This window comes from Neofelis nebulosa, chromosome X, assembly GCF_028018385.1.
Source record: "Neofelis nebulosa isolate mNeoNeb1 chromosome X, mNeoNeb1.pri, whole genome shotgun sequence".
Taxonomy (NCBI): Eukaryota; Metazoa; Chordata; class Mammalia; order Carnivora; family Felidae; genus Neofelis; species Neofelis nebulosa.
In genome coordinates, this window is record NC_080800.1 from 81,940,347 (window position 1) to 82,084,525 (window position 144,179).

The 144,179-nt window shown below is 40.5% G+C and overlaps 5 protein-coding genes and 2 pseudogenes across 26 annotated transcripts; 5 read left to right on the forward strand and 2 right to left on the reverse strand.

Moving 5' to 3' along the window:
- The first annotated feature begins 20,611 nt into the window (after positions 1-20,611).
- ARMCX4 (armadillo repeat containing X-linked 4) lies at positions 20,612-68,127 on the forward strand. Of its 8 annotated transcripts, none has more exons than XR_009257121.1 (6): positions 20,612-20,726; positions 21,267-21,340; positions 22,091-22,180; positions 22,519-22,602; positions 33,964-34,144; positions 66,695-68,127. XR_009257121.1 is itself a non-coding variant. In XM_058713584.1 (6 exons), the coding sequence occupies exon 6, from the start codon at positions 23,473-23,475 to the stop codon at positions 31,573-31,575; it is 8,103 nt and encodes a 2,700-aa protein (XP_058569567.1). In that variant the 5' UTR covers positions 20,612-20,726; positions 21,267-21,340; positions 21,797-21,872; positions 22,091-22,180; positions 22,519-22,602; positions 23,329-23,472; the 3' UTR covers positions 31,576-31,922. The 8 variants fall into 8 exon arrangements, 5 of the variants coding, with proteins under 5 accessions (XP_058569567.1, XP_058569565.1, XP_058569563.1 ...); XR_009257122.1 differs by lacking the exon at positions 66,695-68,127 and adding an exon at positions 49,867-49,948; XR_009257120.1 differs by lacking the exon at positions 66,695-68,127 and adding an exon at positions 44,860-48,880.
- ARMCX1 (armadillo repeat containing X-linked 1) lies at positions 54,724-58,911 on the forward strand. Of its 9 annotated transcripts, none has more exons than XM_058713593.1 (4): positions 54,724-54,939; positions 55,242-55,312; positions 56,648-56,750; positions 57,002-58,911. In XM_058713593.1, exon 4 carries the CDS (start codon positions 57,130-57,132, stop codon positions 58,504-58,506), a length of 1,377 nt encoding a protein of 458 aa, XP_058569576.1. In that variant the 5' UTR covers positions 54,724-54,939; positions 55,242-55,312; positions 56,648-56,750; positions 57,002-57,129; the 3' UTR covers positions 58,507-58,911. The 9 variants fall into 9 exon arrangements, with proteins under 9 accessions (XP_058569576.1, XP_058569578.1, XP_058569577.1 ...); XM_058713595.1 differs by having other exon boundaries at positions 55,242-55,300; XM_058713594.1 differs by having other exon boundaries at positions 55,245-55,312.
- A 9,170-nt stretch (positions 68,128-77,297) lies between the features above and the next one.
- Positions 77,298-88,939, forward strand: LOC131502105 (protein ARMCX6-like). The gene is made up of 2 exons (XM_058712720.1): positions 77,298-77,379; positions 87,772-88,939. The coding sequence occupies exons 1-2, from the start codon at positions 77,298-77,300 to the stop codon at positions 88,326-88,328; spliced, it is 639 nt and encodes a 212-aa protein (XP_058568703.1). The 3' UTR covers positions 88,329-88,939.
- A 4,306-nt stretch (positions 88,940-93,245) lies between these two features.
- On the reverse strand, positions 93,246-95,351 carry LOC131502693 (potassium voltage-gated channel subfamily S member 3-like; annotated as a pseudogene).
- Positions 95,352-97,376: 2,025 nt separating this feature from the next.
- On the forward strand, positions 97,377-99,402 carry LOC131502692 (potassium voltage-gated channel subfamily S member 3-like; annotated as a pseudogene).
- A 4,388-nt stretch (positions 99,403-103,790) lies between these two features.
- On the reverse strand, positions 103,791-106,728 carry LOC131502697 (protein ARMCX6-like). 3 transcript variants are annotated; one of them, XM_058713609.1, is made up of 4 exons: positions 106,599-106,728; positions 106,219-106,296; positions 105,769-105,843; positions 103,791-105,449 (listed from the first exon to the last, which is right to left on the reverse strand). In XM_058713609.1, the coding sequence occupies exon 4, from the start codon at positions 105,302-105,304 to the stop codon at positions 104,402-104,404; it is 903 nt and encodes a 300-aa protein (XP_058569592.1). In that variant the 5' UTR covers positions 105,305-105,449; positions 105,769-105,843; positions 106,219-106,296; positions 106,599-106,728; the 3' UTR covers positions 103,791-104,401. The 3 variants fall into 3 exon arrangements, with proteins under 3 accessions (XP_058569592.1, XP_058569591.1, XP_058569590.1); XM_058713608.1 differs by having other exon boundaries at positions 105,763-105,843; XM_058713607.1 differs by lacking the exon at positions 106,219-106,296 and having other exon boundaries at positions 105,763-105,888; positions 106,599-106,717.
- A 5,421-nt stretch (positions 106,729-112,149) lies between these two features.
- ARMCX3 (armadillo repeat containing X-linked 3) lies at positions 112,150-116,932 on the forward strand. 5 transcript variants are annotated; one of them, XM_058713602.1, is made up of 5 exons: positions 112,150-112,305; positions 112,810-112,917; positions 113,211-113,271; positions 113,532-113,602; positions 113,879-116,932. In XM_058713602.1, the coding sequence occupies exon 5, from the start codon at positions 114,025-114,027 to the stop codon at positions 115,162-115,164; it is 1,140 nt and encodes a 379-aa protein (XP_058569585.1). In that variant the 5' UTR covers positions 112,150-112,305; positions 112,810-112,917; positions 113,211-113,271; positions 113,532-113,602; positions 113,879-114,024; the 3' UTR covers positions 115,165-116,932. The 5 variants fall into 5 exon arrangements, with proteins under 5 accessions (XP_058569585.1, XP_058569587.1, XP_058569588.1 ...); XM_058713604.1 differs by having other exon boundaries at positions 112,838-112,917; XM_058713606.1 differs by lacking the exon at positions 112,150-112,305 and adding an exon at positions 112,326-112,459 and having other exon boundaries at positions 112,838-112,917.
- The last annotated feature ends 27,247 nt before the right edge of the window (positions 116,933-144,179 follow it).

A 144,179-nucleotide genomic window follows, 5' to 3' on the forward strand; every position in this document is an offset into this window, starting at 1 on the left:
CCCTCCAGCTCCATCCACGTAGTTGCAAATGGCAAGATTTCATTCTTTTTGATTCCCAAGTAATGCTCCATTGTATATATATACCACACCTTCTTTATCCATTCATCCATTGATGGACATTTGGGCTCTTTCCATACTTTGGTTATTGTTGATAATGCTGCTATAAACATGGGGGTGCGTGTGTCCCTTTGAAACAGCACACGTGTATACTATGGATAAATGCCTAGTACTGCAGTTGCTGGGTCATAGGGTAGTTCTATTTTTAGTTTCTTGAGGAACCTCCATACTGTTTTCCAGAGTGGCTGCACAAGCTTGCATTCCCACCAGCAGTGCAAAAGAGTTCCTCTTTCTCCACATCCTTGCCAACATCTGTTGCCTGAGTTGTTAATGTTAGCCATTCTGACAGGTGTAAGGTAGTATCTCATTGTGGTTTTGATTTGTTTCCCTGATAATGAGTGATTTTGAGCATTTTTTCATGTGTCGGTTGGCCATCTGGATGTCTTCTTTGGAGAAGTGTCTATTCATGTCTTTTGTCCGTTTCTTCATTGGATTATTTGTTTTTTAGGTGTTGAGTTTGATAAGTTCTTTATAGATTTTGGATACTAACCCTTTATCTCATATGTCATTTGCAAATATCTTCTCCCATTTTGTCAGTTGCTTTTTAGTTTTGCTGATTGTTTCCTTTGCTGTGCAGAAGGTTTTTATTTTGATGAAGTCCCTGTAGTTCATTTTTGTTTTGTTTCCCTTGCCTCTGGAGACGTGTTGAGTATGAAGTTGCTGTGGCCACGGTCAAAGAGGTTTTCGCCTGCTTTCTCCTCGAGGATTTTGATGGCTTCCTGTTTTACATTTAGGTCTTTCATCCATTTTGAGTTTATTTTTGTGTATGGTGTAAGAAAGTGGTCCAGGTCCATTCTTCTGCATGTCTCTGTCCAGTCTTCCCAGCACCACTTGCTGAAGAGACTGTCTTTATTCCATTGGATATTCTTTCCTGCTTTGTCAAAGATTAGTTGGCCATACATTTGTGGGTCCGTTTCTGGGTTCTCTATTCTGTTCCATTGATCTGAGTGTCTGTTCTTGTGCCAGTACCATACTGTCTTGATGATGACAGCTTTGTAGTAGAGGCTAAAGTCTGGGATTGTGATGCCTCTTGCTTTGGTTTTCTTTTTCAAGATTACTTTGGCTATTCGGGGTCTTTTCTGGTTCCATACAAATTTTAGGATTATTTGTTCTAGCTCTGTGAAGAATGCTGGTGTTACTTTGATAGGGATTGCATTGAATATGTAGATTGCTTTGGGTAGTATCGACATTTTAACGATATTTGTTCTTCCCTCCAGGAGCATGGAATCTTTTTCCATTTTTTTGTGTCTTCTTCAATTTCTTTCATAAGCTTTCTATAGTTTTCAGTGTATAGATTTTTCACCTCTTTGGTTAGATTTATTCCTAGGTATTTTATGGTTTTTTTGTGCAACTGTAAATGGGAAGTTATTATTCTTAATGACACTAAAATTGGCCATTTTAAAACTGGTTCCTGAATTCTTTTGACACAATCCCAATTATCCTTCATAGCTTTCCTGATTTCTTTTTTTTTTTTTTTTTTTAATTTTTTTTTTCAACTTTTTATTTATTTTTGGGACAGAGAGAGACAGAGCATGAACGGGGGAGGGACAGAGAGAGAGGGAGACACAGAACGGAAACAGGCTCCAGGCTCTGAGCCATCAGCCCAGAGCCTGACGCGGGGCTCGAACTCACGGACCGTGAGATCGTGACCTGGCTGAAGTCGGACGCTTAACCGACTGCGCCACCCAGGCGCCCCTCCTGATTTCTCATATGATAATAAATACAACAGCATGAATACATAATTTGAAATATTTGTGACATGTTAACAGTATGACTGTAAACTACAATTTAGTTATGCTTCATATAACAGGATATAAAAACTACCCCTGTTTCCAGTCTATGAAATGCAGTCAAAGCCTCTTTCAATTCAATATCCCACTAATTTCCGGCTTAACAGAAAAACAAGCAGCCAGCACATGATCTCACCTCCTAAACAAAGCATTTACACTTATCTAAATATATATTTTAGTATCATAATATAAGGTTGTATTTAGTCCTTTAAAAATGTGTTTCTGGAGGTACTAAGAAATTTAAAATTTCAAAATGGGTGATAAAAACCATTCATCTGTACTGTAAAAGAAGGGGCATACTGGGACAGCTGATCAGACTTAGAATAACTATGCCAGTTAGATTCAACTTCTTTCTTTCTTGATGAATCAGAGACCATGCTTTCCTTTTTTTTGTTTCTTCTTTCCTGAGTATTTAGTGTTTTTGTTAGCTGCTCCAGTGAATTTCCCTTTTTTCTCCTCCTTTTTCTCATGTTTGCACATTTTTCCTAAAGGTTTACCTTTTTTGCCTGTGGATCTCCTCTTGGGCTCTTTCTTTACTGTCTCTTCAGCTGAACTGACCTTCTTCGTAAAAATCTGGGTGGTGGCCTCATTGGGGAAGATGGGTGTCTAGATGCCTGTGGATCTTTGCCAAGCTGGGCCACCTGGCTGTTGCCACTCTCACAGCTTGAATTCCAGATGGAAGTGGATTGGGAGTCTGCCTATTATCTTGATTTGATATAAAGGATCTATCTATCTATCTGTCTATCCATCTATCTATCATCTGTCAATCATCTATTTATCTATCTATCATCTATCTAAATATATTATCTTCTACCTCTGTCATCTATGTACTCATCCCTCCATCTCTCCCTTTTCAGATAAATGGTAACATACTATTTACACATCTCTCCACCTTGACAATACCTCAGTAGATCACTTCAAAGTAGTGTATAGAGTACATATTCCTCATTCTTTTTACAGCTGCATAATACTCCAACGTGTGAATATATAGCAGGTGATCCAACTAGTCCATTATTGATCACTGTTTTTTTTAATCTTCTGCTATTTCATATAAAACTGTGTATGTCTTAAATTTTACCAGTGTACTCTTGGGATAGACTCCTCGAAGTGGGAATACTCGTGTAATTTTGCTAGATTTGACCATTTTCCTTCCAGTGGGTGGTACTATTTTACATTCTCATGGTCAAAGCATAAGAATTCCTGTTCATAACCTCACCAAAGGACTATGTGATCAAACCTTTGAATTTTTGCCAGTCTGGTAAGTGAGAAAGTGTATCTCATTTAAGTTTTAATTTATATTCCTTTTATTATGAGTAAGGTTGAATATTTTTTCACATTATGCAAATGTGTGCATCTTTTATTTCTTGCTTACATTTTCAGATGCTATGATAGCTATGTTCCATGTAGTTTATTTCAAAGTCATCTCTTTTACGTAAGAGAAAAATTAAAATAGGCCAAGACTAGTATTTGTTGAAGTGCTATTGTGTGCCAGACATTATAAAATAGTTTTCTCACTATATTTTCTATTATAGTCACCTAGAAGAAAAAGTAAGGACAAGAAAGCACATTTTAAAAATAATTTATTTTTGGGGCGCCTGGGTGGCGCAGTCGGTTGAGCGTCCGACTTCAGCCAGGTCACGATCTCGCGGTCTGTGAGTTCGAGCCCCGCGTCAGGCTCTGGGCTGATGGCTCGGAGCCTGGAGCCTGTTTCCGATTCTGTGTCTCCCTCTCTCTCTGCCCCTCCCCCGTTCATGCTCTGTCTCTCTCTGTCCCAAAAATAAATAAAAAACGTTGAAAAAATTTTAAAATAATTTATTTTTTAGGGTAGTTTTGACAAATTAAAAAAAGGAAATGGATGGGGTACCTGGATGTCTCAGTCGGTTAAGTATCTGACTCTTGATTTCAGCTCAGATCATGATTCCAGAGTCATAAGATCGAGCCCCATGTCGGGCTCTGCACTGGGCATGTAGATTATCTCTCCCTCTCTCCCTCTTCCTCTGCCCGTTCCCAGCTTGTGTGTGCATGCGTGTTCACTGTCTCTCTCTCTCTCTCTCTCTCTCTCAAAAAAAAAAAAAAAACCTTAACATAAAAGTAAATGGTATAAGGATTTTTTATTCTTTTCCCAGCTCCAGGAGGTAATTCATCTTACAACACAGAAGTATCAACAGATACCATTTGCAATGGATTTCCCATTTATTACTCTCACCACTGTGGTGAATTGGGGGTATTTTTCACATTAACTGAGGAGACTGAGGATCAGAGAGATGATAACATATAATAAGAGTCTGTCAGTCATTTATGGACTAGAACAGAGGATTTCAAATATTGCTTTTTATCACCTGTAGGACATGTAAATACTAATTACTTGACTGAAACTGGGAAAGGCCCAAGGATATGCACTTCTAACAAGTTCCCAGGTACTGCTGATGCTGCTGGTCCAAGGACAACCATTTGAGAACCACTGATGTGGCTAATAGAAAAATAAACAAAAGCATCAATTAGCCAGGCTTATTATTTGGGCCATACACTCAGGCAGTGGGTGATAGTATGTAATACCTTTAAAGTGTGAGGGGACCAGGGTCACCTGGGTGGCTCAGTCGGTTGAGTGTCCGACTTCGGCTCAGGTCATGATCTCACAGTTTGTGGGTTCGAGCCCCGCATCAGGCTCTGTGCTGACTGCTTGCTCAGAGCCTGGAGCCTGCTTCAGATTCTGTGTCTCCTACTCTCTCCGCCCCTCCCCCGTTCACGCTTTGTCTCACTCTGTTTCTCAAAAATAAATAAATGTAAAAAAAAATTTTAAAGTGTGAGGGGACCAATCACTGGCCTACAAAGTAGCTCATGTGACATTGTGATGTCATCATGTCTCCCACTCTGGAAAGCCCTGTGTGTGAGGGACTAAGCACCAGGCTTCCAAGATCTCTTTTGATCTTAACAGCTATTCAAGCTACTTGTTATGAAATCACCAATTCAGATCAGGCTACAGGAAATTAGGAGAGTTGAAGTAAATCAGGGAACTGCCCTTGTAAATTCTTGGTTAGTAGTGAAACCTGGAATTATGCTAAAGTTTTCCTACTGTGTCTTGAATCTGCCAGGGCTTTGAATGCTCTAATCTCCTTGGGCAATTGATGCTGGCCTGGGTATTGCTTTTTTATTTTTTTTAATAGGGAGTTGTATTGCTTTTAAATTACAATATTACTGAAAACTTTAATTCTTTTTACATTTATTCATTTTTGAGAGACAGAGAGAGACAGAGCACAAGCGGGGGGCGGGCAGAGTGAGAGGGAGACGCAGAATCTGAAGCAGGCTCCAGGCTCCCAGCTATCAGCACAGAGCCCGATGCGGGGCTCGAACTCACAAACTGCGAGATCACGACCTGAGCCAAAGTTGGATTCACAACCGACTGAGCCACCCAGGTGCCCCAAAACTTTAAAATGCTGTATGTCAAAGGGGCACCTGGGTGGCTCAGTTTGTTGAGCAGCTGACTTTTGATTTCGGCTCAGGTCATGATCTCAAGGTTTGTGAGACTGAGCCCTGCATCAGGCTCCATGCTGGATTCTCTCTCCCTCTCTCTCTCTGTTCCTTCCCTGCTTGTACTCACTCTCTCTCTCTCTCTCTCTCTCTCTCAAAAATAAAACAATAAATAAACTTAAAATGCTGTCTGGCAAAGAAATAAGCCACGCTTGTCTGAAATGGTTAGAGTAAATATTTGCAAATTACCTGGGGCTAATTTTCATGATATGTGAAAACATTCCCAGTGACCAATATAAAGAGATTGGGAAAATTTGTAGTAGGCAGTCCCTAAAATGGACCCAGTGAGCCATGCCTCCTAGTATTCATGCATGTGAGTAATGTGCAATCCCTATCACTGAGTGTGGGCTGAGTTAGCAGAGATAAGTAGTTAAAGCTGGAATTACTCTAAGGCCTTGCCCTTTGTGTCCTGAATCCTCCAGGTTCTGAGTGCTCTAATCTCCCTGGGGGCTAGCATTTGATGCTTGGCAGAGTATTGCTCAGTTTCTGTTAAATGGACTGTAATATGTACTTATATATGTATGTATTTATAAAATAGACATTACATAAATTTACCATTTGAATCTTTTTTTTCCTGTATATGGTTCAGTGGCATTAAATACATCTATTTTGCTGTAGAGCCATCACCACCATCCATCTCCAGAACTTGTTTCATCTTGCTCCATATCCTCTATATAGCAATTTCCTATTCTGCCCTCCTCTCACCCCCTGGAAACCACCATTCAGCTTGCTATCTCTATGAATTTCACTATTTGAGGTACCTCATAAGTGGAATTATATGGTATTTATCTTTTTGTCTCTGGCTTCTTTCACTTGGGATAATGTTTTCAAGGTTCATCCATATTGTAGCATGTATCAGAATTTTATGTTTCATTGTATGAATGTGCCATATTTTGTTTATACATGTATCCATCAATGGGCATTTGGATCATTTCTATCTTTTGGCTATTGTTGTTAAAGAAAAACAGCTGTATAGTAGTTAAAGTGGTAACAACAGATTTTATTCAGGAATGATTGTGATGATAGAAAGAGACCTCAGTATAGAATGGGGCTCAATTGTGAATGCGGTTATAAATCTTCCTTAGAGATTTATAGCCAAGGAGCAGGGTAGAGATCAGGGTGGAAAATAGAAGAGGAAACCTCAGGATTATGGTAGGGATTCTGTTTAAATTGACATAACTAGAATCCTTGCTGAAGGCAGGCTTGGGGTGATGCATTGATTGTAGGGATTTGTGCTGAATTGACTTAGCAAGATTTTTTGCTAAAATTAGGCTATGCAAAAATGAACATGGAAGTCCAAAGGTTGGGAAGGGGGTTCAGAGATGCATGACTAAAGTTTGGTCCAGGAGATAGTCCTGTCAGTGTGAATAATACTGTTATGAACATTGGTGCAGAAATATCTGTTTGAGTCCCTGCTTTCCACATCCTCACCAACACTTGTTATTTTCTATTTTTTAAAAAACAATATCCATCCTAATGGATGTGATGATTTATTTTTTTAAGTTTATTTATTTATTTTGACAGAGAGAGAAAGCACGAGTGGAAGAGGAGCACAGAGAGGGGGAAAGAGACTGAATCCCAAGCAGGCTCCACACCATCAGCACAGAGCCCAATGTGGGGTTCATACCCACAAACCATGAGATCATGACCTGAGCTGAAACCAAGAGTCAGATGCTCAACTGGCTGAGCCACCCAGGCACCCCTTGTTATTTATTTTTAACATAAACTTTATTTTGTAATAATTTTAGATTTACAAAACTGTATAATTTTAATTAATAATATTCAAAATTTAAAACACTGTGTATGGCAGGAAAAATGTAAAAGTTATATAAAAAACAGAAATAATATTTGCATACTCTATGGAGTTCACATATGTGGTATATTAGGCAGATAGGTAGGTTGATGATATCGACAGAATATTCACCTAAAGGGGAATATTGTGCACGATAAACACTAGTTAATGAAATAGTAGTGAAAATCAGAGATTTTCATATTAAGTGAAATAGGAAAATTGCGGAAGAATATGTATAACATGATTACAATTTTGAAGAACAGGTGTACTTCAGGATATTTTATGAATTTTTGCTTATATGTAACTACATTAATAAACTATATACAGAGAAACACACCTGGAGAACATTCACCTGTTTATTTTCAGTGCATATCTTTGGGTCAGGGACTGAAGGTTAGGCAAAAGAGATGTTCAAGATAATTTAATTTACACATATATATTTTTGTCATGCTTAAAATTTTGTAATCAGGAAAATTTATTAATATAAAAATTATAAAGAGTAAAAATATGTAACCCAACTGACAAAATTTATGTACGCATATGTTTTGGGAATGTGTTCACAATATACTGGTTTGTTGAGAAAAGAACAGATTAAACTAACTGATTTGACACTGTATCTGTGAATGTGTTTCTATGTTTCAAACTTCTTCACTCCAAGTAATAATACACTCACATATGCAGCTTTCTCTTCAACTCAGGGAGGAGACAAATGTCTAATTTTAGAGATTAGAGACCACAGAAGGTCCTATATTCAGAGAGATTGCTACCAGTGGATGGTAAATTCTAGGAAGACCTGGACAAGGCCACATGCAAGTCCCTCCCTTTATTTCTTCCTCCCCTTGAAAAGCCTCTTGTCCTGAATCTTTTAGTACTGCAATTCTGATTCTGATCACCAGGGGCATCCGTCTCCATTTTTTTCTATTTTTAAATGAAGCGACATTAATTTTTTTATTGAAGTATAATTGACATACAATGTTATATTAGTTTTAAACATACAACCTAGTGATTCCACAATTCTATATATTATGCACGCTCACCATGATAAATGTAGTTACTATTTGTCAACATACAGCTTTATTACAATATTATTGACTATATTCCCTGTGCTGTACTTTCATCCCCATGATTTATTTATTTTATAACTATAAATTTGTACCCTTAATCATCTTCATCTATTTCACCCATCCCTCCAAGATGTAGTGTACACACACACACACACACACACAGGAATATTACTGTTATAAAAAGGCATTTTTAAAGAAACAATGTTATTTTTAAAGCCTTTTATTAAATATTACATAGTATATATAGGATGGTACAGATTGTGCTTGAAAATGTTTTTTCATATACAAAGACTTAAAAAGGCTATCCATTCACTTTCATATATTCTTTATTCTTTGATATCTCTCTCTCCTCTCTTTCCATTCCCTCCCCCTTCTCTCTCTCTCTCTCTCTCTCTCTCTCTTCAGCAAGGTTTGCTAACCTTTCCACATTGTAGAGAGGGCCCTCTGGGAAAAAAGCAGGTGGCTTAAGCTTCAAGTACCAACCTCCTGTGATGGCTTCCCAAATCTTGTACCTGCCTCTTTCCAGGTCATTACGCACAGATGCCAAGAACAGTTTCTTTTTAAAAAATTTTTTAAACGTTTATTCACTTTTCAGAGACACAGAGAGACAGACGATGAGTGGGGGAGGGGCAGAGAGAGAGAGAGAGAGAGAGACAGATACACAGCACCCAAAGCAGGCTCCACGCTCCGAGCTGTCAGCACAGAGCCCGATGTGGGGTTCAAACCCACGAACCGTGAGATCATGACCTGAGCCAAAGTCGGGTGCTTAACCAACTGAACCACCCAGGCGGTCCCAGAACAGTTTCTTTGAAACTGACTTTATAATTCCCACAGAAACACCCTTAGAAGCAATCCACCATGAGAATTGCAAACTCCTTTCCCCTGCTGATATTCCTTACCTGGTAGATCCAGACTACATATCGAGCCTTGTCTACCAAATCTTATGTGGTATGAGCAGCCTGAACCATGGGCTGTTTCCTCAAGGGACTCCTGTGTTTTCTGTGTGTGCCTCTTTAATTGGGTGGGGAGTAATTTGCACAGAGCTTGGCCCTTGCACACGGTGGCATTACATACTCAGATCAACCCTTTGAGGGAAGACTGTTATCCACATATTAAAGGTGTAGAAACTTGAGTCCCAAAGAAGGTGAGAACAAGCCTTGTGTTTGGAAAAGATATTGGGGTTACAGAAGATATCCAGTAATAGCTTAGTAGTGATAATGAACTATATTATTTTGCTCTATAACAAGAATAGGTATGGTGCTCACCACTATTAAGTGTCTGCTATGGGTGATAGTAATTTTATTTTTCCTAGAATTTAAGTGATACATGTTCTTTGTAAACATTTGGAACGTACAATAAGACAAAAAGAGAAGAGGGATAAACACCCACAATCCCACAACACAAACAGCCCATCCTTTTCTAGAATTTGCTGACATCTAGTGGTAGAGTCAAGAATATCAAATTGTGCCTATAAATGAAGATAGGATAAAAACATATCCAGGTTACATCCAGACTGGGTTCTTACCTTGTCTTTGATATGCATATTTTTGCAATTTTACCACATTGCTTCCCTTTTTGGATGAAGAACTTATGGGGATCAGGATTTGGCTGTGTTACAGCTGATTGGAATGGTGCACATATATCATGAGATGACACGTACATATGGGTACTAGATCAACTTCTCTTGAGATGAGAAAGGGAGATAAAAATCCTTTCCTTGTGCTAAAGGGCTAAGGTATATAACCAACATCATTTGGTTTACAAGGCAGTGATGTATGGAGGAAAAAGCACAGGCTTTGGAATCACAGAGGGGACTGAGGAATACAGCCAAGTGATCTAAAACTTATTTAGGAGTGCTCTATACCAGACAGAGGAAAATGGACTTCTAAAAAAGTCAAGCAATCCAAAAGAGGGAAAGAGAAAAGAGAAAAAGCAATACAGCATAGGCAGAGCAAATAGAAAACAAATAGTAAAATGGTAGATTTAAGCCCAAATATTCCAATAATTACATCATGGATGAACAGCCTAAACATTCCAATTAAAAGACAAAACTTGTCAGACTGGATTAAAAAAATAACTACATGGTGCCTAAAAAAAGATCTGCCTTCAATACAAAGCCACTATCCATTTCTCTACTTCTACACAAATATTAAGAATTATATTTCTGGTAAGAAAATACAATATTTCACTGTCATTTGATGTTGAAGGTTTTTGATCATTAGTGAGATTGAATTAGCTTTTAGAGTAAGCCTATGAAAATATAACAGAAAGTGCAGAAACCATAAATGTACACCTTGATAAATTTTCACAAAATGGACATATTTGTGTGGCCAGAACCCAGGTCAAGAAAGAGAACATTATCAGCACCCTAGAAGCTCTACTGGTGTCCCCATCCAGTAACAAAACTCTCTCCCCCTAGCAAGAATAACCATTATTCAGACTTCTAGAAACATATATTACTTTTGCCTGTTTTTGAGTTTTATCTAAATAGAATCATCCACTCTGTGCTATTCTGTATCTGCCTTCTTTCACTCAATATTGCATTTGTGAGATTTATTCATTTGGTTGCATGCAGTTACAGTTTGTGCATATTGTGGAATAATATTTTATGGTAAAAATAATGGGAGATTTTTAGCAGGTCTCCCTCTGTATTGATAAAATTATAATAAAGGCAAAAAACCCAGTAAGAATACATATTTGAATAGCAAAATTAATAATATTAACATAATCAACAAATGTAGAACCCTGTACTCTAATCATAAACATGGAGAACAAACTGAAGGTTACTGGAGGGGTTGTGGGAGGGGGGATGGGCTAAATGGGTAAGAGGTATTAAGGAATCTACTCCTGAAATCATTGTTGCACTATATGCTAACTAATTTGGATGTAAATTAAAAAAAATAAAATTAAACAAACAAACAAACAAAACAAAAAAGTATTAGTGGGGTATCTTGGTAGCTCAGTTGATTAAGTGTCTCACTCTTCATTTTGGTTCAGGTCATGATCTCACAGGCGGTTCATGGGATCAACCCACTTGGGGCTCTGCCCACACAGAAACTTGGGATTCTCTCTCTCCCTTTCTCCCCCGTCCCTTGCTTTTGCTCTAAATAAACAAATAAATAAACTGAAGAAAAGAATCGGTTTGAGTACATAGTGCTAAATTTTTAAATTAATTAAATAATACTAACCTATATATTTTCATATAGATCCAAATATATATGGGAATTAAATATATGGTAAAGTTTGTACTTCAAATCAGTGGGAGATGACAAATACCATATGATTTCACTTATATGTGGAATCGAAAAAACTAAACAAATGAGGGGCACCTGGTTGGCTCAGTCGGTTAGGTATCTGAATCTTGATTTCGGTTCGGGTCATGATCTCATGCATGGCTCATGGGATTGAGCCTTCTTGGGCCTCTCCGTGCTGACAGCATGGAGCCTGTTTGGGATTCTCTCTCTCCCAGTCTCTTTGTCCCTCCCCCACTGGCACATTCTTTCTCTGTCTCTCTCTCTCTCTTTCTCTCTCTTTCTGTCAAAATAAATAAATAAAAATTTTAAAAGAATGAATAAACAAACACAAAGCAGAAACCATCCATAAATAGAATAAAATGACGGTTGCCAGATTGGAGGGGGTGGTTGAAAGGTGTAGAATATATAGGCTTCCAGTTATGGAATAAATAAGTCATGGGGATGAAAGGTAGAGCATAGGGAACATAGAACATAGTCATTGATATTGTAATACCATTGTATGGTGACAGTTGGTAGCTACACTTGTGTTGAGCATAGCATAACATATTTACTTGATGGATCACTATGTTGTACATGTGGAACTAATGTAGCACTGTGTTTAAACTATACTTCAATAAAAAAATTAGTGGGAGAAAGGATAAACTTTTCAATACATGCTTTTGGGAAGATGGATATCTATTTGGAAAAATGACATCAGAGACTATCTCATGTCTCTTATTACATTCTAAGTTGATTTTTAAAACTTATAATAGTATCATAAAAATATGTGAGAGTATTTTTATGGGTTTCAGTTGGGGAAGAAAAAATCTATAAATTAAAACATGAATTTGATTACATCGAAATTGAGAAATTTCAGTATGTGGAAAGACAACATAATATCAAAAGAAGCTGTATACTAGAAAAAAAAAATTTCCAACATACAAAACATAGAAACAAGTGCTATCTGCACTAAGTGCAGGTCTTCTGAAAAAACAAGATAAAAATAATGCAACAGAAAAATATGAAAAAGATGTGAGCAAGCAATTTGTGGAGCTACAAATGACTAACAAACATGTGAATAGATGTGCAATATCACTACTTAATAGCAAAATGTAATCTACAATGGTATACCACTTCTCAGTTTTCTGATTGGCAAAATTTTCAAAGATAATTTTTGTAACTTGTTTGTTATGAAAACAAAATTAAAAAATTAAAGAAAACCTAAATGTCTATTAGTAAAGCAATGGCTAAATAAACCAAACTATAACCACACTATGCAATACAATATAAGAGTTAAAAAGATCCACATTTACTGACATGGAAAGAGCTCCAAGATATGTTGATGAGTGAAAACTATCAATTTGTGAAACATATGTACAATATGATGTCCCCTAACAATATTTCTATAGGCACATACATGTGTATGAAATTCACAGAAAAAAGTTTAGTTTGCCCAAACTAATGAAGCAACTCTTTCTGGGGATGAAATTGGGATGTATTGAGATAATAATTTACATGCAATATATCACACATATCTTAAATGTTTAGTTTGAAGAACTTTAACAATTGCATATAACCATGTAAACACCACACAAAATAAGATATAGAACATTTCCATCATTCCAGAAAGGTCCCTTATATATTTTTCCAGTTATTTCCCTCTATTCCCTGGACAACCACTTACTGGTTTTTATCATCACAGATAGTTTTTGTTTGTTCTTGGGTTTCATTTAAATAGAATCCTACAGTATTCCTTTGTCTGACTTCTTTCATTCAGCATACCGCTTTTGAGATTTATCCATGTTGTTGCATTTATCATGATCTTATTACTTGTTATTGCTGAGTAGTATTTTATCATATATATAAAAATATACATATAAATATAAATAAATAGATGTCAGAAAGTAATTTAAGATCTACTACTTTAAAAACATACAAAAAGAAAAAAATACAATTATCATCCTCAGAATGTTTTCTAGCAAAGTTTTTCCAACTTTCAAGGAGTAGAAAATTTTCTTGTTATATAAATTATTTCCAGAACATAGACAACTTTCCAGTTCATTTTACAAAGCTAGTATAATCTTAGTACCCAAACTGGAAAAGGATGGTGCACAAAAAGAAAATTGTAAACTGATCTCATCAACAAACATGTACAAAAAATATAAAATCAAATATTAGCAGTATTTTAAAAACAGTTGCTACCATGTGAGATTTATTGTAAGAATTCAAGTGCAATTTATTATTTGAACAGTTTTGTTGTAAACCACTGTGGTAAAATAATATGTAAAAAATCATGTAAAATAATATTAAATAGTAAAATTATATTAAAATATTAAAATATGATTATCCCAATAGGTATATAAGATCATCTGTTGAAATTAAACCTCCATTCCTGATAACAACTTTTAGCATTCTAGGAATAGAGGTTTCTTTAATTTGCAAAAGGTTTGTGCCAGAGATGTACAGAAACATTGTATTTAATGATAAAAGACTAAGCATTCCTATTAGTCAGTAGCTAGACTCTGACTATTCTGAAGTTCAGAATTCAACACTATTTTTGAACACTTTTCTGAAGTTCTTGTTCTGTCCATAAACTAAAAAGAAGAAATGAGCAGTACAAAATATTAGAAAAGAAAAATACCAAATTGTCATTTACAGACAATTTAGTTGTCTTTTTAAAAAATCAGAGAGAATCAACTGACAAACTTTTGGAACTAATAATATTCACTAGGGTGGCCTGATATAAGAGCAACATACAAAAACTGTAACCTCATCTTGCATCAGTAATGACCAACTAGAACATTAGATTAGAAGAAACTTTGGGGCGCCTGGGTGGCTCAGTCGGTTAAGCGGCCGACTTCGGCTCAGGTCATGATCTCGCGGTCCGTGAGTTCGAGCCCCGCGTCGGGCTCTGTGCTGACAGCTCAGAGCCTGGAGCCTGTTTCAGATTCTGTGTCTCCCTCTCTCTGACCCTCCCCCGTTCATGCTCTGTCTCTCTCTGTCTCAAAAATAAATAAACGTTAAAAAAAAATAAAAAAAAAAGAAGAAACTTCAGTGTTAGAATAGAGGAAAGACGCTGCCTTACGGAATCTGTCCCAATACTTGAAAAAAATGCAAAACAAAAGGAATGAAAAAACAGCAAAGGTGAAGTCGGAGTCATCGGCAAACAAAGAAAGGGGCACATCCCAATTACACAATCTTCAAAAAGTCACAGGCAAGTAAAGAAAGAGAAGAGTGCAGAGCTAAGCCCAGTGGAGGTGTGCAGCCAGGTCCTTAACCTTGCCCCTCAGGAGCTATATAAAACATGGCATATGAAAGGCAAAGAATGTAAATGTGAAAAAACATACATCAAAGTACAGAAGGAAATGTCTATTTTAAACTATGGAAAGGGGCGCCTGGGTGGCTCAGTCGGTTGAGTGTCCGACTTCGGCTCAGGTCATGATCTCACAGTCTGTGAGTTCGAGCCCCACATCGGGCTCTGTGCTGATGGCTCAGAGCCTGGATCCTGCTTGGGATTCTGTGTCTCCCTCTCTCTCTGCCTCTCCCCTGCTCATGCTCTGTCTCTCTCTGTCTAAAAAATAAATAAAAACATTAAGAAAAAAATTAAAAAAAAAACCTATGGAAGAACTTACGAAGAATATAGATTTAATAATAAAAAAAAACACCCAAGAGCTCAAAGATGAGATGATAAGACTGCAGAATTAGATAAAAAGGAAGATTGCAAACTAAGGAACAAGTTAGGCCCAAATAACATTATCATAGAAGTAATAAATTATAAACAGCTGAAATGGAAAGACATTGCTAAAAATTGAATTGCGGACAAATGGAGAACTTGAGATAATCACATGACTAGAGATGAGAAAGACAGAATAAATTAAAGGAAATAAGGAGATATATGTACACAGATATTAATAATATGTTCTTAAAGGATGAAATGTTCAGATCTAAAGAACATATGTTCCAAGACATTTGATTGTTCTTTGAAAGTTTGATGGTTATTTCACAGTATTGGAATCTGAGTGATAGTTTACATTTCTTTGTACTTTACTGCATTGCATCGCTTATAGTTAGCATGCGTAATTTTTATAAAAACTGAAAATATTTTCCTAAAAAACAAAAAAGAATATCATGTGCATAAAACTACCATTCATAATGTTAACAAAAACTATGAAATATGTGGGAATACAGTAAACAAGAGATATGTACAATCTACATGAAGAAAACTATACAATTTTACAAAAGGGCACAAAAGCTATAAATAAATTTAAAGAATACTACATGGCCCTGGATGAAAATAATTTATTATTATGCTTTTAATTATTCCCCAAGTTAATCTGCAAATCTAACGCAATTGTAATAGAAGCCAGACAGGGTTTTTAAAAAAATTAAACTTGGAACTTGAAATGTCCAAGCATATCCAAACAAATTTTGAAAAAGCAGAGCAATGAACGCTTTGTCCTCCCAGACACCTAAACTTGCTGCAAAGCTATACCAATTCAAAGTGTGCTATTGAGGCAGTTATATATATATGTGTGTGTGATATTATACATGTATATGTATGTATACATATATTAAATATGTATATTATATATATATATATGTCTCAGTGGAACAGAAAAGTCAATTCATGAAACATATCTGAGTAGAAATGAGAATTTACCACTAGTCATTTTAAATTGGTTGAGGAGTAATGGACTATTATATGAATGGTACTGGGATTTGGCCACACATTTTAATATATATGGACACATATATATCATACATGTACATATAAACACATGTATATGATATATATGCATATATGTATTTGTGTATGTATGTATTCAAATATGCATGGATTACATACCCCAGAAGCCAAAGGAAAAATTTAACATATTTGACTACATCAAAATATAAAAATTCTGATATAAAAAAATACCATAAAATTAAGATGTCAGCGACAGATTGGTAGAATATATGTCCAACTTTTATATAACAGAAAAACAACTAATGTATAGGTATGCACAAGGAACTACAAATCAGTGAGAAAAATACTAAATGAAAAAATACTCAAAAGATATTTTGGAGAAGAAATGCAAATGACCAATAAGCATATGCAATGATGCTCAAGCTTATAGATATTTAGGAAAATGTGAATTAAAAGGACAACCTCATACCTTTTTTTTGCCTCTTATATTGGCACTAATTGCTAATTTACAGTGTGCATGAGAGCATGGGGGAAAGGGTCCTGTCATGTGCTTGACAAGGGTATAAATTACCTGGTGTCTTTGTAGAGCAGTTTGGTGGCATACCCATTAAATATATAAAATCTCATATTCTTCATTGGGCAGCATTGAATGTATAACTTAACTTCGCAGTTCTTTTTATATGAGAATATCTTGAAGAAATTCTTCCACCTGTGGGCAAAGGTGTATGTTCCAGATTGATTATTATAGCCTTGTTTTTATTAGCCCCAGACCCAGAACAATTTTATGTTCATTAATTAATGTGGGGGAATGAAATTAGATACACAATAGTGTAGCCAAGCTGTGGAATGGTATGTAGCAATTAAAAATAATAAAACAGATATAAATGTACTGGAACTTAGAGCTCTCTGAGATACAATGTTAAATGGGAAAAAAAGTTGCAAAACAGTATGTTAAATATGATACCATATATATTTCAATAAGTTGTATATAATGTATAGAAAAGCATTTAACACAGCATTTTTTACATTTAATTTATTTTTTAAAATTTACATCCAAGGCAGTTAGCACATAGTGCAATAATGATTTCAGGAGTAGATTCCTTAATACCCCTTACCCATTTAGCCCATCCCCCTTCCACAACCTTTCCAGTAACCCTCTGTTTGTTCTCCATATTTAGGAGTCTCTAATGTTTTGTCCCCCTCCCTGTTTTTATATTATTTTTGCTTCCCTTTCCTTATGTTCATCTGTTTTGTATCTTAAAGTCCTCATATGGGTGAAGTCATATATTTGTCTTTCTCTGACTAATTTCGTTTAGCATAATACACTCTAGTTCCATCCATGTAGTTGCAAATGGCAAGATTTCATTCTTTTTGATTGCCAAGTAATACTCCATTGTATATATATACTACATCTTCTTTATCCATTCATCCATCGATGGACATCTGGGCTCTTTCCATACTTTGGCTCTTGTTGATAGTGCTGCTATAAACATGGGGGTGCATGTGTCCCTTTGAAACAGCATACCTGTATCCCTTGGATAAATACCTAGTAGTGCCATTGCTGGGTCATAGGGTAGTTCTATTTTTAATTTTTTGAGGAATCTCCATACTGTTTTTCAGAGTGGCTGCACCAGTTTGCATTCCCACCAGCAGTTAACACAGCAAATTTATAACAATGGGGAGGTAACTGCGCTTTGGGTGAGGACAGTGGATTTAAAGTGATACTAGTGTTTTTCTGGGTTTGACTCTTATACCAGAATATATTCTTGTGGAATTTGCATGTAATTACAGAAAAGAAACAGCAAATAATAAAAAACCCTAAGTATATTTACATCAGAATACACACAACTAAATCTTTTTATTAGCCATATTGTACAATTTTTGTAAAGTTTATTTATTATTTTTTGTGTGTGTGTGTGTGAGAGAGGGGAGAGAGAAAGAGCACAGAGGAGGGACAGAGAGAGAGGGAGGAATAGTATCTTAACCAGGCCCCACACTGTCAGTGCTGAGCCTGACGTGGGGTTCAAACTCACAAACTGTGAGATCATGACCTGAGCCAAAATCAAGAAATCAGGAGTCAGATGCTTAACTGACTAAGCCATCCAGGCATCCCCATATCGTATAAATTTAACATGATGTATTTAATTTTTTCCTTATTGATGGACATTGTATGTTTCTTCAGCTTTTTTAACCATTATAGGTACTGCAATAGATATCCAATAGATATTCTTTACTAGATATACATATACATATATATGTATATATATATATATACACATACAGACAGATACATATATAAATACAATGTATATACAAGACATATATACAATGTATATATAATACATAATACAATGTTTATACATTACATATATAAAATGTATTTATAATACATATATACAATACATATACATTGCTTTGTGAAACTGTGTAGGTATATGGGCTGGTTAAATTCCTAGTAAAAGCATTGCTGAGTCAAAGAATTTATGGGATATTGTATTTATCATTTAATAGATTTTGTCAAATTGCTCTCTGAAAAAAGGTTGCATCACAATATGTGGCCCAACAGTGTGGGAGTGCCCATTTCCCCACAAACCAATCGACAACATTATCAAATTTCTGTATTTTGACAAACTTCTAGCTGAAACACGTAAGACACAGTTGTTTGGATTTGCATTTCTTTCAAATTGAGCATCTTTTCATATATTTATCAGTTATTTGTATTTCTTTTCTGAGAACAAATCTGTTCATGTCTTTGGTTCATTTTTCTACTGAGTTCTCATTTTACTAGTGATTTGTAAGTTTTTAGATTATCACAAATTAGCCATTTGTCATCCTATGCTTGTGGGGTTTGTATTTTACTTTAATAAAATATTAAATGTTTATGTAATCAACTTATGAATCTTTCAATTTGATGGAGAATATAAGTTAGTCATGAGCAATTGAGTTCTGAGAAGTCATATCAAGGTTCTAGAGCACTCTGGGCTCCTTGGCTCACTTCCTAGAGGGGCCTCCCACACACAGAGGCCCCTTGTAGGGAGAGCTTCCTGCTAGAGTGTCATATTTCAGCATTCAAAGAAAGAGGCTGCTTAAGGGTCTATATTTAGAGTATGACTCCCTAGCTGGGACAGCTGAATGGGGACTAATTTCTGCATACTTTGTCCCTGAGTTCTAGTATTATTCTGAGGGGCTTGTATGGGTGGTACAGTGGAATTGTTACAGAAAGCAGCGAGTGAAAAGACCTCTTTCTCCTGGTGACTGCTTGAGATCCTGTAAACTGTGCTTTTTGTGAGGAAAAAATGACAAAGATTTCATTTACAGACCCTCACCACTTTCTACACTGGAAGGTGCTGAACACAAGCTGCTGCTAGGGTGACATATAGTACATGAAAAACAGATCCTGGAGATATCTCACCAATGTCGTGATTAAATGAACATTCCACCTGCTAAGCCTCATTTCCATCAGTGGGATAATAGTTGGTCCTGTCCAGGGTGTGAGGAGACATGCTTGTGTAAAATCCAAATAAAGCCCTGAAAATGGAAAACAGGTTAATCTCGGAAGTCACCAGTTTTCAGGCACTGGGTTCATCAGGAGTTGGGTCTTCATTCAATCATCCAAGAGTCATCTATGAGGAAGTTCCCAGACACCTGACACAAGATCATAGTTCATTTCAGTCAGAACCTCAAAAGGTTGTAAATCACTTGTAGGAAATTGACACTTTTAGAAAACTGAACGTTTTCCCACAGATTATAGATGACATTGAAACCGTGGTTTTGTTTGACATTTGTATATAAAATGTCAGTAATTACTAATATGTTTTGAAAACTGAAATAGTTCATAGCAACTAATGTGGCACAAAATAATGTGTTTTGTTATTTTTGCGAACTAAAATTTAAATGTCAAATGAAAATGGCTTGACTCCATTTCCCGATTACAAAAACCATGAGTGAATTGTTAAAATAAAATTAAAAAAAGAACATAAAAAAATGTTAAGCGTCCTTTCTAAATGCATTCTCTGCCTCCTTTCCTGACATCCCTTCCCTGGCCCATTTTGGTGCAGCACTGTTGGGGACTGTTGGTCTTATAGTCTAAGGCAGAAACAGAGGATTCCTCTAAGAATCCAGAGAAAAGACTAGAGCAAAGTCCTGGGGGAGGGTGAGATGCAGACCCTCCCCAATAACCCTAGAGGGGAAAACCACAACCGCAAGGCAGAGAGGCTACTCAGATTGGAGAGGACAGAGCTGAGTGACTGGGCGGTGCACGCTAAGGCCCACCGCAATGACGGGTGGAGGGGAAGTTGGTGCACCGTGAGGTGGGGGGTAGGGTCCTGCAAAACGCCCGGCCGTCCAGAGGGGGTGGGGTGGGAGGGGAGAGAGCTTGGTGACGCGAGGCCCTCACGTGACCTGGAGCTGCAGAGCGACGCAGCTTTCCGTGCAGTCGTCACTCCTTTCTAGGTATCAGCTCCCCGCTGCCTTGCGCCTGGCGGGCTGGCACTGGGTCCGAGGAAAGCGGAGCAGGTAAGGAGTCTGGGGCCCGCGCTCTGAGGCCAGGGGGCAGCCGCCCACCAACCCCGGTAGCTGGTTCGGGGATACCGGACAAAGCGGGTTCAAGTTCCAGGAGCCTTCGCTGTGATTCTCCCGAGTCCCCTCCCCCTGCCTACGTCTGTGCTGGGGAATCTTGGGCTCTGACAAGGCGGATAGTTGGCGGGGGGGTGGGGGGGGGGTTGGGGGGTGGGGGTGGGGTGGCGGGGAGGAGTGTCTCGAAAGGGAAATGCAGAGATTGAGATGTCCCATCCTCTCTGATTCTAATCGCTGACCGCACACTTCCGTCCAGATTCCTGCTCCTTTCATTGGAAGGGACATGTCGCCGTGGCATTTACACAGAAAATGGTGGGCCTTGGTGACTGGACGGTGGGGTTGGTGGGATGGTGTTTTGGAATGCGGGAAGGGACATTTGATAACAGGGATCCTGAGTCCAGAAAGGTGAGTATTAGGATCTGTGTCCTCGGTGCTGGTCCAAGCACTCAGCGCGTTTCCTCTCTTCTGTCTGATGGACAGTAGATCGGTGTGGTACTGTTTTGTGGCGAGGCAAGGGAAGAAAGAGAGAAGAAAATTGCACGGGATCTGTGGAGGTTAGTGTGAGCACAGGCACTGCCTATGGACAGTTGAAGTTCTGTGTGCATTCTCTACGGCAGGAACTTAGGTACCACTGTCTGATTGGGATATAGGGTGGGGCTAACTAGGGAACTTTCCCTAAATTGCGTTTACTTACCCAGCTTCGGATTTTTAACTTAAATTGTATGTTGAAGACCAGTAAAGACAGCAAACTTTTCTACGGATGCTTTAATTTGCACTCCAGATAATATTGAGAAAATGCAAATTATATCAAAGAACATTATTATTATATTTTGAGATAGCCTTTGCCAGAAGGCATAGCAATTTTACAAAAGAAAAAGCCTTTCCTCACTCCTTGTCTGTTCTGCTGGAGACTCCTAGAGATGTATTTAAGGAGAAATAGGTGGCAGTCTGCTATGTATGATTCTAGAGTAAGGGATCTGGGGGCCTCCATCTCTTTCTCCATTTTCCAGTTTTCCAGATTCCCCTGTCTGAACACCTTGGTGAAAGAAATGATGGACTTTTGGGAGAAACCCTAGAATCTTACAGGTGGTTTTAAAATAATTTCCCTCTGTCTCTTCCCTTTTATTTTTTCTGCCTCCCTTTTACACCCTGCCCATTTCAGTGCTGGGGAAGCCACAGGCTCTGCTTTTCAGAGAATGGGTTTCTAGATCTAGCACAGCAGGTACTGGGACCCCTGTTTTAGATATTGGGATGTAACAAGTACTCAACAGTTAACCTTCCCCTTCTTCTCTGTTTGTTCCTAGGTCTTCCCATAGGCCCACAGTAGGGCTGTTTACCATTGGAAGCAAGGGAAAGGGGGAGACCGGCCTGGAACCATGAAGGTTGGTGTGAAGGTGAGCAGTGCCTTGCGATAACAAGAGGGTGAGCACAGAAGGTGGCTGAGACATGAGAGGGTCTTAGTGGAGGGTATTTCTGCCTCTCCTACACTCTGTCAGATTTCCACAGTGTTGCCAATCCCTTGGTGATTTCTGTCCTGGAAACAGGAGTAATATTGGGATAGGGGTGGGCTGGAGTGGACTGAGAAGACAAGAGGAGGGATCACAAGATGGAACACATTAGCAAACTGGACATGGGCTCTGGCAAGGCAGGTACTGGGGTCAGTGATTAGGGCACTTGTGTGTTCTATGAGGACTTAGTGTCTATTACCTCCTGTTTGTTTACTTGTCCATAGATTTGCCTGCAGGTCTGCTGTAGGGCTTGAGATTACTGGAAGCAAAAAAACAACGAGGAAATTGCCTCTGATCGGTATAGACTGGTAAGAGGATGGGGAATACCTGTAGATCTCAAGGGTGGGTTGGTGGAGATCAGTGTGCATCTAGTAGGGTCAGTGTGCAGTCTGGAGGATCCTTAGCCTCTCCCTTTCCCAGCCACCTTTCCTACCATCTCTGTCACTTACCCCACACTCTTACCTTTATTTTGGTACAGAAAGTGGGGTAAACTGAGCAAGATAGAAACGTAGTTTGATAATGTGCCTGTCACATTAAGAACAAAATCTCCAGTCCCATCTGTCCCTCCATCTGTCTGTCTGTCTCTAGGTCCACAGATCTCATGAGTTTATAGATCTACTTTAGGGTATATCACCAATCAAAAGAAGTAAAGAGGAGGGAACTGCCTTGATCATTACAGGTTGGTATGAGGGTGGGGACCTCTGGGAGTGGTGACAAGAGTAGGTCCAGTAAAAATCGAGGTCTGAGGGCTTCTCAGTCTCCCCCATTCATAGTCAGCACCACACTCCAGCATCTGTTTCATTATTCATTTGGTGTAAGGAAATGTGTATGGATGTACCTTAGGGGAAAGTTGTTGGGCACTGGGGAAAATGGGGAGGGGAGAAAATAAAAGGGATGGAGAGAGAGTTTGCTCATCATCCTCTTCTCCCACCAAACACATCATTTCTACACTTTTCTGTCCTTCTGTATATCTATCTGTATGATGCATGAAATTAGAAGAGAAATTTTAGTCCATTTCCTTCCTCCACTTCTAGGTCCACCTCCAGTGGCAGCTGTAGTGGCCTCTAAGTGGCTGAAGACCAGCGCCCTCACAGGCCTACATCCAGACCTACTACCCTCTTTCCCCATCCTGATTGAGCTCCCCGTACGTTGTTCGTGCCTTCAGTAGGGGTGATTACATGGGTCGCATTCAGGAAGTGGGTTGGGTGACTGCAGGATTGGTGATCTGGGCTGGTACCTGCTACTGCATTCACAAATTAACCAAAGGAAGAGCCCAGGGAGTGAGGAAACTTTCCAGAAATGGGTCCAGAGTCAAGATGGAGACTGTGGTTGGGGTACAGAACCAGACCTTGGCCATGAGTGAAGCCATGGCTGGAACAGAGACTGACACTAGACCCATGGCCAAGACTGGAGCAGAAACTAGAGCAGGAGGTAGGGTTGGGGTTGAAGTAGAGACTACCACCATTGCTAAGGTGATCTCTCAGGCCAAGACAATGGCTGAGGTAGAGGCAGAGAACCAGTCTGAGGCCAAAACAGTGTCCACAACAGGGGGCATGATAGAGGCAGTGACTCTGAATGTGGCCCAGCTCAAAACTGGGGAAGTGGCCATGAAAGAGGCAGTGACCCAAACTGACTCTGAGGCTGGGAGAGTAGTCAAGAAGGAGGCTGTGACCCAGACCAAGGCTAAAGCTTGGGCACTGGTTGCCAGGGCAGAAACCAAGAAACAAGTAATGACCCAGACAAAAGTTGAAGCTTGTTTACTGGCTGAAAAAGACACGAACAAAGTAATGGTGACACAGAATGAGGCCTTGGGAGTGACCAGGGAAGCAGCCAAGATGGGTGCCATAAATAAGACTGGAATTATGGCTGAAACCAAGGCAAGAGCCCTGGATGAGACTGTGAATATGGCCAAGACTCAGTCTGAGGCCAGGCCTGGTCACATAGTTGATGCTAAAGGAAATCTTAATACCATGTCCAAGAAAGAAGCTGGAGTGGACATGAAGTCCTGTGCACCATCTCAGGTTGTGGCCAAGATCCAGGTTGACAACATGCCTGGTGCTGGGGTTGAGGCCAAGGGGAATCACAAAACAGTGTCTCAGGCAGAGTCTAGGGCAGACATGAGGGCTTCTGCTCAGCCTCAGATTGTAGCCAAGACCCAGGCTGAGGCTATGCTTGGGGTAAAGTTTGATGCCGGGGGTAATACCAATGCTGTGTGTAAAGCAGGGGCAGGAGCAGATATGAGAGTTTCAACACAATCTCAGACTGTGGCCAAGAAACAGGCTGAAGCAGTGTTTGGGGCCAGGGATGATGACGGAGGAAATACCAATGTCACATCTAAGACAATGACTGGAGGTGACATGAGGGCTGCTGCTCAACCTCAGGCTATAGCCAGTGCTCAGGCTGAGCCTATGCCTGATGCCAGAGTTAAAGGTACAGGCAATTCCAATGCTGTGTCTAAAACAGGGGTCAGGGCAAACGTGAGGACCAATTCCCAGGCTGAGGCCTTGTTTGATGCCAGGGTTAAGATCAGAGACAATCCCAATACCATGTCTAAGATGGGGGCTGGGACAGACATTGAGCTCTATACACAGCCTCATCCTATGGCCAATGTCCAGGTTGATGCCTTGCCTGATGGTAAGATTAAGGCTAAAAGCAATGTCAACACCATGTCTAAGGAAGGGGGTGGGACAGACACAAAGGCACAGTCTCAGGCTTCTAACAAGAGCCAGGTTGAGGTTTTACCTGGTACTAGAGGTAAGGCTAGGGGAAAAGCCAAAAGCAAGTGTAAAGCAGAGGTGGGGATAGAAATGAAAACCTGTGCGCAGCCTCAGGTTGGGGTCAAGATCCAAGCTGATGCTTTACCTGATGGCAGGGATGATCCTAATGCCATTTCTAGGTCAGGGACTAAGGCAGACCTGAGGGCCTGTGGTCAGCCTCAGACTATGGCAAATTTCCCGGGTGAGGCCTTGCCTAGTGCCAAGAATAAGGACTGGGGCAATTCCAATGCTATATCTATGTCAGGGGCTGGGCCAAATACAATGGGCTCTGCCCAGCTCCATGGTATGGCCAATTTCCAGGATGATGCCTCACCTAATACTAAGAATAAACTCAGGGGCAATCCCAGTGCTATGTTTAAAGCAGGGACCGGGCCAGATTCAATATGTTCTGCCAAGCCTGAAACAGATAAAACAGACTCTGCCCAGCCCCAGGCTGTGGCAAATTCCCATGGTGAAGACTTGTCTGGTACTAAGAATAAGGTCAGGGGCAATCCCAATGTTGTGTCTAAGACAGCAGCTGGGCCAGGTGCAATAGGCTCTGCCCAGCCTGAGGTGTCTAATATCCAAGATGAAACCTTGCCCAGCACTAAGAATAAGGTCAAGGGCAAGTCCAATGCTGTGTCTAAGACAGGGGCTGGGCCAGATACATTGGGTTCTGCCCAGCTCCAGGCCGTGGCCAATTCCCAGGGTGAAGCCTTTCCTGGTATCAAGAATAAGGCTAGGTGCAAGTCCAGTGGTGTGTCTAAGACAGGGGCTGGGCCAGATGCAGTGGACTGTGCCCAATCTCAGGTTGTAACCAATTCCCAAGGTGAAGTCTTGTTTGGTACTAAGAACAAAGTCAAGGGCAATTCCAATGCTGTGTCTAAATCAGGCACTGGGCCAGATACAGTGGGCTCTGCCCAGCTCCAGGCTGTGTCCAATGCCCAGGTCGAAGCCTTGTCTGGTACTAAAAACAAGGTCAGGGTCAATCCCGGTGCTGTGTCTAAGGCAGAGACTAGGGCAGATGCAATGGGCTGTGCCCAACCTCTAGCAGATACAACAATCTCTGCCCAGTGCCTCACTGTGGCCAATTCCCAGTGTGAAAACCTAGTGTACCTGCCTGGTACTAAGAACAAGGTCAGGATCAATCCCAATGCTGTGTCTAAAGCAGGGACTGGGCCAGATATAGTGGGTCCTTCCCAATCTCAGATTGTGGCCAATTCCCAGGGTGAAGTCTTGCCTGGTACTAAGAACAAGGTTAGGGGAAATTCTAATGCTGTATCTAAGACGGGGGCTAGGCCAGATACAGTGGGCTCTGCCCAGCTCCAGGCTGTGGCCAATTCCCAGGGTGAAGGCTTGTCTGGTCCTAAGAATAAGGTCAGGGGAAATCCCAGTGCTGTGTCTAAAGCAGAGAATGGGTCACATATAGTGGGTTCTGCCGAGCCTCAGATTGTGGCCAATTCCCAGGGTGAAGTCTTGCCTGGTACTAAGAACAAGGTCAGAGGAAATTCCAATGCTGGGTCTAAAACAGGGGCTGGGTCAGATACAGTGGGCTCTGCTCAGCTCCATGCTGTGGCCAATTCCCAGTGTGAGGCCTTGCCTGGTATCAAGCATAAGGTCAAGGGCAATCCCAGTGCTTTGTCTAAAGCTGAGACTGGGCCAGATACAGTGGGCTCTGCCCAGCCCCAGGCTATGGCTGATTCTCAGTGTGGGGCTTTGCCTGGTGTGAAGAATAAGGTCAGCAGCAATTCCAATGCCATGTCTAAGGTAGAGGCCAGAGCAGATATAACAAGCTTTGCCCAGCCCCAGGCTGAGTCTGATTCCCAAGGTGAATCCTTTTCTGGTGCCAGGAGTAAGGTCCAAGGCAATCTGAGTGCTTTGTCTAAATCAGGCACTGAGCAAGATATAGTGGCCTCTGCCTGGCCCCAAGCTGTGACTAATTCCCAGGATGAAGCCTGGTCTGGTACTAAGAATAAGGTCAAGGGCAATCCCAATGCTGTATCTAAGGCAGACGCCAGTGCAGATATAACAGGTTCTGCCTGGCCCCACGTGGTGGCCAGTACCCAGGGTGAAGCCTTGTCTGATATTAAGAACAAGGTCAGGGTCAATATCAACACTGTGTGTAAGGCAGAGGTCAGGGCAGATACAACAGGCTCTTCCCGGACCCAAGCTGTGACCAATTCCCAGGGTGAAGCTCCAACTTGCACTAAGAATAAGGTCTGGGGCAATCTTAGTGCTGTGTCTAAAGCAGGGATTGGGCCAGAAACAATGGGCTGTGCTCGGTCCCAGGCTTTGGCCAATTCCCAAGGTGAAGCCTTGCTTAGTGTCAAGAATAAGGTCAGAGGCAATCCCAATGTTGTGTCTAAGGTAGAGGTCAGAGCAGATACAACAAGCTTTTCCCAGCCTCAGGCTGTGTCTGATTCCCAAGGTGAAACCTTGCCTGGTGCTAGGAGTAAGATCCAGGGCAATCCCAGTGCTATGTCTAAGGCAGGCACTGGGCCAGATACAATGTGTTCTGCTCAGCTTCAAACAGATATAATAGACACTGCCCAACCCCAAGCCAAGTCTAATTCTCAAGGTGAATCCTTGTCTGGTGCCAGAAATAAGGTCATGGATAATCCCAATGTGGTATTTAAGGCAGGGGCTGGGCAAGATAGACGAGGCTCTCTTTCACCCCAAGCTGTGGCCAGTTCTCAGGGTGAGGCCTTGCTTGGTGCCAGGAGTAAGGTCAGGGGAAATACCAATGCTGAGTCTAAGGTAGAGGCTGGGGCACATATGATGAGCTCTGGCCAGCCTCAGTCTGTGGCCCATTCCCAGAATAAGATCTTGCCTGGAGCAAAGGACAAGGCTATACCCAAGTCTGAGGCAAAAGTCACAGAAGATGAGGGCTATGTAAAACCTAAGACTGAAGCCATGCTCACTTCTGAGAGTGGCGGTGGGACAGGCACTCAGGCCTGCAGAAAAATTCAGCCTAAGGTCCATGACTATTACTGGAACGGGATTGGTATTGAGGATTGGATTGCTTCTGAGCGATGGATAAAATTTAGGTTTCAGGCCAGGGATGGATACTGGGAGAATAGCATGTCCTGGGCTGATGATGAGAATGAAGCCAGTGTCGAGTCCTGGAGTGGGGCTAGTGATAAGTCTGATATTAAGTCCTGGGCTGGGGCTAAGGCTGACAATGAAGCTGGTTTTTCTTCCTGGGCTGCAGCTGGGGACCAAGCTTGTGGGGGGCTCTGGGGTGGGAGCCAAGCCAGTGAAGAGTCCTGGGCTGGGAACAAGGCCAGTGGAGGTTCTTTGTCAGAGGTTGGGGACATGGCCATTGGAGGGTCTTGGATTGGGGTTGAGAACCAGGCCAGTGTGGGATCTTGGGCTAGCACTGGGAACCAGGCTATTGGTGAGCCCTGGGCTGGAAGTCAGGCCAGTGGGGTGTCCTGGGCTGGGAAAGATGCCATTGGAGGGTCCTGGACTAGAGCTGAGGAACAGGACAGTGGAAGGTCCCAGGATGGGGCTAGGATTCAGGCTAATGGAGGGTCTTGGGCTGAAGCTAGAGCTGGGAATGTGGCTAGCATTGGGTACTGGGCTGAGGATATGGACCAAGCTAGTGGAGGGTACTGGATTGGGAACAGTGATCTGTCTGCTGGATCTAAGCCTAGTTTTGAGGATCAGGCCAGTGGAAATATGTCCTGGTCTGTGGCTGGTGGCCAGTCCAGTGGAGGGTCTAGGCTCAGGCCTGAGGATCAGTCTTGTAGAAAGTCCTGGGCTGACACTGCAGACCAAGCCAGTGGAGGGGCCAAAATGAGGCCTGTGGACCAGTCTGGGGGTGGGTCCTGGGCTAGGGCTGGGGAACAGGCCAACAAAGGGTCTAGGCCAGGGTTTGTGGACCAGTCAAGTAATGGGTCCTGGGCTAGCACTGGCAGTCATGTCATTGGAGGATTCTTGGTTGGGACTGTGGACCAGGCCAGTGGGAGTTCCTGGGCTGGGACTGGTGATCAGTCTGGTGGTGAGTCCAAGCCTAGATTTGAGGATCTGGTAAATGAAGAAGAGTCTTTGGCTAGGGCTGTTGGCCAGGCTGGTGGAGGGCCAAGGTTGGGGCCTGAGGACGAGTCCAGCAGAAGGTCCTGGGCTGACTCTGAGGACCAAGCCAGTGGAGGATTCTTGGTTGAAGCTGTGGACCAGGGCAATGGAGGGTCCTGGGCTGTACCTGGGGATCAGGCTGGTGGTGGGGCAAAGCCTAGATTTGAAGAGCAGATAAGTGGAAGAGGGTCTTGGGCTGACAATGGGGGCCAGGCTAGTAGAGGGTCTAGGCTAGGTCCCAGGGACCAGTCATTTGGAGATTCCTGGGCTGGCAATGGGGACCAGGCCAGTGAAGAATCCAGGCCAGGGCCTAAAGACCAGTCCAATGGATGGTCCTGTGCTTGCAGTGGGAGTCAGGCTAATGCAAGAGGGTCCTGGGGTGGGGCTGGTGGCCAGGCTGTTGGAAGATCTAGACTAGGGCCTACGAACCCATCCAGTGGTGGGTCCTGGGCTGATACAGGGAGTCGGGTCAGTGGAGGGTCTTGGGTTGTGGCTGGAGATCTGGCCAGTAGCTGTCCCAAACCTGGATTTGAGGATCAGGCCAGTGGAGGAGGGTTCTGGTCTGGTGCTAAGGACCAGATTGTTGAGGGGTCTAATACAAGGCCTGCAGACCAATCTAGTGGTGGGCCCTGGGCTGGCACTGAGAGTCAGGCCAGTGGAAGGTCCTGGGCTGGGGCTGGGGATCAGGCTGATAGCTGTTCCAAACCTGGATTTGAGGACCTGGCCAGTGGGGAAGTCTCTCAGGCTGGCACTGGGGATCAGGCTAGTGGAAAATCTTGGCCTGGGTTGAGGCCTGGTAATGAGGCCAGTAGAGGATCTAGGCTGGGGCCTGAGGACCAAGCAAGTGGAGGGTCCTGGGCTAGAGCTGATGACCAGGCCAGTGGAAGACCACAGGTCAGTGCTGAGATGGAGGCCAATGAAAGATCCTGGTTTGGGACTAGAGCTGAGATTACTACAGGGTCCTGGTTCAGGAGAGGGCAAGAGGCTGCTGGTATTGTGTCCAAACTTGGAGGTAAAAATGAGGCCAGTATTGAATCCAGATCAAGGGCTGAAGAAGAGGCCAATATTGAGTCCTGGACCAGATCTGAAGAGGCAGCCCATGTGGATTCCTGTGTGGGAGCTGGGGCTGGGGCAGAGGCCAGGAAGGAATCTTGGCTCTGGGATGGAGATGCAGCCACTACAGGGTCTAGGCTTGGGGGTGAGGAAGAGGCTTGCATGGGGTCCTGGTCTTTGACTGAGGATGTAGTTGAGGATGAGCTAAGTAGAGTGTCCAGCCCTGATATTGAGGAAATCAGTTTAAGGTCCTTGTTTTGGGCTGATACTGAGAAGAGTAATGAGTTCAGATCCAAGAGTGAGAGAGATGTCTATAAGGCCAGTGCCAAGGATAACCTTGAGGCTTCTGGTGGAATTGATGTAAGGTCTTGGTTCTGGCATGGTAATGAAAACAGAAGTGAGGACAAATCTGCACCTAAGACTAAAGCCAAAAAGTCAATTGAGTCAAGAGGCACATATCCATCCATGGTCCCTGGGGCAGGAATGGGGTCATGGGCGGGAGCCATGATCTGGACGGAAATGAAATTTCCATACCAAAATGAGTCCTGCTTCCCACCTGAAGATGAAATCAGAAAGATCAGGTGTGAGGAGAAAACTCATCCCTGGACCTGTCACTGTAAACGCGAAGCTAATATGGATCCACGAGAGCTTGAAAAACTTATTTGCATGATTGAGATGACTGAAGATCCTTCTATTCATGAAATAGCCAATAATGCTTTATATAACAGTCCTGATTATCCATTTTCCCATGAAGTCATTCGTAATGCAGGTAGAATATCAATTATTGAAAGCTTGCTCAATAATCCCTATCCCAGTGTTAGGCAGAAGGCTTTAAATGCACTGAATAACATCTCAGTGGCTGCTGAAAATCATAGGAAGGTGAAAACATACTTAAACCAAGTATGTGAAGACACAGTGACCTATCCCTTGAATTCAAATGTGCAGCTGGCTGGACTAAGATTGATAAAGCATTTGACTGTTATTAGTGAATATCAGCATATGGTTACAAATTATATTTCGGAATTTCTTCGTTTGTTAACTGTGGGAAGTGGAGAAACCAAAGACCATATTTTGGGAATGCTTTTGAATTTCTCTAAAAATCCATCTATGACAAAAGACTTACTCATTGCCAATGCACCAACATCACTGATTAATATCTTTAACAAGAAAGAGACAAAAGAGAATATTCTTAATGCTCTTTCACTATTTGAAAATATAAATTACCATTTTAAAAGAAGAGCAAAAGTATTTACCCAGGACAAGTTCAGTAAAAATTCCCTTTATTTCATATTCCAACGACCTAAAGCATGTGCCAAGAAACTTCGAGTCTTAGCAGCAGAATACAGTGACCCTGAGGTGAAAGAAAGAGTTGAGCTATTATTAAGTAAACTCTGATTAGTTATATGTTTCCAAACAAATCTGAGTAATATTTTGGTTTTGCTGCCTGGAGGTAATGCACATTGTAAATTGCATTATAACTTTGAAACTGATGTTACTTATGATGGTCTATAGCTGGATCACTTTATGAACACCAAACGAATTCAAACTTGTACTGAAAATACATGTGTTGATTATTACCTTGTCTGGATCAAGATATTTTTGGTATGCTTCATGAGCAGAAACTGACCTGATTTTTCATAAGGTAATTTTTGGTCCTTTGTGTGGACTTATGTTTATACATTTGAGGCTTTATTTTTATGTCATCAATAAAGTTGTGTGTCATAAGCAGAAAAAAAGAGACACATCTTTGTCCTTGGGTTTATGATCTATTTGGAAAGGCAAGATGTATGGAAACAAAAGTATACTACGAAACCATGAACCTCTGATCATGGCCAAACAGTGCAGAAACTTCTGCAGGCAACAGTGGTCAGAGAAAATTTTACAGAGGAGGGGGACACTTGATGAAGCTGGGCTTGAAGGATAGGATAAAAATGGGGTGGGAGAGCATTTGGAGGAGGGATGAGTGGTGGGAAGAAATGCATGGAGGTGGAAATCCTGCTCCATAGAGGAGGCTGGCCTGCCTGGAGTTCCACGTGTGGGGAGGGGAGTGATGGGAAATGTAATCCATCAGTTTGGGTGAGCCCTTTCATGGAGGATCCCTGACTGCTAAACTGAGTTGTCTTAATGTTACTCCATCCACCCCTGGGTGACCCCACAACCTTCTGTGACCAAAGGAATGAGCAATTAAAGGAAAAGAATGTAGCTGATCTGTGTGCAGGATGGGTCAGAGTTGGGGTCGGGACAAGAGTGGCCACTGGAGATTGGAACACCAGTTAGGAAGTTACTGCCATGGTCCAGGTATGAGATGATAAAAGTGTGAGACTTCACTACTGGCCATGGGAATAGCAAGGGGAGGAAGTAAGTGATACACTCTTTGAACAAAGAAATGATGGAACTTATCTTGAGGGCATACATAGAGGGACAATTTTATTTTAGGGTCCTGGTGGTATTTAATAGGAAAACATTCTCTTTGTTGACTAACTCTGGTGTCTGTGTAAGGTAAATACATTAGTTATTATTTTGAAGTAATAAAATATAATAGAAGAAAGAACAATGTTTAGTGCTTCTATTAGATTTCTTTTAGAAGTTTGATTGAGGCAGGGGCTTTATGGAAACACTGAGAGTGGTGTTGATATCAAAACTGGAGAATATCCACTTTTCTCCCACCCCAGATTGTGGTGAGGGTGTGGTGGGAGGGGCACTCTCAAACTGGGCTGGTGGGAGCATACATTGGTACAAGATCCATTTGGATACATGTTTCAGAAGTCTTTAAGATACACATGATCTTTGACCCAGTAATTCCACTTGTAGAAATTTATCTATAGAAGATGATCAAATAATTGGCTTGTACAAAGCTGTGTATCTTCATACTGTTTTGAAGAGTGAAAAGTTGTGAATGACCCAAGTGTCTCAAAATAGGCAATTGGCTAAACAAATTAGGGTGTACCTACACATAGAAACATCTTGCAGCTACTGAAAATTGTGATGGGCATCCAGACTTATTTACTTGGAAAAAACTCAGCATTAATCTTAAGTGGGAAAAATAGGCTGCAAAAACACATGCTATACTTTTTATAAAGTAAAAGTATATATCTAAATTATCTCCTGTATAAACTTTGGTGTATACTCTGAGAGTGTTAATAGTGTTCTATGGGTGTTAGATTAATGGGCAGTTTTATCTCTTTTTTGCTCATCTGTATTTTCTGATTTTTATATACACCACAAATTTTTGCATAACTTGCCAAGAGGAAATGGATGGATTTGGATTAAGCAGACCTCTCAATAGTATATCAGGGAACTAGGGCAAAATTATAAATAGAGGTTCACATATTGATGTCTAGATATTTGGAAGGTATAAGTTAAATTTTTGAATAAATATTTAAATAAAGCTGTAAATGTAAGTGTAAATGTTTGAAAATTTAAATCTTGTTAATCATTTTAAAAGTAAAACTGTTCTCAATTCTATTATTCAATGGCCTCTAAGTTTCTAGTGGAAAAAATGATGTCACATTTGTGGTAGATTCTGCAGTCTGTTGCCCTAAATCCTCCTTCAGGAATAAAGAGGTTATTATTTAGTTGCTAGGAGTGCTGCCAGCAGACAGCCCTCAGCAGTCATCCCTTTTCAGGAAATGCCTCAGCTGGGAAGTCACATCCCCCAAGGTCATGCCCTCTTCCTGGGGGTACTTTCATCCAATGGCTGATTGACATGGCCTTCTTGCCCCAAATGGGACAGCTAAACTTCTCCTTCTGTCCAATCCTGCTTCCTTCTTTTCCCTTCTACAGATTTTGATCTCAAGAGCAATTCCTAATAAAAGCCCTTCATGCTGAACTCTGAGTCTGCTCTCCAGGAAGCCAACCTACAACAGTTGATATAAGCAGTAGTTCAGGAAGGCAAACACTGTGATGAAATTTTGGAGATGAATCACCTGCTGCCCATCTGGCAAGGACGACCCCATCACTGATGGTAGGTGGAGTAGATAGGCACCTGAAACATGTGGCAGAGGAATTGTCAGAGCTTTCAGTGATGGTGAACTGGGATGGCACTGGTGGAAGGAGATGCATTAGCTGGTTCTATGTAGCAGACTTTTGAGAAATATGTGGGAAATATTAAATATAAAGAATGCCAGAAAATTGTGTAACTATTTCTATGCTTGACTTCTAGAAAAAAAATAATGAAAAGCCAAATTAAATTAATCAGCAATTAAATGCTATATGTGAAAGCCAGAAAGTTTCATTCATAACCTATAAAGAGGCCCTCTTCTTTTCTAGGTAGAGGGTAGAGAGATCGTAGGACCAGGCCCAGGACTTATTGAAAGCAAGCTTCAAAGAAAGTTAGAATCCCAACCAAGACAAGTCTGCTATTCTGGTTAGGAAGGAATGGGACCCTGACACGTGGGATGGGGACTTATGGATTGATATTCCTAAAAATCTTGTATTCTCAGATTTCCCTGGTCACCTTGAGCATTCAGAAGTGTCCCACTCCTTCCTATTTAGGGCTAGTATTTCACTTTGTTTGAAAATGCAGTGTCCTTTCTTCTGTAAGGTAATGTGTGTTTCCTTCAGAACCTACCCCACTTCTCATCCTGGCCACTGGGCCTATATATAAGATTAAGTCACAGCATAACCTCCCTGGGGATGTGCTGGGCCTAAGAAGAAGGAAAGAAAGGGAATACCCCAAGAAGAAGCTATAGGACTTAGCCAGCATGTACTAGAAAGTGCTGAGGGGGAATCACGGGACTAAATTCTGAGGGCCTTGATCAGGGGAGATGGAATATAAAATTGAATAAGGGAAAAATTAATTGTATTGAGAGTCATCTCCCAAGATGCAGTATTTAACATCCTGGGAAAGACTCCAGGAGATCTGTGAACTCACTAGTAGAATGGCGTCTCAAAGTATGGAAAAAAAAGAATTAAGTGAGGTTTAAATGCCAGAGTTGTCATAGCAGATGGCAGGGAAAGGGTTAAAGTCTCAAAGAAGTGGGAATGATAGAATAAATATATCATGTATGTTCTGAAAACCCTCTGGAGGAGTATGTTCTTCAGGAGGACCCAAAGGGCACACTATTTGCTGGAGCTATAAGGAATGCACTGGTGAAAGGAGCAGCAGCAACACTAAGCTCAGGGGCGGCTTGCCTCTGGAGGCCAAGGCTCAGAATAGGAGAGGATGTTACAGGATGAGGAACACTGATAGAAATGGTGATAGTTCAGGGCACTTGGGTGGCTCAGTCGGTTGAGTGTCAAACTCCTCGTTTTGGTTCAGGTCATGATCTCACAGTTCGTGGGATTGAGTCCTGAGTCAGGCTCTACACTAACAGCGTGGACCCTGCTTGGGATTCTCTGTATCCCTCTCTCTCTCTTTCTCTGTCCCCCACTCCGTTCATACATGCATGCTCTCTCTCTCTCTCAAAATAAATAAAATAAATATTAAAAAAAAAAGAAAAAAGAATTGGTGATGCCTCTGAAACAATAGAGGCAGGATGACTGCATATAACCATCAGAAGTCGGGTCAATGCAAATACCATAATGTGCTGCAGAATCAGAGTGATAGGCAGGGAGGCCTGATCTGCAGAGAGCTGTGGAGATGATTAATAGAACAACAGTGCCCTGGGGAAAATAAGCAGCCAACAATCTGTACCGAATGTGAGCAATCATCAAAGATGGTTCAGAAGTCTGAGGGACAGTGCCTAGATAAAAAGTCACAGTTCCTTGCTCAGCTTCTGACCCTACCTCAATTTTTGATCCAGAGTGCATTGTTTGAATGAGAGGCTGGGTGCAGAGGAAGAAGAACCCTACAACATTAGTAATTATTTCTCCAGTCCTTCCATTTATGCATGTAGCTGTATGCAGGGAAAAGAAGAATACTCAAACATTTTGAGGACTTTTGGACGGTAGTTATGAGTTGATTTACCCAAAGACCTAAAATGTCAACATGTTCTCCTTAGAATAAGGGCAGATGGGAGCCTGGTATTAAATGGACTCCTGGCCTATGTTGAATTCAGAGTGGCTCCACTGGGTCCACAAACCTACCTGATGGTTATTTTCCTGGTCTCTGAATATATAATTGGAATAGAAATTTTGGTAGTTGGTATAAACCCTACATTTGTTTCTTGGCCTGTGGAGTCAGACCTGTTTGTAAATGAAAAGTGAAGTTTCTGAGACTGCCCTCACCTTCCTTGGCCAAGATAATAAACAAAAACATATAGCATCTTGGGGAGGATGGCAGAGGTTAGTGCCACTGTTAAAGACCTAAAGAATGCTGGAATGTGGTCCCCATCATATCTACATTTAATGCACCAGTTTGGGCCCCTGCAAAATGTGGGCAGAGCCTGGTAGACGATGGTAGACTATTACAGACTCAGCCATGTAGTAGTACAAGTGCAGCTACCATGTCAGATATAATATATTTGCTAGAGCAGAATAACATGAGCTTAGATACTTAGTAATTAGCTATTGATTTGGAAAATGTAGTTTTCTGTCCCAATCAGAATAAAACATCAGAAAAAGTTCACATTCATGTAGAAAAGACAACAGTATACATGTACAGTTTTTCCTCAAAGGCCTACCAACTCTCCTGTCCTCTGTCATATTATAGTCTGAAGATAGCTGGACCATCTGAATATAATACTAAACCGCTATATTGATGACATCATGCTAATGGGACCAAAATGAGTAAGAAATGGTTAGCACATTACAAGCCTTGGTAAGACATATGTACTCCACTTGATGGGGGATAAACCCTACAAAGATCCATGGACTGGCTACGTTAAGTGCAGGTTTTAGAGGTTGAGTGATCTGGGGAGCATGCCAGGGGATCGATCGCCTCTAAATTAAAGGACAAATTATTGCATTTTTCACCTTCCCCACAAAGAAGGAAACTCAATGCCTGGTAGGCTTCTTTGGTTCTGGAAATACCATATTTCACACCTGGAATTACTGTTTCTACCCATATACTGGGTGACACAAAAAGCTGCCAGCTTTGAGTGGAGCCTAGAGCAAGAGAAGGTCCTAAGCAGGTCCAAACTTTGGTTCCAAGTAGTCTTGGCACTTGGTCTATACAATAGACAGACCTTATGGCATTAGAGGTATCTGTGTTGGCAAAAGATGCTATCTGGAGTTTTTGATAAGCCCCAATGGGAAAGTCAGAGCTTGGTCCAGAATTTAGGGTCTGGAGCAAACCAATGCCATTTGCAGTGGAGAATTATATATCATTTGAAAATAGCTCCTCACATGCTACTGCATCCTGATAGAGATGGAAAGCCTGGCCATAGGACATCAAGTGACCATGTAGCCAGAACTGCCCATCATGAACTGAATTGTCAGATACACCAAGGTATAAGGGTGGGCAGGCCCAGCAACCAGATGGAAGTTTTACACGCGGGATCAAGCATAAGCAGGGCTGGAGGACACATGCACCTGCACAATTAGCTAGAGCAGATTCGCCATGATAGCTACCACTGTTGCATTATCATCATTAATTCACCTTACACCAGTGCCCCTTTGGGAAATCTCTTTTGACAAGGTGACTAGGAAAGAAAAACCCAAGCATTGTTTATAGGTTGGTGGGCTTGGCTTGTGGGTATCAGCAAGTATAGCAACTCCAACCTAAGAAAGCCATGGTGACCAGGAAGGAGGGTCTGAGTCACACTACCAGGCAAACCACCAAGACCCTAAGACTGATGAGGATCTATAACTGTTAGTTGAAGTGGGAGATGATTATTTGCAGCTTTGAGACCAGCTACAGTACCGAAGGTTGTAGTTTGTCCAATGTTTCTCCTAGGAAGAGAGGTCCACCAGACTCCTAGAAGAGTTTATCCCAGAACTTATATGAAGTGGATCTGGGAGGCACAAGGTATGGACTGTGGTGGACATTGTAATGCCTTTCCCAGAGCTCCCTTTAGCAATAAAGGCCTTATTACTTCAGTTGTTAGGAATTCTGCCATCAGAGAGCCCTTAGTTGCCTTCAGGGATTACGTTAGCTGAGAGTTATCTTGTTCAAGATTACATCCCATTGTCAGGGTGGCCCACATCCAATGACTCATTGATGCTGTGTATAAAGGCCTGGCGCTCTTTCCCCTGAGATAGTTTTGGAGTTTCATTTTGTCTTCAGAATTCCCTTCAAAGTATGCTGAGGCCTTCCATTGAGAGCGCACTAAAATTTGATTTCTCCCTTTTCCAATTCCTGCTTTTTTATTCCCTTTCCTTCCATAAGTGTTGATGCCAGGAGCACTCCCCAGTAAATCTTCTATTCTCTCATCTTTGTCTCAGAAAATGACTCCTGGAACATCCAATCTGTGACAATGCTTTACATATGTTACATCTATCTATCTATCTATCTATCTATCTATCTATCTATCTATCTATCATCATCATCATCATCTATCATCTATCTATCTATCATTTATCTAATCTAGCCATCCTAAAATCAAGAGTAATAGGTGTTGTTTAATGTGAAATGTTCTTTAACCTCTATATGCAACTGTTGCAAATATTGCACTGATTTTTTTATTACTTCTGGAGCCACAGGCTGGAAATTAAAGATAAGCAAGAAAATGGACACTATTGGGAAATGATAGTTTGTTAAGCAGAAACCTGTTGTATTCATGTATCTAAGAAGGCTTTGACAAGTTAGCTTGTTTCTTCTCTTCCATAAGTGCTTCCACTGCTTGAATCTTCCCTGCCTTCTGAAATAATGTCTGCCTCTTAGGTCAGCAGTGGCATGGTCTACAAATCTTCATGACATTTGGACACAGTTGCCTTTTGTTTAGAGGATAGAGGGGAACAGGTGTGGAGAAGTACTTTCCTGGAGCCTGAACAGTACTAGCCAAAGTGCATATGTCTAGGGTTATAAGTTGCACTGTGCCAACAATGAGCACCAGATCCTGTGTCCTTTGTGTTATTCTGTGTGTGTGTATGTGTATGTGTGTGTGTGTGTGAGAGAGAGAGAGAGAGAGAGAGAGAGAGAGAGAGAGAGATGAAGGACCCGTCAAAACATGGGATTTAGAGAGGGCCCCTCACGCCCAGTTCTAAGGGCAGTGTTGAGAGTAGGATAGAAGTGGATGACACTCCTAGATATTTGGGGGAGTTAAGTGGTATTATAAGCTAATTCTGGGTTCCAATGTGGCCCAAAGTCCTGATTCTTACTCTAGTGCTGTTTTAGCAGACTCAGGGCTCAGGGGTTGGCTTAAGGTTTTGGGTACAGTGGCCTTGCTGGATCATGCACATATGAGGAATAGTTTAACATCACTTTTTGAAGATTAAATGCAGTTCTTCTTGGACAAAAGGCCCAGTTCTGATTGACCCTTAAGGCAGTGTAGCGTAGGGGAGAGATTGCAATCTGGAGCAGAGGATGAAGCAGGAAGGGTGTTAATATTTCTCTTCATTTTTATGTTTCAAACCTAAAGGAGCATATTTGAGAGGGGAATGGAATGAATCTGGTTTAAACTATATGAATTTGAGGTGCTTATGGGACTTTCAAGTGGAGATGCTCAGTGTTTATTTGACGAGTATGGATCTAGAGCTCAGAATAAAGGTCTGACCAAAGATAGGTATTTTAGATGATAACTAAAGCCAGAGAGTGAGTCAGGTGGCTCCAGTAAGGGATACAGACTGAAAAACTGAGGACAGAATGCTAAGAAAACTCAACACAAGTGGGACTTTGGCAGAGAGGCGTGCAGAATTGAAACTGAGGATATGGCTTCCCATCAGCATTACAACACATATCAAGGGGCTTCTGGGTGGCTCAGTCGGTTAAGTTTCCGACTTTGGCTCAGGTCATGATCCCCATGTCAGACTCTGTGCTGACAGCTCATAGCCTGGATCCTGCTTTGGATTCTGTGTCTCCCTTTCTCCCTGCCTCTCCCCTGCTCTTGCTATCTCTGTCTCTCAGAAATAAATAAACTTTAAAAATCTTAAGAAAATATTACAACACATATCTCTATATATTCTTTTTCTTCCCTTTTAAACAATGTGGCAAAGTAAACTAAACATTTACCATCTTCACCATTTTTAAGTGTACAATTCATTGACATTAAGTACATTCCCTTTGTTGTGTAACTGCCACCACTATCCATCTCCAGAAGTCTTTCCATCTTCCCAAACTGAAATTCTGTACCTATTAAATAATAATTCCCCATTATTCCCTCCCTCAGCCCCTGGCAACCACCATTTTACTTTCTGTCTCTATGAATTTGACTACTTTATAAGTGGGATCATGCAATGTTTGTCCTTTTGTGACTGGCTTATTTAATTTAGCATAATGTCCTTGTATTAGTCTGCTTAGGCTGCTAGAACATAATACCACAGACTGGGTGTTTTAAACAACAGAAACTTATTTTCCAAAAGTCTTGGAGACTGAGAAGTCCAAGATTAGGTGCTGGTAAATTTGGTTTCTGTGACAGATCTCTTCCTGGCTTGTAGACAGTCACCTTCTTGCTATGACCTCACATGACCTTTCCTTGATGTGTGCACCTAGAGAGAGAGTGAGTGAGCTCTCTGGTATTTCTTCTTATAAGGACACTAATCCTATTGGACAAGCCACCAGACAACATGACTTCAAATCCTGGTCTTTTCACTTAATAGCTACATGATCTTAGGCAAATATTTTCATTTCTCCTCCTCGTTTTCCCTATATTTCAAATGGAAATAACAAAACCTATTTTATAGAATTGCTGTGATAATTAAATGATTAAGTGCTCAGAGTAATACTTATAAATTGGCATATATTATATATTATTGTTATTCCTTGTATATATTTTTGTTTCCCTTCAATTCTGTCTGGTTTTGCTTCATGTACTATGGGGCTTTGTCATTAGGTCCACATATTTATATTTATAATTGTCATATCTTCTTGATGGACTGACATTTTCATCATTATAAACGGCCCTTCTTAGTTTTTAATAACAATGTGTATCTTAAGGCCTAATTTTTCTGGTATTAATACAACCATTCCAGGTCCCTTCTGGTTACTGTTTACACGTATAACTTTTTCTATCCTTTGATATTCAACCTATTTGTGTCTTTAAATCTGCATGTCTTGGGGCGCCTGGGTGGCTCAGTTGGTTAAGCGTCCGACTTCGGCTCGGGTCACGATCTCGCGGTATGTGAGTTCGAGCCCCGCATCGGGCTCTGTGCTGACTGCTCAGAGCCTGGAGCCTGTTTCAGATTCTGTGTCTCCCTCTCTCTCTGACCCTCCCCCGTTCATGCTCTGTCTCTCTCTATCTCAAAAATAAATAAATGTTAAAAAAAAAAATTAAAAAAAAAAAATAAATCTGCATGTCTTTTGTATACAACGTATGGTTGGATCATATTTTTAAAATGTATTCTGCAATCTCCGCTTTCAGATTGGAGTGTTTAATACATTTATATTTAATGCAATCACTGATAAGGTATAATCTGCCATTTTGCTATTTGTTTCTATATGTCTTATGTCTTTTTTGTTCCCCTATTCCCCCATTGTTTCCTTCTTTTATGTCAAATAGGCATTTTCTAGTGTGCCATTTTCATTCTCCTGCCATTTCTTTTACTATATTTTAAAATAAATTCTCCTGGGTGGCCCAGTCAGTTAGGCCTCCAACTCGATTTCAGCTCAGGTAATCATCTTGTAGTTTGTGAGATCAAGCCCTATGTCCAGCTCTGCATGTGAAGCCTGATAGGGATTCTCTTTCTCCCTTTCTCTCTGCTCTTCTCTCTCTCTCTCTCAAAATAAATAAGTAAACTTAAAAAAAAAAGATACTCTGTTAGTGGTTGTCCTGGAAATTACAATGAACAACTTAATTGATAAAAATCAAGTTGAGATCAATACCAGCTTAATTTCAAATCTTTTCTCCTAATAGTTCCATTCCCTAACCACTCCTTTGCACTGTTATTGTCATACAAATAATATCTCTATATATGGTATGTACCTCAACATAGATTTATTCATATTGCTTTATGAAGTTGTCTTTCAAATCAAATAGAAAAAAAATAGAGTTACAAAAATACATTTATACTGTCTTTTATGTTTACCTATATAGTTATAACTATATATTTACCTATATAGTTACAACTATATACTATATATGTATTTTAATATTTTGTTGAGAGCTGGACATTTTAGGTAATATAGCAACCCTGCATACTGATGCTCTTCTCAGTGGTCATTGTTATTATTTTATCAGTTATTTGTTTATTCGTTGACTTAGCAGGACTAATTCTGTGAAGTTTACTTCCTCCACACTTATAATGTGCACCTCTGATGTCCCAGCTCATATCTTTTTCCTTTGTTTTTATCTTTGAGCTTGGCTACTTAGGTTTTGCCCGTGGGTTAGCATAAGTCACTTATTGGACAAAGGTTGTGCTTAAGTTCCCTTAGCCAATTAGATATTTACCCTTTTTTAATGTTTATTTTTTTTTTTGAGACAGATAGAGACAGAGTGAGAGCAGGGGAGAGGCAGAGAGAGAGAGAGGGAGACACAGAATCTGAAACAGGCTCCAGGCTCTGAGCTGTTAGCACAGAGCCTGATGCAGGGCTTGAACCCATGAACCGCGAGATCATGACCTGAGCCGAAGTTGGACGCTTAACCAACTGAGTGACCCAGGCGCCCCTAGATATTTACCCTTTACCATTAGATATCTGTGTAGCTGCTCTCACATTTCAGTGAATTTACATATTTTGCCTCTCTCCCATTCAGCCAGGGAGTAGTAGCTTGGAGGTTTCTTTTCTGATTGCTCCTGAAAGACTATTGACATTCACACATTTTTCCAGACTGCCAAGGATGACTGTGATTTTATTGTTAATCTTGGCTTTCTAGGATTTGTCCCTGGGCCAGAGTAGCTTATGATTTAGTCAGTGTTTGGTCAGAGGTTGTGTTTAAGTTCTTTGTGCCAGTGAGGCTTTATGCCCTGTGTTTATGGGTCTCTATATGGCTTGGGGAATCCGTTCAAGCCTGTTGCACGTCTTTCTCTAATTTTCCCAAGGGGATACAGTCTAGCATATACCACAATCTTCCTGACCACCACAATTTTATATGTTCTCAAGAGGGCTCTTACTGGTTGTCTCCCTGGTTCTCTCTAGGAAACTTGTGATTGTTCTGACATTTTTCTTGTATTAGTGGTATTAGCTTCCTCTTAATTATTCTGCACCAAGATCTCCATTGTTTTTTGACAGTGTCTGTCAAAATGCATGGAATTTTCTACTACCATTTCTGGATTATTTCAACCCTTTCAGGCAGACAGAGCATTCAGGCAGAGCCTCAGCATTCTTCATCCTTGTGCCCTGCCTTTCTTCTTGGGACAAATGCTTCAACCGATGCACCAGAGCAGAAGGCAGGTACTTTTTTTTTTTTTCCCCCCGAGTGACACTCTTGCTCTGTGAAATGGTGCTGGGAAAGGGTAGCACTTCCTGTTCTTTTCAGCCTTCCTTTCCTAGAATAGAAAAATTATTTGAGGATATAATTGTCAAAAACTTCCTAGACGCTTTGAAAGTCATAAATTTACAGATGCAAGAAGGTCAATAAATCCCAAGCAGGATAAACTCAAAGAAAACTATGCTTAGATACATCTTATCAAACTGCTAGAAACCAAAAGTAAAGAAAAAAACCTTGAAAGTTGCTAGAGGAAAATAATACGTTACTTATAGGGGAACAACAATTTGAAAGACTGTGGTTTTCTTATCACAAACAGTGAAGGTCAGAAGATAGTGGAATAACATGGTTGATGTGTTTAAAGGAAAGAATTGTCAACGCATAGTTACAGTTCAGGAATGGAGTATGGAGATGAAAATAAAGATGTTCCTCAATGAGGGAAAACCAAGAGAATTTGTTGCCAGCAGACATGCTCTAAAAAAATGCTAAAGTAAGTTCGACAGCCTAAAGGGAAATGATACCAGGGGGAAATCTGGAATTCAAGAATGAAGAAGCGGGGCGCCTGGGTGGCTCAGTCGGTTGAGCGACCGACTTCGGCTCAGGTCATGATCTCGCGGTCCGTGAGTTCGAGCCCCGCGTCGGGCTCTCAGAGCCTGGAGCCTGTTTCGGATTCTGTGTCTCCCTCTCTCTCTGCCCCTCCCCCGTTCATGCTCTGTCTCTCTCTGTCCCAAAAATAAAAATAAAAAACGTTGGAAAAAAAAATTAAAAAAAAAAAAAAAGAATGAAGAAGCAATAGAAAAATGGTAAATATCTGGGTAAATATAAAAAATTTCTATTCTTTGAAAATAATAACGATATTGTATTAGTTTCCTACTGTTGCTGTAACAAATTATTGAAAACTCAATGGCTTAAAATAAGACACTTTTATTATCTTAACAGTTCTGGAGGTCAGAAGTCTAGAATGGGTTTACAGAGCTATGTTCCCCTGGATGCTGTAGCAGAGAATCCATTTCCTTGCTTTTTCCAGCTTCTAGAGGCTACCTGCATTCCTTGGCTCATAGCCCCACATCACTCTGATGTCTGATTCTGTCATCATATCTTATGTGGCTCTTCTGCCCCCCACCCCCTTATCAGGACCCTTGTGATTACATTGGGTCCACTCAGCCAATCTAGTATAATCTCCCTATCTCAATATCCTTAATTTAATCACATCTGCAAAGTCCCTTTTGCCATATAAGGTAACATAGTCACAGGTTCCAATATGTAGACATCTTTGAGGAGACATTCTTCTTCCTACCACGACATCAAGGATCCACTAATTTTTTTTTTATAATTTAAGGTGTTCTAGAGCATAAGAGAAGGTGGAAATCTACTGAATTAATTCTATAAGGCTTCATAAGACTTATACCAACACAAAGAGGAATAGAAGCAAAAATGTAAACCAGAGGTTAATCTAAATCATAAATATAAGTGCAAAAATCCAAAGTAAAATATTAGTAAATTCAATATAGCACTGTAGTAAATAGAATTGTAATAACATTCTCTATTTTTTGTGCTATCTGTATTAGATTAGCATCAATGCTATGAAGGCAATGCATGGACTGAATAACATGGACTTCCACTCACCAAGGTTGATTTTGTACTAACACTAGCAACAAAAGTGCCCAAACTGGCAACAAAATAAGATGATGATAAAGCATTCAATACAATAAGACAGTATTTCTTGGGGGTACCATTCAGCTCCATGGCAGTAGGATTATTATATGGGACACCTTTCATCATGATGAGAACATAAATTTTTCCCTATGGAAATAAATATATATTCCAGATGCACATTCACCTTCATTGCTTACAATGATTCTGTCAGTGCCACCATCCATGGACTTCCAGAATGCCTTAATCATCATCAGGTTATCCTATACAACATTGTCTCTGACTAAGAAACTCATTTAATGGTAGACAAAGTACAATAATGGAGTCATATCCAAAGATTCACTGGTCTGTATTACTTACTCCATCATGCAGAAGCAGCTTGCCTGATAGAAAAGAAAATGAATTTCTGAAAGCTTAGTTATAGGATCAGATGTTCCAGGTTGAGACTGCTATACTACAAGAATACAACAGCTGCTTTAAAACCAGTGACCATGACAATTGTCAAATTATGGAAATAGCCCAGATGTCCATTGACTGACAAATGCATAAAGAAGATATGGAATATTACCTGGTGATCAAAAATAAAGAAAGCTTGCCATTTGCAGTAATGTGAATGGAACTAGAGTATATTATGCTAAGTGAAATAAGTCAGTCAGATAAAGACAAAAATCATATGATTTCACTCATATGTGGAATTTAACAAACAAAACAGATGAACATAGAGGAAGGGAAAGAAAAATAAGATAAAAACAGAGATGGAGAAAACCATAAGAGACTCTTAAATGCGGAAAACAAACTGAAGATTGCTGGAGGGGTGTTGGGTGGGGGAATGGACTAAATGGGTGATGGGTATTAAGGAGGGCACTTGTTGTTATATGTAACAACAAGAGCACTGGATGTTATATGTAAGTGATGAATCACTAGATTCTATTTCTGAAATCATTATTACACTATATGTTAACTAACTTGGATTTAAAGAAAAAAAAAAGAAAACCAGTGACCAATATATGGTGTTATTTCCCTCATTTAGTGAAGATACACAAATCTGGGAATGAAGGGGTGGAGGAAGGAGTGCCCCTTTCTCTCTCTCTGTCTCTGTCTCTCTCTCTCTCTCTCTCTCTCTATATATATATATATATCCACAGCCTTGGGCTCAGCAGATATGAAGGTTCTATTTTATAGGGAATGAATGTTTCCAACAAGGAATAAAGCCATGGTTCCATTAAATTGAAAGCTGAAACTGCACCCTGGCTATTTTGGTCTCCTCATGCTATTGAACTGAGAGGCAGAGAAAAGGGTTACTGCACTGCCTGGAATGATTGAATACCATTACCATGGGAAATAGAGTTGTTTCTATACAATGAGAACAGGAGGAGAAGTATGCTTGGAGCCCAGGTATAGTCATTAGGGCACCTCTTAATACTCATTTGCCCAATAGTTTTGGTCAATGTGAAAATGCAAAAATCCAATAAAGATAGGATTGAAGGTTAGGGTCACTACATCAGGGAAAGAACTGTGGAAAACTAAAGGAGATATGAAATGGATTATTGACTTTGGCCTCATGACCAGCTACAGAAGGGAACTGTGGCAGCTAGGTGTACCTTTACTGATAATTATTTTTTTCCTTCACTTCTCTTATGTGTGAAAAATACTAGATATTGTTGTTATAATCAGGTTTCAAGTGGAGAGTATGACTTAATATTACTCCATGATAGTACATAGGCTCATGGGTCTTTTTGTCTCTGCCTCCTTGTTGGAGATGAGAGTTTCTTTATTGGAGTGAAGGGCAAGAATGGAAGCTGAGTGGCTAAAGGGTGGATTGGGTTGGTTATCCTTTATTTTACCTCAACTCCTGATCAATTTTCTGCTCCTTAGTCCTTTTCTATGCCCTCGAAAGCTGACTCTTATGGATTATAATCCCCAGGCACCATTCTTCTTTGGATTTGGCCAATGGAATACACTTACAGAACTTTGGAGGAAGAGAGAAAACAATTTTTTTTCTGTTCCATCACTGACTTGGGCTGTTTTATTGGCAGTAACTGCCAATAAGTATACTGGCAGTGATAGGCCAAAACTTCAGCTCCTACAGAAGATCCCTCTTCCATGGCCCTAGCTTTCACCAAGAAGTCCCTCATGCTTGAAGGACAAACACCAGAAGCATTCCCATAAAAATCAGGAAAAAGACAAGGATGTCAATTTTTCCACAATTATTTAACATTGTTCTGTAAGTACTACTTAATGCAATTATCGGAGAAGGGAATACAATATTAATATTGGAAAGGAGGAGACAAGATGATCATTACTGCAAATGAAACAAATCTAAGAGAATCAATCAATGAAAAACTATTTTAAACTAGGAATTCCATAAAGAGGCTGATTATAAAATTAACTGCAAAATCTAACCACTTTCATATACAAAAAGAATAAATAGAAAATGTAAGATAAAGAAAAGATTCAACTTACAATAGCCATGGTAAAAAGTAAAGTACTTAAGAATACACTTAACAAAGTGTATTTAATTTAAAAAGTATTTATTGATAACCTATAGTATGCCAAGCAATGTTCTAGGAGTTTTTTTTTTTTAATTTGGAAATGCTGCTAAGGAAAATTAATGAAGACAACTAGCGAAACTGGGTTCTTGTGTAGAAAGATATTCTTTTCCTCCTAGCTTTATTGAGATAAAATTGACATATGATATCTAAATTTAAGGTGTACAATGTGATGATTTGATACACATATATATTGCAAAATGAATATCACAATATGGTTAGTTAATACATCCATCATACCATATAATTACACCTTTTTTTGTTGTAGTTGTGAGAACATTTAAGATCTACTGTCTTAGCAACTGCCAAGTATACAATACAATACTGTTAACTATAGTCACCATGCTGTTCATTAGATCCCCAGAACTTACTGACCTTAAAACTGGAAGTTTATGCCAATGTCTCCTCATTTCTCCCTTTCCTCAGCCTCTGGAAACCACCAATCTACTCTCAGTTTCTAGGAGTTTGGCTTTTTTAGATTTCACGTATGAGTGATATCATACAGCACTTGTATTTCTTTGATTTATTTCACTTAGCACAATGCTTTCCAAGTTTATCCATGTTATTGCAAATGGAAAGATTTCCTTTAAAAATTTTTTAAAATGTTTTATTTATTTTTGAGAGAGATAGAGTATGAGTGGGGGAGGGACAGAGAGAGAGGGAGACACAGAATCTGAAGCAGGCTTCAGGCTCTGAGCTGTCAGCACAAAGCCTGAAGCAGGGTTCCAACTCATGAACCGTGAGATCATGACCTGAGCTGAAGTTGGATGCTTAACTGACTGAGCCACCCAGGTGCCCCAGAAGGATTTCCTTTTCTTAATGAATGAATAAAATATACCAATATAAATATATATGTGTATTTTAATCCAGCAATCCATTGATAAATACTTTGGTTGTTTTCATGTCTTGGCTATTGTGAATAATGCTGCAATGCACATGGGGGTGCAGATATCTCTGAGATAGTGATTTCACTTTCTTCAAAGAAATACCCAGACATAGAATTGCTGGATCATATAGTATTTCTATTGTTAATTTTTTGAGTATCCTCCGTGCTGTTTTCCATAGTGGCTGTACCAATTTACATTCCCACAACAGTGCACAAGGGTTCCATTTGTCTCCACATTTTCACCAGCAGTTGTTCTCTCTTGTCTCTTTTCTTTCTTTTTCTTTCTTTCTTTCTTTCTTTCTTTCTTTCTTTCTTTCTTTCTTTTTCTTTTTTTCTTTCTTTTCTTCTTTTTCTTTCTTTTCTCTTCCTTCCTTCCTTTTTTTCTTTCTTTCTTTTGAGAGAGAGAGAACGAGTGAGAGGCATAAGAGGAGAGGGCCAAGAAAGAAAGAGAGAGAGAGAGAATCCCAAACAGGTTTCGCTCTGTCAGCGCGAGCCTGATGTGGGGCTCAATCTTATGAAACAGTGATGTAATGACCTGAGACAAAATCAATAGTGGGGTGTCAGCCACCCAGCACCCTGTGTATTTTTAATAATAGTCATTCTGACCTGTGTGGGTGGTAAGATATTCTTTTAAAGATGCCAGTTATCCTTCAATTAACTTATAAATTAAATGTAACCAAATTGAAATAAGGACAGGATTTTAAGGGAATGTAACAAAATAATACATTTTATGTCTAAATAAACACATGTGAATAGGCAGGTAAATTATGAAAAAGAGTGATTAGAGAGGCTTTACCCTCCCAGATATTAAAACATATTATAAAGATACTATAATTAAAACAGTTTGGTACATAAAAATAAAAAAATAACATTCAAGAAACATAATAGAGAATCAAATATATCAAATATATGTGGATGGTTAGCTTATGATAAAGGTGACATTTTACTTATTTATTTATTTATTTATTCTTTAAGGTTTTTATTAATTTTCTAGTTAGCATATAGTGTTAATATTAGTTTCAGGAGTAGAATTTAGTGATTCATCACTTACATATAACATCCAGTGCTCATCACAAGTGTGTTCTTCAATACCCATTATACATTTAGTCCATCTCCCCCACCCCTGCCCACCTCCCCTCCAGCAACTCACAGTTTGTTCTCTAGAGTTAAGAATCTGTTTGGGGGTGTCTGGGTGGCTCAGGTGGTTTAAACACCTGACTCTTGGTTTCGGCTCAGGTCATGATCTAACTATTCCTAGGTTCGAGACCCACATCAAGCTCCATGCTGATGATGCAGAGGCTACTTTGGATTCACTCTCTCTCTCTCTCTCTCTCTCTCTCTGTCCCTCCCTGCTCTCTCTCTCTCCCTCTCCCTCTCTCAAAAAATAAATAAATAAAATTAAAACAAGAGTATTTTATGGTCTGCACCTTTCTCTCTCTCTTTTTTTTCCCCCATAAAGGTGACATTTTAAATCAGTGAGCTAGAGAAAGATTATTAGATAATTTGCATTGGACAGTTTACTAACTATTTTGAAAAAATAATTCCATGTGTTCAGTAAAAGTTGGAAAAAATATATTTGCGATAACATTGAGATGTTATTTGCTTTATTCACCAAGTTAACATTTATACAAATGGTTCAAAAGTAATGGTGGGTAAAATTGCTGGTGCTTTACTGGTAACAAAGGCAATGGCACCAAAAAAAATTCCATGTGGACCAAAAATTTAAATACTAAAAATACACATAAAAATTAGAAGAAAATACATGACTTCCTAAGCAGGACACACAACGCAGAAAATGTAAGGAAATAATTGATATATTTTGTATCATAAAGATTTTAAAATTCCATATTGCAGAAGTTCAAAGAAAATTATAAACAGGGAATATATTTATAAAACTTATGATTGTCAAAGAGCTCATTTCCTTGATTTACAGAAAGTTCTTATGTACTAATAAGAAAAAGATGAATAACCTAAATGGAAAAATGGGGAAAGACAATTCATAGAAAGAGAGATACAAATGGTTAACAAACCTATGAGAAGATGCTTAATCTCACTTATAATTAATGAATTTCAAAATTTTTGGAACAGAACATGGAATATATATATCACAATTTAAAAGGTGAAAGTTGGCAACATGGATATGATTTAAAATGAACATCCACTTTGACCCAATGATTTCACTTCTAGGAATTTATCATAAGGAAATAATGCCACAATTGTCAAAATACATGTGTACGAAGGTCTCCACATCAGCATTTTTATAATAGGCAAATATTGGTAAAAGGCCAAATATCAATCAGTAATAGATTGGTAAAATTTTGGTAAATCCACGCTACAGAATATTATTGTATCTGGTAAAATAATGTACATGATATATTAGGTGAAGAAATAATTTGCATTTTATGATACAAAATTATTTTTAAAAATATATATGTGTACATACACTCACATATAATGTGTCTACCTACTTATTATCTATTTACCTATCTTCTATCTATCTATCTATCTATCTATCATCTATCATCTATCTATATTGTTGTTATTTGTACATATAAAACAACAAAACCTGGAGAGTCAATTGAAAAGTTAACAGTGATTTTCACATGATTTATCCTAGGATTTAGGTATATGGGTTATCACAGTGGTTGTCATGAATGTGGAGAATTTGAGCATTCTTATTTTCTGCTCCCCTCTTTTCCTAGTTAACACTTGTTTTCTTTCATCTCAGTTCAAAATTTCACTCCCTCTCCCCCCTCAAGGAAGTCATCTTTGATCCCCAGATTCTGCCACTTGTTTTAATATATTAATAATGTTCCTTTATTTCACAATATTTTTTTGATTTGTATACATGTATAATTGTTTCATTAAAGTCTTGTTTCCACTATGAGGGCAGAGTAAGTGTCTGTTTTTACTCACAATAAGCACAGGACTTATGGTAACTCTCCTTGGTCCCCTCTCCATCTCAATATTATGACGTGGACAACTGAGTTTTTCTCAGTCTTATACAAAGGGGTATGAAAGTGTAGCTTTTAGACATCACCCTTCAGTCACACAAAAACAGATAAAGGAGAACACATCAGAAACAAACAGCAAACTCACACTAAATGGTGAAATATTAAGGGCATTTCCGTTTACTTTAGGAACAAGGCTGGGAGACCCTCAATCACCGCTATTGTCAACATAGTTTTGGAGGTTCTGGTCAATGCAGTACATCCAGGAAATGAAAGAATAAGAGATATATAGATTGGAAAAGAAAAAATTTAAAAATCATCATTTGCAGATGATTATGTATGCATACCTAGAAAAAAACAAATATAACAATTGAAAAACCATCAGAAATATTATGAAAGGTCATTAAAAATAATAATTATTGTTTCCTTAGGTATTCAATAACCTGCTAGAAAATATAATAATAAAAGGAAATTTATTCTTCAAAACAACAAAACAATAAAATACCTAGGAATAAGCTTAACAAGTAATGAATATGACCTACCTAAAGAAACATAAAATTTGTTGAAGATCATAAAAGTAAACATGGATAAAAATAAATTTTTAAAGATGTTGGTTCTCAAATTAAAGTGGAGAATTCATTGCACTTTATGTCACTAAATGTCAACCATTTTGTTCTGTGTATGTTTTTCAACTTGGAACTTGACAAAGGCATACATATACTTTTTGTATTTGCATGAATAAAGGTGGAAATTGTTAAAAGTGGTTGGTGGTGGAACATGAATTTCAGGGCACTTTCACATTCTACTTTATACATTTCTGCATTGTTTGCACATTAAAAAAAATAAGTGTATGTAATGAGAGAGAGACAGGAAGAGAGAGAGAGGAAGAGATTGATTTCTGTTCAAGGGATATATCTTTTTTCCTAGGTAAGTACTTAGGCTTTTTTACTTTTTTTTAAGTTTATTTATTTGAGAGGGAGAGAGAGAGCACAAGCTGTGGAAAGGCAGAGAGAGAGAGAGAGAGAGAGAATCCCAAGTAGGCTCTACACCAATAGTGCAGAGCCCCATGTGGGGCTTGAACTCACGAACCACTAGATCATGATCTGAGCTCACTGAGCCACTCAGATGCCCTATTGTTTTTTAAAGTCATAGACGCCTGTGAGAATCTGCTGAAAGTTATGACTCCTCTCGCCACTAAAATGAACATATGTATATGCATAACTTTGATACAATTTCAGGTACAGCACAGAGGCAGCCTGTTAAGAATGCCTACTCTAGTTAATCAGTATGGTCAGTGAGGAGACTCCCTTGGACCTCAGCATACATTTGGCTGAGGGAGGACTAAAATGGGTGTGGGCTACAGGCAGTGACCCTGTAGAAGAGCTTGGTTCTCCCTGGGTGCCTGCAGCAAGGAGGCCAGAGGCAAGAGGCCCAGCTGGCTCCACCTCTCAAGCCAGGTGGGAGCAGCAGTGTTAGCAATTTTAACTAAGGAACCATGGATGAGGGCAGAGCAGGCAGACCTGGGTGCTTTCCCCAGCCAGCAATCACTTTTTCTTCATGGAAACCTGCAGCTGCAGGGGTATGTGGGAACAGCAGTCCCTTCTGTGTATCCCTGAGTTACATCTGTGGGGATTTGGGGGAGGAGGGGAAAAAAGGAAGAAGCCAAAGGTGGTTACTCAAGTTGGTCACCTGAGTAAAGGTGACATTTACCATCTTGGTCACCTGTCCATGTGTACTTTCTTAAGCTTTTCTGTCCATTCTTTAAAATCAGTGACACATAACTCTTATATTGAGAAAATAAAATGATGCTATATTTTTAATTTAAAAAAATTTTAAGGTTTTATTTATTTTTGAGAGAGAGAATGAGAGAGAGAGACAGCATGAGCAGGGAAGGGGCAGAGAGAGAGGGAGACACAGAATTCAAAGGAGGCTCCAGGCTCTGAGCTGGAGTGACCAACAGAATCAGTGCCTAGCTGTAAAGATGAGAGGTTTTGGAACACTGGAGAGGTGAGAGGGCAGCACCTTCATCCCTCCTTTGACAAAGCTGAGAGGATCAGACCATTTCTATACTCCTCATACCCTCGGGTGCCTCTACCTCAGTGGACTGGAATCTAATCCAGGGGCTGGTGTTCAGAACAGCCATCATATCATAAGAGGTTGACATAGCAGTCAGCCAAGACTTTAGGACGTTAAATTACATGTCTTTCTTTAATGAAACAAGACAGGATTGTGTTGCTTTTTTAAACCAAATTGTAAGGTGATCCAAAAGTGGAAAAAGTAGATCATTCACATTAAGTGGCCAAAGTTAGACCACTAAAGATTAGATCTCTTTGTGGAGTAATTCATAGATTGTATGAAAAATTTGTTTCCAATTTTAAACCTAGTTAGTATGTTTTGAAAGCTGCTATTTGGCTATAACCGGTAGAAACATTTTTCTTATAAATAAATATAATGTAATTAATGAGGCCTTTTGGGTTTTCCCTACCTTTTAAATTGTTCTCCACTCCAATAAAAATAGCATCATTTTGGGGTGCCTGGGTGGCTCAGTTGGTTAAGCATCTGACTTTGGCTCAGGTTATGATATTACGGTTCGTGAGTTCAAGCCCCAGGTCAGGTTCTGTGCTGACAGCTCAGAGCCTGGAGCCTGCTTCGGATTCTGTGTCTCCGTCTCTCTCTGCCCCTTCCCTGCTCGTGCTGTCTCTCTCTCTCTCTCTCTCTCTCTCTCTCTCAAAAATAAATAAAACCTTAAAAAATATTTAAAAATAGCATCATTTTATTTTCTCAATATAAGAGTAATGCATCACTGCTTTTAAATAATGGACAGGACAGTTTAAGAAAGTAAGATATTCCCACAATGTATGTTCTTTTCTGAAATCTTTCCTTCCATTTCATATAAGGGTGTAGGGAAAATGCTGGTCCTTAATGACTGGGGGTGGGAGAAGGTGAGAGAATGGGAGAAGCAATTGGAGAGGGAGTAGAGAAGGAAAAAGAACTATTCCTCAAAGAGGGAAAAAAAGACCAATGGACAGGGGAACAGATGCAGTTTCTCCCTGTTCACCACAGAAAGGCAAATTCCAGCCACAAGGAGCAGCTCTCCTCAGTCTCCGGGATTGGCAGAAGAAAATGAGTGGCAGGACCTGATGTAGCGGGGAAAGAAAGGGGTGGGCGGGTTCCTGCCGCACTGCCGATGGGATGGGAGAGGTAACTGGGGTCCTGCACTCGCGGGTGACGTGGCCCTCACGTGAGCAGCAGCCGACGTTTGCCGACGTCCTTCTAATCCTGGTCCTGGTTTTGTCCGGCTACCAGCTCCCTATTGCCCTAAGGGCGGGCGGGCCAGTGGCCAGGGAAGGAGGAGGAAATAACCGCCCGGATCCCAGCAGGTCTGTGTGTGGATGGGAGCAGCCTTGGGGGGGATCCCTACGGTGTGGGTAGCGGAGGGTGGAGACAAAGCGGACTTTCTCAACACCCTTCCACTATCCCTGGCCCTTCCAAGAATAAAAATGGTGGACTTGGGGGCTGGATTCCTGGGGACATCCCGGACCAAGAGGGAGGAAATTTGAAAACTTTGGCATCCAGGGCCTTGAATCGGGAAGGGCAGATATTAAGATTCTAGTCCTGTGTGCATCCATCTACCAAGCCAGAATCTTGGGGCTGTGCATCTGTCATTCCCCATGTCTTTCAGTAGGGCGCTGTATACCACCCAGAGGAAAAGAGTAAAGAATCTGCTCCGAATCCCTGGAGGTCGGTGTAAAGGTGGGATCGCCCTGCGGCCCCTGGAAGGGTGGGGGATGGTTGAGGTCCTTGCCTTAACTTGGGCCCATTTCTGACTCCAGCTACCTTCCTGTTATTTTATGTAGGAAGAAGGATGTGACGGCGCCTACAGGGAAAATGGCTGTCATTGGGGGTTGGAATGCATCGGGGAGGAGGCTCTTCTTTTGCTTCTCTACTTTTCCATACTCCCTCGTCCGCCTCCTCCTTTTCTACTTGTTCGAAAGGGGTGTGGTTTTTGCTGGGAAAATGGCCGACCTCTGAGGGTGGGTGCTGCAAGAATGGGTCAGTGGACGCTGGGCTTGAAGAGGGCTGATGTCAGCGGAGTCCTGAGAAGTAGGGGTAAGGATTAGAGACCAAAACATGAAATCCGTTTGACAACCAGAGTCCTGAATTTGGAAAAGCTGGTATTGAGACCTTCCGAAGTGCTGTTCTGTCCGCAAGCCGTTTGCCTCTGACGTGTGGCATGTGTGTCTATGGACACACTTTAGGGCCAATTCAACCGTAGAAGCAGGAAGAAGGCGACAATTGTCCAGAAAAAGTAGGCCAAAGTGAGGGTGGTGGCAATATTTGGGACTCCTGGGGTGGAGAAAAGTGGAGACTGCAAACCCCAGTGGCCTCATGAACCTCCTCTGCATCCCTCCTCCTTTCCTCCTCTTTATACCATTTTGGAGCGCTCAAAACAAAGTGCTCTGCAGGTATTAGACAAAGAAAGAAGTGGCTGGGGGGCGGGGCACGGGAATCCTGAAACGGGGGTGGGGAGATCTTGCTTCAAATTGCTGTTTGGAGTACTGTATCCTGGGTTTGTCTCCTTCCTGAAAGCACTAAGTCCCAGAGTTCTCAGTCCTTAGGTTTAATGGGGGAGACAGAAACTGAGATGAAAGAGGAAGGAAATTGCTCCAGAGAAGTGGAAGTTGGTATAATGGGTGAAGGGAGGAGTGTCCTGGAACCTCTGTGATGCTGGAGGTGGTGGAGGGAAGAGTGAGCTCCAAAACTTTGTGCATTTTATGTCTGTCCACCTTCCAGACAATCTCTCCACCACCATCTGATTTGTTACAGGGAAAGGGCTGTGGCATCACTTTTGAAGGAAACAACTGACCTGGGTTGGGTGAGGATAGGGTGGAGACTTGAAAGAGATGAAGGAGATGGGGAAGGGAGATAATAAATTTCAAAGCCACAGCTCTGTGAGGAGGGGACGGTGATGTTGGGGTACACAGAGCGAGGGCCAGAGATGCAGGAAAGGGATGTGTATCTTTCCAGGATGAGGTCCTTCTGTCCTTTGATCATTCAGCATCCTCCTCCCCACCCATTTGTATGCAGGTTTGCAGGACCCAGTGGACTTCCAGGCAAGGAAGAGAAGGAAGAAAGTGCCTGAACCTGTATGGGTGTATGTAGGGGTGCCACTACCCCCAGGACATCTGGGGTAAGGGAGGTAGGGAAATGATTAGGTACCTTAAATTTAACATACTGGGGTGGGATGGTTGAACATGAGGTTGGAGAATCTGGACGTGGGGAAATTTTTCAGAATTACCTCCCCAGTAGAGGAGAGGAATCAATGATCCAGCCCTGATTCCCTGTCATGTCCTCTACATTTGTCGGTCTGTAGTTCAGTCTGTCTGCATGCAAAGGCACAAAAAGGGAAACTGACGCCTTAAATCTTTCTTTCATTCCTAGGTTCCGCTGTATCTGTAGCTGCAGCAGGGCCTGCTGAAAACTCTGTTCCCAACATAGGAGCACCCCTCCGGGCCAGAGCAATCTCATTCTGCCCCAGTTAAGAATTCGGCTCAGACGTTGTCCCCAGCATGGGCCGTACTCGGGAAGCTGGCTGCGTGGCCGCTGGTGTGGTGATTGGGGCTGGCGCCTGCTACTGTGTATATAGACTGACCTGGGGAAGAGAGGAGAATGAGAAAATCTGGGACGACGATGATGAAGATGATGAGGAGGAATCTAGTGATATTGTAGAGACTAGGATTGAGAATGGGAAAGGAGCTAAAGCTAATGCTGGGATGGGGTCTGAAGCTAGACTTCAGGGTGATTCAAAGGTGAAGGCTGAGGTGGGCATGGTACTTGAGAGTGGTTCAGTTGTAAAGGCAGAGGTCCACTTGGGGCCCCAGAGTGGAGGAGGCCTAGAGGCCAAGGCCAAAGCCCTTTTCAGCACCCTGAAGGAACAGGCAAGTGCAAAGGTGGGCAGAGGAGCCAGGTTGGGTACCTTCTCTGGGAACAGGACCCTTGCACCCAGTTTACCCTGCCCAGGGGGCAGGGGTGGAGGCTGTCACCCCACCAGGAGTGGTGCTAGGGCTGGGAGTAGGGCAAGTGGAAAAACCAAGGGAAGAACCCGAGGTAAGAGCACCAGGACTCCAGCTACAGCATGGCCTGTTCGTAGGGGCAAGTTCAACTTTCCTTATAAAATTGATGATATTCTGGGTTCTCCTGACCTTCAGAAGGTTCTTAACATCCTGGAAAGATCAAATGATCCTTTTATTCAAGAAATCGCCTTGGTCACTCTGGGTAACAATGCAGCATATTCTTTTAACCAAAATGCCATTCGTGAATTGGGTGGTCTTCCAATTATTGCAAAACTGATAAAAACCAAAGATCTTATTATTAGGGAAAAAGCTTACAATGCCCTTAATAACTTGAGTGTGAATGCTGAAAATCAGGGAAAGATTAAGACCTATATCAGTCAAGTGTGTGATGATACTATGATCTGCCGCGTGGACTCAGCTGTGCAGATGGCCGGACTAAGACTGTTAACTAACATGACTGTGACTAATCATTACCAACATTTGCTTTCCTATTCTTTTCCAGACTTTTTTGCATTGTTATTCCTGGGAAATTACTTCACCAAGATTCAGATTATGAAACTAATTATAAACTTTACTGAGAATCCAGCCATGACAAGAGAGCTGGTCAGTTGTAAAGTACCATCAGAATTGATTTCCCTCTTTAATAAAGAGTGGGACAGAGAGATTCTTCTTAATATCCTTACTCTATTTGAAAATATAAATGACAACATAAAAAGTGAAGGACTTGCATCATCTAAGAAAGAATTCAGCAGAAGTTCACTTTTTTTCTTATTCAAAGAATCTGGAGTGTGTATTAAGAAAATTAAGGCACTAGCAAATCACAATGATCTGGTAGTGAAAGTAAAAGTCCTAAAAGTATTGACCAAACTTTAATTGGGTGTATGTCCCAAACAATATCGAGATAATTGTTTAGTTTGCACTTGGGAACAATGCATTTTGTAAATTCTTTGTTTGCCATTGTGCTTACATGGCAAAGAGATCCTTTCAGCTGCCATTTTGGAATAATGAATATCAAGGATCATCAAGAGTGATGATGGTTGTGGTGGCTGGTTTTAGGCTGTACCATTTTAAGGATGCCAAATGAATACTAGAGCTTGTATAAAGAAAGCACTTATTGATTCCATCTTGCTACCTAGACTGAGATATTTTTTTCTCTTTCCTTTACCTAATTTGACAGGAAACTAATTATAAATAAGCTACACTTTTGTATTGGTTTACATTTGTTAATCTTAGACTTGTGTTTCATCAATAAAGTTGTGTGTTTTAACCAGAAAAAAAGTATTGTGTCCCTTGAGTTTACGATTTAGAAAAGCAAGATGTATTGAGACAAAATTGTCCTAACAAAACCACGAACCTCTGATCATGGCCACACCCCTCCCATCAGTGCAAAAACTTCTGTAGGCAGCAGTGCTCAGGGAAAATTTTATAGAGAAGGGGGGCACTTAAGTAAGCTGAGCTTGAAGGATAGGATAAAAATGGGGATGTTTTGAGAATGACTGGTGACTTGGGAGACAACTTTTGTGTTCTGTTAAATATTGTCATAGCACAAAGTAGCACTACTGTATTCACTGATCATAAATAAGATAACTTCTTTCCCCCATAGTTTGGGATCTCTAAAGTTATGATGCATCTTACAGTTGATGGCATCTTAGCATTGTGCCATACTTTAATTAGAAGTATTTTTTTTCCTTTTGTAGTGGTACATAAAATAATGATGCATCTAATAACCAAAGGCATCTTAGATCAATGAAATTCTAGTCAATGAGAAAAATGTAAAAATGTATTTAATACATAAAGGATGTATTTGCTCCATAATAAGTACATCATCTTGTACTGATAGAGGTTCTGCAGTAGTTTGAGTTAGGAAACTGGCAGAGGGTTGAGGGGGAGTCATCAGATTCCCCTTACTGAAGGAATATTTTTATTTATTTATTTATTTATTTATTTATTTAGACCGTTCATATCATCTTTATTCACAATAGCCTCAAACAGGAAACAAATGACCATCAATGGTATAATAGATAAATAAAGTGTGCTATATTTACATGCTACACAGCAAGAAGGAAGAACACATGCTGCTATATGTGGCAATATGGATGACTCACACAAATATGTTGAATAAGCCAGATTCAAAAGAACATTTATCATGTGATTCCATTATATGAACTTCAAGAATAAGCAAAACTAATCTATGGTGATAGGAATAAGACCAGTGGTTACTTTGGGGAATGATTGGGAGGGGCATGAGGTAACCTTCTGGACAGTTGGAAATGACCTATATCTCAATTTAACTGGTGGTTACACAGGTGTAAACATCAAGGGAATGGGTGCTGTTGTATCACTGCCGTATTCATATTGCAGATTGTGATTTGGAGCCAACAAAGCAACATTATCAATCTCAGTAATATTAATTTAAATTTTCTTAATTTTGTGGCTTGGTTTATTTTTATTTTGTGAGTTTTTTTTTTGTTTTGAACTTTATGTAAGAGTTAGGGTTGTTAGAATATGCCACTTTGGCATAAGGATTATTTTGAGCTAAAAACATTTGAAAAAATAGGCACAGGAAGGCAGGGGATAAAAACCTTAAGTAATCTGTTTTGTCTCTTAAAGTCCTCATATGAGTAAGGGAAGGGAAACAAAAATAATATAAAAACAGGGAGGGGGACAAAACAGAAGAGACATCATAAATATGGAGAACAAACTGGGGGTTACAGGAGGGTTGTGGGAGGGGGGATGGGCTAAATGGGTAAGGGGCACTAAGGAATCTACTCCTGAAATCATTGTTGCACTATATGCTAACTAATTTGGATGTAAATTTAAAAAAGTAAAAAATAAAACAAGTTAAAACAAAAGAAAACAAAAATAAAAAAAAAATCTTATGTGAAAATTGTATTCCCTAAACCAGGAGGAAAGACAGACACATTCTTACCACTAGAGAGGGAGTTAAGGTTGAGATATTTCTGTACAAAAGATCTTGCTAAAATAAATTTTATCTTCCTTTAATCTCCCCATATTTTAGCTACTTTTACACAATGGCATCTTTTCCTTCAACCTACTATATAAACATTTGGATTTTGCCACTTGTTTGGATCTTCATTTTCTTATGAGGGTTCCTATGTCATGTAGAACTTATGCTAAATAAATTTGTTTGCTTTTTTCCTGATTACAATAATAATTTCAGACAAAACTAGAAGCCCTTGAGTTTTCTTTCTTTTTAAGAATAATATTACTCAAATTTGATAAGCAACGCATTTATCTACAAGATGTATATTAAAGAAGAAAAAAGTTGGTAGTACCTAATATTTGTCAGACACTGTTTGGAATTTATAGAGTTCCTACCCCCTCCACTTAATCTCCTCAACAATCCTGTCAAGTAAATATTATATTTTTACTGAAGAAGAAATGAGACTTGGAGGATATAGGTAAGTTTCCCAAGATCACTTCATCAGTAAGAGGTAGAGTCAGTGGCCTTCCAAACTTGAGCAATTGGTTGTTTTAATTTTTTTAATGTTTATTTATTTTTGAGAGAGAGAGAGACAGAGACAGAGACAGAAGAAGAGCGGGGGAGGGCAGAGAGAGAGAGAGAGAGAGAGAGAGAGAGACAGAATCTGAAGGAGGCTCCAAGCTCTGAGTTGTCAGCACGGAGGCTGATGAAGGGCTTGAACCCACAAACTGCGAGATCATGACCTGAGCCGAAGTTGGACACTCAACCAACCACCTGAGCCACCCAGGTGCCTCAGCAATTGGTTGTTTTAAAATCGTTTTCTTTGGAACCAAATGTCTGTATAATGCCTCCATAGATATTTTATACAAAACTCCCCTTGATGAAGAGATGATATTCTGGCAGAATGGAAATGGAGATGATATTCTTTATGTCGAGTCCATAACTTTATAGATAACCACACAGCAAAGTGTAGAAGAAAGAGTAAAGTCTTAGGAATTGCCAATAGTTGAGGTTCAGATGAAAAAGAGAAAATATTTATCTTGGTGCTCTTATGTGTCAGGTAGGATGAGCAGTTTGGCTATTGAGCAAATAATAATGACTTTTGTATTGATTTGTTCAAGTTGGGGTACTGAGTGACTTTTATAAAATTAGGTACACTGTAAATAAACTTTCAGAGCCTGATTTAAAATCTTTCTAATTTTCTCCTAGAAAAAAATTCATTGGAGATACTTGAGGACACAGAGGCAATGAGAACACACTTGTTTTCTGACCCAGATGTGTAGCTTGAACATCTAAAAAAGAAATTTACATCAAGCCATGTTGAATTTGGGGTGCTGAGTGACTTTTATTACTTAACCTCATTTAAAATGTGGGTAAAAATGAGGTTAATAATAAAAATCCACCATGTGGCAGGGGCATAGACCTGACTAGCATCCATCTGTTCTGGCAGATTTCTCCTCCTTCTCTCTCATTCTTTCCCCCTTTCCTTCCCTCCCACTTATATCTTTATTTCCTCCTTCTGGAAGATCACTGGCTGTATAGTCTTTTTGTGCTTCTGTGACCATTTAATTTCCATGACACCAGGTCACGCAACAGTGGGCATTTAATACAGAATTGTCACTGCTGTGGTAATGTGGCGACCTAGGGTGTGAGTGGATGCCAAAAATTTTCTGGAACTCTTGTTGAACAGAGACTGAGGAGGAACTAGTCTTAGCGTGGCACAGCTCTATGTGCATGGCATGTACTTTTGATGTCCCACACCTGGTATTATTTGGAACCAAATTGTCTGGACTTTGGGAAGTGCTGTGTGAGACAGATGTGTGACAGCCTGGTCCAGGCAGGCCACATGGCCAGCCAAGCCACATGCCAGTGTCCTGATGCTTTCACACTGGAGGTTGCCACTCTCAATCATTTTGGGAAGGGTACAGTTCTAGGATTGTGGCCGTGATAGTGGCAGATCATGGGGGCATGGAGGAGGCAGTGTCCTGTCTTTAGAGATGAGGGCAGTTCCTGGGAAACTGAGGGAATTAGGAACTTGGAGGATATTTTGGTTTTGTTATCATCTAACAATTTCAGGAATTTAAGTGGGTCTATCCCAGTAAAATGTGTCCAAAGGTAATTTTACAAAAATGAAGTATACTTCTCTTATAAATTGTCACCTAAAGCACAATATTTCAAGGCTTCTTTTTTAAAATTCATAGTTTACTTGTCTTGTCTCAATAAACATTCCAAGTGTAGGTTTAGCAAATTGATATGGCCAGGCAAACTGTGCACTTATGCTTCTGTTTGGTTATTTTCTCTGCTAAGTTCACCCTGTGGGGTGGACTTCGACCAATGGAGACTACTAAAGAGAGCTAACAGGTAAATTCTTTTCTATCCCTTCCACTTAGACTGTCATAGATGCAGTAATTTTATGTGCCCTTACTGAAAACGTCATGTGATGTAAGTAATCAGCTGTGTTTTTGTTGAAAAGTTCTGTCCAGATGAGTAACTTACCTCCTTGTATTTGCCTTCCCTCTTTCCTTGTCTCACTTCCCTTTTCCCCTCACACTTTTCCCCTTGTATTATACATCTCAAGGTCAACTTTTGCCCCAAGCCCTGTTTTCTAGTCTTGAACTAAGGAGCTACTCAAACTACTAATTCTATTTTTAAGAAAATGAGTTCTGTAATATAAGATATTACTATAGTAGCTCAGTGCACCATTCCTCAAAAGTAGCAAGCATAAAAAATAATGTTTCTACTTATGGAGAAAATGAATGTTTTGGAGGTAACCAAAAACCTTCCACAAAGTATGCTATCAGAAAAAGGTAAGTGTTGATAATAGACACCTACTTCACAATACACAAAACTGTATATAACAGAAAAATTAGAAAGGAAAGCATTGAATTGTGTTTATAAAAAGTTTGATGGGGACAAGAGCCTATTTTTATAACCTAGAGGTAGGAAGAACCTTCCTCAGTGTGATCAAATATCTAGAATCCATAAAGGGAAAATATGAAGGATTTGATCACCTATATAGGGGGAAACACATGAACAACACTAAATGAATTAGATATACCTACTTTGACAGCACCAACATCTAGCTAAGTCAGCTTGTCCTGATTCCCTGAGCACTAAATAATCATCTGATGATAATTTGGTTTCTGATGTAGATTGATCTTAGGGAGTGAATGTTCTGAGCAGCAAACACTAAGAATCTGGTCTACTTGGTAATTTTTTTTCTTATAGTAACATAAATCATCATTCTTTTATTTTCAAAAAGAAATGCTACCCCACTTGGTAATATGTTATGCCTTCTGCAAACTTAGAAATGCTCAATAAACAGGGGGTTCTATGCCTAATCAAAGATCCTGTATTATTATAAATGGTCAACAGTGCCAGAGAGTTACACTAAACCCAATCGCAATCGTGGACTGAATGGATCTGTAAAGATAAAGTTACCACCCAATAAAGCTTCCTGCTCTCCCCACCACCCTTCTCCTTCCCCCTAGGCCTATCCCCAAACACACACATTGTCCAAACCCTTAACAAAAGGCCTGAGGGGGACTGAATGGACAGGGTCAAGCATGGAAGTATACCATTGCGAAAAATAAATGTCTATTATCTTGCTTAATATCACAGTTCAGGGCAGAGCTGACCAGGGACTATTATCCTAGTTTTCTACACCTTATGATGGCAGCAAGATAGTTCTGGTTTAAGGACAAGGAAGAGCCACAGCTCAGAGAAACCAGAAAGAAACTTTAGCTTGGGATGTTATACAAAATGAATGTGGAAAGGTAGCATTGAAAATGGTCATCATCATTCTTAGAAAAGCCATTATCAAGGGATCTTAGCTAGTCTCCATTTGTCAAAGTTCACCCTTTGGAGCATTAACTCTACTGTGTTTCCATGTGTGTAGTTTGGTTAGTTTGCAGCAGCAATAGTCCTTTCCTGCTATGTGACACTACATTAACTCGTTCCTCAAGCTGTAGCTTGAACCACAGTGGCATTGGCAGTGGCAGAAAGGATAATTGCTGTATTTCCTCTGGATTTGAAGTAAGGCAGGGCCCAGGAATGGCGAGGGGATGCAGTTGGGCCAAGTGGAACTTTGATGGTACATACATTGAATTGGGAAATGTGATACTAATAATTGTGTTATGAGTCCATTATGAAGGATGCTAAAGCACCATGGGGATAAGATACGCTATAATTTGGGCTATGAAAATTCTACAATTGGTAGAAGGGGGTCTGGACCAAAAATTCTGAGTCAGCAAGTAAAGTACTCATAATGCCTCCTATCTCAGGATATATGACCACGAATGAATTAATCAGTGCATTTAAGCATTTTCAAATCTGCTGCCTAATTCTGTTGTCCAAGTTATTACACATTGTCATCTTGCCTTGCAACCAAGTATAGGACATTGATGTTTTAGGAACACAAAACATGCTATTAGGTCTTGAAGATGTGAGCAATACTAATGAAGACATTTTTGTTAGCACCTGCAAAGGAGAGTGACATCCTGTTTGACAAAGTGGGTAAAATGCACTTTTGAACTTTTGAAAATTTAAAAGTTTTTAGAAAAAATGGAGAAATAATATAAGGATAAAATGAAATAAGTGTAAGAGGGACATTGGGACTGAGACAATTGTTTGAGTTCTTATTGCAGCAATTGATTGATTTGTTATAGTGTATTATTTCTTTGCCATACTTCTGGATTGCATTTATAATTATTATATTTAGAATTTTCACATATACATCACTGGTGTGATTAATCCATCGTTTTATTTATTTTTACATCACCAAGTATTTTTAAGTTGAAGTATGATTGACACACATAGTTACATTAGTTTCAGTTGTACAACATAGTGATTCAATAAGCCTATACATTATGTTATGCTCGCCACAAGTGTAGTTACCATCTGTCACCAAACAATGCCATTGACTATGCTGTACCTTTCATTCCTATGACTTTCATAACTGGAAACTTGTATCTCCCACTCCTTCTTACCCATTTTGCTCATCCCCCACCCCTTCCCTCTGGCAACCACTAGTTTGTTCTCTTTGTGGTTTCTGCTTTTTTGTTCGTTTATATGTTTTGTTTTGTTTTGTCTTTTTAGACTCCACATATAAGTGAAATCATACGGTATTTGTTTTTTTTATCTGACTTATTTCACTTAGCATAATATCCTCTAGGTCCATCCACATGTCAAATATTATTAAGATTGTGTGGCTTGTTTTTCACTTACAAAGCAGTGTCTTCATAAAGAAGAAAATTATCAATGTTTTCATTCATTTAGTTTATTCTTTTCAAAAAAATTCTCCCTTACCATAAGGTCATGAGATTATCTACATTATCTTCTAGCAGGTTTACTGTTTTGCCTTATCTCATTTAGATCTACAATTCACCTGGAATTTATTTTTGTATGTGACATGAAATAAGTGTCAAGATTATATTTTTTCCCTATAAAAAGATATCCAATAGACTCAGCACCATTTCTTGAGAAGACTGTCCTTTCTCTACTACATACACTACAGTGTCATATTTGTGATAACTTGTTGCCATATATGTATGGGTCTGTCCTTGTACTTTTGATTCTATCCATTAGTCATTTTTGTTTAATCTTTATTTATTTATTTTTGAGAGAGATAGATATAGAGAGAGAATGGGGGAGGGGCAGAGAAAGAAGGAGAGATAATCCAAGCAGGCTCCTTAGTGTCAGTGCAGAACCCCACGTGGGACTCGAACTCACAAACAGTGAGATCATGACCTGTGCTGAAATCAAGAGTCAGACACTTGGCTGACTGAGCCACCCAGGCATCTCTGTCCATTAGTCTATTTGTTTATCCTTTCATCAATGTGTTTGAATCCTGTCATAATTACTGTAGCTTTATAGTGCATCTTAATATTTGGTAGTATGAATCCTCTTTATTGTTATTTTCAGAATTCTCTTGGTTATTCTTGGTGCTTTGCATCTCCATATTTTTTTTTAAATGTTTGCCAATTTACACTCATATTAGTTCAGATTTGTACACATTTTGTTAGAACGACTCCTAGGGTATGATGGTATCTCAATGCTATTTTAGATGGCTTCATTTTTATTTTTATTTATTAATTTATTATTATTATTGTGTTTTAGAGAGAGAGAGTGTGCAAGAGAATCTCAAGCAGGCTGCATGCTCAGCACGGAGCCCAATGCAGGGCTCAATCCCACAACCCCAGGATCATGACCTGAGCTGAAATCAAGAATCAGACGCTCAACCAAGTCACCCAGGTACCCCAGATGGCTTTGTTTTTAAATTTTCATATCCTACTTGTTCGCTGCTGGTATATGGGAATAGAGCTGATTTCTAAAAATATACTGACATTGTATTGAATGGACTTGTGGAAATCATTTATTAATTTTTATAGTTTATTTATAGATTCTTTTGGGTTTTCTACATATGCAATCATTTTGTATATGAGTTATGATTATTTTTTCCAGTTATTGTTCCTTTTATTTATTTTTTCTTCCCTTATTGTACTCTCCCCAGTATGATGATGAATAAAAGTGGTAATAGTGGCCATCTTTTTCTTGTTAACTGATCTCAAGTGGAAAGCTCTCAATATTTCAACAATAACTATGTTTGTTGTAGATGGTGATTATCAAATTATAGAAGTTCCCCTTTATTCCTGGTTTCCTAAAAGTTTTAAATCATGAATGGGGGTTGAATTTTATCAAATGCCTTTTCTGCATCCATTGAGACATTTATGTAAGTTTTTCCCTGTAATTATAATAATGTGGCAAATTATGTTGATTGATTTTTAAATGTTAATTTAACCTTGTGTTTTTAGATGAAACCCAACTTGATTATTATGTATTATCTATTTTGTATATCACTCAATTTGGTGTGCTTTTACTTGGTTTGAAATTTTTGCATCTATTTTCATAAGAGGGATTAACCTTTAATTTCATTTTTTGTAATATTTTTTTCAGGTTTGGTATCATATTTATTCTTGGATCATAACACAGAGTGGGTAGTGTGATAAATAATTTTATGTGTCAACTTGGCTAGGCCACGGTACCCAGATGTTTGGCCAAACACAAGTCTGGATGTTGCTGTGAAGTTATTTTTCAGATATCATTTAAATCAGTAGACTTTGAGCAAAGCAGATCATTATCCATCATGAGAGTGGGCCTAATCCAATGAGCTGCAGGCCTTAAGAGAAAACAACTGAGGTTATTTGAAGAGGAGGGAATTCTGTTTTCAGATTTTTTTTTTTACTTTAGAGAGATAGAGTGCAAGCAGGGTAAGGGCAGAGGAGAGAGAATCTTAAGTAGGCTCCATGCTCAGTGCGAGCTCAACACAGGGCTCTATCCCATGACCCTGGCATCATGACGCAAGCCAAAATCAAGAATTGGATGCTCAACCAACCAAGCCCCCCAGGCCCCCCAGGTTGTCTTCAGACTCAAGCTGGGATGTTAACTCTTTCCTGAGTCTCTAGCTTTCTGGCCCACACTATAGATTTTAGATTTGACACCTTCCACAATTGCCAGAGCCAATTCCTTTAAATAAAATCTTTCTCTTTTTCTTTGTGTATCTATCTCTATTTCATCTGTATATATATCCATATCTATATATCTATATCTATCACTTACTGGTTTTGTTCTGTGGAGAATCTTGATTATTCCTCTTTTTCTCTTTGCAAAAAATTCTATAAAATTAATTTGATTTCTTCTTTAAATATTTGGATAAATTTACTGGTGAAGCCACCTGTAGCTGAAGTGTCTTTTTGTGGGAAATTGTTTTTTTTTTACCTATTCAATTTATAAAATTAATCAATTTAGAAAATTAGTACAGCACTAATCAAATTTTCATCTTTGCTTGTATCTGTTTACCCTTATATTGAATGTTTAATGTTTGTGGGTTCTGTAGCAATGCCTACTTTTTCATGCCTGATGTTGATTTTCCTGTTATTGTGCTTCTTATTCCTGATATTTTTCTATCAGGAAAACCAATATGAGGCATGAAAAAGTAGGCATTGCTACAGAACTCACAAAAATTAAACATTCAATATGAAAATGAAGAAAGTAAATAATAAAGATGAGAGCAGAAATTAATAGAAAACAAGCAGATGAGAGAGAAGCAAAAAGTTGGTTCTATGTAATATTTTCTCTCTCATATGCTTGTTTTCTATTAATTTCTGCTCTCATCTTTACTATTTAGTTTCTTCATTTTCATTTGAGTTTAATTCATTGTTCTTTTTCTAAGATCATTGATTTCTAGCCTTTCTCCTTTACAAACATGCAGTATAAAAACTATGATTCTATCTATAAATTTCTTTCTACACACTGCTTTAGTTGCATTCCACAAAATTTTGATAATTTGTATTTTCATTACCATTTAGTTCAAAATATGTTTAAATTTACATTCATATTTTTTCTTTAATCTATGTTATTTATAAGTATTTTACTTAATTTCCAAGTATTTGAGAGTTTTCTGGTTGTCTTTTACTTATTGATTTCTAGGTTAATACCACTGTAGTCAGAAAAAATACCACTGTAGTCAGAAAACATACTCTATGTCTTTTTAAATGTATTGAAACATTCTTTTAATACTATTTTTAAAAAAATTTTTAGGAGTCTCTTGAAGATGGTGGTGTAGGAGGACACTGGGCTCACCGTGTCCTGATGATCACTTAGATTCCACTCACATCTGCCTAAATAATCCAGAAAACCACCAGAAGCCTAGCAGAACAGACTCTCCAGAGCCAAGCATAGACAAGAGGCCCATGGAAGAGGGTAGGAAGGGCAGAGAGGCGGTGCACGCTGCACGGACTGGCGGGAAGGAGCTGGGGCGGTGGAGGGGCAGCCCGCTCGGCAAGGCAGAGCCCCTGAGTCTGACTTGCAAAAGCGGAGGGGCCGGACGGAGTGTATTCTGACAGCCAGCGGGACTTAACATCTGAAATGTTATGTCAACAGCTCTGCTCAGAGAGTGGGAAGGCTAGAGGACAATGGGAGGGAGAGTTGTTGAGCCCTGGAGGACAGAGATGATCTCAGTGGGGAACAAAGGTGCTGGCCAGCGCCATCTCCCTTGCCATCCCCCAGCTGAAATCCCAAAGGGAACCAGTTCCCATCACGGAACTTGCTTGCACTGTACAAACACCCAACACTGAGCTTCTGTGGATCCTTCCCTCCAAAGGGTCTGCCTCCCTCTCGGTGCCCCAGGGCCCCTCCCCCAGGGGACCACCGAAGGCAAAGCGAGATGAGCCTGCCTCTCCCACCCCTGTGCACCTTGCAGATCCACCCTGGCTAATATGCCAGATCCCATAGAAGCAGCACACAAGCCTGGCAGTGTGCAAGTAGCCAAGACAGGGGCCACACCACTCCACAGTGAGTCCTGCCCCTGGGATAGGGTAAGATAAGGTACACACCAGTCTGAATGTGGCCCCAGCGGTGGGCTGGGGGCAGACATCAGGTCTGACTGTGGCCCACCCACCAACATAAGTTACTCCAGACAGCACAGGGGAAGAGCCCTGCAGTTCCGCGCCACTCCAGGCACTATTCAAAATGATGAAATGGAAAAATTTTCCTCAAAAGAAACTCCAGGAAGTAATGACAGCTAATGAACTGATCAAAAACGATTTAAGCAATATAACAGAACATGAATTTAAAATAATAGTCATAAAATTAATTGCTGGGCTTGAAAAAAGTATAGAGGACAGCAGAGAATCTATTGCTACAGAGATCAAGGGACTAAGAAACAGTCAGTAGGAGCTAAAAAATTCTATAAATAAGGTGCAAAATAAAATGGAGGCGACCACAGCTGAGACTGAAGAGGCAGAGGAGAGAATAGGTTAATTAGAAGATAAAATTATGGAAAAAGAGGAAGCTGAGAAAAAGAGAGATAAAAAAATCCAGGACTATGAGAGGAGAATTAGAGGACTAAGTGATGCATTGAAACATAGTAATACCCATAAAATAGGGATTTTAGAGGAGGAAGAGAGAGAGAGAAAGGGGCTGAAGGTGTACTTGAGCAAATCATAACTGAGAACTTCCCTGATCTGGGGAAGGAAAAAGGCATTGAAATCCAAGAGGTGCAGAGAATTGCCTTCAGACGTAACTTGAATCAATCTTCTGCATGACATATCATAGTGAAACTGGCAAAATACAAGGATAAAGAGAAAATTCTGAAAGTAGCTAAGGATAAACATGCTCTATATATAAAGGGAGACCGATAAGACTCGTGACAGATCTATCTACTGAAACTTCGCAGGCCAGAAAGGAATGGCAGGAAATCTTCAATGTGATGAACAGAAAAACCATGCAGCCTAGAATCCTTTATCCAGCAAGTCTGTCATTCAGAATAGAAGGAGAGATAAAAGTCTTCCCAAACAAAAACTGAAGGAAATCATCACCACTAAACCAGCCCTACAAGATATCCTAAGGGGGATTGTGTGAGTGAAATGTTGTAAGGTCCACAAAGTACCAGAGACATCATTACAAGCATGAAACCTACAGACATAATAATGACTCTAAACCCATATCTTTCTGTAATAAACTGAATGTAAATGGGCGAAATGCTCCAACCAAAAGACATAGGGTATAAGAATGGATAAAAAAACAAGACCCATCTATTTTCTGTCTACAAGAGACTCATTTTAGACTTGAGGACACCTTCAGATTGAAAGTGAGGGGATGGAGAACTATTTATCATGCTACTGGAAGTCAACAGAAAGTATGGAGTAGCCATACTTATATCAGACAAACTAGACATTAAAGGTTGTAACAAGAGATGAAGAAAGGCATTATATAATAATCACAGGGTCTGTCCATCAGGAAGAGCTAACAACTATAAATATCTATGCACCAAATTAGGGAGCCCCCAAATATATAAAACAATTACTCACAAACAAAAACAACCTTATTGATAAGAATGTGATAATTGCAGGGGGCTTTAATGCTCCACTTACAACAATGGATAGATCATCTAGGCGCAGGATCAAAAAAGAAACAAGGGCTCTGATGATACATTAGATCAGATGGATGTGACATATATATTTAGAACTCTGCATCCCAAAGCAACAGAATATACTTTCTTCTGCAGTGCACATGGAACATTCTCCAAGATAGATCACATACTGGGTCACAAAACAGCCCTAAGTATACAAGAATTGAGATCATACCATGCACACTTTCAGACCACAATGCTATGAAACTTGAAATCAACCACAGGAAAAAGTCTGGAAACCCTCCAAAAGCATGGAGGTTAAAGAACACCCTGCTAAAGAATGAATGGGTCAACGAGGCAATTAGAGAAGAAATTTTAAAAAAAAATATGGAAACAAATGAAAATGAAAAGACAACAAGGCAAATGTTTTGGGATGCAGCGAAAGCAGTCCTGAGAGGAAAATACATTGCAATCCAGGCCCACCTCAAGAAACAAGAAAAATCCCAAATACAAAATCTAACAGCACACCTAAAGGAAATAGAAACATTACAGCAAAGACACCCCAAACCCAGTAGAAGAAGAGAAATAATAAAGATCAGAGCAGATATAAACAATACAGAATCTAAAAAAACTGTAGAGCAGATCAATTAAACCAAGAGTTGGTTTTTTGAAAAAGTAAACAAAATTGGTAAACATCTATCCAGGTTTCTCAAAAAGAAAAGGGAGATGACCCAAATAAAATCATGAATAAAAATGGAATTATGACAACCAATCCCTCAGAAATACAAGCAATTACCAGGGAACACTATGAAAAATTATATGCCAACAAACTGGACAACCTGGAAGAAATGGACAAATTCCTAGGCACGCACCCACTTCCAAATCTCAAACACGAAGAAATAGAAAACTTGAACAGACCCCTAACCAGTGAAGAAATTGAATCAGTTATCAAAAATCTCCCAACAGGGGCGCCTGGGTGGCGCAGTCGGTTAAGCGTCCGACTTCAGCCAGGTCACGATCTCGCGGTCCGTGAGTTCGAGCCCCGCGTCGGGCTCTGGGCTGGTGGCTCAGAGCCTGGAGCCTGTTTCCGATTCTGTGTCTCCCTCTCTCTCTGCCCCTCCCCCGTTCATGCTCTGTCTCTCTCTGTCCCAAAAATAAATAAAAAAACGTTGAAAAAAAAATTAAAAAAAAATCTCCCAACAAATAAGAGTCCAGGACCAGATGGCTTCCCAGGGGAGTTCTACCAGACGTTTAAAGCATAGATAATGCCTATCCTTCTCAAGCTGTTCCAAAAAATAGAAAGGGAAAGAAAACTGCCAGACTCATTCTATGCAGCAAGCATTCCTTTGATTTCCAAACCAGACAGACATCCAGCAAAGAAAGAGAACTACAGAACAACATCCCTGATGAATATGGATGCAAAAATTCTCATTAAGATACTAGCAAATCGAATTCAACAGCATATAAAAAGAATTATACACCATGATCAAGTGGGATTCATTCCTGGGATGCAGGGCTGGTTCAACATTCGCAAATCAATCAATGTGATACATCACAGTAATAAAAGAAAAGAACCATATGATCCTGTCAATCAATGCAGAAAAAGCATTTGACAAAGTTCAGCATCCTTTCTTAATAAAACCTTCGAGAAAGTCGGGATAGGAGGAACATACTTAAACATCATAAAAGCTGTGTATGAAAAGCCCACAGCTAACATCATCCTCAATGGGGAAAAACTGAGAGCTTTCCCCCTGAGATCAGGAACACGACAGGGATGTCCACTCTCACCGCTGTTGTTTCACACAGTGTTGGAAGTTCTAGCATCAGCAATCAGACAACAAAAGGAAATCAAAGGCATCAAAATTGGCAAATATGAAGTCAAGCGTTCACTTTTTGCAGATGACATATTATAAATGGAAAACCCAACAGACTCCACCAAAACCCTGCTAGAACTGATACATGAATTCAGCAAAGTAACAGGATACAAAATCAATGTACAGAAATCAGTTGTATTCTTATACTGTAATAATGAAGCAACAGAAAGACAAATAAAGAAACTGATCCCATTCACAATTGCACCAAGAAGCATAAAATACCTAGGAATAAACCTAACCAAAGATGTAAAAGATCTGTATGCTGAAAACTGTAGAAAGCTTATGAAGGACATTGAAGAAGATATAAAGAAATGGAAAAACATTCCGTTCTCATGTTTTGGAAGAATAAATATTGTTAAAATGTCAATACTACACAAAGCTATCTACACATTCAATGCAATCTCAATCAAAATTGCACCAGAATTCTTGTCGAAACTAGATCAAACAATCTTAAAATTTGTATGGAACCACAAAAGGCCCTGAATAGCCAAAGGAGTTTTGAAGAAGACAAAAGCAGGAAGCATCACAATCCCAGACTTTAGCCTCTACTACAAAGCTGTAATCATGAAGACAGCATGGTATTGGCACAAAAACAGACACATAGACCAATGGAATAGAATAGAGACTCCAGAATTGGACCCACAAAAGTATGGTCAACTAATCTTTGACAAAACAGCAAAGAATATCCAATGGAAAAAAGTCTCTTTAACAAATGGTGCTGGGAGAACTGGACAGCAACTTGCAGAAGGAGGAAACTACACCACTTTCTTACACTATTCACAAAAACAAACTCAAACAAATTCAGATAAAGGACCTGAATGTGAGACAGGAAACCATCCAAACCCTAGAGGAGAAAGCAGGAAAAAAACCTCTCTGACCTCAGCCGTAGCAATCTCTTACTCGACACGTCCCCAAAGGCAAGGGAATTAAAAGCAAAGATGAACTATTGGGACCTCATGAAGATAAAAAGCTTCTGCACAGCAAAGGAAACAACCAACAAAACTAAAAGGCAAGCAACGGAATGGGAAAAGATATTTGCAGGTGACATATCGGACAAAGGGCTAGTATCCAAAATCTATAAAGAGCTCACCAAACTCCACACCTGGAAAAGAAATAATCCAGTGAAGAAATGGGCAGAAAACATGAATAAACACTTCTCTAAAGAAGACATCCAGATGGCCAACAGGCACATGAAAAGATGCTCAACGTCACTCCTCATCAGGGAAATACAAATCAAAACCACACTCAGAAAGCACTTGACGCCAGTCAGAGTGGCTGAAATGAACAAATCAGGAGACTATAGTTGCTGGCGAGGATGCGGAGAATCGCGAACCCTCTTGCACTGTTGGTGGGAATGCAAACTGGTGCAGCCACTCTGGAAAACAGTGTGGAGGTTCCTCAAAAAATTAACAATAGACCTACCCTATGACCCAGCAATAGCACTGCTACGAATTTTCTCAAGGGATAGAGGAGTGTTGATGCATAGGTGCACTTGTACCCCAATGTTTATAGCAGCGCTTTCAACAATACCCAAATTATGGGAAGAGTCTATACGTCCATCAACTGACGAATGGATACAGAAATTGTGGTTTATATACATAATAGAATACTACGTGTCAATGAGAAAGAATGAAATATGGCCTTTTGTAGCAACGTGGATGGAACTGGAGAGTGTGATGCTAAGTGAAATAAGCCATACAGAGAAAGACAGATACCATATGTTTTCATTCTTATGTGGATCCTGAGAAACTTAACAGAAGTCCATGGGGGAGGGGAAGGAAAAAAAAGGTTAGAGAAGGAGAGTGCCAAGCCATAAGAGACTCTTAAAAACTGAGAACAAACTGAGGGTTGATGGGGGCTGGGAAGGAGGGGAGGGTGGGTGATGGGTATTGAGGAAGGCACTTTTGGGATGAGCATGGGGTGTTGTATGGAAACCAATTTGACAATAAATTTCATACCAAAAATTTTTCTTAACGATTATTTATTTCTGAGAGTTGGAGACAGAGCACTAGTAGGGGAGGGGCAGAGAGAGAGGGAGACACAGAATCTGAAACAGGCTTCAGACTCTGAGCTGTTAGTACAGAGCCTGACGGGGGGCTCAAAATCACAGACTGTGAGATCATGACCACTGAGCCATCCTGGTGACCTGTAACATTCTTTATAATCTAATATTTGATTAATTTCTATAAATTTCCACATGCATTAAAAAATCATGTATATTCAGAAAATTTTCAATGAAATGTTCTTTATAATTATTCAGAGGGTGCCTTGGTGGCTCAATCTGTTAAGCGTGTGACTTTGGCTCAGGTCATGGGGACACAGTCCATGAGTTGGAGCCCTGCATTGAGCTCTGTGCTGACAGCTCAGAGCCTGGAGCCTGCCTTAGATTCTGTGTCTGCCTCTCTCTCTGTTCCTCCCCTGCTCTCTCTCTCTCACTTTCTTCTCTCAAGTGAAAATAATCTTAAAAAATGTATATTTAAAATTAGGTTGATAATGTTGTTCAAATTTATATCTTCCCTGCTTTTTAAAATATCTGCTTGGTCCATCAATTACTGAACTAGGTATATTGAATTCCCTATTATGATTGTGAATTGGTCTATTTTATCTTTTAGTCTATCCATTTGGCTTCATTTATTTGAAACTATGTTACAGGTACATCAAAAATTAGAATTGTTGTATCTCCTTTGTTGATTAACCCTTTTATCACTATAAAATTCTCTCCTCTATCTCAAGCAATTGTTTTTGTTTTTCTTTTTGTTAGTATTTGTGTAGTGGATTTGTTCCCATTCATTTACTGTAGATATTTATGTGTTCCTATACTTAAGTTGCATCTCTTATAAACAGAATGCAATTGGATTTTGGTTTTTGTCCAATGTGACACTCTTATTCTTCTAATTGGATTATTTGCTCTATCTATATATTTGTATATACTCCTCCCTTTACTTACATCATTTCTGTTTAGTTTAATTACTGAAATATTTGTGGTTAAGTTTACCAACTTACCATTGTTTTGGCTAATCTGTTATATATTTCCTTTTATTTTCTTTCTTTTCTTTTTCCCCTTTGATTAAGGAAATATTTTTATTATTTCATATTGCCCCCATATTACCTCTTATACAATATTATTTTACCCTTCTTCTATTACTGATCATAGAGCAGGAGTTAACAAACTCTGGCCTGTGGGCCAAACATCTGTTTTTGTAGACAAAACAGATGTTGCTTGAACACAGCAACATTCATTTGTTTATGTATTGTTTATGACTGCTTTGTTTTACAGAGGTGGAGTTGAATAATTGTCATGCAGATTATATGGCCTGCAGAACCTAAAATATTTACTGTATGGCCTTTATTAAAAAGCTTGGAAGGAGAGGCCAATATGGCAGAGCAGCACAGAAGTTTTTTGGCTTCTCTCACCCCTGAAATGCAGCTAAATCAACATCAAACAATATTTCACACCTAGAAAACTGATTTGAGGATTAACACAACAATATGCAAAACTTGAACCACAGAATTTGTCAGGCACATAGCATGGAGAGGTGAAATGAGGGAGAGAGAAGCTGTGGAGGGTAGGGAGCTATTTTTGCTGGCTGGAAGAGGACAGAGACAGGGGGGAAAGTACAGGAAAAGAACTCCCCCTTAAAGCATCTGGAGAGAAAGAGTGGAAACACCTGCAAGAGACTGAAGAAGAAAGGGAGAAAGGAGAAAGGAGAAAGGAGAGAGTTTAAATACCATTAAGACAAAGGAGAAAGGAGAGGGTTTAAATACCACTAAGACTCTATAACCAGTGGAGCGCAGAGTCTTAAACTCTGCAGTTCGATACCTGGCAGAGCTCTGGTGGGAAGAGTGAATCCCCAGGAGCTGACAGCAAGGTCCTAGGGGTCTTTGGGCCACATGGGGAGAGGCGGTTCTTGTGCTGGGTGGACATTTGGTAGAGGCTATGTGGTTGCCCCACAGGCAAAGGTCCCAGCAGACCCTGGAGAACAGCCTCATTTACTGGTGTTGGAACAAGTACACTAAGGGTGAACCCTGGTGCCAGATGTGTGTTGTGATTTAACATAATCCCTTAAAAGCTGCTGCTACAAGATCATGCCAACGTTTTCTGGGGCAGGCTGGCACCTGGCCACGGTCTCTGGGCATCTGCAGCAGTGGAGTTGCACAAACGTTTCTGGGGGCAGGCGGGGACCCTGCCATTGCTCAGTGAGACCCTCCCCCAGAGGGTCTGGGAAAGTCAAAGCTGTGAGGGGTTTGGAAACAGCCCCCACCTGAGTTAAAACTCAGGAAGGAGATGCTGCCTGGCAGCATGGCTGGCAGCATAGATTGGTCTCAGATAGTGTAGAAATGAAGACTGGACAGAAGCTGGAGACAAAGGAGGGGTGCTTGATTGCTGGTGGAGGAGGGAACAGAGCTCTGAAACTAGAGGCTGGGTAGCTGGGTGACGCCATTTTCATCCCTCCTGCACATGCGCATACACGCCTACACGCACCACCACAATCAATACCAGTAAGCTAAGCAGCACCATCTAGTGGAGAAGAGAGCTGTTACACCAAGCCCAGCCCAACTGGCCAACCGTGCTCTAGAGGAACACAAGTCTCTCAGTCTGTTTAGTTTACAGATTATAAAGTGGTTCATAGTTTGACTTCTAAGGGAAATTGGATGTAATTTCAATCATATTTCATTCTCTTCATTGGTCTGTCTTTTCAGTTTTTTTCTTTTTTCTTTTATTATTCTTGAATACAGGAAGAGAAAAATTTATTTTTATTTTCTATTTTTATAAAACAGATTTGTAAATTTTTTTCTATTATATTTTTTACTTTTTTATACATTTCTTAAATTCTATTTTACTTTCATCAATTCATGTCATTATATTTTATTGTATTCATTTTTTCAAAATTTTCAAATGCTTTCTTTTTTCCCCCATTTTTTTCTTTCCTTTCCTGTTTTTTCTCTATTCTGTCAAGCTTCTTTAAAAAACCAGACCAAAATACACCTAACATCTAGCATCCTTTATTTGATATTTTTTGTGTTGTTTTTAATTTTCTAATTTTAAATTAACTTATTACTTCTTTTTGTTCCTTCAAAATGATGAAATGAAGGAATACACCCCAAAAGAAGTAACAGGAAGAAATGACAGCCAGGGACTTAATCAATACAGATACAAGCAAGATGTCTGAACCAGAATTTAGAATCACGATAATAAGAATACTAGCTGGGGTTGAAAATAGATTAGAATCCCTTTCTGTGGAGATGAAAGAAGTAGAATCTAGTCAGGATGAAATGAAAAATGCTATAACTGAGATGCAATCTCTAAAGGATGCCATGGCAGCAAGGTGGATGAAGCAGAGCAGCAAATCTGTGATATAGAGGACAAACATATAGAAAATAATGAAGAAGAAAAAAAGAGAAACTAAGACAAATGAGAATGATATAAGAATTAGAGAACTCAGTGACTCATTAAAAAGCAATAACACAGGGGATCCTGGGAAGATGGTGGCATAGGAGGATGCTGGGCTCACCACACGTCCTGCTGATCAATTAGATTCCACCTACACCTGCCTAAATAACCCAGAAAACCACCAGAAGACTAGCAGAATGGAGTCTCCAGAGCCAACCGCAGACAAGAGGCCCACGGAAGTGAGTAGGAAGGGCGGTGAGGCGGTGCGCGCTACACGGACTGGCGGGAGGGAGATGGGGCGGAGGGGCTGCCCGCCGGCCAAGCAGAGACCCCGAGTCTAGCTTGCAGAAGCGGAGGGGCCGGACGGAGTGTTTTCCGACAGCAAGTGGGACTTCACATCTGGAAGGTTATAAGCTAACAGCTCTGCTCAGAGAACAGGAGGGCTGGAGGACAACAGGAGGAAGAGTTGTTGAGCACCGGACGACAGAGCTCAGCTTCACGGGGAACAAAGGTGCTCACCAGCGCCATATCCCTCGCCCATCCCCCAGCCAAAATCCCAAAGGGAACCAGTTCCTGCCAGGGAACTTGCTTGCACCATGCAAACACCCAACACTGTGCTTCTGCGGATCCATCCCTCTGGCGGGTCTGACTCCTTCCTGGTGCCACAGGGCCCCTCCTGAAGCGGATCTCTGAAGGAAAAGCGAGCTGAGCATGCTCCTCCTGGCCCCGTGCACCTTGCCGATCCACCCCAGCTAATACACCAGATCCCCAGCACCACAAGCCTGGCAGGGTGCAAGTAGCCCAGATGGGCCACACCACCCCACAGTGAATCCCTCCCTTAGGAGAGGGGAAGAGAAGGCACACACCAGCCTGTGGCCCCAGCAGTGGGATGGGGGCAGACATCAGTCTGACTGCGGGCCCACCCACCATGCAAGTTATTCAAGACAGCACAGGGGAAGTGCCCCACAGTTGCGCACCACTCCAGGGACTATCCAAAATGACGAAACGGAAGAATTCCCCTCAAAAAACGTCCAGGAAATAACAACACCTAACGAACTGATCAAAAACGATTTAAACAATATAACAGAAAGTGAATTTAGAATAATAGTCATAAAATTAATCACTGGGCTTGAATACAGTATAAAGGGCAGCAGAGAATCTATTGCTACAGAGATCAAAGGACTAAGGAACAGCCAGGAGGAGCTAAAAAATGCTATCAATGAACTGCAAAATACAATGGAGACAACCACGGCTTGGATTGAAGAGGCAGAGGAGATAATAGGTGAACTAGAAGATAAAATTATGGAAAAAGAAGAAGGTGAGAAAAAGAGAGATAAAAAAAATCCAGGAGTATAAGGGGAAAAATAGAGAACTACGTGATGCACTAAAGAGAAATAATATACACATAATTGGTATTCCAGAGGAGGAAGAGAGAGGGAAATGTGCTGAAGGTGTACTTGAAGAAATCATAGCTGAGAACTTCCCTTATCTGGGGAAGAAAAAAGGCATTGAAATCCAAGAGGCACAGAGAACTCCCTTCAGACATAACTAGAATCGATCTTCTGCATGACATATCATAGTGAAACTGGCAAAATACAAGGATAAAGAGAAAATTTTGAAAGCAGCTAGAGATAAACGTACTCTAACATATAAAGGGAGACCTATAAGAATCGTGACTGATCTCTCTACTGAAACTTGGCAGGCCAGAAAGGAATGGCAGGAGATCTTTAATGTCATGAACAGAAAAAAAATATGCAGCTGAGAATCCTTTATCCTGCAAGTCTGTCATTTAGAATAGAAGGATAGATAAAGGTCTTCCCAAACAAAAACTGAAGGAATTCGTCACGACTAAACCAGCCCTACAAGAGATCCTAAGGGGGATCCTATGAGACAAAGTACCAGAGACATCGCTACAAGCATGGAACCTATGGACATCACAATGACTCTAACCCCATATCTTTCTAAAATAACACTGAATGTAAATGGACTAAATGTGCCAACCAAAAGACATAGGGTATCAGAATGGATAAAAAAAAAAAAAAAGACCCATCTATTTGCTGTCTACAAAAGACTCATTTTAGACCTGAGAACACCTTCATATTGAGAGTGAGGGGATGGAGAACTATTTATCATGCCACTGGAAGTCACAAGAAAGCTGGAGTAGCCATACATATATCAGACAAAGTAGACCTTAAATTAAAGGCTGTAACAAGAGATGAAGAAGGGCATTATATAATAATCACAGGGTCTATCCATCAGGAAGAGCTAACAATTATAAATGCTTATGCGCCGAATACCGGAGCCCCCAGATATATAAAACAATTACTCACAAACATAAGCAACCTTATTGATAAGAATGTGGTAATTGCAGGGGACTTTAATACTCCACTTACAGAAATGGATAGATCGTCTAGACACACGGTCAATAAAGAAACAAGGGCCCTGAATGATACATTGGATCAGATGGACTTGACTGATATATTTAGAACTCTGCATCCCAAAGCAACAGAATGTACTTTCTTCTCGAGTGCACATGGAACATTCTCCAAGATAGATCACATACTGGGTCACAAAACAGCCCTTCATAAGTATATAAGAATTGAAATCATACCATGCATTCTTTCAGACCACAATGCTATGAAGGTTGAAATCAACCACAGGAAAAAGTCTGGAAACCCTCCAAAAGCATGGAGGTTAAAGAACACCCTGCTAAAGAATGAATGGATCAACCAGGCAATTAGAGAAGAAATTTTAAAGAAAAATGGAAAAAAATGAAAATGAAAAGACAACAATACAAATGCTTTGGGATGCAGCGAAGGCAGTCCTAAGAGGAAAATGCATTGCAATCCAGGCCCATCTCAAGAAACAAGAAAAATCCCAAATACAAAATCTAACAGCACACCTAAAGGAAACAGAAGCAGAACAGCAAAGGCAGCCTAAACCCAGCAGAAGAAGAGAAATAATAAAGATCAGAGCAGAAATAAATAATATAGAATCTAAAAAAACTGTAGAGCAGATCAATTAAACCAAGAGTTGGTTTTTTGAAAAAATAAACAAAATTGACAAACCTCTAGCCAGGCTTCTCAAAAAGAAAAGGGAGATGACCCAAATAGATAAAATCATGAATGAAAATGGAATTATGACAACCAATCGCTCAGAGATACAAGCAATTATCAGGGAATACTATGAAAAATTATATACCAACAAACTAGACAACCTGGAAGAAATGGACAAATTCCTAAACACCCACACCCTTCCAAAACTCAATCAGGAGGTAATAGAAAGCTTGAACAGACCCCTAACCAGCGAAGAAATTGAATCAGTCATCAAAAAATCTCCCAACAAATAAGAGTCCAGGACCAGATGACTTCCCAGGGGAGTTGTACCAGAGGTTTAAAGCAGAGATAATACCTATCCTTCTCAAGCTGTTCCAAAAAATAGAAAGGGAAGGGAAACTTCCAGACTCATTCTATGAAGCCAGTATTACTTTGATTCCTAAACCAGAGACCCAGTTAAAAATGAGAACTACAGGCCAATATCCCTGATGAATATGGATGCAAAAATTCTCAATAAGATACTAGCAAATCGAATTCAACAGCATATAAAAAGAATTATCCACCATGATCAAGTGGGATTCATTCCTGGGCTGCAGGGCTGGTTCAACATTCGCAAATCAATCAATGTGATACATCATATTAATTAAAGTAAAGATAATAACCATATGGTTCTGTCAATCGATGCAGAAAAGGCCTTTGACAAAATTCAGCAACTTTCTTAATAAAAACCCTTGAGAAAGTCAGGATAGAAGGAACATACTTAAACATCATCAAAGCCATTTATGAAAAGCCCACAGCTAACATCATCCTCAATGGGGAAAAACTGAGAGCTTTTTCCCTGAGATCAGGAACACGACAGGGATGCCCACTCTCACCGCTGTTGTTTCACATAGTGTTGGAAGTGCTAGCATCAGCAATCAGACAACAAAAGGAAATCAAAGGCATCAAAATTGGCAAAGATGAAGTCAAGCTTTCGCTTTTTGCAGATGACATGATATTATACATGGAAAATCCGATAGACTCCACCAAAAGTCTGCTAGAACTGATACATGAATTCAGCAAAGTTGCAGGATACAAAATCAATGTACAGAAATCAGTTGCATTCTTATACACTAATAATGAAGCAACAGAAAGACAAATAAAGAAACTGATCCCATTCACAATTGCACCAAGAAGCATAAAATACCTAGGGATAAACCTAACCAAAGATGTAAAAGATCTGTATGCTGAAAACTATAGAAAGCTTATGCAGGTAATTGAAGAAGATATAAAGAAATGGAAAGACGTTCCCTGCTCATGGATTGGAAGAATAAATATTGTCAAAATGTCAATACTACCCAAAGCTATCTACACATTCAATGCAATCCCAATCAAAATTGCACCAGCATTCTTCTCGAAGCTAGAACAAGCCATTCTAAAATTCATATGGAACCACAAAAGGCCCCGAATAGCCAAAGTAATTTTGAAGAAGAAGACCAAAGCAGGAGGCATCACAATCCCAGACTTTAGCCTCTACTACAAAGCTGTAATCATCAAGACAGCATGGTATTGGCATAAAAACAGACACATAGACCAATGGAATAGAATAGAAACCCCAGAACTAGACCCACAAACGTATGGCCAACTCATTTTTGACAAAGCAGGAAAGAACATCCAATGGAAAAAAGACAGTCTCTTTAACAAATGGTGCTGGGAGAACTGGACAGCAATATGCAGAAGGTTGAAACTAGACCACTTTCTCACACCATTCACAAAAATAAACTCAAAATGGATAAAGGACCTGAATGTGGGACAGGAAACCATCAAAACCTTAGAGGAGAAAGCAGGAAAAGACCTGTCTGACCTCAGCCGTAGCAATCTCTTACTCGGCACATCCCCAAAGGCAAGGGAATTAAAAGCAAAAGTGAATTACTGGGACCTTATAAGATAAAAAGCTTCTGCACAGCAAAGGAAACAACCAACAAAACAAAAAGGCAGCCAACGGAATGGGAAAAGATATTTGCAAATGACATATCGGACAAAGGGCTAGTATCCAAAATCTATAAAGAGCTCATCAAACTCCACACCCGAAAAACAAATAACCCAGTGAAGAAATGGGCAGAAAACATGAATAGACACTTCTCTAGAGAAGACATCCGGATGGCCAACAGGCACATGAAAAGATGCTCAACATCGCTCCTTATCAGGGAAATACAAATCAAAACCACACTCAAGATATCACCTCACGCCAGTCAGTGTGGCCACAATGAACAAATCAGGAGACTATAGATGCTGGAGAGGATGTGGAGGAACGGGAACCCTCTTGCACTCTTGGTGGGAATGCAAATTGGTGCAGCCGCTCTGGAAAGCATGTGGAGGTTCCTCAGAAAATTAAAAATAGACCTACCCTATGACCCAGCAATAGCACTGCTAGGAATTTATCCAAGGGATACAGGAGTACTCATGCATAGGGGCACTTGTACCCCAATGTTGATAGCAGCACTCTCAACAATAGCCAAATTATGGAAAGAGCCTAAATGTCCATCAACTGATGAATGGATAAAGAAATTGTGGTTTATATACACAATGGAATACTACGTGGCAATGAGAAAGAATGAAATATGGCCTTTTGTAGCAACGTGGATGGAACTGGAGAGTGTGATGCTAAGTGAAATAAGCCATACAGAGAAAGACAGATACCATATGGTTTCACTCTTATGTGGATCCTGAGAAACGTAACAGAAACCCATGGGGGAGGGTAAGGAAAAAAAAAAGAGGTTAGAGTGGGAGAGAGCCAAAGCATAAGAGACTGTTAAAAACTGAGAACAAATTGAGGGTTGATGGGGGTGGGAGGGAGGGCAGGGTGGGTGATGGATACTGAGGAGGGCACCTTTTGGGATGAGCACTGGGTGTTGTATGGAAACCAATTTGACAGTAAATTTCATATATTAAAAAATAAATAAATAAAAAAATATGCGAGTAATCACCAGTGGAAACAGTGAGAGATGAACACGTCGGGATGAGGCAAGATAATGCTAAATTTGATTTTTAACAATCTTATTGGGTTTTAACACAAATTTATATATTAATTTAATAAACAGATACAAGTTGAAAAATACAAAAAAAAAAAAAAGAATTGGTGAATGCATCAAGGAGGAAATTAACTCAGACTACCCATTTCATTTCTTTGTAATTTCCTTTTCTCCAGGATATTAGCCCATCAAACCCTGGCTGTCTAGTTGGCTTTGTGCTCTGGATTTTGACTCCTTAACTCTGCATAATTACTAAAAGCTCTATTCAGGTTTCTTTATCTTCCCAGCTTCTTTTTCAGCCTCTTCACCAATGCTGATAATGGACTGGTCAATGCCTCAAGGGGAAAATTGGTGCCAAATGTCAGTTCACCTCATTAAATTTCCCTTCTTTCCAGGATTTTGGTACCTCAATCCTGGCTGCTTTGGAAGCTTTCTGATTTCTTTAAGTAATTTAGTCTATTTAAATATAATAACAATGAATTTTTCAGGTTTTCTTGTCCTTCTAAATGCGGGGGATTAGTCTTCTATTCCTAGGCCATTATAGCTAGAAGCAGAGCATCTTTCAAAACTTTGAACATAATATTTTCATTACCATCCCATGAAAAATGCTTTCTAATTTTAAATGTAATTTCTTCTTTGACCCATATGTTATTAGAAGTGTATTTCCTAATTCCAAAAAATACGTGGATTTTAGTTATTACATTGTTATTATTGTTTTTTAGTTAATTGCACCATGGTGATAAAACATACTCTGTATGACTTTCATCTTTTTGAAATGTTAGAACTTGATGTATAGCTCAGGATATGATCAATTTTTATACACGTTCTGTATGATTTTTAGTTTATTTATGAGAGGGAGAGAGAGAGAGAATGGGGAAAGTACAGAGAGAGAGAGAGACATAGAATCTGAAGCATCCAGGCTCTGAGCAGTCAGCACAGAGTTCTATATGGGGCTCAAACCAATGAGCCATGATATCATGACCTGAGTCGAAGTTGGATGCTTAACCAACTGAGACACCCAGGTACTCCCAGGTACATATTCTGTATGTTTTTAAAAATAATATATAAACATATAGTTGTAATTGTTGAGTATAGCTTTATACCAACCAAGGTTTGAATTAATTGGGTCAATTTTGCCAGTCATGTTCAAATTTTTTTATGTCTCTGCCATTTTTATTTGCTCATTCTGTCAGCTATAAAAAGAGATATGTTAAAATCTCCCACTGTGATTGGGGATCTCTATTATTTCTTGTAGTTCTGTCCATTTCTGTTTTATATATTTTGAAACTATGTTATTAGATGCATTAGATGCATACAAATTTAGAATTGTTACATCTTTCTGGTGAATTCTACATTTTCCCTCATGTATTATCCCTCTTTATCTCTAGTAATGCTTTTTGACATAGTACCCATTTTATTTGATATTAGTATTTTTTAAGTTTATTTATTTATTTTGAGACAGAGAGAGTGAGTGAGCACGAGTGGGGGGAGGGGCAAAGAGAGAGAGGGGTAGAGAGAATTCTAAGCAGGTTTCATGCTGTCAGTACAGAGCCTGATGCGGGGCTTGATCCCACCAACGATAAGATGACCTGAGCCAAAATCAAGAGTTGGACGTTTAACTGACTGATCCACCCAGGTGCCCCTGATGCTAGTATATCTTTATCAATTTTTGTTTAGTTAATGCTTTCATGGTATATATATATATTTTTTTTCAACATTTTTAATTTTTATTTTTGGGACAGAGAGAGACAGAGCATGAACGAGGGAGGGGCAGAGAGAGAGGGAGACACAGAATCGGAAATAGGCTCCAGGCTCCGAGCCATCAGCCCAGAGCCTGACGCGGGGCTCGAACTCACGGACCGCGAGATCGTGACCTGGCTGAAGTCGGACGCTCAACCGACTGCGCCACCCAGGCGCCCCTCATGGTATATATTTTACATTTTTACACTTTCAAACTTTCTGTGTGTTTGAGTTTTAGATGTATCCTTTCTGAACAGCATATAGTTGTGTTTTGTTATTTGTATCCAATATTTCAATATTTATGTTTGAACTGAAGCATTTATTCTGTTTTAACTTAATGTAATTTCTGATACATTTAGAGTATAATCTCTTATCTTATTCAGTGATTGCTATTTGACCTGCTTACTCTATGTCCCAATTTTTTTCTTATCTTCTTTAGGATTTGTTCACTTTTTTATTATTCCTCTTTACTAGCTTGATAGTTGTACTAATTCACTATTGTTTAGTGATTACCCTATACATCACAACATGCATTCTTGATTTTTCAAAGTTTTCTATGAATCAATCCTTTTCCCCCTTTTCTCAGACAGCTCACAGGACTTCACATGCCAACTCCACTTACCCTCATCTCAATGTATATGGTATTGTTGTCATGCATTCAAACTTTCTATATGCTTCCAACCTATTTCTCTTTATATTTCAATATTTTAAGAATTCTTAAAATTATTTCATATGGTCAAGACTCACATATTTACATTTTCCTTTGTAGTTCTTTTCTTCCTGCTTTGTAAAAAGATAAATTTTCATTATGCTTGAAGAACAACATTTAGTATTTCTTCTAGTATGAATTTGCTCATATCTATATCTATATCTATATCTATATCTATACCTATATCTATATCTAATCTATATCTGTATCTGTATCTGTATCTGTATCTATATCTATATCTATTTATATATCTCTATCTCTATCTATCTATCTATCTATCTATATATTTATATATATATGAGTTGCATGCTCCACTGACAGAGCCAGCCAGTCATACTTGAATTTGCTACTGGTATATATTTTTTGTCTGAGAATGTCTTTATTTCAAAACAAAACAAAACAAAACAAAAAACAGGGCTTCCCAAAGAGGACAATGTCCCAATAGAGAAGAATCACTCTTTCCCCAATTAAAATGATCACATTTTTTTTGTGTGATGCTTAAGATATTACAAATTTCAGTTGTGTTCTTGACCTCTCCAAGTGTCCTTTCATTCAGGGAAAAATGTTGTTTGCTCAGCCCAAGGATGCTGGTTTTTCATTTATCCACAATATCAATAGTCATTTGGCCAGCCTCTCCATTGTTGGAAACGCGATCCCCACTCCTGACCCCGCTATTAAGGAGAAAGCTTTATGTGCTCCGGATAACTTGAATGCACGTATTGAAAATCAGGGGCAGATTAAGATGTACATCAATGAAGTGTGTCGGGAGACTGTGTCACATTGCTGCAACTCGTTTCTGCAGCAGGCCGGATTAAATTTGTTAATAAGCATGACAGTTATTAATAACATGCTTGCCAAGTCCGTTTCAGACTTGAAGTTTCCTTTGATAGCAGAGGGAAGTGGATGTGCTGAGCTTCAGGTTTTGAAACTGTTAATGGGTTTGTCCGAAAAGCCAGTCTTGGCAGGGGAATTGCTGGGTGCCCAAATGCTGCTCTCATTCATGTCCCTCTTTATGAGGAACGGAAACAGACAGGTTCTCCTGGACACCCTGGCCTCTTAAATGGCCATCTCGAACAGAATGGAACTGAATCTGCCCAAAACCCTTCTGGTGAACACACACATGTGTTCTCACTCAAAGAATCTGCAGTGGGTGCTGTTGAAGATCCAGTCTTAGCCCATCACCACATCACGGGGTGAAAGTTACACTTGCTAAATCGAGGACCACACTCCTATTGGCCAGGCAGGGGTTCCCACAGGGCTTGGAGTAACTTCTTGGTTTTGCAGTCTGCAGGCAATGTGCATTGTCAGTCACTCCCTTGTGGCCTTCTTCCTGTGGTAAAGGGATCATTCCAGCTGCCAGCTGTGGATACAGAACATCCTATTATAGCATCATGAGGGATGCCCTGCCCGTGGTGGTCTCCCTGTCTAAGCGGGACCATTTTGTGGAGACCAGACACATATCGGAGCTTGTGCTGAAAATGCTTTTGTTGCCGCCTAGGTTGAATTCTTTCTCATTTACTGCTTCTTCTTTGCGAGCTGATGGATGGTGAACCTATTCATCAAAAACCTACACCCCCCTTTTGTGTGTTGTACTGACTTAACCTTATCCACCCAAACCTACCATTTGTATGTATCATCAATAAAGGTGTGTGCTTTGATTGGCAAAAGCGAGACATGGAACTTGCCCTTGAGTTTACAGTCTACATGAAGAGGAAGACAAAAATACGCGACCAACCGACACCAACCCACGCTAACTAACTGGGGGCCTTTGCTCCCTGACAAATGCATGCTTATCAGTGCTCACAGGAGGCGGGGTAGAGGTGGGCTGCAGTGCTCAGGATAAGCCTCAAGAAGGGGCTGGAGGGCTGGGGGTGGGAGCAGGGGAGTGGAGGTGGGGTTAGTGGAATCAGGATGGAGTGTTGGGAGGACTGAAAGAGACAACACTTTTGAAGCAGGCGGCACAGTGCCTGGCACCTGGAGCAGAGAAATCCCTCAACGAAAGTGTCTTTCCTTGACTGCCAGCCTAAATAGGAAGGTCAGTATCCTTGGGGTGTGTGTACACGTCCTTGGGGACCACTGGACAACCCATCCCTGCGCATGTCACGCACTAGTATAGCAGTGATGGTTGCCGCTCTCCGAGTGCCCACTTTGTATAGTTCTGTCTCTCCTGCAAAGCGGCTGTTAAACCTACCTCCAGGCCCCCTCCCTCCCTTGGGACCCCAAGCCCAGATTCCTGGCAGAGCGAGAAGTGTTGGCCTCTGCTTCCTCTGGGGGAACCTCCTTTCTGCCCTTTCCCTGGTACCTTCGTTGAAACCCAAGAAGGGGCCAGCAGAGCCTTCCATGAACTCCCCATTGGGGTGGTAGGGCAGATGTTGAGGGTGGTAGCAGGGTATGACAGGTCCATGGGGAGACATCTCTGTCGCCTCCATCCAAGCTCCTGGCATCCCTAGGAGGAAAGGAGGAACCCAGCCCTGTGCACTGAACCACTCCGTGGATCTGGGCAAGTCACGCTGCCACCCCTCTCAATACTGCCAGACCCCTCCCAGCAGCACCTTGGCCCTTGCATCACCAAAGCCAGGTTCCCTGACGGCTATTGATGTGTCAAGCGATGGTCCTCTTCCTCAGAGCCCTGGCCAACAGGCTCAACAAGAAGCTTCCCTTGGGCAGAGCTGCTTCTGTGCCTGGTGCCCTCTCCTGGTCTCCATGGGTTGCTGCTCTGGGCCACTGTGCCCTGCACATCAGCACTCTGTGCATGCTCTGCTTTCGGACTGCTCTCCTCTGCACAGAGCACAGTTTTACTTTTTCTCCCTTCTCCCGGAGTTTGGGTTGCAGGTAGATTACAACTCTAAGACTTGTATCCATCCGCCCTGTGCTTCAGGCTGACTAGCAGGCACGGGCACCTGCCAGGTGCCCCAGAATCTTCCAACATGCAATGGAGACACTGCTTCTTCCCAGGCACTGGCACCTTGGATGGCCAGCATGTGACTTGTGGTTGCTGTGACACCACGCCCCAGTAGGGCTCACCCCCCGGGAACTCTATTCCTCTGCTGGCTCCTGGGCCCTGCCATGTTGCTTAAGAGTTGCTAATGCGACCACCCCTTTCTCCCAAGCCAGCCTCAGGTGGACTGGGCAATCTATTTCCCAAGTAGAATGGCCGTGCAGACAGCTCCCACACCCACTTGTCCCAGTGGAGCCTGCTTGGCCAATGCTGTCTTCAGTGACACCCTCATGCTCATTCTCTTTAATCTCAGCACAAAGGCAGAAAAGATTTCCTCCTTCCTCCTGGCTTGGGGCCCCAAGTTAACACATGCCTCCCTTCTCCTCTTTGCTCTGCCAAATCAACAGTCGAGTGCTGCCACAGGCACTTGTCCTCCATCTCCAAGGCAGGCACTTGGCGTTTTTAGGCCAAGGCTGACTTCTAACTCAGGGAGGGCCTTGGAGGCTTTCTGCCCATCTCCTGAGCAACTTTCTGTCCCTGGGAAGCCTGTTGGCATCGAAGGGTCTTCATGGTGTGGTTTTGGCCCAACTCAAGAGCCTCCTCTGCGTCTGCTGGCACTGCCCTCCAGAAAACACTCCTTGTGTCTGGAAGCTCAGGCCTCTGGTCTGCCCTTCATCCCTTGGTTGGTTGCTGTGCCAGAGCAGGAGCCCTAGAGGCAGTGGAGGGGACTCAGGAGCATGCCTGCCACTCAGGACCTGATTAAGACATACAGAGGCTTTCAGCACCAGAAAGACCATGGTGCCCCCTCTCATACCTAATTCAGAATGAAACAGCATGGGACCACCGGGCACCAAACTTGCCTACCTGCCTGCTGCAACTAACAGATTCTTTCTGGGCTTCCCCATGGGAAATATTTGACAAGGTCATCGATGCTTGAGATTGTCACACTCTGTGGGGAAGGGCCCTGCCTTGATGGGGCCCACCCCAGCCTTGCCTGCCTCTTGGCTAAATCTGGAACTGCCCCCACAGACTGCCTTCCAGCTCCCAAAAAGCCCTGGTTCTGCTTCTTATTCATCTCATGATTACGTCTACATTTGGTGCCTGTGGGTACCGGCTTGCACACTAGCTCCCAGTGCCCTCCCCAGCTTGCTGCCTCTCCTGGGAAATTTGTGATTTGACCTCCCCCCGCCCCCATTAAGTGACTCCTGAGGTTGCAGACATCCAGCTTCCCAGCGGATGCCTCCAGTCTCAAAGTCTGCATCCTTCCCCGGGGCCCTATGTGTCACTCTCAAAGCAGTTTCAACCATAATCCCCTCACCTTGATATGCCACCCACAGATAGGCACAGCCCTCACCAAGTCAATCTCTAAGCCGCCACAGCACCATTCAGCTTAGAGTTTGACAACTGTGGCCAGTGCTGGCTCCAGGCTCCTTTCCAGGGGCGGGCCACCAGTTGGTCTAAGATGCAGATGGGTGCTACACCACAGTCCAGGACAGTCCTGCAGAGGATCGGCCAGTCCCTTGTCTGCTACACATGCTGCATGCATCACCTCACACCCTGTCACTTCCCTCCTCTCTTGCTCTTGGCCTCCTGTTACCCGGAAGGCAGGCTTCTTTTCCCTCATTGCCTCTTGTTTTTGTGTGTGGCTTAGGATGTCCTCCCTCATGCCCCAATTACAAAGAGTCTTCTGTAGGGTTTCCTAATTCCTTCATACTTTTTACACTTAAAGGGTCTCACAGATCTACTTGGAAGTTACCTTTGTGAAAGGTAGGGGGTGTGATCCAACTTGACTTCTTTCGCCAAAGGGGTAGCAAATTAACCCAGCACCATTTAGCACTCCATTCTCACGCTGCAGTGTGGCACATATGGGATCTTCATGCACCCAGCCGAGCATCCCCTCTGTGGCTTCCCGGTGGGAATTGTGTCTTGAGGCACACCTTTCTCCCAGGAACTCCTAACTGACTCGGGGACCCTCAGCTCACTGGGGGGGGGGTGCTATGGCAGGTGGTGTGTGTGTTAGCAGGGAGGTATGTATTGGTGCTTGTGAGCAGGCCTCTGTCCCAGGTTCCTTCTCAGGACGTATCCTGGCTCACAGGAAACATACGAACCCCGTCCCCCAGCCTACTTTAACAACACGGGAAAGTGGGGACTGGTTTCTTCCCTCACCAAAATTACTTTATTTGTGTGAGAGAAAAGCAAGTTCATTTTCTATGTTTAGATTTGCTGCACTTTGCACATGGTAGTCTTTTGCCACTGTTGAAGTATGCCTATTGTCACATGTTGCATTCATGGCTCAATAGTTTCTCTCAACACTGTCCTTGATTTTTTATTTTTATTGTGTTATGTTTCATCAATCTGGAATTTTAACTAGTCTGTTCCTGTCAATGTTTGTATTGAACTGTGATATTTTTTTAGGAGTCTTCACATCCCACATTTACTAGAAAACATTTGCCTATATTTCCTTCTTTTCTTTAATATTTTTTTTGAGAGAGAGAGAGAGAACAAGTGGGGTGGAGTGGCAGAGAGAGAGGAGAGAGAGAGAGAGAGAGAGAGAGAGAGAGAGAGAGAGAGAATGTGAAGTAGGCTTCCATGCCCAGTGTGTAACCTGACACAGGACTTGATCACACCACCCGGTGATTGTGACCTGAGCTGAAATCAAGAGTCAGATGTTGAACTGACTGAACCCCCCAGGCACCCTGCCTATATTTCCTTTTAATATAAATACAGTTTTTCTTTTTAGAGTTAAAGAAAGAATTTCTTTAGAGTTAGGTTCTTTTTTTAACCTACTAGTAGCGTATATTTGTAATGTGTGTGTGTTTTTGTACATGTGGTTTGAGGTAGACTTTGTATCTTAATTTTCTCTAAATGTATAATGAGTTACACTAATGTCATTCATTGCAGAATCCAATTTTTTCCCATACAGAATTAGGCAAGTGTGCTCCAAATTCCCATGTTTAGAATATGAACATGGATTTACATGCATTGTCTCCTTTTGTGGATCTTAACAAGCATGTAGTCTTCAGTCACTGGACATTTGGTTCTTCTTATCAGTAATTCACACTTAGCTCAATTGAGTAAATGACAAACACAGAATGATATGTAAGGCGTAGCAATAAGTTCCACCCAACACCATTCACCTTTTTTCCCAAAATCATATCACAACTCTTTCTTGTAAAACATAAATTTTAGAACAAGGCACTTAATTCACTGTACTGTGGAAAAATAAAGAACATTCTACCATCTTGGAGCAATGAATGTCCAAGTATGGCTGTAAGGTACACACTGAGAATTTAATGATTTTAACGAACCCATTGAAGTTTACAAAGCTGTGTTAACCTAACATCAGGAAAGAATGCAAGATAAAGGCACAAATGTCCCTGCTCATGTTGCAGTGTAATTCCCCAAGGATGCCATGTTATAAACATCCTCATTGTCTTCAGTGCTTGAAGCATATGTAGACTTGGGATTGCTCACCACAATTCCCATAGAAGATAGACTGGTGATGAAGGAGTGCATCTGTTGTGCATAAATATCTCTACTGTTAAAGTAAGGTAGCTTGTGACATGTCTCTGGTGGGTCCTCACTGCACTGGTTCACATCAATGTCCTTCTGCTTCTGGAAAACTTGTTGAAGATAATGGTGATAGGCCATTGATAGTGATAGCACAGATGATGCATGTGCTGGCGATAAGCTTCCTGGCCAAGGTGACTCGGTGCTTGTCTCCATAGCCCCTAGTAGTCATGCTGATGGTGGCCCACCATCAACATATAGGGATGCTGGTGAGGTTGGAGATGTGGTCGTCTTTCTCCACAGAGTAGATAAGCACAGAAAAAACGGAAATGCCCACACAGAGAGAAGCAACAGCCTAACTTCATGGTAGCTGTGTCTCTATGTGACATCTAGAGAACAAAGTCCTACTGAGTGCTGGGCAAGCTTGAGAATTTGGAAAATCCTTATAAGCCTGAAGATCTGGACCACCATGCCCATGTTCTCAATGTCCTCGCTCTCTTCCTCCTTGGTGTCTACAGTCAAGGTGGCATAGAAGGGAATAATGAAGATGAAGTCACTTATATTCAGAGGGTTCTTCCAGAATTTCTTTTGAAAGGGAGAAACAAGCAGCCAGATGGCAAGCTTGCAGGTGAACCAAGCGATGCATGCAATCTCCAAGCCTTCCAGCACGGGGTCATCTACCTCTCCATCCTCATTCTGGAACTCTGATATACTGTGGACACACATGGCCACAACGGAGGCCAGCACCACACTCAAGGAGGTGATGGCAATCAATGAGCTTGGCAGACAGGCAGTAGGCTGGATTTTCCATTCAAATCCAGATCTTCTTCTGTAGTTGACCAAATTGCAGCTTATCAAACTTATCCAGCTCCTTCTCAGAGAACAGTCTTCAGAAGAGCCTGTACTCACATCATTGCTTTTCATGTCCCAATCTTTCTCATAGTTTTCTTCCTTGCCTTCCTAGTAGCCCTTACTGCAACAGAAAAAAACCCCACACAGCTCCTCCATGACATGTAGCTTACCTGTGTAATAAAAATTCAAAACATATCTGAACAAGGAGGGGTTCAGTTCAAAATAGTACTCCTTATCGGCATCACTCACTGTAGTCTCACAGCTCCAGAATGGCCTCTTCTGAGTGACAGGTGAGCAGCTTTCTGAGTCTGGTGTGAGGAAACCACGGGAGGGTGCCTTTGGTTGATGCACTTCTTAGAGCCTCCCTCGTTCAAGTTGACAAGTCCCTCCTCTTGTCCAGGATGACGCAAAAACTAATCAAATACCATGGTGGATAGAGGAGGCAGGGAGCTGGATGTGAAGGGAGATGAGGAAGTTCACACTGCACCCTTGTGTTAGATGTCACACTCTCTGCCCTCGTCCCATCCAGTGGAATGTCCATCATCATCTAAGAAGCTCTGCCCTTCTTCCCTCACAGAATGTGTGGTGCACACAGGCATTTAGTGGCCAAAAGGAAGAAAATAATCATGTTCTCCGGTTATCCCAGCTGAAGCAATTGCTAGGAAATCAATCTTACAGATTTGAGTGGGATAAGATCCTCCACCAATGGGCTTCTTTGTCATCTGTAGGATCATAAGCTTCTTCTGTTTCCCGTGTCTGCTTTGTGGCACACACTGTCCTGGGAACTGCGGGAGTCCAGACAACTCAGGATCACTCAGCTCTGTGATGCTGCCTGCCCACGGCTGTGGGGATCAGGCTTCATGGTGCAGCGAGGAAAGCAGGGTGGCCTGCCTAGATCTGTCTGTCTGTCCATGCAGAATCCAATTTTTAATGTTTTAAGTGAAATTGCACTAAGTTTATGGGTTAATCATTGGCAAGAGTTGGCATCTTTATAATTTTCCCATCTAGGCACATTTATTTAAATCCTCATTTTCTTTAGTGAAGTTTTCTTTATAATCATCTTTCCCATTTCTTTTTGGGTTTTATTCCTGTGTATTTGTCTGTTTTTGTTCGCTTGTGAATAGGCATGGTGAATAGGCATTTACCTTCTCCTACAATGCTATTTCCTTCAACTCCACTGTTCTTATTCCATGTGCCAACACACTAGATATATGTGTGGGGTCTGCTGCTTTTGGAACAGCAATAAAAAAGGAGAATGATCAAGTGCTTCACGATAGTCACTCCTAAAGAGGAAGGAAAAGGAAAAGGACAAGAATTAAGTCCTATTGTTCCACGAATGCTCTTTTCCAGGAACTCTCCCTATAGACCCTTTCATTTTTTTTTTTTTGTTACTTTTATATTCTCTTGCTCCCTCTTCCCTGGAGTGGAGTAGTTCAAACTGGTTATTCTGGCTTATTCAATCATGTTTTTTTTTTTTTTCAATCCTGGCAAGGTCTCCATTATGTTTAACCATGTTCTATTGTTCTTTGTTCTTGGATGTATGGATATGGGATGATTTTGAAGGAAGGAAAAGTAGTTTAATGGCTCAAGTTATTACCACAAATAAGTATTTCAAATAACCATGACATATATCTCCCTTTGAATAAATATTTGCATCTGACAAAGACCAATTAAGATTTTATATATATATATATATATATATATATATATATATATATATAGAGGACCTGAAAAATGCATGGCAGATAAGGAAAATTCATCTGAAAAAAATGTAATGGTGGTAACCCAGATGGAATAGAAATTAATACTTAACAGAAACTGGGAGGGGAAAGAAAAAGAAGGTGGGAGGTAATATAAATATGTTGGTTTTCTTATCTTTAAGTAGCTGCAGACAAAAGATACCATCTAAAGCAGAGAAACCTGGCAATAAGTGTTCAAGTAAAAGAGAAACTTAGACTTCTCAATGCTAACTTATAAAACTCATAGCCATCAATTTAAAGTTTGGCTAAATTCCAATACCTTTCCTTCCTTCAAAATCATCCCATATCCATACATCCAAGAACAAAGAACAATAGAACATGGTTAAACATAATAGAGACCTTGCCAGGATTGAAAAAAAAAAAAACATGATTGAATAAGCCAGAATAACCAGTTTGAACTACTCCACTCCAGGGAAGAGGGAGCAAGAGAATATAAAAGTAACAAAAAAAAAAAAAATGAAAGGGTCTATAGGGAGAGTTCCTGGAAAAGAGCATTCGTGGAACAATAGGACTTAATTCTTGTCCTTTTCCTTTTCCTTCCTCTTTAGGAGTGACTATCGTGAAGCACTTGATCATTCTCCTTTTTTATTGCTGTTCCAAAAGCAGCAGACCCCACACATATATCTAGTGTGTTGGCACATGGAATAAGAACAGTGGAGTTGAAGGAAATAGCATTGTAGGAGAAGGTAAATGCCTATTCACCATGCCTATTCACAAGCGAACAAAAACAGACAAATACACAGGAATAAAACCCAAAAAGAAATGGGAAAGATGATTATAAAGAAAACTTCACTAAAGAAAATGAGGATTTAAATAAATGTGCCTAGATGGGAAAATTATAAAGATGCCAACTCTTGCCAATGATTAACCCATAAACTTAGTGCAATTTCACTTAAAACATTAAAAATTGGATTCTGCATGGACAGACAGACAGATCTAGGCAGGCCACCCTGCTTTCCTCGCTGCACCATGAAGCCTGATCCCCACAGCCGTGGGCAGGCAGCATCACAGAGCTGAGTGATCCTGAGTTGTCTGGACTCCCGCAGTTCCCAGGACAGTGTGTGCCACAAAGCAGACACGGGAAACAGAAGAAGCTTATGATCCTACAGATGACAAAGAAGCCCATTGGTGGAGGATCTTATCCCACTCAAATCTGTAAGATTGATTTCCTAGCAATTGCTTCAGCTGGGATAACCGGAGAACATGATTATTTTCTTCCTTTTGGCCACTAAATGCCTGTGTGCACCACACATTCTGTGAGGGAAGAAGGGCAGAGCTTCTTAGATGATGATGGACATTCCACTGGATGGGACGAGGGCAGAGAGTGTGACATCTAACACAAGGGTGCAGTGTGAACTTCCTCATCTCCCTTCACATCCAGCTCCCTGCCTCCTCTATCCACCATGGTATTTGATTAGTTTTTGCGTCATCCTGGACAAGAGGAGGGACTTGTCAACTTGAACGAGGGAGGCTCTAAGAAGTGCATCAACCAAAGGCACCCTCCCGTGGTTTCCTCACACCAGACTCAGAAAGCTGCTCACCTGTCACTCAGAAGAGGCCATTCTGGAGCTGTGAGACTACAGTGAGTGATGCCGATAAGGAGTACTATTTTGAACTGAACCCCTCCTTGTTCAGATATGTTTTGAATTTTTATTACACAGGTAAGCTACATGTCATGGAGGAGCTGTGTGGGGTTTTTTTCTGTTGCAGTAAGGGCTACTAGGAAGGCAAGGAAGAAAACTATGAGAAAGATTGGGACATGAAAAGCAATGATGTGAGTACAGGCTCTTCTGAAGACTGTTCTCTGAGAAGGAGCTGGATAAGTTTGATAAGCTGCAATTTGGTCAACTACAGAAGAAGATCTGGATTTGAATGGAAAATCCAGCCTACTGCCTGTCTGCCAAGCTCATTGATTGCCATCACCTCCTTGAGTGTGGTGCTGGCCTCCGTTGTGGCCATGTGTGTCCACAGTATATCAGAGTTCCAGAATGAGGATGGAGAGGTAGATGACCCCGTGCTGGAAGGCTTGGAGATTGCATGCATCGCTTGGTTCACCTGCAAGCTTGCCATCTGGCTGCTTGTTTCTCCCTTTCAAAAGAAATTCTGGAAGAACCCTCTGAATATAAGTGACTTCATCTTCATTATTCCCTTCTATGCCACCTTGACTGTAGACACCAAGGAGGAAGAGAGCGAGGACATTGAGAACATGGGCATGGTGGTCCAGATCTTCAGGCTTATAAGGATTTTCCAAATTCTCAAGCTTGCCCAGCACTCAGTAGGACTTTGTTCTCTAGATGTCACATAGAGACACAGCTACCATGAAGTTAGGCTGTTGCTTCTCTCTGTGTGGGCATTTCCGTTTTTTCTGTGCTTATCTACTCTGTGGAGAAAGACGACCACATCTCCAACCTCACCAGCATCCCTATATGTTGATGGTGGGCCACCATCAGCATGACTACTAGGGGCTATGGAGACAAGCACCGAGTCACCTTGGCCAGGAAGCTTATCGCCAGCACATGCATCATCTGTGCTATCACTATCAATGGCCTATCACCATTATCTTCAACAAGTTTTCCAGAAGCAGAAGGACATTGATGTGAACCAGTGCAGTGAGGACCCACCAGAGACATGTCACAAGCTACCTTACTTTAACAGTAGAGATATTTATGCACAACAGATGCACTCCTTCATCACCAGTCTATCTTCTATGGGAATTGTGGTGAGCAATCCCAAGTCTACATATGCTTCAAGCACTGAAGACAATGAGGATGTTTATAACATGGCATCCTTGGGGAATTACACTGCAACATGAGCAGGGACATTTGTGCCTTTATCTTGCATTCTTTCCTGATGTTAGGTTAACACAGCTTTGTAAACTTCAATGGGTTCGTTAAAATCATTAAATTCTCAGTGTGTACCTTACAGCCATACTTGGACATTCATTGCTCCAAGATGGTAGAATGTTCTTTATTTTTCCACAGTACAGTGAATTAAGTGCCTTGTTCTAAAATTTATGTTTTACAAGAAAGAGTTGTGATATGATTTTGGGAAAAAAGGTGAATGGTGTTGGGTGGAACTTATTGCTACGCCTTACATATCATTCTGTGTTTGTCATTTACTCAATTGAGCTAAGTGTGAATTACTGATAAGAAGAACCAAATGTCCAGTGACTGAAGACTACATGCTTGTTAAGATCCACAAAAGGAGACAATGCATGTAAATCCATGTTCATATTCTAAACATGGGAATTTGGAGCACACTTGCCTAATTCTGTATGGGAAAAAATTGGATTCTGCAATGAATGACATTAGTGTAACTCATTATACATTTAGAGAAAATTAAGATACAAAGTCTACCTCAAACCACATGTACAAAAACACACACACATTACAAATATACGCTACTAGTAGGTTAAAAAAAGAACCTAACTCTAAAGAAATTCTTTCTTTAACTCTAAAAAGAAAAACTGTATTTATATTAAAAGGAAATATAGGCAGGGTGCCTGGGGGGTTCAGTCAGTTCAACATCTGACTCTTGATTTCAGCTCAGGTCACAATCACCGGGTGGTGTGATCAAGTCCTGTGTCAGGTTACACACTGGGCATGGAAGCCTACTTCACATTCTCTCTCTCTCTCTCTCTCTCTCTCTCTCTCTCTCTCTCTCCTCTCTCTCTGCCACTCCACCCCACTTGTTCTCTCTCTCTCTCTCAAAAAAAATATTAAAGAAAAGAAGGAAATATAGGCAAATGTTTTCTAGTAAATGTGGGATGTGAAGACTCCTAAAAAAATATCACAGTTCAATACAAACATTGACAGGAACAGACTAGTTAAAATTCCAGATTGATGAAACATAACACAATAAAAATAAAAAATCAAGGACAGTGTTGAGAGAAACTATTGAGCCATGAATGCAACATGTGACAATAGGCATACTTCAACAGTGGCAAAAGACTACCATGTGCAAAGTGCAGCAAATCTAAACATAGAAAATGAACTTGCTTTTCTCTCACACAAATAAAGTAATTTTGGTGAGGGAAGAAACCAGTCCCCACTTTCCCGTGTTGTTAAAGTAGGCTGGGGGACGGGGTTCGTATGTTTCCTGTGAGCCAGGATACGTCCTGAGAAGGAACCTGGGACAGAGGCCTGCTCACAAGCACCAATACATACCTCCCTGCTAACACACACACCACCTGCCATAGCACCCCCCCCCCCCAGTGAGCTGAGGGTCCCCGAGTCAGTTAGGAGTTCCTGGGAGAAAGGTGTGCCTCAAGACACAATTCCCACCGGGAAGCCACAGAGGGGATGCTCGGCTGGGTGCATGAAGATCCCATATGTGCCACACTGCAGCGTGAGAATGGAGTGCTAAATGGTGCTGGGTTAATTTGCTACCCCTTTGGCGAAAGAAGTCAAGTTGGATCACACCCCCTACCTTTCACAAAGGTAACTTCCAAGTAGATCTGTGAGACCCTTTAAGTGTAAAAAGTATGAAGGAATTAGGAAACCCTACAGAAGACTCTTTGTAATTGGGGCATGAGGGAGGACATCCTAAGCCACACACAAAAACAAGAGGCAATGAGGGAAAAGAAGCCTGCCTTCCGGGTAACAGGAGGCCAAGAGCAAGAGAGGAGGGAAGTGACAGGGTGTGAGGTGATGCATGCAGCATGTGTAGCAGACAAGGGACTGGCCGATCCTCTGCAGGACTGTCCTGGACTGTGGTGTAGCACCCATCTGCATCTTAGACCAACTGGTGGCCCGCCCCTGGAAAGGAGCCTGGAGCCAGCACTGGCCACAGTTGTCAAACTCTAAGCTGAATGGTGCTGTGGTGGCTTAGAGATTGACTTGGTGAGGGCTGTGCCTATCTGTGGGTGGCATATCAAGGTGAGGGGATTATGGTTGAAACTGCTTTGAGAGTGACACATAGGGCCCCGGGGAAGGATGCAGACTTTGAGACTGGAGGCATCCGCTGGGAAGCTGGATGTCTGCAACCTCAGGAGTCACTTAATGGGGGCGGGGGGAGGTCAAATCACAAATTTCCCAGGAGAGGCAGCAAGCTGGGGAGGGCACTGGGAGCTAGTGTGCAAGCCGGTACCCACAGGCACCAAATGTAGACGTAATCATGAGATGAATAAGAAGCAGAACCAGGGCTTTTTGGGAGCTGGAAGGCAGTCTGTGGGGGCAGTTCCAGATTTAGCCAAGAGGCAGGCAAGGCTGGGGTGGGCCCCATCAAGGCAGGGCCCTTCCCCACAGAGTGTGACAATCTCAAGCATCGATGACCTTGTCAAATATTTCCCATGGGGAAGCCCAGAAAGAATCTGTTAGTTGCAGCAGGCAGGTAGGCAAGTTTGGTGCCCGGTGGTCCCATGCTGTTTCATTCTGAATTAGGTATGAGAGGGGGCACCATGGTCTTTCTGGTGCTGAAAGCCTCTGTATGTCTTAATCAGGTCCTGAGTGGCAGGCATGCTCCTGAGTCCCCTCCACTGCCTCTAGGGCTCCTGCTCTGGCACAGCAACCAACCAAGGGATGAAGGGCAGACCAGAGGCCTGAGCTTCCAGACACAAGGAGTGTTTTCTGGAGGGCAGTGCCAGCAGACGCAGAGGAGGCTCTTGAGTTGGGCCAAAACCACACCATGAAGACCCTTCGATGCCAACAGGCTTCCCAGGGACAGAAAGTTGCTCAGGAGATGGGCAGAAAGCCTCCAAGGCCCTCCCTGAGTTAGAAGTCAGCCTTGGCCTAAAAACGCCAAGTGCCTGCCTTGGAGATGGAGGACAAGTGCCTGTGGCAGCACTCGACTGTTGATTTGGCAGAGCAAAGAGGAGAAGGGAGGCATGTGTTAACTTGGGGCCCCAAGCCAGGAGGAAGGAGGAAATCTTTTCTGCCTTTGTGCTGAGATTAAAGAGAATGAGCATGAGGGTGTCACTGAAGACAGCATTGGCCAAGCAGGCTCCACTGGGACAAGTGGGTGTGGGAGCTGTCTGCACGGCCATTCTACTTGGGAAATAGATTGCCCAGTCCACCTGAGGCTGGCTTGGGAGAAAGGGGTGGTCGCATTAGCAACTCTTAAGCAACATGGCAGGGCCCAGGAGCCAGCAGAGGAATAGAGTTCCCGGGGGGTGAGCCCTACTGGGGCGTGGTGTCACAGCAACCACAAGTCACATGCTGGCCATCCAAGGTGCCAGTGCCTGGGAAGAAGCAGTGTCTCCATTGCATGTTGGAAGATTCTGGGGCACCTGGCAGGTGCCCGTGCCTGCTAGTCAGCCTGAAGCACAGGGCGGATGGATACAAGTCTTAGAGTTGTAATCTACCTGCAACCCAAACTCCGGGAGAAGGGAGAAAAAGTAAAACTGTGCTCTGTGCAGAGGAGAGCAGTCCGAAAGCAGAGCATGCACAGAGTGCTGATGTGCAGGGCACAGTGGCCCAGAGCAGCAACCCATGGAGACCAGGAGAGGGCACCAGGCACAGAAGCAGCTCTGCCCAAGGGAAGCTTCTTGTTGAGCCTGTTGGCCAGGGCTCTGAGGAAGAGGACCATCGCTTGACACATCAATAGCCGTCAGGGAACCTGGCTTTGGTGATGCAAGGGCCAAGGTGCTGCTGGGAGGGGTCTGGCAGTATTGAGAGGGGTGGCAGCGTGACTTGCCCAGATCCACGGAGTGGTTCAGTGCACAGGGCTGGGTTCCTCCTTTCCTCCTAGGGATGCCAGGAGCTTGGATGGAGGCGACAGAGATGTCTCCCCATGGACCTGTCATACCCTGCTACCACCCTCAACATCTGCCCTACCACCCCAATGGGGAGTTCATGGAAGGCTCTGCTGGCCCCTTCTTGGGTTTCAACGAAGGTACCAGGGAAAGGGCAGAAAGGAGGTTCCCCCAGAGGAAGCAGAGGCCAACACTTCTCGCTCTGCCAGGAATCTGGGCTTGGGGTCCCAAGGGAGGGAGGGGGCCTGGAGGTAGGTTTAACAGCCGCTTTGCAGGAGAGACAGAACTATACAAAGTGGGCACTCGGAGAGCGGCAACCATCACTGCTATACTAGTGCGTGACATGCGCAGGGATGGGTTGTCCAGTGGTCCCCAAGGACGTGTACACACACCCCAAGGATACTGACCTTCCTATTTAGGCTGGCAGTCAAGGAAAGACACTTTCGTTGAGGGATTTCTCTGCTCCAGGTGCCAGGCACTGTGCCGCCTGCTTCAAAAGTGTTGTCTCTTTCAGTCCTCCCAACACTCCATCCTGATTCCACTAACCCCACCTCCACTCCCCTGCTCCCACCCCCAGCCCTCCAGCCCCTTCTTGAGGCTTATCCTGAGCACTGCAGCCCACCTCTACCCCGCCTCCTGTGAGCACTGATAAGCATGCATTTGTCAGGGAGCAAAGGCCCCCAGTTAGTTAGCGTGGGTTGGTGTCGGTTGGTCGCGTATTTTTGTCTTCCTCTTCATGTAGACTGTAAACTCAAGGGCAAGTTCCATGTCTCGCTTTTGCCAATCAAAGCACACACCTTTATTGATGATACATACAAATGGTAGGTTTGGGTGGATAAGGTTAAGTCAGTACAACACACAAAAGGGGGGTGTAGGTTTTTGATGAATAGGTTCACCATCCATCAGCTCGCAAAGAAGAAGCAGTAAATGAGAAAGAATTCAACCTAGGCGGCAACAAAAGCATTTTCAGCACAAGCTCCGATATGTGTCTGGTCTCCACAAAATGGTCCCGCTTAGACAGGGAGACCACCACGGGCAGGGCATCCCTCATGATGCTATAATAGGATGTTCTGTATCCACAGCTGGCAGCTGGAATGATCCCTTTACCACAGGAAGAAGGCCACAAGGGAGTGACTGACAATGCACATTGCCTGCAGACTGCAAAACCAAGAAGTTACTCCAAGCCCTGTGGGAACCCCTGCCTGGCCAATAGGAGTGTGGTCCTCGATTTAGCAAGTGTAACTTTCACCCCGTGATGTGGTGATGGGCTAAGACTGGATCTTCAACAGCACCCACTGCAGATTCTTTGAGTGAGAACACATGTGTGTGTTCACCAGAAGGGTTTTGGGCAGATTCAGTTCCATTCTGTTCGAGATGGCCATTTAAGAGGCCAGGGTGTCCAGGAGAACCTGTCTGTTTCCGTTCCTCATAAAGAGGGACATGAATGAGAGCAGCATTTGGGCACCCAGCAATTCCCCTGCCAAGACTGGCTTTTCGGACAAACCCATTAACAGTTTCAAAACCTGAAGCTCAGCACATCCACTTCCCTCTGCTATCAAAGGAAACTTCAAGTCTGAAACGGACTTGGCAAGCATGTTATTAATAACTGTCATGCTTATTAACAAATTTAATCCGGCCTGCTGCAGAAACGAGTTGCAGCAATGTGACACAGTCTCCCGACACACTTCATTGATGTACATCTTAATCTGCCCCTGATTTTCAATACGTGCATTCAAGTTATCCGGAGCACATAAAGCTTTCTCCTTAATAGCGGGGTCAGGAGTGGGGATCGCGTTTCCAACAATGGAGAGGCTGGCCAAATGACTATTGATATTGTGGATAAATGAAAAACCAGCATCCTTGGGCTGAGCAAACAACATTTTTCCCTGAATGAAAGGACACTTGGAGAGGTCAAGAACACAACTGAAATTTCTAAAGCTTTGATTACTGCAAGTATTTTTATGTTCGTAAGGGAATGGGCGCTGTTTTACTGGGTGTGTTCGATTGGCCTTGCCCCCACCTGAAGGCCTATCTTCAGTGCCTCCAGGGGCCCCAGGTTCAGTCCAATCCCCATCCTCACTCCAGGGCCGAGCCATAGTTGTGAAATCAAACCAAATCTCAGGTTCCTCCTCATCCAGCTCCTGGTCATCGTCCCATTCCTCTTCCTCCTCCTCCAACTTGTTACTGTCATCTCTTCCTAATGTTAGTTTGTAAACACAGTAGCAGGCACCAGCCCCAATCATGAGTCCTGCTGCCATCCAACCCACTTCCCGAGCTCGGCCCATGCTCAGGTCTGTGCCAGTCTTTGGGTAGGATGGGAGAGGGACTTGTTCCACCTGATTGAAGAGGATGCTAAGGCCAGGGTGAGTAATGGTGGAGTGTAGTCCTCTTCAGCTTCTCTCAGGTTCCTGTAGCTCTCTTGTGATGAATCTATGGTTGAAAAATAGTATCAGGGCTTTGCGCTGTGTTTGAATTTGTGCCTCACTACACAAACAGGGTAGAGTTTGAGTTCTGGTTGAGAGAGTTGGATTATTAGTAACCTGCTTCTTTGTTATTTGTTTATTATTCTCTATGTATCATTGGGACCAACCATTATGCTTTCAGGCCCTACAGAAAAGGGCAGGAGATAGGGCTGTGCTATGCTATCCAGGAGGGTGGTGACATGGAGAGGCAAACCTTCAGGTAGTCTCCTCTGTCACACACCCCCACCTACAAAGCTTCACAGGCAGTTTTCCCCACCAACCTCTACCAAAGTCAGGTAAATTCCTTCTTCTTCCCTTGTCTTCGGTTGTCAGTGCTCCTTCCACAGAGATTGATGGACAGTCTGGCAGAAGGACAGATGGAAAGACAGATAGCCGGCTTTGGAAAACTGAAAATGTGGTTGGATGGATCAGCACTGAGAACACAGGTCCTAATACCCGCTTTTCTGAATTTTCAGCCTTTGACTTTAAAATATTTTTCACACCCTCCTGACTTTCCTAACGAGGGTTTCCCCCCTTCCCCCATATCATCCGCCATTTCCCCAGCAAAGGCCGCCACACCCCTTTCCCTGCACTGAGATGGGAGGGGGTGTGGAGAAAGAAGGGGCCAGGAGAGGGCGACTCGACCAGGCCCGCGCAGTTCCCAGCCCTTCCTTCTCCGCCATCCCCATCACCACCCCCCACCCAGGGTCCAGGGCTCATCCCACCCTCAGACCGACCTGCACGGTCCCAAGGCAGTTTGCTCCTTCCCTCAGGACGAGTTTTGAGGCGTCCTATGGGCCAACAGACCTACAAACCTGCAAACAGACAGGGAACCCAGGGGATGGAGTATTTGGTGGACGGAGCAGCACTCGGGACACGAGTGCCCTAATTGTGGCACCTTTCTTCGGAGTCTCTGGAACCGCCATTCACTCCCCTAACCACCCGCCCAAAGTCCACCAGTTCTCTCTACTAAATGGGCACGAGGGAGGGGGGCGCCGGCATTTAGAAAGTAGGCGAGAAGGGGACACAACCCGGATCAGCTCGAACCTGAATTCGTGACGCCCTTGGCCCTCTCCTACCCCCGCCGCCTCTAAGCAGAGCCCAGGCTCCTACCGACCTCGCGGTCCGGGACTAATTTCCTTCTTCCTCCATACGCCTGCAGAGTAATAGGGGTTGGTACCCAGATGGAGGCGACTAGCAGGACTTCTGCTCTAGGCAGCTCTTGGTCACGTGACCACCACGTCACGCATGAGCTCTGGCCCCCAATTTCCACTCCCAGAAGCAGTGCGGCAGGCGCCAGCCTGCCCCGTACCTCCCCCCTTCACACGGGGCCCTGTCACTCTTTTCCTCTATAACAATACCGTTAAGCCAGAAGTGGCCTTGGCTCTCTGGTGGTCGAATTTGCCTTTCTCTAATTACACGATGGGGCAGCATCTTTTCCTGGGTCAGCTGTTACTTATACTTCTTCTGGGGGGAAATTTCTTATCTTTTCCTTGGCTCTGAAACTCCTGCCCCCATACCTTCTTTTTCTACTCCTTTGCAATCCGGTTTCCGCACCAAAATTCGGGGGTTTGGGGGGAGTTGCATGAAAGGAAGCTCAAGTAGTTGTGAGGTTTTTATTAATATTTTTGATACATTTATGTTCTATTTCATGCTTTCTTTTTTATTGACTCAAGCTACACTATTTTGTAACCAGAAAATATAATAAATTTATTTCAGTTGGAGAAAAAAGAATTTAAGTTATGTACGTATGTAGATACATATATATGTAATAAACAAGATTTGCCAGGTAATAGGAAGACCTCATTGATTTGGTTAAGTTAATTTATACCCTGTTGAAAATATTTTCTACTGAATTCACAGGAAATAGCAGGTCCCAAACAGCATATTAAAATTTAAAAACATATCCTTGCAAACAAAACTAGTGTGCTTTCAATATGATTTATAGATTGATGGATAAAATGAATGTATAGTGAGGTGGTCAGTGTTTTAATCGTGGTCATTTTTGATACGTGAACCACTCTCCCTTTCTTTGGCTGAACTCATAGTATTAAGTGTCAGATGGCTGAGAACTTCATAGAAGATTGCTGAATGGCTTTCCTTCTGGCTTCAAAGGACATACTTTATGCAGACCCTAAATTCAGATTAATCTTACTGTTCAGATGAACTTTAGAAATTAGTAACTTCACAGATTAGCCTGTTTTTCACCCAAAAGTCTTCATTCAAAATCTATTCTCAAGTTTTGTAGTGTAACCCATAAGAAATCCACAAATTAAAGAATTCCCTGTTATCCCACTCACTGATGGAAATGAGGCTTAGCAGGTGAAATGTTCATTTAATCACAACATTGGTGAGATATCTCTGGGATCTGTTGTTCATGTACTATATGTCACCCTAGCAGCGGCTTGAGTTCAGCACCTTCCAGTGTAGATAGTGGTGAGGGTCTGTAAGTGAAATCTTTGTCATTTTTCCCTCACAAAAAGCACAGTTTACAGGATCCCAAGCAGTCACCAGGAGAAAGAGGCCTTTTCACTCTCTGCCTTCTGTGACAATTTCACTGTACCACCCATACAAGCACCTCAGAATAATCCCAGAACTCGGGGACAAAGTATGCAGAAACTAGTCTCCAGACATTCAGCTGTCCCTGCCAGGGAGTCATACTCTAAATATAGACCCTTCAGGCAGCTTCTTTCTTAGAACATTGAAATAAGACACCCTAGCAGGAAGTTCCCCTTGTAAGGGGCCCCTGTGTGGGGGAGGCCCTTTCAGGAGGTGAGTCAGGGAGCCCAGAGTGCCTTGCTGGTGATATTCAGAAGTCAAGAGCACACCACAACTTTCTGGTCTTCCTCAAAACTTTTGTAGTCCAAATTCCTTCACCAGTATCATGCTATTTCTCTCTAAAATCCTTACAGCATTTCTTTTGCATCATCTCCTTATACTGTTCTTTTTGTCTCCCTTTATTTTCTTCTAGACGAGTGAATTCCATTTATGGAGTTTTACTAACAAATCTAACTGTTCATCATTCAATTTTTGGCTGCTAAGTACTTATATAAATGGCTTTTGCTTGTTTTGACCATATACATTAGAAAGAACTTAGGAGTATGTAAAGCTTAACAAAGCCTCAAGGACAAAAGCACCACTCTTACCTCTCCTTACTAGTATAAAATATCTCCCTCCCCTACTTTGGTATGTTTTCCACTTATTCCAACATATAACTATCCCGACCGTCATTTTCCCAGTCTGTCAGACCTTTCTGGTTTGAGTCCACTCCATCTCTAAAACTTCCTATAAAACATGGGAATGATAACCCTTTCAGTTATCTTACTCCTTTGTCATTCAGATCCACAATTCTTACCAAGGAACCTAGAAACTAACATTTAAAATCTACTTTGCTCTCCATTATAGCTATTTAAGGGCATCATCAACTATTTAAGGGCAGGTTGTTTGCCTGACATACCATTTCAAAAGCAAAAGAGGAAAATCCTTAAGCAATTCTTCAGACAAGCCTGTTAAAAGTTCCTGAGCCTGCAGAAGACTATGTGAAGCCACTGCCAAAAGGAACATTTTGGCTCAACTTGGTATGTAGTCACATGTGACAGGTGTCTTACAGAGTGCCCCCAAACACAAAAAGATCCCCAGATGGAAACACTAATAGGATTGTAGAGAGTGAGAAAAAAAATATAGAAGATTGTTATTTAAAAAAATTTTTTTTCAACGTTTTTTATTTATTTTTGGGACAGAGAGAGACAGAGCATGAACGGGGGAGGGGCAGAGAGAGAGGGAGACACAGAATCAGAAACAGGTTCCAGGCTCCGAGCCATCGGCCCAGAGCCCGACGCGGGGCTCGAACTCACGGACCGCGAGATCGTGACCTGGCTGAAGTCGGACGCTTAACCGACTGCGCCACCCAGGCGCCCCTAGAAGATTGTTATTTTAAAAAGGTGTGTTACTTTATGTACTGTGTTATTTGTTTTTGTACTAAATAATTTGTTTTAGTTAACTTTGTTTGGTTGCAAGCAACAGAAACCAAACTTGGTTAATGGAAACAATGAGGGAATGTCGAAGATCAGGGTCAGCTCTGAGGGGTATAGGTAGGAGGAATTCACAGATAGTCTATTCAGGATACCACAATTCTGCTGATTTTCAGTGTTTTCTTAAATCTGTATTCAAGATTTAAATTTTAGTAGGAGAGTATTGAGTTGGTCTATTTTGGGCACAATGCTCACCCTTTTGCTGGGGAAAATGAAAGGGTATATAAAACGTAATATGCACTTACTTTCTTTTCACAGGGATAAATGTAAATTGTTTCAGATATTGATTTGCAAGAGCCTTTTAACTACTTTGGATATTAACCCATTGTCCAGCTATGAATGAGATGCTGGGGGCCTATGTGCCACAGGATGTCTTAGTTGTAATTTTCACATTAACTAAACATTAGAGAGGTACATTTTGGAAATGGTGATGCACAAGATTGTATTCTAAACCAGAGTTACCTGGCTTTCCTGAAAGGATTCCACAAGGCTGTATATATAGCTCAGTGTCTTATCCTCACTGTTGTATGATCAACCCCTGACTTTATCTGAAAGCAAAGGCCTCTATCAAGGAAAGAACCCCATTCATAGAGACTTATGTATAAATCGAGATCTGAATACCCAAACCCATGTATCTCTGCATTCTTTCCCAGTAAGTGGGACAAAAGGGAAGCTAAGTCTCAATAGGAGTGACAAATGAATAATTTACCCTGAGAAATTCAACTGTCAGGGGGTACTGGAGGTTTCTGTCAGTTTTACCAGTCCATTCTCCCTGTAGTCAAGCTACTATTTGGGAAGCCACAACCTCGGAAGGTTGCTTGGTGAGCCTGAAATCAGATCAAGGTCATTGGTTCACCTTAAGAAGTGGCTTTCAGGGGCGCCTGGGTGGCGCAGTCGGTTAAGCGTCCGACTTCAGCCAGGTCACGATCTCGCAGTCCGTGAGTTCGAGCCCCGCGTCAGGCTCTGGGCTGATGGCTCGGAGCCTGGAGCCTGTTTCCGATTCTGTGTCTCCCTCTCTCTCTGCCCCTCCCCCGTTCATGCTCTGTCTCTCTCTGTCCCAAAAATAAATAAAAAACGTTGAAAAAAAAAATTTAAAAAAAAAAAAAAAAAAAAAAAAAAAAAAAAAAAAAAAAAAAAGAAGTGGCTTTCAGCTAAGGAAGCTTGAAATACTCTTACACATTATGGTGATGGCTCTGCCAAGGAAAGCTGAATGTTCCATTCATCTTAGCCAAGACTCCCTCTCCTCAGACAGCACTTGGGTGGGAACTACCAATACTTTTCTCTGACTCTTCTTTTCATACATTCCTATTCTTGAATAAGCCCCACGCTGCACGTGATCTTTCTCCAAATACAGTATCACATAGCTGATTTGGTTTCTGTTTGCTAAATTTCAGTCATATCCAAGTACTGCCTCCTGGAAGTTACCCTGACAAGAATTTCTGTGGAGTTTTGCCTATTCCCAAACTTTCCAGTTTCTTGATTTGCTTCCATATTGTCTGTGGATTATAAAAGTTATACTCAGATAATAGCCTTATATCTGAACTATTAAGGAATATTCCATTGTAGATCCCATGTTCTGACATTATTTGATTACTTTTCCCTGTATAAAAAAGTTCTATCATTGCTGACAGGTGAATCACAGAGTTCACCAAACCAGTCAGTGAAATTGTTTTACACTAATTGCTAGATGCTGATTTCAGGCAATTTGGTCTCAGTGGTCTCAGTGTTTCTCTAACACTTATTTTATTTAAAGGTGATATTTCCTATTTGTACTCAAGTATATTTTGTAATGTTCTTTTATGCTACTTACTTTGTCAGTGTGCATGCCTTTTTGGACAGATATCCACTACGTAGCTGTGATTCCTACTCAATCTTTTCTGTGTTACTGGCTTCTGAGGGCTCCACGCCTCTTTCTTGCTGACTGATGCAAGTGTTAGTGTGTAGCTCTCCTGTTTAGAAGACTGGCCTCATCAGGAGATTTCTGCAATTCTAGACACTTCAATGGGCTCATTTAGGGTTTGTGTTATGTGTTAGGCCTCAGAAAACATCAAGATGATTTGGAGTGAGGTGTGTAACACTCCCCACGAATGAGAAAATGTGGGGTTTTGGAGGCCATCACCCAACATCACTCTCCAACTCCCACTCTTTTTTTTTTTTCCTCTCAAATGAAAATAGCTTTATAGTATTTTTTTCCTCACAGAAGAATGCAGGTTGGGGGCGGGAGAGGGCAGAACAAAAAGAACAAAAATGTGTTAAGAAAGTAAAAAACACGCTTTCACTACAAGTTTCCTTTTCTGATGGCTTTTTCGTTTGAGATCAGGGACTAGATTTCAGAGGAAATGGTAGACATTAATAGCTGGGAGGAGGGGAGGTTAAAGGAGAGGTTGCTGTCCCAGGAGCTTAGGGGAAGGAAGAGGCAATTTTTCAAAAAGTACAAGTGGCCAGTAGCCCCTGGGGAAGATGCTGTCCCTTCCTGGTAATCCGAGGAAGGCAAACACAACTACAGGGAGATGGGGTTAGCAAAGAAGAAAGAGTAACAAGGCCTGGTATGGGGGAGGGAATAGAGGGGGGCGGTCCCTCTTCTGCCGCACTGCTGGTGGGAGGGGAAATTAGGGACCCGAGTTGGTGGATGACGTAGGTCTCACGTGACCAAGAGCTGACGTGTGCAGAAGTCCTTCTTGTTCTGGTCCTTGTTCCCGTCTGAGTACCAGCTCCCCATTGCCCTGAGGGCTAGCAGGCCTGCGGCCGAGGGAAAGAGGTGGAGGAGAAGGAAATTGTCCTGGATTCTTGCAGGTCAGTGCCTGGGAGATTCCATAAGGTGGGGATGGCCGAGGGCGTAGGGCGGAGACCGTCGCGGGTCCTGAGACGCCTCCGTCGTCTCTTCCTCTCGCCGCCGGCTTTCCAAGACATCTGTCCCGCCCGCAGACCATTTTGATGCTATGAAATGGTGAGCAGGGGGCTGTTTGGGGAGGAGCCCAGAGATCCGGAGTTGGGAATCTGCTGGGAGCCGAGGCTGTAATCCGGAAAGGGAGCTGTGGCCTGGGTGTTGGCCCCCAGTCCTTCAGGACAGTGCCGGCGGAAAGGTTGAACATTTGGGGAGGGGGAAGGTGCAAAGGGATGTGTCAGCAGAACGCTGAGAGGGGTTAATAGGGGTGGGAAACCTTTGACAACCAGGCCTCTGAATTAGGAAAGAGTTTCATGTTCTGGGGACTGGTCGTCCACCAAGAGCTCTAGTAGCAGCCGTTTTCCGTCTTTCTGACTGTGGCTGTGTCTTCCTGACCATGGCTCTGTGTCTAGGGGGTCCAAGCCTCTCCTGGATTGCCAGTCTTTCCGTAGGTTGCGACACTACACCAGGCAAGAGAAGAGGAAGGAAATTAACCCCAATTGGTGAAGGTCGATTTGAGGGTAAGACTATCTGGAGACCCTGAGGGGCGGTGGTGGGGTTAGGGAGAAGCCAGAGATGGCAATAATCTAGGTTAGGGCTGAGTCTGAGTGTGTTTCTTGTACTCTCAGGACTGTGGTGAAATGGCGTTCAGGGTGTGTGTGTGTGTGTGTGTGTGTATGTATGTGTGTGTCGCGGGGGCGGGGGTGGGGGTGGGGTGGAGGAGAATGACAGTATGGAAACCTATCAGAGAGTTTGTTCATAATCCTCTCTCAACAGTACTTAGTCCCGATGTTTTCGATCTGTCATCCTGCAGGTCTGCTGTAGCAGGTGGCACCACTTGAAGAGAGGGAGGAAGTTTCCTTGGATCAGTAGAGGTCGGTGTAGGCGTGGGGGCTGCCTGGAATGGGAGAGGGGCTGGAAATCAGCTGCAGTTGGATAAGCTCACTCAATTCTACCTTATTTTCCTAACATCCCTCCCATTTCAGGTTAGGGAAGGGGCAGGCTTGTGCATGTTTTGGATGGCATAGAGGTTAAAAAAAATCTAACAGCCTGGATGGTGAATCAGGAAAGCTACGGATGTGAACAGTCAATCCATCAAAGTCCTTAGTTCTCACCGGCTGTGGTCTCTCTGCAGATCCAAAGGGTTGTTGGGTGTGGCACACCTCCAGGGGAGGGAAGAAGGGACAAACTGTCTGTCTGAAGGAGGTTAGTGCAACAGTGCCATTCCCTGGGGACACCCGAGGTTGGGGTGCTGAGGCCTCAGCAGAGACTGTGGGCTCCATAGCCTTTATCTAGGCTTGGGAAGAGGGTGGGTTAGGGAGGGTAGGGGGAGGGTGAACTGAGGAGGATACAGAGGGTTTATTAACAATCTACATTTCATACCAGCTACACATTTTTTATGCTCCTGTCCTTCTGTGCAACTCTCTGTGTGGGGCAACACAAAAGAGAAACTCAAATCCCATTTCCTTCCTCCACTCCCAGGTCCACCTCCAGTATCAGCTATTGTGTCCTTGAAGTGGCTGAAGACGATCACCTTCCACAGCCTTGCACCCAGGCCCATAGTGCTCCTCTCCCAGCCTGAGTGAATACTCTGTTCCTTGGTCCCTGCTATTGTCAGGGACGATTGCATGGGCTACGCCAGGAAAGTAGGCTGGGTGACTGCGGGACTAGTGATTGGGGCTGGAGCCTGCTATTGCATTTATAGACTGACCCGGGGAAGAAAACAGAACAAGGAGAAAATGGCTGAGGGTGGGTCTGGGGATGTGGATGATGTTGGGGACTGTCCTGGGGCCAGGTACAATGACTGGTCTGATGATGATGATGACAACAGTGAAAACAAAGGTATAGTGTGGTACCCACCTTGGGCCCGGATTGGGACTGAGGCTGGAACCAGAGCAAGGGCCAGAGCAAGGGCCAGGGCTACTCGGGCTCGTCGGGCCGTTCAGAAACGGGCTTCCCCCAATTCAGATGATACTATTTTGTCCCCTCAAGAGCTGCAGAAAGTTCTTTGCTTGGTTGAGATGTCTGAAAAGCCTTATATTCTTGAAGCAGCTTTAATTGCTCTGGGTAACAATGCTGCTTATGCATTTAACAGAGATATTATTCGTGATCTAGGTGGTCTCCCAATTGTTGCAAAGATTCTCAATACTCGGGATCCCATCGTTAAGGAAAAGGCTTTAATTGTCTTGAATAACTTGAGTGTGAATGCTGAAAATCAGCGCAGGCTTAAGATATACATGAATCAAGTGTGTGATGACACAATCACTTCTCGCTTGAACTCATCAGTGCAGCTGGCTGGACTAAGATTGCTCACAAATATGACTGTTACTAATGAATATCAGCACATGCTTGCTAATTCCATTTCAGACTTTTTTCGTTTATTTTCAGCAGGAAATGAAGAAACCAAATTTCAGGTTTTGAAACTCCTTTTGAATTTGGCTGAAAATCCAGCCATGACTAGAGAACTGCTCAGGGCCCAAGTACCATCTTCACTTGGTTCCCTCTTTAATAAGAAGGAGAACAAAGAGGTTATTCTTAAACTTCTGGTCATATTTGAGAACATAAATGACAATTTTAAATGGGAAGAAAATGAACCTGCTCAGAATCAATTCAGTGAAGGTTCACTTTTCTTCTTTTTAAAAGAATTTCAAGTGTGTGCTGATAAGATTCTGGGGATAGAAAGTCACCATGATTTTTTGGTGAAAGTAAAAGTTGGAAAATTCATGGCCAAACTGGCTGAGCATATGTTCTCAAAGAGCCAGGAATAAATTCTTAATTTTGTAGTTTAGAAGTAACACACATTGTAAACTATTCCTTTTCTCCACCTTGTTTATAGGATAAAGGAATCCTTTCAGCTGCCAATTTTGAGTGATGAATATCATTGTATAATCAATGCTGATTTTTATCTGAGTTGATCTTCAGGTCTAAGCTGGATGAATGAATATCACTACCTGTTCTGAAAACATGTTTGTTGCTTTTTATCTCGCTGCCTAGATTGAAATATTTTTACTATTTCTTTTGCGTAAGTGACAGTGAACTAGTTTTTCATAAGTAAGCTCCCTCCTGTCATTTGCATTAACTTTATTTGTATATCATCAATAAAGTTGTGTATTAATGCTGAACAAAACAAGAAGAAATAAAGAAACCAGCCTTGTCCTTTGGTTTATAATCTAGTTGGAGAGGTAAGAAAAATACAAACAAATAGATAACAATATCTGGACCATATACTCATTGTCAAATGTGCAGTCTCAGAGCACTGAGGAAGCAAAGGCTTCTGTGGGATACAGTAGTCAGCTACAGATTCATGGAAGAAGGGGCTATTTAAAATGAGTCCTGAATGGTGTAGGTAGTTAGGGCATTCCAAGAGCTGGAGTGAGTGGGCACTAGGGTGAGAAAGGCATGGAGGTAGGAACCCTTTTCCTATGACAGTGAGGATACTAGTCTACTTAGAGTGGAGAGTGTGGGGAATGGAAGTAAATAAATTTGGAAAGCTGAACGAAGCAAGTTTGTGGAGAGTTGTTTGAATATTATCCCATTGAACACCAAGAGTCATTAAATATTTTTGACTAGAAAGAACAATTGGAATTCATATAGAGATTCCTCTCTCACCAACTGTGCAGCATCTGCGAGGGTGTGGGTAAATGGATCCTATCAAATTCTTGTGGTAGGAATAAGTTTACACTGAGTTTGCCCAAGATTTGTGGAGGGCCATTTGGTAATACATATAAGCCTTAAAGTTTGTTACTCTTTTGTCCTAAGGAAATAATTGAATAATTAGCTAAAGGCTTTATGGACAAGGCTATTCATCCCAGCACTGTCCAAAACAGTAACAATTGGAAACAACTAAGTGTCTAGCACACCAGAATGGTGAAATAAATTCAGGAATGTTCACACAGTATATATGGTAAATATGTTGATCCAAATCCATGTTGCCAGGAAAAGATATTCATCCTGCATTGTTAAATGAGAAAGGTAGTTTAGATAGCAGTATTCATAGAATGATTCCTTTTCTTTTTTGAAGATAATAAAACATTTTAAAGTAGACACTAACAATTACGGAATTATAGATACCCCAAAAGTAACTGGCTATATTTGAGTGGAAGGATAATGAGTGATCTTTTACTTTTTTTATTTTTTATTCATCTATGTATTTTTATTTATATAAAATGAGTATTGTTTTTTTTGGAAATTATTGAAAAAGAAAGTGTTGGCAATGAAGCAGGTGATTGGAGCATGTACTGAGTGGAAAAAAGAATTTAGATTAAAAATGAGATGGCGTGAAGTTTCCTCTCTGAAATGATAGATGAGTGATGAATATGGGGCTTGTCATGAGGACTAAATTAAATAATACATGCAAAATACTTTGAATGTTCTGGCACAGAGCAGTTAATTAAGAAAAATAAGCACTCTTAATTCCCTAGAATGCAGGGTTGATAGTTTTTTGGGGTGGCCTTTGTTTTGTTGGGGGCATTCTGCCATGTGTCAGTGTCATTTAATAAATAAGAACAACAATAAAAGTTAGCATTTATTAAGTGACTACTGTGTAGAGTTCTGTGATTCCTCCAAGACAACTGTTAAAAATAATTTCTCAAAGAATTTCCTTATAGATATATATAATAAGATTTCCTTATTTCCAAATAAGGAAATATTTGGAAATAAGATTTCCTTATTTCCAAAAGCTCAGTGTTTCTTCAGACATGATCTCACCAGCTTTCACAACATATTCCAAGTGAGATCAGGGAAGGGTAAAATCCTCCATTCAGTTACCAACTGCTCTCAGACCCAGGCTTCTATATACTTACCTTAATGTTATAATAGTAGACAAAAGGGTCAGGAACTGGTTGGCTTAAAGTTGTTGCATACGAGGACCCTATTGAATGAAGTAAAAGTGGAGACTCATTTGACACCAGTTTTAAAGATAGATTAGGGAAAAGGCAAGTAACATTTTTTTTCTTGCTCTATTATTAGGTAGGAGAAAAAGATTTGGGAGGGGAAGGCTAATCCACTTAAAATAAATTGAGTTTGAGGAATCTATGTGACATCCAGGTGGAGACAGCCTATTGTCATTTGAATGGATTTAACTGGCACTCAGAGGAAAAATAAAGACTTGGGAGCCATCATAAGATGAATGGTAATTGAGGACATGGGAGTGGATGTGGTTTCCCAGAGAGGAGGTGCAGAGTATAAGAGTGGAGGGGTGCAAAAGGAACTGTGGCAGCTGGGGAGAGAGCACAGAATTGAGGCTGAGTGTATACCCTTTCAGACACTTTCACTATCCATATTTCTATATATTGTATACATAAAATTAGATGATACTGTATATAAATTTTCAGAGCCTGATTTAAAATCTTTCTAATTTGCTCCTAAAAAATATTCATTGAAGATACTTGAGAAAACAGAGGCAATGAGAACACACTTGTTTTCTGACCCAGATGTGTAGCTTGAACATCTAAAAAAAATTCACATCAAGCCATGTTGAATTTGGGGTGCTGAGTGATTTCTTTTTTTACTTAACCTCATTTGAAATGTGGGTAAAAATGAGGTTAAGTAATAAAAAGCCACCATGTGGCAGGGGCACAGCCTGACTAGCATCCATCTGCTCTGGCAGATTTCTCCTCCTTCCTCCCCACTCTTTTCCCTTCTCCCTCCTTCCCACTTCTATCTTTATTTCTTCCTTCTGGGAGATCACTGGATGTATATATAGTCTCTTTGTGCTTCTGTGACCATTTAATTTCCATGACACCAGGTCACGCAACAGTGGGCATTTAATACAGAATTGTCACTGCTGTGGTAATGTGGCGACCTAGGGTGTGAGTGGATGCCAAAAATTTTCTGGAACTCTTGTTGAACAGAGACTGAGGAGGAACTAGTCTTAGCGTGGCACAGCCCTATGTGCATGGCATGTACTTTTGATGTCCCACACCTGGTATTATTTGGAACCAAATTGTCTGGACTTTGGGAAGTGCTGTGTGAGACAGATGTGTGACAGCCTGGTCCAGGCAGGCCACATGGCCAGCCAAGCCACATGCCAGTGTCCTGATGCTTTCACACTGGAGGTTGCCACTCTCAATCATTTTGGGAAGGGTACAGTTCTAGGATTGTGGCCGTGATAGTGGCAGATCATGGGGGCATGGAGGAGGCAGTGTCCTGTCTTTAGAGATGAGGGCAGTTCCTGGGAAACTGAGGAAATTAGGAACTTGGAGGATATTTTGGTTTTGTTATCATCTAACAATTTCAGGAATTTAAGTGGGTCTATCCCAGTAAAATGTGTCCAAAGGTAATTTTACAAAAATGAAGTATACTTCTCTTATAAATTGTCACCTAAAGCACAATATTTCAAGGCTTCTTTTTTAAAATTCATAGTTTACTTGTCTTGTCTCAATAAACATTCCAAGTGTAGGTTTAGCAAATTGATATGGTTCAGGAAAATTGTGTGTTTATGCTTCCATTTGTTTAATTTCTCTGCTAAGTTCTCTTGAAAATGGGTTTTCTAAGAATGATTATGACTATTTTCAATGTTATCTTTGTACATTCATTTTACATCACATCCCAAGCTAAAGGTTTTTTCTGGTTTCTCTATTTGAGCTGTGGCTCTTCTTTGCCTTTAAATCAGAACTATCTTGCATGCCATCTTGGTGTGTAGTAAACTAGGATAGTGGCCCCTGGTCTTTCCTGCCCTGAGAGGTTGTATTAAGCAGGATAACAAATATTTATTTTTCAGAATGATATACTTCCACATTTGACCCGGTGCATTGGGTTCCCCTCAGGCCTTGTGTTAAGGGTTTGGACAGTTTGTGTGTTTGGTGATAGACTTTAGTGTAGGAAGAAGGGAGGTGAGGAGAGCAGGAAGCCTTATTACTTTATCCTTACAGGTTCATGCACATATAATTCAGTCCACCAATGAGATTGGGTTTAGTGTAACTCTCTGGCCCTATTGACCATTTATATTTTAAAAAATGAAAGAGTAATAATACAAGATCTTTGGGCATAGAGCCCCTTGTTTATCGAGCATTTCTTTTTTTGTTTGTTTCAAGTTTTTATTTAAATTCTAGTTAGCTAACATACAGTGTGGTATTCGTTTCAGGAGTAGAATTTAGTGATTCATCACTTCCATATAATACCCAGTGCTCATCCCAAGAAGTGCCCTGCTCAATACCCATCACCCATTTAGCTCATCCGCTGCCCACCTCCCCTCCATCAACCCTCAGTTTGTTCTCTATAGTTGAAAGTCTCTTAGAGTTTTCCCTCCTTCTCTTTTTCCCCTCTTCCCCTAGGTTCATCTGTTTTGTTTCTTAAATTCCACATATGAGTGGAATAATATGGTATTTGTCTTTCTCTGATTGACTTATTTCTCTTAGCATAATACACTCTAGCTCAATCCACGTCATTGCAAATAGCAAGATTTCATTCTTTTTGATAGCTGGGTAATATTCCATTATATATATATATATATATATATATATATATATATAAATATAAATATATATATAAATATAAATATATATATATATATATATATATATATATATATATATATATAGTGATATTTATGTTACTGTAAGAAAAATAGTTACCAAGTAGACCAGATTCTTAGTGTTTGGTGCTCAGAACATTCTGTCCCTGAAATCAGTCTACATTAGAAACTGAATTATCATCAAATGATTATTCATTTAGTTCTCAGGGAATCAGGACAAATAGATGTTAGCTAAATGTTGGTGCCATCAAAGCAGAAGAACCTGGTACATCCATGTCTGCTGTGGGGATTGACTTGTTACTGAAATCAAATACTTGTATTCAATAGTTAGAGTATATTTCTTCCTGGACACAAATCTAAATTTTGTCTGTTTGGATACCCCTTTGACAGAGGCAGAGTATCAGTGGATGGCAGTTTTATGACTATAAAAGATATACTATGACTATAAAGATATATTATCAATTAGCTTTCATACAGAGTTTGAGAGATGTATACTTTTATAGCAGGAGGAAACTGGTATTGGTGCAATACATTCTTCCCTACATGTTGATTAGTGTCTCTCTTTTCTGGATTATTTTTGTTTGTTGAGTAATGATAATTTGTTATTACATTTTTCTGAAACCCAAGCAAAATTAATTGTCAGCTCTTTAATTATTTTTTTCCATTTCCATTTCAGTCTTCTGTTCACTGAAATGTGATTTAACTATGTTCATGCTAATTTTTGTGGCTTTCGTTCAATAAACTGCAGTGAAAATGCAGACATAATGAAATTGATTCATAAAGCAAAAATTTTAATTTTTACTTTCTTTTATCATTTAAAATGAGCTAAAAGGGTTCTCATTTTGATATTAGAAAAGTGGAATTTAGGCAAGAATGAATAAAACCACCAGTATTTAAAATATTTTATAAATTGTAAATCCATTCAAACTGATTTGGACAATGATTCATTATAATCAGCTACTATTTAACATCATCAGTCTTCACCTCTTGTTAAATTGACCCATGTAATTTACAGCCAAAAAATGGAATTGTTAAATTGCACCATGTCATCTGTGAAAATTCAATAAATTCTGTTTGATTTTCTTCCAATATAAAGCTTAAATCCTTATTCATGAATATCATAACTTTGAATGTCTATAAATGTATATCACATATATGATTATGTTTGTTTAGGTGGATATGTTTATAATTGGGGAAGTATTAAGATGTTAATAACACCCTGGAAAGGTTTTTATTTTTTTTTAACCCTGGAATGTTTTTAAGCTGTTCTTAAACTACTAATAGATGTCCCAGATTTGTTTCAACCTAGAGAAAATTAGTGTCTGGGGAAGAAGGCCATAGTATAGGCTTTGCATTGGTGGACAACATTATGCATCCAACTGGGCATTTGACTACCACTTTGAGACAAATTTACGAATTACCAGAACTCTGAGAAGTTATTTTTCACAATGAACTCATTTTTAATCTTCTTTAATTTATTTTCTTAAACCATAGAAATAACTCATGCTTATTAAAAATTAAAACAGATAAACATATAAAGTGAACCATAAAACTGCCTTTTTCTTACCCATCATTACAGTTAGCTACTATTACAAGTCTAATATGTTTTATGCATATAGAAACATAAATGATATATGTATTCACATTTTTATCAGAAAATGAACTGATAGTCCATTGTTCTGTTTTGCAACTTTTATTTCACTTAAAACAAATCATGTGTATCTTTCCATGCATTTCTTACTTCATTTAACTTTGTTCATGTTGTCCTTCTGTGTAGATGATCTACATTTTTAAGTAGTCCTATCACTCAACCTTTCCCTTTAGGGTCTCTAGTTTTGGGGTCATGCTGAGGCAGACTTTTCCCACCCCACAGTTTTAAAATAATTTTTTAAATATTTTCTTCAAACTTAAAAAAATTATGTGCATGTGTGTTTAATCTTTCTGGTATGTACTTTTATGAATGGTATGAAATAGAGAAGTAATTTTACTTCTTTTTCCCAGCCCCAGACATTGAATATGCCATAGTCTCCTCCACTTTTTGGCAGAATTTTTCATATGTTATCAGTCATAGGCTATGTACAAAATGTTACTGTTCTCTGTAAATGGAAACATTATTGTTCTTTTTGCTATCTTTGAAGTATGATATACCGAGGACAGTTGGCGAATTCCTGTATTATAAAGCCGCTTTTATTAAAGATGAAGTTAATAGTACTGGGTTGTGAAATTATAATAATTCATAACATAATTCATTGTGTTATGGGTCTATTATGAAGACATTTAAAACACCAGAAAGATAAATACAGTGTGCTTTGGGGTATGAGCATGCCATAAGAATTTGTAAAAGGCAGTCTAGCAGATGACTTTGTGAGTATGACAAAACTTCACTCAAAGCAATCTTAACATTGTCTTGGGACACATGACAGTGGATGAACTAATCAGTGTATCTGATAATTTGAAAATCTGCTAGCTAATTCAATCTTCCAAGGAGGAGAGTTGTTATATATTGTTATATTTACCTTGGAACCAAAGATAAGAAACTGATCTTTTTGAAACATGGAACGAACTGTTAGATCTAGAGAGCTTGAACACTATGAATTAAGACATTTTGGTGGAGACTAACAAGATAAAGTAATATTCTTATAAAAGCTGGAATAGATAGAGATTTATGTTTATAAAACACACTTGAGTACAAATAAAAAATGTAATAAAAAATGAAGTAGATACCAGTGGGACATTGACACCTATACAGTTGGCTGAAGTAGCAATTGATGAAAACCTTTTGTGGATGAATTTAATAGATGTTACTCCTTTCACCAACAATATATCCTTTTAAGCAAAAGAAATAAGAAAATAATGTCAGCCCATGGTCTTGTCATACTCCCTGAAAATTTGCTGGAATAGACGAAAGCTATTTTTTTTGTATTATCTTATGTTGCACCACTTCTTCAAATGTGCTTAACTTTGTACTTTTTTTAAATAGTCCTTTGTGTTTTAGACAAACACAATCATATCTATTGTAAATTGAAATTAGTTTTAATTTTCCCAATTTTATACTAATTATTTATTTTCTCATCTTATTGCAGTAGCTTTAATCTCCAAAGATACTGTTGAATAAAAATAAAGATTGTGGATAACCTTGATTTATTCCCATTTAGTGGAAGTGACTCTGACATTTCATGTTTAGAATGAGGATTACTATTGATTGTTGGTAAAAAGCGCTTTTAATATTTAAGTTATTCCCTTCTGTTCCTGTTGGTATCCATTAGGAGTATATGCTGATTTTTTTTTCCCCAATCACTTTTCAATATCTATTGAAAGAAGCATACTTTTTCTCCTTTAATATTTTTATGAAATTAATTATATTGGTAGAATTCCTAATTTTGACATTTTTGCCTTTGTGGATCAATCCCTATTAAATCATGATATAGTTTTTTCTTGCCAACCTTCTGGGCTCTATTTGTTTATATGTTTTATAATTTGTTAATATTTTGATTTCATATTTATTATTAGTATTTTTTTTATATTTCTCTTTATGTACTATCTTTAACAGGTTTTGGTTTTTAGGGTTGCTAGCTTTATAAAATTCTTTAGTGAATTTTCAAATTTTTTATTCTTTTCTAGTAGAGATTGAGTAACATGGATATTATCTCTTCTTTAAAGGTTAGATAGAACTGAACTGTGAAATCATTTGATTCTGGTTACATTTTTAGTGGTAGCTCTATAATCACATTTCCAATCTCTAGTAATTTCTCTACTCAAATCCTCTGTTTCTTGAGTTAATGTTGGTAATTTCTATTAGGAAATCATCCATTATCTCTAGAGTTTTTAATTTGATGTCAGATATGTATGTAAAATTATAATTTTTAATCACATTTATATAGTTAAACCCATTATTCTTCATCATGTGTACACTTTTGCTTCCCCTCTGTTTTCACTTAGTTGTACTCATGAAGAGTCTGTTTATTTTATTGGTCTTTTCAAAGAGTCAGTTTTGGATTTTTCACTTTTACAATTGTTTATCTTGGTCATATTTTTATCTTTAACTTTTATAACTTCTTGTAGTTTTGGATATGTTTTGTTGTATTTATCTTTATCTAATTCTTCAAGAAGAGTGCTTATTTCCCTTTACATGGTCTTCTTGAATCATAATGGTAATTAAGACTTTATTTTTTGGGGCGCCTGGGTGGCGCAGTCGGTTAAGCGTCCGACTTCAGCCAGGTCACGATCTCACGGTCCGTGAGTTCGAGCCCCGCGTCGGGCTCTGGGCTGATGGCTCGGAGCCTGGAGCCTGTTTCCGATTCTGTGTCTCCCTCTCTCTCTGCTCCTCCCCCGTTCATGCTCTGTCTCTCTCTGTCCCAAAAATAAATAAAAAACGTTGGAAAAAAAAAAAAAGACTTTATTTTTCATGGAGTACGGCTTTAGTCATGCTCCATAGGCTTTGATATGATGTATTCTTTGCTTTCCATATAGCTTACAACTTTAGTTTTAATTTCTGCTTTGACCCACTAGTTATTTTAGAGAACTATATAATCAGGCAGTTACATTTTATGGTGATCTTTTATTATTTATTTCTAATTTTATTTTGTTAAGAGGGCATGCTTATAAATTGTCTCATTTTTAAAATATATTTCCTCCTTCATTTAATCTGAGTTTTTAAACTTGAAAGTAGTGTTTAAATTTTTAAAAAATATTTATTTATTTATTTATTTATTTTGAGAGAGAGAGAGTGAGAGAGCTAGAGCATGTGTGTGCAAGCAGGGGAGGGGCAGAGAGAGAGGGAGAGAGAATCCCAAGCAGACTCCATCCTGCCAGTGTGAAGCCAGACATGGGGCTTGATCTCATGAGCTGTGAGGACATGATCTGAGCTGAAATCAAGAGTCAGATGCTTAACTGACTGAGCCACCCAGGCATCTCTGAAAATTTTGCTTTTTAATCCCAGAAATTATTTTTCTTGCTTTAATTATAATCCTTTCAGTGCTGTTATTATTTATTTTGCTAAAGATTATCTCTGACTTCTTCAGTAGTTCTATTTCGGTGGGACATATTTTGAATTTTGCAGTGCACAGACAATGGATATGAATAGTCACTTATGGAAGTAATACAAGGGACTGGAGAAATTTGAAGAATGAAAAACTCCAAGAAAGGTCTTCTGGGAGCTATCCCTTGGAGACAGGACTGAGATATGACTGAAATTTTATTGAAATCAATTTTATGATTCTGTGTTTATTCTTCACCATAGTCACATTTTCTTCAAACACTATTTCTTAGACATACCTAGTGATGCCTACCTAATAGTAGATTAAATATTTTTCATAAAGTATCTTTAGACTGTTACCCATAATTTATCTGTTCTCTTACTCTGTCTACCCAATCCCTTGCACATCTGGAATGTATCAAATTAACACAGTATTCTATTAGTACAATACAATACAGCTATTGTATTGTGCTTTGATTAGCTGTACTTTAAAAGAGCTGGGCTCAGAATTTAGTGTCTAGGAGAAAACAGACTGCAAGCAAATAAGTTTCATAGAGGCCATGGATTGACCAATAGCTGATACCGTTTCCCAATGGGCTCATCTTGCTTATGTCTCCAAGGGAAACCTCTGAAGAGTAAGAAAGAAGAAAATAATACAATTATTTTTTTTTTTTTTTAAATTTTTTTTTTCAACGTTTTTTATTTATTTTTGGGACAGAGAGAGACAGAGCATGAACGGGGGAGGGGCAGAGAGAGAGGGAGACACAGAATCGGAAGCAGGCTCCAGGCTCTGAGCCATCAGCCCAGAGCCCGACGCGGGGCTCGAACTCACGGACCGCGAGATCGTGACCTGGCTGAAGTCGGACGCTTAACCGACTGCGCCACCCAGGCGCCCCTACAATTATTTACTAAAGGATGAGGTGACAGATACTGAAAACTATTGAACATTCCAAGTGCTCACTTATTGAAATCCTGGAAAAAGAGTGCCATTTCTCCCTTTCCTTGAAGATGGTTTCTTATTTATTTTCAAAGCAGAGATTTAATATTTCACTGGAGATTATAAATATATACATTTTACATGTATGCATATATGATAGATTATTATGTTTTAGATATAAATTTATGTTCTTGTTTTTCTCTTCCACAATATTTCTTACTTTTCCCTTTTCCTCATTCCTCTTTTCAAGAAAGGTTTATTGAAGGGATTTGTGATTTCCCAAGGCCCAAACACATGAAAATATCATAGTAGGTATAGTTGGTACTCTGGACAAAGATGTACCTGGTTACAGTTTTATTTGTATTCAGCCTGCTGAAGACTCAGTGTGTTCAATATGAGTATTCATGTCTTACTTCAGTTGTGCCACAGTCTCTTCAAAGATTGCCTTTTCCTCATTGTCTCTAGTTTCTCTTTTTGGAAATTATTCTAGACATATTTGAATACTTTCCATTCTTTCTGCCATGTAGTCTAACTTCTCATTTATATTTTGTACCACTTCATCTTTTTGGGCTCATTTCAGGTAATTTTTTGAGATCTCTGTTTTGATGTCTTAATTATCTCTTTGCTTTTGAGTTTAACCTCTGCCAGTGCCATACACATTTCACCAGTTCCAGATTATTTTTTTTGTTGGTTTGTATCCTTTGGGTTATCTAAAATGTAGGAACTGAATTCAGTCCCATACTGATGGGTGGAGTTGGCCTAGGTTCTGATTGCTACCAGGGGGCTCTTTATCTACTCACACCCTCACATAAAAGATAAGCAAAGCCATATTTTTGCTGTGAGGAAAGGTTTTTTAGTCATCATTTTCATGTACTGGTTGTGCTTCTGTGGGGTCTGGGTTTAGACAGTAGCTCAGTACCAGCTTCCTACCTTCCACTGCCTAGAAGCATTGTCTTCTATCATTATGCGGAATTAAAATCCTGGTTCCCAGCCCTTCAAACCAATATCCATCTGTTTGTCTTCATCTCCCGCTCAATGTTGTTAGTTATTTCTTTGATTCTTGGGGATTTCTGTTTCATGATTATGAACTTGACTATATTACTATTTTTAGAGGGGATGCATATTCTATTATTTCTGTGAGTTTCAAGTGGGAAGAGAGAAGTTTTCTGAGTCAGTTCAGTCTGCCATTGACTGGAAGCTTCTCAGATAGGTTTGTTGGATTGAATTGTATATGTGACTTATGGTCATGTCTCTTAAGAGACATCTGGGGGGGGTGGAGGTGACTGCTTTATATTACTTAAATCCAGATAGTATAGGGTCTTATCAAGCTTTTTATGTCCCAGCATAGCAAAGGTAGGAAGCAGCAGAGAAAGTCTTGATCATTCAAGGATGGCACAGAAGCAAATAGAGAGCCATCATGTCCAAAGGGGCCACAAGGAAGGAATGAGAATGGTAAATTTTGTAGATGACACCAGAACCACATGGTCTCTTTCCTTTCAATAATTCTAAGGCACTCTATAAGTATCCTTGAACTTAGACACAACCATAGAGGAAATAGCAGATCTTGAACTGATACCATTTTGGTCACCCCCATGTAGTGAGAAGACAAAAAGGAAATTATGAGTATTGCTATAGAAAATAAAAGTTGAATGTCTTAAACACTTGAATTTGTGGACTAGGCTTTATTGCAATTACATAAAAAATATATACACATATATGTACATACAGATTTGTATATGAATAATAAAATAGCTAGAAGGATATACCACAATGTGTTAGCTATGGTATTCTGTAGCAGTGAGATTACAAGACATTTATATTGTCTTTTTTGCCTACTTGACTATACTTTTCCTTATTTCAACTCAAATTCCCTTCCTTAGGGAATTTTTCCCATATCTACTGCCTCAGAGTGTGTCTTGATCTTCTGGTATGTACTTTTATTTTTTTTTAATTTTTTAATGTTTTATTTATATTTAAGAGAGAGAAAGAGACAGAGTGCGAGTGGGGAAGGGGCAGAGAGAGATGGAGATAGAATCTGAAGCAGGCTCCAGGCTCTGAGCTGTCAACCCAGAGCCCGATGCGGGGCTCGAACCCACAAACCGCGAGATTATGACCTGAGCCAAAGTCAGACGCTTAACTGACTGAGCCACCCAGGTGCCCCTGGTGTATACTTTTATATGTCTGTGTTCTATTCCTTCTCTGTACTTCTATGAAATTATAATTATACATACACTTGTGTGATTATTTGGTTTATGTATATCCTCCACTAGTCCGTGAGCTTCATGAGTGCAAAGGCCTAGTCTGTTTTTCTTACCATTGTATTCTCAGTAACTTGTATAGGCACTAAATAAAGACTTATTAAATGAATAAATGAATACATTTCTGCATTGTTGGAATATTTTCACAATTACTGTATTAATTTCATTATTAAAAGAAAGTAAAAATCATCCCATTTAGAAAAAAACTATAAACATACCTTCTATTTATTTTGATTCCTAATACCTTTGAGGGTCATACTTACCATTAACAATGTGTTGGTAATTATATTCTCTCTCCTGAAAAATCCACATACACCCTCCTTTCACTCCCAACACACAATCTTGCATATACTTTCCGGGTGCTTTTACTTGGTTAAGAACACTTGGTCTATCTAGGTTAATCAGTATGGTCAGTGGGTGAGAGAATTCCTTGGATACTAGCTTAAGCCTGGCTTAGGGGCCACCAGGTAGGAGGTGGACTGGCAGGCAGAAAACTTGCAGCACGGCTAGGCTCCTCCTGGGTTCTCTGGAGTTTGGGGATGAAAGACCTGCCAGACTGCACTCCTCAGGCTAGGTGGGAGGCAGAAGAAATGATTCAGGGCAGCTTCTACTTAGGCATCATGAATAAGGACTGAGAACAAGTGGGTTTTTGGGGCTTGCCCCACAGCAATCACTTCTGTAGGCTTCATGGAAACCCTCAGCTGTAGAGGCATAGGAGGAATCTCATTCTGGTTTCCATTGGTAGGAACAATGTACCCATCTATGCTGGGACTGAATTATCTCTATCGGAATCTGGGAGAGGGATGGAGAGGGCCAAAAGGCATTTACTTAGGTCACCACCTTTGTCACTTGTTCATGTAATTCCTTGGAGCCAGCAACAGAGTCAGTTACCTGAATACAAATAATGAAAGGCTCTGGAATATAGGAAGGGGCCAGGGGACAGCACCTTCTCTCCCTCTTGACGGGACAGGAAGGATCAAACCATCTCTGCATCCCTCACACTCCACACTCTGAGCTGCCTCAGTCTCACAGCTCTTCCCTTTACCCAGAGCTGAATCTCATTGTTCAGAAGGATTCAGTCTAAAAACTTATTAAGTATCTTAGCATGTTTATTAACCTTCTTACATAGAAAAATTATACAATTGTAATATTAGTTGGATTATGCCTCCCTCTTAGGCTGGAAAATATTTTCATGACAGATTTTTCTTCATATTGATTTCTTGTTGATTTTTCAGTGAAAATAATTTCATTGCCTTTTTTCTGATGGTGAAAATGATTGCATGTTGGTGCTTATTTTTAAAGGCTGCAATAGTACTGGAAAATATGAGGAAGTAAAAATCTCATGTTTACTCCCTGTCTCTACTGCTGACCTCTTGCCCACTCTCTAATCCCAATTCCTGCCCACCCACATTCCCATTTTAGTGGATGGACATGGTGGCTGAGGAAATGGAAAATATTACTTCCTGTAAGATTGAAGGTGGAGGGAGGGGCCTGGGGATCAGGCTAGCCCTGAGAAAGGTAGCAATGAGTCTGAAGACATTTGAAAGAAAGTTACCCAGAGTCAGGAAAAGCGGGCAATGTGACCATCATCCTGAATGACTAATATCTTTTAATGACATTTTATAATTCCTTTTACAAAGCTCTTATCCATTGTGACAAGGGTTTGTTAGTGCTCCCCTATAACCATGCTGTCTGCTTCCTCCTGGGCACCCAACTAGATGACAATGATCAGTTGTCCCTTATGAATGAATGTGGCCATAAGACTGAGTTTAGACCAATGAGTTGCAGAAGTGATGTATGTCATTTCCAAATTTTCTCTCATAAAACTGCATGCCTGTTCTGTGCTCTTTTTTTCTTATCTACCAGATGAATGGAGAGAATGCTGAGTACCTAGTAGAGAGTGGAGTATAATAAGATGGAATGAGCCTGGGATCCTGAATAGGCATTTGCAGCAAAAACTCACTACTGATCTGGAACATTAACTTGAGACTCTTTTGTGAGTGGGAAATAATTTTCTAAAAAGGCATACTCTTGAGTCTTTTGTTACAACAGTTGTAGCTTTTTAAGCTACTACGACATTAATGGATTTCTTTCCTTATTTATTTTTTTTAGACTTCAGATGATGAGGATTATACTAACTATATTCCTATATTCCTTCCTTCATACCATGCTATCTGCATTGGTCTAATCAAAATCTTTCCCTCTTTATTCATTCATTTACTACTTTGTTTCCTTTTATCTCTATTCCTCACTTCTATCCTCCATTCTGGAGACTACTGACCTAATATATTTGCATATTTTTATTTGACTTCTTTTAAAACTCAAATTATTTTGTATGCATGAATTTTTATTTATTTTTATTTTGGGGGAATACTTGCTATACATCATACATTTATTAGTGAATATCCCTCTGAAATTAGCAACAATATATAAAAAATTATGATTGTACTACTTGGTCAGGCAGAACTAGCAACTTCCACTTTTAAAAAGTAAAAATCTGTCAAAATGTCAATCAGTAAATACACATATAAAATACAACATACTAGTTATGTTAAATGCTATAAGCTAATGTGAATCCCACAGAATGGAAAAAATCACACTTAAGCTTTAAGAATCATTTTTTCTTTGTATATTAACATTATCTCAAATACATACATGTGAAAAATGAGGTAACTGTAAATGTGTAAGGAACAGGTCCCTGCCAAATTATATCACAGAGCTTGAGTGCTGAGCCCTGCCAGAACTTGGGTCAGGGGTATAGTGCCCACTGTCATGCTTAGGCCAGAAGTTGATAAATTGAGTAAACTCTGTGAGTTCGAGCCCCGCGTCGGGCTCTGTGCTGACAGCTCAGAGCCTGGAGCCTGTTTCAGATTCTGTGTCTCCCTCTCTCTCTGACCCTCCCCCGTTCATGCTCTGTCTCTCCCTGTCTCAAAAATAAATAAACGTTAAAAAAAATTAAAAAAAATAAATAAATGAGTAAACAATGACAAGCCCCCACCACAGGAAATCATTGGTAACATGGCATCTACAGCAAGGTCAGCAAATGACAAACATCTTAAAAAATTGTTTTATAAATCTTTTTTAAAAATGATTTTTTAAAAAATGTTGTGTTTCCTCCCCATTGCTGCTTATTGTGATCATTGCTGCAGCCAACACACGATCCATGATCCTGTTTCCACCTGCCCCAGAAAACTTAAGGATTCTGAAAACCTTTTGTTGGGTGGGAAAAGATCAGGGGTTAGAGAGAGTGGTTCTCTGTGTAAAACACGTGGGGTTTAAACACTGCTATAAATATAGAAATGTCACCTGGAGTTATCTACAGTAAGACTTTGGGTTCCACGGAGTGGGGCCAGGCTGATGGGTTGCCATGGCAGGCTGAGGGGAGGCAGGGAGCCAGGGCTGATCCGGGGAGAAGGAGAGCAGTTGGAGCACCCCTGGGGCAGCAGGCAACAAAGGCTGCCTACTAGGACGTCCTGGCTCCACACGTGGTTAGTCCAGGCAGCAACCCCAACTGGGGGTTGGACAGGAAAGGAAAGGGACCAGGGAGGGAAAAGGTGGGAGCTCAGCCAGATCCTATAGGGGGCTTCTTCCAGATTTTGGAGGAAGGACTCAGGCTGAGAGGGGGACCCTGGAGGTGGGAACCATACCCTCCCTGGTTACTCTCTTCCTGGGACTTCCTTGGAGGAGACTAGGCCAGTCAGTTGAGAGACAAGCCCTGGTTGGAGGGAGAAATGCCCTGAATGTGTATGGTTCCAGAAGGCTCTGGGGACATGTGTGGTACAGTGCATCGCAGTTATCAGCTGAGCAAAGATCACCCCCTAACTCTGCCCATGACCACCAGCTGCACAGTCCAGCCCAAGCTGTACACAAGCATGCAGACCAGGCGGCACCACCAGACCATTTCCTGCCCTCTTGGCACTTGGTTCTGGTTGGTCTGTATATCCTCCATTAAACCAAAGAAAACAAATTGTTTAAAAATCCACATCCCCAAATCCTACATGTGATTTTGGACCAAATAAACAAACAAAAAAAACCCGCTGCTCCTCATGCTCATGTAAAACAGAGAGGAGAGATGGGGTATGGGTCTGGACTCCATCACTGCCAAGGAGGGATGGTCACCAGGAGCACAGGAGGTCACTCTCCCTTGCATGGCCCAGGCCCCTTTGGGATACATGCCACCCCAGCTCAGGGCCTGTCCCCATCTGCTCAGGAGATTGACTCTGATATTTTAATTTAGATAACGGTATGGTACTGTGGTTCTCATTGTTTCTTTTCCCCACTCAGCAGTATTTTAGAAAATATGTTACATGTTACTCTGTGTACATCTAATCTGTAGTCTTTTTCTTTTTAATGTTTATTCATTTCTGACAGACAGAGTGAGCAGGGGAGGGGCAGAGAAAGAGGGGGGCAGAAGACCTGAGTTGACATCACTGAGTCCGAAATGGCTCGAACTCACAAACCATGAAATCATGACCTGAGCCCAAGTCGGACACTTAACTGACTGAGTCATCCAGGTGCCCCTAATCTGGAGTTTTTAATTGTTTGATATACCACAGTGTTCATCTACTCTAATCTACTTCAGTTTCTTAGAAACAAAATGTAGACTGCTTCCGATTTCCTACTACCTCAACGCTGTGATGAATGTCATCATACATGTTCCCTTACATGCCTATGTGAGATGTGTTCTGGAATATATATAAAATAAATGGAGTTTTGGGCCATAGGGAATATATATAATTATTTTAATTAAGTACTGCCAGACTGTTTTTTGGATTAGCAGCTCCAGTCTAAAATCTAATCAGCTGTATGTGTTGAAGTTCCTATATTTCTGGACCCTTACTAACAATTGGTATGTCTCAGCTTTCTAATTGCCAGCCAAATAGGTGTAAATACATTTCTAATTGTATTGTAATCAGCAATTATCTGATTAATAATGAGTTTGAACATCTCTTCATGTATTTCTTTTTTTAATGTTTATTTATTTTGAGAAAGGGACAGAGCAAGCAGTGAAGGGGCAGAGAGAGAGAGGGAGAAAGAGAAAATCTTAAGCAGGCTCCACAACGTTAGTGCAGAGCCCAACTCAGGGCTCAATCTCATCAACCCTGAGATCATGACCTGAGCCTAAATCAAGAGTCAGACCCTTAACCGAGTCACCCAAGCACCCCTCCGTGTATTTCTAAGTATTTTGGTTTTCCTCTTATCTGATTGTACTTTTTATATATTTTGCAAATTTAGGGTGGTGTGTTCCTGTCCTTTTCGTTTGGATTTGCAGGAGTACTTTATGTATGCTAGATACTAATTCTCTGTTAGTTTAACATACTGCAAATACGTTTTTTTCATCTGTTATCTATTAACATTGTTCATAGTGTCCTTTATTGAAATTCTCCTTTTAATGTAATCAAATCTATTAATATTTTTTGCCATATGGTATATAGTTCCCAGGTTCTGTTTAAGACACTGTTATACAATTCAAGGCCACAAAGATATGCTTCTCTATTCTGTTAACTTCATAATTTTAGCTTTCATATTTAGTTCTTTCATCCTCTGGTGTCCAGATTTATATTTGGTGCTAGTCAGGAGTCCAGTTTTATTTTTCTTCAAAGAGTGAGCCAGTCTTCCCAATATAATGTACTAAACTCTTTGTCCTTTCTCCATTGATTTGTGGTGCCAATTTTATACTATATTAGGTTTCTATATTTACTTACATCTGTCTCTATGTCTTTTCATTTATCTATTTATCTCTTCCATATTGCTTTTATTACTGTGATATGGCGGGGACAGCTAATACTGACCAAATGATCTTTGTACTTCCTTACTTTCCCAGCCTGCCTTGCGCTTGGATTGGGACCACGTGACCAGACTCAGACAAGGTACTATAAACAAAAGCAATGTAAATGACTTCTGGGCCAAGGTAGTTTAAACACCTGTAAAAAAGACCATGTATTAAGATGGAGGAGCAAAAGATGGAAGAAACCTTGGATCAGTGAGTAACTGCATGGAAGACTGGAGAGTTGCTCAAACCTTATTAAATTTTATGTAAACAAGAAATAAACATTTATTTATTTCACTGAGATTCTGGGGTTCCTTTGTTAATGCAGCATAGCCTTTTGTTACCTTGACTAATCTATATGGTTTTGTAGTATATCTTACTATCTGGTTGAATAAGTATCTCCTCTTAACCCTTATTTCTCAAAATTGACATAACTCTTTTAAGGTGAATACTTTCATATAAATGTTAGACTGTATCAATTAAGCTTTGATAGATTTTTTTAACCTTAAGCCAATTTTGCTTTCCAATATTGATTGTGATATATTTTTGTACATTGCTGGATTCTACTTGCTTGTATTTTGTTGTAAATTTCCACATATATGTTTATAAGTGAGACATGTACAATTTTCCTTTTTCATACTGACTTTTTATGATTTTGATATAAAGGTTAATACTAGTCTTGTAGAATATATTGGACAGTATTACTTCTTTCTGTTCTCTGGAAGAATTTGTATAAAACTTGAATTATCAATTCTATATGGGCTTGTTTTGAGGGGCAGAGGGACTTTTAAACTATGTATTTGTTTCCTCAGTGGTTATAGGAATCTTTGGCTTTTTCTTTTGGAGTCAGTTTTGGTAAGTTCTATTTTTCAAGGAATTCATCAAATTCGTCCCTGTTTTCAAATTTATTATCATAAAGTTAGTCATAATATTATCTTTAAAAATCTCTGCTTTTGCAATATTATGTCTTTTTGTTCATTGCTAATATTGTTTATTTATATTTTTTCTTAACTACTCTCACCAAAGATTTGCCTTTTTTATTATACCATTGAAAGGAAGAACTTTTGTCTCTGGTAATACTGTCTAATGTATTTTTGCTTTCTATTTGATCTATCTTTTGCTCTTGTCTTTTTCATTCTTCTGTCTTTACATTTATTCTCTTAGTCTTTTTCTAACTTAATTTGGATACCTAGCTTATTGATTTTTGTTGTTTTTTTAGTCTAACATAACGTTTTAAAATAATAACAGCTTCTTTGAGAGATAATTCACATACTAAACTGTTCAGTATTTAATGTGTACAATTCAACATTTCTTAGTATATTCACAGGGTTGTGCAACCATCACCATGATAAATTTTAAAACATTTTTATCACCTCCCCCAAAAAACCTTGAACCCATTAGCTGTCACTCTCCATCTCTCCTTTACTTCCCCTTCAGCCTTCATCAACCACAATTCTACTCTGTCTCTGTAGATTTACCTATATGAAAAATATTGTATACCATAAAAATTTATGAATATAAATTTACCTTGAAATACTATTTTTACTGAATTCTACAAATTTGATCTTCAGTATTTTAATTATTACTCAGTTTTCAGTATTTAAAAATTTCCATTATGTTTCCTTTTTAAAAATATGAATTACTTAGAAGCATGTTTTAAAAACCCCAAACACATGGGATTTTAAAAAATCTTATCTTGTTGTTATTGTTTTCTATCCTATTTTCATTTGGTCAGATAAGATGATCTTTATGATATTGATTCTTAGAAATTTGTTGAGACTTGCTTTATGGCCAAGTACATGATTAATCATTGTAAATTTCCTATGTAGCTTAAGAAGAAACCATATTCTCCTATTATTTGGGGCAGGATTCTGTACATGTCCATTAAATCAGCCTGTTGATTGCATTGTTCACTATTCTATGTCTTTACTATTTTTTGTTCTCCTTGTCTTTTGAATACTTTACAGAAGTATGCTGAATTTTCTCGTGTGATTGTTGGTTTGTTCATTTCTTTTCATAGTTCCATAACATTTTTCTTTATATATTTTGAGGTTACTTTATTAAATGCCCATGCTTTTAGAATTATTTTTTTGGTGATTTGAACCTTTTGTCATCATTCAACAAAACTTTTATCTTTCAATAATAATAGATTTACCAGGAGTTGCAAAGATAGTACAGAGACGTCTTCCATACAACTCAGTTTCCCCCAATGGTTACATCTTACATAACTAGAGTGTGATAACAAAGTTAGGAAACTGACATTAGTACACTGTGTACATAGTTTTATACTATTTTATCACACCACTGCAATCAAGATACAGAATTGTTCTATCACTGCAAAGATCTCTTTTGTGCTACCTCTTTCTAGTCACACACATTCTCCCCCGACCATCCCTAATGCCTAGCAACCACTAATCTGTTCTCCATCTCTATAATTTTTTCATTTCAAGAATGATATATAAATGGAATCATATGGTATGTGACATTTTGAGATTGGATTTTTTCTCTTTCCCACTCAGTATAATGCCCTTGAGATTCATTCAAGTTGTTGTGTGTATCAATAGTTTATTCCTTTTCATTAGCAAATAGTATTTAATGATATAAATGTACAATTTATTTAACCATTCATCTATTTTTATCTTTAATAATGTTTTTTGTCTTAAAATATATTTTGTCTGATATTAATTTGGTTATGCCAACTTCCTTTTGGTTAGTGCTTATATGGTATATTTTTACATATTTTACTTTCCAAGTTTCTGCATGCTTATTCCTTAGCATGTGGCTGGATTTAAAAAATTTGACAATATCTTTCAACTACTAAGTTTAGCCCGTTTTCACTTATTATGATTACTAATACATGTGAACTATTGTGCTTTCTATTTGTATTGTGTTTTTGGGGCTCCACTTTTCTCATTTCTTACCTTCTTTTGGATTTTTTTTGTTAGTGCATTTTTTCTTTACTGCCTTAGACATCATACATTCTATTATTTTAGTAGTCTCTTCTGAAATTTTATTTTTCATATCTAACTTAAGTCTAGAGCTAATCAGTACAGTATATAAATAGTAGGTGACAGCTCAATTGCAAATAATATGGACTGATATAAATTTATGTTCTGAGGCACCCTCAAAACCTATAATTCTCTTTTTTTTGTTTTAATATTGCAGTATCACCACCAGACCTAAGGTGTTTTTATATTTTGAAGTATGAGTCTCAAAGAGAGCATATGAGACAAATTCTTATTTATTTTCCTTATCAGCAGGTCATAGTGGGAACTATTTTTTAAAGGCCCAGAAAGACTCAGGATTTCCCATATCACCTATTTTGACTACCAGTGTTCCCAGTTTCACTAAAGAAATGTGGTATTCCAGAAAGGGAAGGAAAACTTCCAGACTCATTCTATGAAGCCAGTATTACTTTGATTCCTAAACCAGACAGAGACCAGGCAAAAAAAGTCAAATACAGGTCAATATCCCTGATGAATATGGACGTAAAAATTCTCAATAAGATACGAGCAAATCAAATTCAACAGCATATAAAAAGAATTATTCACCATGATCAAGTGGGATTCATTCCTGGGATGCAGGGCTGGTTCAACATTCGCAAATCAATCAACGTGATACATCACATTAACAAAAGAAAAGATAAGAACCATATGATCCTGTCAATCTATGCAGAAAAGGCATTTGACAAAATTCAGCAACGTTTCTTAATAAAAACCCTCGAGAAAGTCAAGACAGAAGGAACGTACTTAAAGATGATAAAAACCATTTATGAAAAGCCCACAGCTAACATCATCCTCAATGGGAAAAAACTGAGAGCTTTCTCCCTGAGATCAGGAACACGACAGGGATGTCCACTCTCACTGCTGTTGTTCAACATAGTGTTGGAAGTTCTAGCATCAGCAATCAGACAACAAAAGGAAATCAAAGACACCAAAATTGGCAAAGATGAAGTCAAGCTTTCACTTTTTGCAGATGACATGATATTATACATAGAAAATCCGATAGACTCCACCAAAAGCCTGCTAGAACTGATACATGAATTCAGCAAAGTTGCAGGATACAAAATCAATGTAAAGAAATCAGATGTATTCTTACACACTAACAACGAAGCAACAGAAAGACAAATAAAGAAACTGATCCCATTCACAATTGCACCAAGAAGCATAAAATACCTAGGAATAAATCTAACCAAAGATGTAAAAGATCTGTATACTGAAAACTATAGAAAGCTTATGAAGGACATTGAAGAAGATATAAAGAAATGGAAAGACATTCCCTGCTCATGGATTGGAAGAATAAATATTGTCAAAATGTCAATACTATCCAAAGCTATGTACACATTCAATGCAATTCCAATCAAAATTGCACCAGCACTCTTCTCGAAACTAGAACAAGCAATCCTAAAATTCATATGGAACCACAAAAGGCCCCGAATAGCCAAAGTAATTTTGAAGAAGAAGACCAAAGCAGGAGGCATCACAATCCCAGACTTTAGCCTCTACTACAAAGCTGTAATCATCAAGACAGCATGGGATTGGCATAAAAACAGACACATAGACCAATGGAATCGAATAGAAACCCCAGAACTAGACCCACAAACGTATGGCCAACTCATCTTTGACAAAGCAGGAAAGAACATCCAATGGAAAAAAGACAGTCTCTTTAACAAATGGTGCTGGGAGAACTGGACAGCAACATGCAGAAGGATGAAACTAGACCACTTTCTCACACCATTCACAAAAATAAACTCAAAATGGATAAAGGACCTGAATGTGAGACAGGAAACCATCAAAACCCTAGAGGAGAAAGCAGGAAAAGACCTCTCTGACCTCAGCCGTAGCAATCTCTTACTCGACACATCCCCAAAGGCAAGGGAATTAAAAGCAAAAATGAACTACTGGGACCTTATGAAGATAAAAAGCTTCTGCAAAGCAAAGGAAACAACCAACAAAACTAAAAGGCAACCAACGGAATGGGAAAAGATATTTGGAAATGACATATCGGACAAAGGGCTAGTATCCAAAATCTATAAAGAGCTCACCAAACTCCACACCCAAAAAACAAATAACCCAGTGAAGAAATGGGCAGAAGACATGAATAGACACTTCTCTAAAGAAGACATCCGGATGGCCAACAGGCACATGAAAAGATGCTCAACGTCGCTCCTCATCAGGGAAATACAAATCAAAAGCACACTGAGATATCACCTCATGCCAGTCAGAGTGGCCAAAATGAACAAATCAGGAGACTATAGATGCTGGAGAGGATGTGTAGAAATGGGAACCCTCTTGCACTGTTGGTGGGAATGCAAATTGGTGCAGCTGCTCTGGAAAACAGTGGGGAGGTTCCTCAAAAAATTAAAAATAGACCTACCCTATGACCCAGCAATAGCACTGCTAGGAATTTACCCAAGGGATACAGGAGTACTGATGCATAGGGGCACTTGTACCCCAATGTTTCTAGCAGCACTCTCAAAAATAGCCAAATTATGGAAAGAGCCTAAATGTCCATCAACTGATGAATGGATCAAGAAACTGTGGTTTATATACACAATGGGATACTACGTGGCAATGAGAAAGAATGAAATGTGGCCCTTTGTAGCAACGTGGATGGAACTGGAGAGTGTGATGCTAAGTGAAATAAGTCATACAGAGAAAGACAGATACCATATGGTTTCACTCTTATGTGGATCCTGAGAAACTTAACAGAAAGCCTTGGGGGAGGGGAAGGAAAAAAAAAAGAGGTTAGAGTGGGAGAGAGACAAAGCATAAGAGACTCTTAAAAACTGAGAACAAACTGAGGGTTGATGGGGGGTGGGAGGGAAGGGAGGGTGGGGGATGGGTATTGAGGAGGGCACCTTTTGGGATGAGCACTGGGTGTTGTATGGAAACCAATTTGACAATAAATTTCATATGTTGAAAAAATAAGAAATGTGGTATTCCATTGTGTATATAAACCACAATTTCTTTATCCATTCATCAGTTGATGGAATGAGAAAGAATGAAATATGGCCTTTTGTAGCAACATGGATGGAATTGGAGAGTGTTATGCTAAGTGAAATAAGTCATACAAAGAAAGACAGATACCATATGTTTTCACTCTTATGTGGATCCTGAGAAACTTAACAGAAGACCATGGGGGAAGGGAAGGGAAAAAAAAGTTAGAGAGGGAGGGAGGCAAACCATAATAGACTCTTAAAAACTGAGAATAAACTGAGGGTTGATGGGGGATGGGAGGGAGGGGAAAGTGGGTGATGGGCATTGAGGAGGGCACCTGTTGGGATGAGCACTGGGTGTTGTATGGAAACCAATTTGACAATAAATTTCATATTAAAAAAAAGAAATGTGGTCAAGGGGTGAATTCAACTGATGTACAATTAAATAGTAGACCAATTTCTAAACTCATTCTTCAAATTATCTTGGTCTGACAGCTTTAAGTGGAAGACAATTCTTGTATGAGAATTCTATAAAGGCTCTATTTTATCTTTTATATTGAATCAGGTATTCCATAATTTAGTCTACTCATTGTTTTCACTGGAAGTTGGTCAATGTCCTTAGAAACAAATATCTGATACCAACTAATTATTTTTCTTCAAGAAGTCATTCTATAGGAACAGCTACTTGTCATGTAGGACCTATTATAAGAGGGAAAGCACTCAGTTAAATGTAGGCTATTAGTTTTCAAACCCAGATTGTGGAAGGTAGTCTCATTTTTACTTTCCCCATTCCAACCCAAATATCCCATGTTTTTTTGAGACTCTATTATTTACTACCCTATTTCTGACTTACTTTTAGTCTGTAGCCATTGCTTAAGCACACAAAAGGAATATAAGGAAATATCCTGTGATATATCTTACAAGTAGTGGCAAATTGAATAACCTGACCTGATGAAAGGTGGAAACAGGTGCAGCCTTAGGGATTCCAATAGCAGCAGTTTGTATCACTTCAGCCTTGTGCTCGGCGACTAAAACGACAGCCCTGTGTTCTCAGTCTTTGCATTTATCTGTTCATATTATTGAAGAAAAAGAACATGATCACTTCATAATCCGATTGTTTACCCAGACCAATAAATTAAAGCAAGGAAGCACTATTCAGTGCAAACATGGTTCTAAGAATTGTTCCATTTCACCCATGCCCTGGACACACAATGTAAGAAGTAAAAACTATAGTACAGAATGTCTAGAGAATGTTTCAACAGTCATATTTTAGGAATAATAGAACAGTACATTTCCTGTAAAGTTAAATCTTTTCAAATAACTATTCTTATGTCTCAGCCACACCTGGGCTATGCTGTTGATCTTTCACGTGTAATGTGATTTAAAACACAAAAACTGAGACTTCAGGAAATGAAATATTTGCCTATTGTGTAATTCTTAGCTCATTCATAAGGTCAGATTTACATTTCTCTGTGCCGGAATACATTTCATCTGAAGTGGATTGAAGTTTCCACTGCTAGAGTAAAGGAAGCTGGGTGGACTACCTTAATAGCTGGGATTGAACCAAGAGATGCTGATGCATCCATCCTCAGTATATGAGCTCAAACACCACCTCTACCTCACCCAGGAGAAGACATTACAGTTCCAGATTGACATCTTTTCAGATACTCCTTACTAAGGGCTCAAACAATCTTGGGTCTAGCCTTACCCAGGGTCACCTTGTTACTACAGCAATAGTATTCTTTATTAAATGGCCATGGGTTTGATGTTATATGAATTACAATGGTCATAGTAAAACCAAGGAAGATCAACATTAGGCACTGGATCCTCCATCATTTGTCTTCAAAGGAGAAAAAAAGCCTTTAGCCTTTTTTATTATCACCACAGATTGCTTCAGAAAATCCTTAGGCTATGATTGTGGATGCAAGTTTTGCAAAATTCTGATTTTGCTTGAAAGCCCAAGTATTATTGTTGGTGACAAATACAGTCAATGTTTACTTTGAAGGTTCACACATTCATTTTCAAGAAAATGTCTGCTCAATACCCAAGTCTGAAAAACCAGTTTTTCTACTATTCTTTCAAGTAGAAATGGCACTCCATAAAAAACAAAAAACAAAAAACAAAAAACAAAAAACAAAAACCAGAATATCCAATGGAAAAAAGACAGTCTCCTTAACAAATGGTGCTGGGAGAACTGGACAGCAACATGCAGAAGGATGAAACTAGACCACTTTCTTACACCATTCACAAAAATAAACTCAAAATGGATGAAGGACCTGAATGTGAGACAGGAAACCATCAAACCCTAGAGGAGAAAGCAGGAAACAACCTCTCTGACCTCAGCCGCAGCAATTTCTTACTTGACACATCCCCAAAGGCAAGGCAATTAAAAGCAAAAATGAACTACTGGGACCTCATGAAGATAAAAAGCTTCTGCACAGCAAAGGAAACAATCAACAGAACTAAAAGGCAACCAACGGAATGGGAAAAGATATTTGCAAATGACATATCAGACAAAGGGCTAGTATCCAAAATCTATAAAGAGCTTACCAAACTCCACACTCAAAAAACAAATAATCTAGGGGCGCCTGGGTGGCGCAGTCGGTTAAGCGTCCGACTTCAGCCAGGTCACGATCTCGCGGTCCGTGAGTTCGAGCCCCGCGTCAGGCTCTGGGCCGATGGCTCGGAGCCTGGAGCCTGTTTCCGATTCTGTGTCTCCCTCTCTCTCTGCCCCTCCCCCGTTCATGCTCTGTCTCTCTCTGTCCCAAAAATAAATAAAAAACGTTGAAAAAAAAATTAAAACAAAACAAAACAAAACAAAACAAATAATCCAGTGAAGAAATGGGCAGAAAACATGAATAGACACTTGTCTACAGAAGACATCCAGATGGCCAACAGGCACATGAAAAGATGCTCAACGTCGCTCCTCATCAGGGAAATACAAATCAAAACCACACTCAGATATCACCTCATGCCGGTCAGAGTGGCTAAAATGAACAAATCAGGAGACTATAGATGCTGGCGAGGTTGTGGAGAAACGGGAACCCTCTTGCACTGTTGGTGGGAATGCAAACTGGTGCAGCTGCTCTGGAAAACAGTGTGGAGGTTCCTCAAAAAATTAAAAATAGACCTACCCTATGACCCAGCAATAGCACTGCTAGGAATTTACCCAAGGGATACAGGAGTACTGATGCATAGGGGCACTTGTACCCCAATGTTTATAGCAGCACTCTCAACAATCGCCAAATTATGGAAAGAGCCTAAATGTCCATCAACTGATGAATGGATAAAGAAATTGTGGTTTATATACACAATGGAATACTACGTGGCAATGAGAAAGAATGAAATATGGCCTTTTGTAGCAACGTGGATGGAACTGGAGAGTGTGATGCTAAGTGAAATAAGCCATACAGAGAAAGACAGATACCATATGGTTTCACTCTTATGTGGATCCTGAGAAATGTAACAGAAACCCATGGGGGAGGGGAAGGGAAAAAAAAAAAAAAAGAGGTTAGAGTGGGAGAGAGCCAAAGCATAAGAGACTGTTAAAAACTGAGAACAAACTGAGGGTTGATGGGGGGTGGGAGGGAGGGCAGGGTGGGTGATGGGTATTGAGGAGGGCACCTTTTGGGATGAGCACTGGGTGTTGTATGGAAACCAATTTGACAATAAATTTCATGTTAAAAAAAACAAAACAAAAAACAAAAAGAAACATACAAAAAACCCCCAGCGCATTCAGGGCATAACTAAATGATCATGCAAATATATTTTTTGAGACAACTGTTGTTTTAAGCTTTGCAGCAGCAGTGCTTTTGGCACATGTCCCATTCTATCACACAGAATATTAAAAAGGCATGCACTCAAGCATTGAGATTTAATAAAAGTAATCATTTTATTATAAATAAGGACTCTCTTCATAACATTTTATTTATTTATTTTTTGTTTTTTATTTTTAGAGAGAGAGTGTGGGAGCTGGGGAGAGGGGCAGAGGGAGAGAGTGAGAGAGGGAGAAAGAAAGAGATAAAGAGAGAGAGAGAAAGAGAGAGAGAGAGAGAGGGAGAGAGAGAGAGAGAGAGAGAGAGAGAGAATCTTAAGCAGGCTCCATTCTCAGTGTGGAGTCCAGCACATGGTTCTATCCCATGACCCTGGGACCATGACCTAAGCGAAATCAAGAGTCAGACACTCAACTGACTAAGCCACCCAGGTGCCCCTTCATGACATTTTAAAATGAAACTAGATTTAAAACATTTTTTTAAATGTGTGTCTGTAAAAAGGCAATCACTACTAGTATGGTTTGGGGCACTGCATTGATCTATGCTAAGACACCAGCAGTTTTATACACCACGGCATTTGCAGCATTAGTGAAAATGTCAACCTAGTGAAAATAGCAAATAACATGTTATATTGTTTGAAAATAATTTTGACCTTACA

Coding starts and splice junctions, on each gene's coding strand:
- ARMCX4 (XM_058713584.1), top strand. CDS start 23,473: ATGGGTCGCATTCAGGAAGTGGGTTGGGTGACTGCAGGATTGGTGATC.
- ARMCX1 (XM_058713593.1), top strand. CDS start 57,130: ATGGGCCGTACTCGGGAAGCTGGCTGCGTGGCCGCTGGTGTGGTGATT.
- LOC131502105 (XM_058712720.1), top strand. CDS start 77,298: ATGTGGTTGCCCCACAGGCAAAGGTCCCAGCAGACCCTGGAGAACAGC. Junction 77,380..87,771: donor TTGGAACAAGTACACTAAGG/GTGAACCCTGGT, acceptor GTGATGCTTAAG/ATATTACAAATTTCAGTTGT.
- LOC131502697 (XM_058713609.1), bottom strand. CDS start 105,304: ATGGGCCGAGCTCGGGAAGTGGGTTGGATGGCAGCAGGACTCATGATT.
- ARMCX3 (XM_058713602.1), top strand. CDS start 114,025: ATGGGCTACGCCAGGAAAGTAGGCTGGGTGACTGCGGGACTAGTGATT.